At 40.5% G+C, this 143,262-nt stretch overlaps 7 protein-coding genes and 1 non-coding gene across 19 annotated transcripts; 4 read left to right on the top strand and 4 right to left on the bottom strand.

The window, feature by feature from the left end:
• Nucleotides 1-22,689: 22,689 nt before the first annotated feature.
• On the top strand, nt 22,690-31,383 carry LOC120790734 (elongation factor 2-like). Its single transcript, XM_040128555.1, has 13 exons — nt 22,690-22,817; nt 24,130-24,344; nt 25,392-25,573; nt 26,117-26,328; nt 26,532-26,710; nt 26,956-27,061; nt 27,337-27,589; nt 27,718-27,913; nt 28,042-28,408; nt 28,565-28,918; nt 29,088-29,270; nt 29,556-29,688; nt 31,006-31,383. Exons 1-13 carry the CDS (start codon nt 22,815-22,817, stop codon nt 31,197-31,199), a joined length of 2,577 nt encoding a protein of 858 aa, XP_039984489.1. The 5' UTR covers nt 22,690-22,814; the 3' UTR covers nt 31,200-31,383.
• Nucleotides 27,191-27,258, top strand: LOC120791408. Its single transcript, XR_005707638.1, has one exon. It is a non-coding gene; the product is annotated as a small nucleolar RNA SNORD37 (small nucleolar RNA).
• A 2,191-nt stretch (nt 31,384-33,574) lies between the features above and the next one.
• hmg20b (high mobility group 20B) lies at nt 33,575-38,839 on the top strand. 3 transcript variants are annotated; one of them, XM_040129761.1, is made up of 9 exons: nt 33,575-33,665; nt 33,978-34,135; nt 34,792-34,992; nt 35,433-35,553; nt 35,744-35,796; nt 35,893-35,959; nt 36,192-36,407; nt 36,738-36,870; nt 38,320-38,839. In XM_040129761.1, exons 1-9 carry the CDS (start codon nt 33,593-33,595, stop codon nt 38,330-38,332), a joined length of 1,035 nt encoding a protein of 344 aa, XP_039985695.1. In that variant the 5' UTR covers nt 33,575-33,592; the 3' UTR covers nt 38,333-38,839. The 3 variants fall into 3 exon arrangements, with proteins under 3 accessions (XP_039985695.1, XP_039985696.1, XP_039985697.1); XM_040129762.1 differs by having other exon boundaries at nt 33,589-33,665; nt 34,034-34,135; XM_040129763.1 differs by having other exon boundaries at nt 33,590-33,665; nt 34,006-34,135.
• A 1,774-nt stretch (nt 38,840-40,613) lies between these two features.
• On the top strand, nt 40,614-84,664 carry unc13a (unc-13 homolog A (C. elegans)). The gene is made up of 44 exons (XM_040128764.1): nt 40,614-40,635; nt 45,822-45,851; nt 45,967-46,066; nt 47,626-47,743; nt 48,507-48,630; nt 49,318-49,388; nt 49,622-49,676; nt 50,425-50,454; nt 50,981-51,176; nt 52,197-52,316; nt 54,086-54,898; nt 55,614-55,707; nt 56,928-56,974; nt 57,161-57,239; nt 58,828-58,833; nt 59,116-59,190; nt 59,288-59,507; nt 60,569-60,796; nt 61,086-61,227; nt 61,786-61,955; nt 62,128-62,243; nt 63,437-63,600; nt 63,715-63,868; nt 64,105-64,173; nt 64,436-64,525; nt 64,881-65,015; nt 66,865-66,998; nt 67,226-67,311; nt 68,269-68,395; nt 68,540-68,636; nt 69,442-69,585; nt 69,719-69,796; nt 70,017-70,094; nt 70,401-70,489; nt 70,612-70,758; nt 71,340-71,463; nt 72,755-72,760; nt 75,230-75,259; nt 76,756-76,812; nt 76,936-77,016; nt 77,916-78,063; nt 82,684-82,776; nt 84,108-84,267; nt 84,376-84,664. The coding sequence occupies exons 1-44, from the start codon at nt 40,614-40,616 to the stop codon at nt 84,662-84,664; spliced, it is 5,436 nt and encodes a 1,811-aa protein (XP_039984698.1).
• Nucleotides 84,665-88,187: 3,523 nt separating this feature from the next.
• On the bottom strand, nt 88,188-103,203 carry si:dkey-110c1.10 (unconventional myosin-Vb). The gene is made up of 35 exons (XM_040128596.1): nt 103,177-103,203; nt 102,531-102,641; nt 102,202-102,370; nt 101,163-101,307; nt 100,877-101,033; nt 100,611-100,754; nt 100,322-100,403; nt 100,086-100,193; nt 99,826-99,938; nt 99,401-99,669; nt 99,211-99,292; nt 98,545-98,685; nt 98,091-98,222; nt 97,811-97,894; nt 97,593-97,709; nt 97,350-97,447; nt 97,142-97,228; nt 96,337-96,657; nt 95,590-95,746; nt 95,128-95,367; nt 94,805-95,002; nt 94,578-94,671; nt 94,301-94,449; nt 93,982-94,197; nt 93,648-93,748; nt 93,403-93,517; nt 92,994-93,099; nt 92,536-92,652; nt 91,360-91,511; nt 90,964-91,053; nt 90,627-90,759; nt 90,237-90,534; nt 89,052-89,226; nt 88,873-88,953; nt 88,188-88,792 (listed from the first exon to the last, which is right to left on the bottom strand). The coding sequence occupies exons 1-35, from the start codon at nt 103,201-103,203 to the stop codon at nt 88,631-88,633; spliced, it is 4,971 nt and encodes a 1,656-aa protein (XP_039984530.1). The 3' UTR covers nt 88,188-88,630.
• Nucleotides 103,204-104,621: 1,418 nt separating this feature from the next.
• Nucleotides 104,622-111,206, bottom strand: mbd3b (methyl-CpG binding domain protein 3b). Of its 4 annotated transcripts, none has more exons than XM_040129663.1 (7): nt 111,108-111,206; nt 107,519-107,678; nt 106,458-106,595; nt 106,277-106,367; nt 105,894-106,071; nt 105,227-105,379; nt 104,622-104,950 (listed from the first exon to the last, which is right to left on the bottom strand). In XM_040129663.1, the coding sequence occupies exons 1-6, from the start codon at nt 111,119-111,121 to the stop codon at nt 105,232-105,234; spliced, it is 729 nt and encodes a 242-aa protein (XP_039985597.1). In that variant the 5' UTR covers nt 111,122-111,206; the 3' UTR covers nt 104,622-104,950; nt 105,227-105,231. The 4 variants fall into 4 exon arrangements, with proteins under 4 accessions (XP_039985597.1, XP_039985595.1, XP_039985596.1 ...); XM_040129661.1 differs by lacking the exon at nt 111,108-111,206 and adding an exon at nt 108,782-109,183; XM_040129662.1 differs by lacking the exon at nt 111,108-111,206 and adding an exon at nt 108,998-109,183.
• A 445-nt stretch (nt 111,207-111,651) lies between these two features.
• Nucleotides 111,652-114,283, bottom strand: LOC120790401 (cytochrome b-c1 complex subunit 10-like). Its single transcript, XM_040127861.1, has 3 exons — nt 114,141-114,283; nt 112,851-112,992; nt 111,652-111,832 (listed from the first exon to the last, which is right to left on the bottom strand). Exons 1-2 carry the CDS (start codon nt 114,200-114,202, stop codon nt 112,872-112,874), a joined length of 183 nt encoding a protein of 60 aa, XP_039983795.1. The 5' UTR covers nt 114,203-114,283; the 3' UTR covers nt 111,652-111,832; nt 112,851-112,871.
• A 1,374-nt stretch (nt 114,284-115,657) lies between these two features.
• On the bottom strand, nt 115,658-142,526 carry tcf3b (transcription factor 3b). Of its 7 annotated transcripts, XM_040128901.1 has the most exons (22): nt 141,836-141,942; nt 139,677-139,840; nt 138,722-138,818; nt 136,598-136,670; nt 131,097-131,170; nt 130,304-130,376; nt 129,730-129,770; nt 129,359-129,491; nt 128,526-128,572; nt 123,950-124,049; nt 123,727-123,827; nt 123,217-123,340; nt 123,019-123,077; nt 122,261-122,336; nt 121,588-121,649; nt 121,158-121,355; nt 120,362-120,473; nt 119,936-120,080; nt 119,537-119,590; nt 118,651-118,886; nt 118,362-118,513; nt 115,658-118,182 (listed from the first exon to the last, which is right to left on the bottom strand). In XM_040128901.1, the coding sequence occupies exons 3-21, from the start codon at nt 138,794-138,796 to the stop codon at nt 118,368-118,370; spliced, it is 1,929 nt and encodes a 642-aa protein (XP_039984835.1). In that variant the 5' UTR covers nt 138,797-138,818; nt 139,677-139,840; nt 141,836-141,942; the 3' UTR covers nt 115,658-118,182; nt 118,362-118,367. The 7 variants fall into 7 exon arrangements, with proteins under 7 accessions (XP_039984835.1, XP_039984834.1, XP_039984837.1 ...); XM_040128900.1 differs by lacking the exon at nt 139,677-139,840 and having other exon boundaries at nt 141,836-141,941; XM_040128903.1 differs by lacking the exon at nt 139,677-139,840 and having other exon boundaries at nt 120,362-120,470; nt 141,836-141,941.
• Nucleotides 142,527-143,262: the final 736 nt, after the last annotated feature.

The raw sequence follows: 143,262 nt of genomic DNA, 5'->3' as shown, positions 1-143,262 counted from the left end.
TCATCTGTCCGTCCTCCTCCTCAGCTGGGGCCAGGTTCTTCTTCGTAGAGAGGAAGAATCAAACTCTACAATCATGCATCAACTTCTGTGGACTGAACATCACTGTAAAAAACTAATTTCCAAAGCTTTTGAACTGTTTCAAGGGACCATTCTACTCCCTAAACTGGACTTGAGAAATGCACATCACTCCGCATTCGGGAGGGGAACAAACAGGAAACTGCATTTAACACACCCAGTGGTCATTATGAATATTTGGCTCTGCCCTTTTGTCTCACCAATGCCTCTGATGTTTTTCAGGCCCTTGTCAGTGATGTGCTCCGTGATATGCTGAATAAGTTTGTCTTTGTTTATCTATCCTCATCTTCTCCAGGACCAGGCAAGATTGGCCAGATTTTCTGCCTGAGGGTTCTTCGCCCAGTGTGCGTGGCCGTGATCTTGGCTGTGATCTAAGGGAGAAAAGACAATTATACCATTTTCATCGGGCAAATTTTTGTTACTCATTTTGCTGTTGTCAATATAAAGAGCTATAGACTCAAGCTTGTTCTGTGGCTGACTTTAACAAAGAAACGAGTCAAGAAGAAAGGGAAAGAACAAACACATTGTTATATGCATCTTATCAGAGCAGTAAACCAAATTCCAGATATACTGTATTTAATGTAACATTCATTAATCCTGATGATACTTCTCAGTAAAATCTTCTCTCGTCACTTCAGTTGTCGGACTGTTTGCTTGTCTGAGTCCCTCAAGTGTCTTGGCAGCTTTTTGCCCTGCATTATGACCATATACTGCAGGCACCACCGTAAGATAAGATTCAAGAGTCCTGATTTCTTTTTTTGTCCCCAAGGGGAAACAAGTCTGTGTCAAGCAACTCCTATGTGAACCTGAAACCCTGCAGAATATATAGGAAGGTTGCCTTATGGTGTTGTTCAGAGAGCATCCTGAAAATAGATCAGAAAATTCTGGGTAAGTCAGTGGATACATGAGCCAGGAAGTCTTAAGCATCAAAGTCAATGTGTCAGCCAAAAAGATCCAAGATTCACATATTTGCTCAATTATACCTTTTTTAAAATAATTGAATGGCATTATGTGTATTTAGTTTAAAGTTGAAAACAGAGGGGTGGGGTTAGTCTGTGTTTGGCTGAGGCCCCTTGGTGAGCCTTTTGCAATATAAGAAAACAAAGTAAAGTTTATAGTAATGATCTACCTTAAGACAAGAGTAAGAGTCTAGAGCCACACTAGTGGCTCTGTGAGGCTTAACTTAGGCACAGTTGTGCTTTGAGCTAGATGCTAAACTATGCATGTTAACCACATGCATAATGCTAAAATGCTCACTATCACAATACTAACATTCTGAGGCCGATGGGAATGTCTTAGTTTTGCACTCATTTGGATAAATTAAAATTTTGACCTGATGATGGCACTAGATGTAAAGTTGAGGGTTCACCAAAGTTACCACAATTCATCCTTAGCATGAAATTAATGTCTGTACCAAATTTCATTTCAAACCTTCCAACAGTTGTCGAGACATTTCCCTCAAAACCAGAAAATGTCAGGGGAATGCCAGACACATTAGCTTTCATCTTGTGGGGACCGTGAATATCTACTAAATTCCTTGCAAATCCATGTAATAGTTGTTAAGCACTCCGTCTGGACCAAGTGGTGGACTGACCAAACCAACCAACAGATCAATATTGCCATAACTAAAGATAAAATGGGTTGAAGCTTTTTAATTGATGCTGATCTGACCTGTTTATTTGCAAAAAATTCCAGTGACCTATGTTCATTTCACAAAAAGTCTGGTGACTTGCAGCAGCTCCGGGGATTAACTCAGCCTCATTGGCTGCTGCAGTCTCTCTGACCTTTACCTGCTGACGATATCGCCAAGTCTTGAGGAACAATAGATTAGCTAAAATACCAGCCAGTGTTTCAAGCTTTATCTGTCTCTCTTGCCATGCAATAAAGCCCAGGTCAAGACAAAGAAAGCTTTAGATACACCAAGTCAGAATGGGGCAGATCCTGTCATCCATGTCTGGGGCCATTATTATCACACACACCAGGCCAAGCCAGGGAGGCAGGTGGAGTGACCACAGACCCACCTCATATGGCTGAAGGTATGGTTGTCAGGTATGAAACACAAATGTTAATTTTTGACATCTTGTCATTTTGTCATCTTGTTTGTAACAGTGAATAATAATTAACAGATGTTGAATGTGATAATGGTGAAGAAGAAGAATTTGATTAACATATTTTTAGAAATGCTACAGTACGTCCATACAGACCACTCTGGTCCACACTGAAATAACTCAACAGCCATTGGATGGGTTTCCATGAAATTTGCAATGACATTCACGGTCCCCCAGAGGATGATTCCTAATGACTTTGTTGATCTCCTGACTTTTCCCTGGCACAAGGTTAACATCAGGTTGATATTACTGGTTTTGAGTGAAATGTCTCGACAACTGTAAGACTGACATTAAATTTGGTGCTGACATTCATGTCGCCCTTGAGGATGAATTGTAATAACTGTTGCCCCTGACTTTTCCTTCAGCATGTTCGAAAATTTTGAACGTGTTCAGAATTTTAATATGTCCTTTGGTTTATGACCAAATACCTGCAAAATTGATGACATTCCCATCAGCCTTAGTTGTACTTTATGTTAACTAATTAGCATGTTAACAATTCAAACTAAGATGGATAAAAATTATATGTGCTAAACATCAGCATTTTAGTATTATCACTGTGAGCATGTTGGCATCTGATGTTGATATTTTAAAACACTGTCCTGTCTAAGCAAACCCTCAGAGCTTTAAGCATGACTGTAGACTCTTAGTCTCGTTATTTTAAAAAAAAGAGCAGCCTTTTAAGAGTAAAGAATTACTGTTTACACTTAGAGTAAGATGATCATTAAATCATCACATGGTTAAAATATCTTTAAAATGAGGACAAAGGATCACAATTACCAAGGCATTGCTGTGCTGTTGCTGCTGCTGTTCATGATGATGATGACTACCATCATCATCATCATCATCATCATCATCAGGCAAAATCATCATCATCATTATCATGATGCCATGGGTCACTACTACCTCTCAGAGATATAATGATGCAGTGGTGTGGCTGCTTTTTCTACATTTGAAAATGAAAAGCTGGTGTTGATGCTGCATAGCTGCAAAAAAAAAAAAAAAAAAAACTTGAAAGTTTAAAGTACTTTGCCACTGACATATTCCTCAGGGCTCTGATCTATTTTTAAAACCCAAAACCAGAATCAGATAGATTTTAAGCAGTTGGGATTAATCTCAACCAACACAAGCACAAACTTTGTGCAAAGTCCTCTGTGAAACTACCACTAATATAACATAAATATATAATTAGCTGAATCAGACATTAACACTACACAGAACACTTCCAAGAAGGAAGCACTAGTATATCTACCTGCGAAATGTATGATTTTATCAGGTGCAGCTAAAAAATATTAATTAGAAATATAATCAATTTCAAATTATGTCCCTCAAAAACCCCAAATCCAAATAGCATCTATCAAATATAAACTAACTGACTTTGTAACTGTGCTTCTGCAATCAGTAGTAATAATTATGTGATTTACAAAATCTCCTGAATGTAATGTACATTACATTATGAAGATGTCAAGAATCAAGGTCTCAATTTAATACTGGATGAATGCATATACAGACAAACACACACACAAACACATACTGTGTAACCTAGGACTGCAGTCTCCCAGTCGATTGGTTGGTCATTATGCTCTCGTCTGACCAAAATTCTCATTGGTCGGACAACATTGAACATGCCAAACCTAATGGAGACTGCTAGGTCCAACTTATTTAACATTTGCTGACTGTTTGCCGAATGTTTACTGAACATTTACCCGGAGTCAGCTCCAAACTAACTGACACCATGTCAAAGAAGTCGTCGGTGTGGCTGCATTTTGTTTCAACTGACGGACAAAATGTCAAGTGTAAACTTTACAAACAGCAGTTTGCATATCACAGCTCAACCACCAACACATCTTATCATCTAAAAACGGTGGGCTAATTTGTCTGCCTTAGGATGCTCCGTCAACTTTTGTTTTTAACGCTTGAGGCTTTGAGTGTATATTCCTCATTAGTTTCAAAGACTAACTGGCTCAATTGGAGTTCTGTGAATTAAGATTTTCCAGAAATGGAAAATGCTCAGAGAGAGACATTGTCTGACAGATTACAGGTAAACGAATGTACAATGTACAATGTTCTCACCACTCTCAGCCTTACTGTGCATTTACAACATGATGAACTGAGGTGTTGACAGAATATTGAATAATATCACTGCTCCTATCAGCCCTGAGATAGCACAGATGGTGATTATGTTAATGATTTCAGAGAGAATACAGGGTTTTTTACGGTGGAGACTTACATTGTTCAGATATGTCGTTAATCTCCAGATTCATGACAGCCTGTTTTGGTTTTTAAATGATTGTCATAATAACCAAACTACAAATATGCCATGAATATTAATTGCTAACGGAATTAGCACATTTTCCCATTTATTATCCTCCACTTTGCCAGGTGAGACATACTCATGTAGCTCTGATCTTTAAAATTGAAAGACAAGTGGGTTGCTGCAGTTGTTTAATTTATAATAACAAAGGTAATATTGAGCTTCTTAACCTTCACCCTAACACTGTGTTTCAGCCTTTCAAAGAGGACAGACCCCTCTCAAGTGGAACACGATTCACCAGTCAGATTCCTCCAAAGACTGAAATCCCAGCAATGTAGGTCAAGCATTTTCTTGCAGTGAATATAATTTCAACCATATTCATCGCATACAGCGATACAAATCAGTCTGCCTGTTTTACTATCTGTCACTGTGTAAATGATTTGTCTGCAAGAGACAAATCTTTCACGCTAACAGCATGTATAGCTGAATTTTAACTATCATGCTCATACTGCAGCTATGATCCATTGTCATCTTAGGGATTCAAGCGTATGTGTCACTCATGCCAATACTAGTAAGCAGGTAAATGGCAGAAGTGAGTGTGAAAAAGAAAAAAATCCTTATTGTTCCTTTCCGTGAAATAAAATATAAAGCATATCTGCAGACAACACCGTTCGGTGCTGGAGAACAACATGGCCATTAAATGAGAAAAAATAAAGATCAAAAACACATACATACAGGCAGACACACACTCTCCCTGACACATTTCAGGGGGATTATAAATGCAGCTTAGCGGTTTTCAGTGGGCACAACTGAGTCAACACAGTTTGCCTTTGTTGTGGGTGTGTTTGTTTTCTCTTAAGAGAGACTTCACAGAATGCTGAGATGGCCCCTGGAGAGCGCGATGTTTTATCTTCAGTCACTGGGAGAAACCAGATCAAGTAACTATGCTGTGCAATACACTGTGCCATGTTAACTGGAGAGACCCCAAGCTGACTTGCTAGAGAGATGAAACAAGGTCACCTCGAAAGGGAAAATGATTTTGATGTGGACTGAGATTAAGACGGGAGTGACGTTCTTTTACTGAAATGCTGTCTTAATGATGTTCATATTCATTTCTTTAACCAGTGCTGATTGTGTTTGAGGTGTTTCACTGAGCACTCTGCTTTCCACAAGACCGTAACTACATATCAGCATCCACGTATATGCAAGAGCTACAGCTAACAGTTTTTTTATGGTATAGATGAGTCTGTTGATTATTCTCTCAGTTAATCATTTGGTCCATAAAATGTCAGAAAAAAGTTTCAAAAAAGACACAAATTAAACACTTTTCAAATTTGTTACTTTGTCCAAACTAGACCAAAACCCAAAGATATTTATCTTAACATCTTTAAAAGACCATGAAAGCTAGCAAATATTCAGCAAATTTCAGAGGCTAGAACCATTTTTGGCATTTTAGCTTAAAAAATTGTTTAACTATTAATTGATTATGAAAATAGTTGCTGATTAATTTTGTGTTGATCGACTAATTGATTAATGGACCAATTGTTTCAGATCTGTCAATCTATGACTATATTTATATCTATATTAGAGCAAGACTGATAAATAAGTCAGGCCAGTGTATAAGCCAGTATTAGCTTATTGCAAATATATCAGTATCAGTATCAATATATACCGTATATATGTCAGCCAACAATTAACAGGAAACTGCAGTAGCCTAAAGAAATGCCAAACTGGGTTTGAGGTAATGTCACCATTACATAGTTTGTCCAGCAGATGGCAGAGCTTTATTCAACTGTAAAATGTCCCACTTAGTATGTATCTTGGTCAAAATCTAAAACAAAACAAAAAAAATAAATAAATAAAATGAAATCAGAGGAATCCATGACAAGACTGCTTGTTTTTGTTATTTGGTTATGTTTTTAAACAATTCTAATGGCTGATGTATTCAAATATCAATATCAGTATTGTCCTCAAAACTACAGTATCGGTCTGGATATAATCTATATCTATATATCTGTTGGGAGAAAGTTGTGTGAGCTGTTTTTGTATGCAGATTAATACAAACAAAAAAGATCTAAGAAAGTTTAATGAGGAACTGTTTTGCATCCTATTACAGCAAGTCAGCTCTAAGAAATCCAGCGGGAGCTCTCATCCTTGTAAAATGTCTCTAGTTGGCAATAAGCTTTGAATTAAATTACCCATTAAATTTATGAACGTAAATATTCAAAATATTAACATGGTCCTTGAGAGGCACAATCTTCTCCCCAAGATAACTGTCAGTGTTTTGTTAAACAAAAAAGAGAACCACATAACCAACCATGACAGACAAAATCCTTCACCTCCTCCTCCCCCGCTTTCTGACCTGGACTCTATGAAAATGTGGGAAATTACTTTTCAATGCAAATCGGATTTCAGCAGCATACAGAATTGTAAGAAAGAAAGGAAAAGGGTGCAGCAGGAGAAAGCAAACAAAGTATTTTTTTTCTGTGTGTGTAAGGTTAGTAATTACAAGATTCAATTATCCTGTCTATTGTGTGGGGCTGTTTTCAATATCTGAAATGTATGGTGCTGGTTGGCAACAGCTGAAGATGAAAGACAAGATATAATACAGAATGGGGAGATCTGAATTTTCCCTTCAGCAAATTGAAAAACTTTACTATTTATGAATTGTTTATATTTACTTCTTTTATTTGTGTTCCTTCTCATTGTATTTTAGTCTGGTAGAATTAGGATTGTTTTTGTGTTTATGTGAAAGCTTGTAGACTCAACATTATTTTGCGGTAATTTGGCACTGTGTGGTACCACTCTAAAAAAAGGCAGCTTTTGTAAAAAGGTTTGTGAGTAATAACCTTTGGCTTCATGAGTAAAAGACAGGTAGAAAATGATGTTGTTGTTTTATCAGTCAGTTCAAATCCTTTAAGAACAAGTTTTCGGATGCCAGGTTGTGAAAAATCCTTTTGACTGATGTTTATTTTTTCCATTTGGTAATAATGCACTTAAAATGCATTAATGCATTTATAAATGCTCATAGATTTCTCACTTTCCCATGAGATATCAATTCTTCAGTTTCATCTGTTAAAACAAAGGTTAACATTTTGTGAAATAAACCTTTTGTGTTTTCTTGCCAAGAGTTAGATGAGAAGATCAGTATCACTCTCAGCTTAGTTTAAAGACTGGAAACAGGGGGAAAAGTTTACTTGGCTCTGGGCAAAGATAACAAAAGCCACCTACAGTGAAACAGTACATTGGAGGGTTCTTCCTGATTTATTAATATGCTAGAACATGATGTAGGATGATAAACACCAATCAAACGGATTTTAACAACCTGGCAACCCAGAGGTTGCTTTAATGAATGACCCATAAGGTATGTACAAAGCATTAGTGTTTTTCTTATTAATAAATCCACTAATTACCTATAACAATCTTGAGACCAATTTATTCTTTGGCCTAGGAAGGACACGGACTGCAGACACGGATAGTCATAATACAATCGGGGTTATGCATAGAGGGACGCATTCTACACATGCAAAATTGAAAACACAATAGCAACTTCCTGACAGCAAAAGGAAGAGCTCCTTTGTTATCTTGACTGAACAACATGAAGATGATAGTGTGTGCAGCCACTTAACAATAATAAGGCCAAGGATGGGAAATAAACAGTACATACAGTATATACGGTGCATGAAATGACTGTCCAGTTTACTTGTCTGGCACATGTGCAGTCGACGTGCCACCAGTGCAGACAGTCTGCACAGGCTCAAATTTTGGGCTGCAAGGGAATGTCTGCACAGGGTCCATGTGGACCCATGTGGACGTGGAAACCATGAAATGGCCTCTACGGTTACTTATTAGAGTCACAGCTTTGAAAGGACTTGTACCTTCCTTCTGCTGATCTTTACGGGGCCAGTATAAACAAATCTGTGAGAGCTAACGTATGTACCGTTGGTCCATTGGCTGTTTAAAGCCAATCAACACGAACTGCACAAACAGTCCAGCAATTAAACTCATGGAAACAACACAAGGCAAACATTTGCTTCCCTTACTGTGGTCTGAATACACCTTTATGGAAAGATTAACAAAACACACAACTGCATCGGGAATGGATAAAAACACAGAAACAGAATCTGTAACTCGCTGACCCTATTTTATATTCCGTTTCATTGTTTGCAGAATTTGTTTGTTTTATCTTGATATCTCTACAAAGTATAAATTGATGTTCCTGTGTACATCAAATATAAATAGATGTGACTAAAAGTTGAAGAACTAATAGTTGGTACCATTCTGGCTGTTGTCACTAATTAACCGACTTTAGGACTCAGGTAGATAAATAAATAAAATAATATGTCATTATAGTAAACAAAAAACCCAGGAACACTCTATGTAGAGCAATTTCTTTACTGCGCTGGAGCCCAAACTCCCCACTGTCACCGCTGTCATGAAAGTCAACTGTGATGGCCAATTTCATAGCCTCCTAACACATCACATCCTGTGCCCCTGAGAAGCAACATTTTAACCTTTTCACATACAAGCTGCCGACTCTGCAGCAAACTCTTGCTGTGGTTCTGAGAGAGGGTGTGAATTAAATCCTGCCCAAACTGACAACATCTAAGTGCTTCAATGTTTGACCAATACCCTTTTAGTAGAGACACTTAATCAACAGCTGTCATTGTGTCCAGGGATCAAAGACATCACCATTTATCAGCAGCAGCACTGTACATTTCCAGTGAGTCGACCTCACGCAGGCTCTTCACATGACTGTATGTCTCACAACCTTTTATTTCCCACACTTTAAGAATGATTAAATGCAAAGGGGTTGTTATGAATAATGGAGTCATTAAAAAATGGAATTAAAGAGATAGAGCCACGATGACCAGCAACAATATCGACTGTAATTTACCCTGGTGGTAACAAGTTCTACTATCTGAACAGAAACACTTGCTATTCATTGAAATTTACAGTCCTTGGTAAGTCTGTTATGAAATGCTATTTAGCCTGTCAAAGATGGGTGCGGGTGTAGATTTCAGCTGCCTGTGGGGCTGGGTGAAAACTGGCTATGACAATGTTTAAAACCTGGTATCCTCTGCACCCATATCCTCTCCATGACAAATACAACAGTGGTGTTCCAGAAAATATGTTGCTCAAGTAGAAGGAGTTTAAACCACAGAGCAGAGACATCAGTGCCAAAATAAAAGGGACAAGGAAAGAAGTGAAAGCACACAAAGTACAAAGCACATGACTGTCATTTGGTTAAATGTATATACACATTGCATTTGACATCACAGTGAACGTTTTCCAAATTAAATAAACCATGATCTTTTCCTAATCTTAATCAATTGCTCCCAGTGCCCAAACATAAACCATAAAAAAGTTTAACTAGAATGGCACTCAGTAGAGAGCATACCTCCGCCAAGGCCAATTTCAAACAACATACACCAGACATCAGAAAAAAAAATTCAAATTCATAGTAAATGATCCGGATTAGCCCCAAAATTTAATGGGTTCCTCCCTGGCCCATACCCCATCCGTCCACCAAGTTCAGTTCAAATCGGATCAGTTCCTTTCACGTAATCCTGCTGACAAATAAACAAACAAACCAACAAACAAACACTTGTGAAAACATAACCGATTGTATAATGAGAGAAGAAATGCACGAATTCTCCTCCTGCTAACAGACACTGTAAGTGAAATATAGATACGAAATGTTCATGAGTATAGAGGTATTTTAACAACTAAAAAAACGCTCAAAGTCAATCCATGTCATGTCCTTAACTGCATTAACTTTGTCTACAGGCAACAGCACAACAAAGTAGGAAGTAACAACAATAAACACAATTAAAACAGACAAAAAAAACCAAACATATAATTATGTAGCCCAATCACCCATGGTAGAAGTACAAAAATCAAGGATAAATGACCAAATCATTAAGTCAACAAAATGCTCCACTTCTGTAAACAGCTGACAACACTGAGACCAAATCTAGGAAAAAAACAAAAAACAAATGTGTCAAAAAAAAAAAAAAAAAAAAACCCAGATCAGGGCAAATGTAGCTTATTATATGTGTGTGTTTTTTTTGTGTGTGCAAAAATGTTAAACTAATTATGTTGTCATTAGAGGAATGGACTTTTTGCTGTACATTTACGATGGCAGTCTAATAATAATCAGTAATTTTATTCCATCCTTGTTTTTCAATATAGTGCCCAAAAAGAAAAGAGAGAAAATACCACAGGGCAGGTTGTCTCACGTTGTTCAGATAGCTGTCTGGCTGCTAAATCAAATTATTCTCAGAACAGCAGAGCAATAAAATTGTTACCAGCTTTGTGATGATTCTATCTGCTTTTTCTCCATATCTTGTGATTAATCAGTGTTTCAAATTATTTTCAATGTTCTCATTAATTAATTTTGTGGTTTCTTTTTTGTCTGTTGTCTGTCTGTTCGTCGCCATATTGATAATTTTATTGCTATTTTTTTTAACTTAATTCTTCACTCCTCTGTTATTATGTAGTGATTGTGATATATTGGGAATGAGAAGGTACATCTCCAGGGGTTAATCCTTATAAATAAATTTGAAACAATTTCCTATCATGCATCATAGACCATAGACCATAGAAAATGAAAGCAATTTCACTTAAACTTGATATTTTAGACATGATAACACCGTTGCACAAAATTCTCTCCAGGAGAAACAAAGATCCTTTCACACACTTAAGTTAAGATGACAAAGTGGATTTTAAGAGCAGATTTTCACCAAATGCAGAGTTAAACAGCTTAAATCATTTTTCAGGTTTGTTCGGACTACTGGGAATGATAGCCAATAAAGCATCGACCCATCCAACAAGTCCTCCAGCCAGAACGACCCTATGGGTTGTTTGTCCCTACGCTCATAGGCAACCCGTAGGAGCATCTCATGAAATAGTGCCCTTACAGTGGCAGGTGTACTGGACCTTCAGTGTCATGGTTACACTCCAGAGCACGTAGGGAAGCTTATGGAATGGTCACGGTTTGGTGAGATTTAGGCACAAAAACAACTTGGTCAGGTTTAAGAAAAGATGGTGGTTTGGGTTAAAATAAGTACTCTGTTAAGGTTAGAGCACCGTCGCTGTCATGGTTAAAGTAATAAACTTGCAGTTAAGGCTGTTGAACGGTCATGGTCAAAAGAAACACTGATGACTGTTGGTTTTCGAATGAGAAACAAAGAGCTGTCTCCCCTGTCAACAGGACAAAGTCCAGTGTTTTGTTGACCCATCCATCCACCCCAACCTCCTCCCTATGTGGACTTTGTCACTCTTTATACGTCACCTGTCTTCTTCCTTTGCTCTCGTCTTAATTGCTACCACCGCGAGAGGTCGCCTAACAATAAAACATAACTATGGGTCATAATAAGCTTGGGAAGAAAGTTTCCACCCATGTGGTAAAGAAAAACTAATAAGTCTGCCATCCATTAATATCAGACATTAATTTCTATTGTCTGGTTCTTACTCTATCTTGGTACCAGCTTTTAAAGACCATCCCTGATAAATGACACTAATTTGTACTAATTCCACCGACAATTCAATTATTAACAAACATTCTTTTGGTCAACCTTATATATTTCTCCGTACCACTGCAATACAGTTTAGGACTTTTTTTTTTTTCATCTTGCTAATAGAGGAAGCTTTGTTGACATAGTGCACTGTCCATGGATAAAGTCCAAGCCCTCAGAGCACAGTCCAAGTAAAATTAGTCTTGGTTGCATTTTAATTTCCAAATGGAAGGTCTCTCAGAAATATTCTTCCAATATCTTTTAATAAATTGACACACAGTAAATCAAAAATACATATGTTTGTGGCAGTTTTGTTTGTGAGAAAAACCTTTAGTGCTGTCTCATATAGCCCTGTCTTCTAAATATTAAGAGGCTGTAGCATGTGTATAAATCAAAAAAGATATCCTTCCATGCAGAATGAAAAAAACATGCCTGTTTCCATTCTTATTTAAATGTATAATTTAGCAAACCAACACAATGGTTTTATTAGTCTATCAGTAAGAGATGTGAGGGAACCTTTTGTAAGATAATGTTTATTCGTGTTTATTCAAGGGCTATTCCAGAGCAGTGTTCCTTGTGAAATCTCCCAGGCAGGAATAACTCATCTCATGGGTTTGACCAGAAACTGCAAACTGTAATGGAAATTCAGTTTTACTTGGCAGTCCAGTTGTACTTTTGGGTATGGTCCCTGCAGAGGTAATTAAGTACAACAGCATGGACTACACACCAATGTGATAAATAACATGTAGGCAGCATTGCAATGAATCCCCAAATAGCAATTAATTTGGAAATTAAAATCCTCCGGAGTATTAGAAAAAGAGTAGAACTGAAATAGGTAAAATATGTGGTTCAACAGAACTAGCAATAGCTCATAAGAGTGTGAAGAGTGAATGCAAGCATGAAAACCTTTAAAAATTCAGGTCATTGAAATGTGATGAGTGTGGCAGGTTTGCTGTCAACTGACACAGCATAGCATGACATCGAAGCCCCTTTCAATGTCAACAAAAGGTGGCTTAAAGTCAGCATGTCAGCAGCTTTCAGTTCTCTCTGAATGACTAACCCTATCACTCCAATAAGCCACCCTCTGGACATGAAGCTGGATTTTGGATTTGAAGCCTTTTTGGCATTGTGTACATTGTGATGACACGCTACAAACACAATAAAACCAACACCCATGACTTATCTTCCTTAATCAAACTTCCCTATGATATAATGTGTCAGTAACCTACCCCATAAAAGTGAACAGGAGTGCCACTGCCATTTAATGCAATGTATTAATCTTTGCTCAAAGAAAAAGATACTGGTAAATTACACAAAACTTTCGCAATAGACAAAACCATCGTTAATGGGTGATTATTGCAAGGATTTGCTTTGGCATCCGAATAGCATTGTTTAGAAACAAAAGATGTAGTTATTTTAGAGTGTAGAGGTATATGATGGCAACATTTGGAGGAGTGAATGTGAGTGTAGCTAACAAAGCTGCCTTTCGATAAACCCATTTTGCTGGTGTCCCTGTAAATAGTTTAAAATGTTTCGCCGGAACTGGGTCATTAGTCAGTTTGAATTTCTGGGCTCATTTTAAAAACGTCAGCTTGTTTGCATTCAATAACTTAATGTCCACACTCTGCGACCGGTAGCACCTGCACAGCATTACAGCTTTGTACTAACTGCTGTTGTATTCCACCTCTCTCCCTTACCTACAGTCCCATCCTTTATCTCTCTTTCTGTTCCTCTCTCTTGTCTCTGATCCTGCCTGTCTCTGACTTCTCCCCGTCTCCTTTCTCTCTCCTAATTTCCCCAACAAGCAAAAAGAAGTCATATTTGATTTCAACAGGCCCAGCTGACAAGCAATGGATTTTCCTCCAACCGCACGACAGGATTTCACCCGATTTGTCATGAAAACATTCGTCAAGATAACCTCTGCATTCTTACAGAGAACACTCATTACATTAGATACCATCTCGCTGTTTGGTTTTTATGCATTACGGAGTCATATGAAAACAACAGCAACATTAGGGAGACAAATAAAAATCGTGTGTGCCCAGTTCTCTAGCCTGCTGTGACTGTGGGACAAATGCACAGCATCCAGAAGAAACCCACATCAAGATAGAAACGACATCTCCACAGGATGGATTTATTTTATTAACCAAAGGTTAAAGGGGTTATATGTAAGTTTTCCTATCGCTACATAGCCAATGTTAGCATTAACAGCTGTTCACTTACCAGTCAAGTGGAAACATTGCAAGTCCTGGGTATAGCAATGGATGGCACTTAAGTTATCAAAGGTAGAATGAAAATTATTGGTGCTGACCTTTTTAGGCAAGATGTAGAAAACACAAGTCTTTACTGTGCAGCTCCGCTGAAATAATGTAGTTCTGGACGTTGGACCCTCTTCATGGAAATAAATACCACCTTGTAGAGCTGCACGGGCTCATTTAAACCTGTCTGGTACAATAGATGCAGCCTAAGTGAGATAAAGTGTAAGGTAATGTATGGACTTTTCACTTGTATGATAACACATTTGGTCAGCATTTCTTTGATTTGTTTGGATGTGTTATTATTGCTCTGTACTGTGTTTACATCCCCAGGTAGTACAGAAGAGATTACCAAGGTTATGGGCATATTTCAGAGATTTTCAAACTGTCCCCCTGGGGAGGATTGTAAGAGTTGAAGGCAGGGCATGGAGAGACAGACTTGAGGCAAAGATACTACGTGTGCGTGTAAGTGTTCTAAAAGCAACAAGAAGTTAATTTTTGTTGTTTGTCCTGACGATTTGCCCAACAGTTTGCATCAAAAATCATACCCCTGTTCTGAGTCATAACTGAGCCACATCTGAGCGCACAGACAGGATACACATGTATTTTTGATTTAGTACATCTTATATATATATATATGTATATATGTATAAAAAGAATAACTTTATTTATACATTTTTGAGGCTTACCTTATCAATGGCTTGCAACTTGCTTACTTACTTGCTACAAGTGTTTGGGTTTTTTTTGTAATTGTATTTTTTCAGTACATAGAACTCTCACCATTGTCTTGACATTCATTCTGATAATTTGATAATTGCCTAAATGCCTTTTTACGTTCATTTGGCTTAAGGCACTCTGCAAAAACACATAGGCGCAGTCCCTAAAGCCTTTCTATGGTAGAGAAAACCCTGACTTATCATTAAGCCATTTAAAAAGCTTTCATGTTGTCATGCCATTCAGCATAGCATGTTTACTTAAGGGTTTTTATAAACTAATGGTGATTCATGTAGTTGACATAACTATTTCACTACATATTCCACTGAGTGGCTCCAGTATTCCACATAATCTTTCTCGGCAGATGGAGCTGCCACTTCTTATCCCTGTTGGCTTAAAAGTTGCAGTTGCAAGTTCACTCTGGACCTTGGAAATTTAATTTATTTTCTTGTTCACACACATATAAACAAATAAATGTAGTAGCAAATCCTATGAGCCGTTCTGATTCAAAAGCTGAGAAAACTCCTCAGCCAAACAAATACACACAGTATGTTAACCTATTCCGCCAAAAATCCAGACGCATGACCATTTAGACACATCAGGCAAAGAGCTGGCAGACAGGGATTCACTAAGTGTGAAAAGAGACTGCAAAAAAATAGAGAGATATAGTCCTTAGCTGCCCTCTCTATTTGAGATTCATGGGCAAAGAATACTGGAGCATGACAGATTATGGCTGTCGGATGAAAGCCACCTATCTCCCAAAGGAAATCTTCTTGGTTTGACTGAAGGCTGGGCAGTGACTAAACAAGTCTTCAAGAAAGCCCCCCCGGGAATTGCACCGAAGAAACAGTCTAACTATTAATGCGTCTGTAAAAGAGGATTCACCGTGGTTCTAAGTTCAAAATTATAAATGCATCCGAATAATCATTAAACACAGATAATGGAAAAGAAAACGTTTATAAAACAGACCAAGCCAGGCTAAAATGAATCAAGATAGGTAGATTAAAATGGAGCAGATAAAAAAGAAGTTATTTTTGATGACATGGGTTGACAAGGGCAACGCTATATAAACATGTGGTAGAAATAAATCACCTTCCATTTCCAATGCTGGTGAAAAGACAGTCATTAAGTGCGAAGGTCCATCATGTGGACATCCTTATCAATGGTTATAACACTCAGTTTAACCGTTACCCAATGCTTTTATGCGTAATTATAAAGTGGTATTGAATGTTCTTTACACATTTCTTAAGTGCTAAATCAAAAGACTGATTAGTATACCTCTTAGTTTTTAGAGAAAATTTCATATCACATACAGGCAGCATTGAGATCTGCATTGCTATATGAGTGCCAGCAATTAAGCAATAACTAACATGCTTCATAAAATATAGCCACAAGCGGCAAATTGCAGCTTCTAACCATTTAGCGCTGAACAAAAGGGAGCAGCTCAATTCCCCAAAATTAAACCCATGAGCAGCAACAAGCTGGTTTTAGGCCTAAAAAAGAGACTTTGGCTAGTTTAACTCTGCTTAAAAAAAGGAGTGAGACCAAGCACATATTAGTTTCATCATTGGAGTGTATGCAGCATTTCAATAATTGCACACCAAAAATTACACCGTTTGTCCCCCCTTCATTGGATGTGAAAGAAAATCAGTATGTATGTTCAGAAGATAGCACAGGATGTCTCCAGTGGGTTTAATCATGATTGCTCAAAGACACCTATGTGCATATGCAAATATGTGACAGGCCACACCAACTTACATCAATCAATGCAGCACTTCAGATTTTGGTCGATACTTGCCCCCAAAGTATGCACACTAATTTTGGTGAAATTCTGTCCACCAGGTTTTCATATACACTTTTGTGGCATTTGTGGTGCCCCCTAAAAGTTTGGCTCAAAATGCTTTGCTAAACCTATTCCCAATCACGGACTGAAGACATACACAAAGATTTATGATAATTGGAGAACTGTTTAATGAGTTATGGCCAATATTCCCTAAACCCCGGGCTGATGGCGGCCATGTTTTTCGACCGGGCTTGCTAATTTATAACAGAAATGTGTTTCCCAGCCCCCCCAGGGCTGTATACCAGATTTGGTGTTGATAAAGTCAAAATCCAAAAAGTTCTATTCATACTACTATTTTTCAATTTATGCAAACTAGCAAAAAATACATCATGGTGGACTTTTATGGTCTAAAAGGCACTTTGAGCTGGACTTACGTGTCATATTACAAGTCAATTGGACAGTATGACGGGCGAGGCATTTCCAAAATGGTATTTTTGGGCCATAATTACGGTGCCACTATCTGGCCAATTGAGCTCATATTTTTTGGTACACATTTGCAGATCATTTCCAGTTATTGGGTCATATTTAATGTTTGAAGCTCCTTCCTCACGGCAATCCAAGCCACGGAAGAAGACAAATTAATAATAATAAAACTGCACAAACACAAAAGGGTTCTACACCTTCAGGGTTAGAATCCAAATTGCTGTAGTCAAAACACACATGGATATATGCATCCAAAGCTGGTAGACCCCAGGAGAGCTGCTGTGCTCTACTGACAGCTGCGGGTGATCATCAATATAATTTCAGTCACTACAGAATGAGTTCGTATCAGAGACAAACAGTTTTATGGAGTAGTCAGGAGACTTCAGAATGACTGAACTGTTTTCCGAAATGTCAGGTATGAGACAACTGCACATACTAACACACAATTATCTTTCCAAAATACCAAAACTATAAAAACAATCAGATAGTCCTTTGCAGAAACAAGGTTGATGTTTAAATTGATTAATACAACCGATGTTTACATCTTCCTGATAAGTATCCTCTTGTGGCTGTGTGAATAATGACTGTCCTCTCCAGACTAAAAGGACAGCATTGGTTTATTATTCAATCATTTTTAGCATCGTAAGGGGGGGGTTGGAGTGGATGAATTCATGTACAAAGAGTCAGGATTCGACACCAGAGACCAGAGTTTGCGCGCCATCTCCATTGTTGAAGTCATTATGGTGGGGACTGAAGTGGTCTTTGCCAGTTTTAGAATTAAGTGCCAAGTAATCTATTTTGTCATTGTATGAGGACTTGTGGATTATTTATGAGCTCAGCTGAACCTGGACCAATCAGCATCCAGTATTGCAGCATAACTTTTTCTGCTTAATCAAGTCACAAGTACATTTTACAAGTTGTATTTCCCTTTAAATTAGATAAGTGGGCTTTTGATCAGAAGTTTGCCTATTTATTCCCTGGATTGGCAAGATAAACCTGGGTGGAAATCGAAAGAACAGCATTTTACCCTTCCTTTTTAACATTGCTGAGGTGCCATTTAACAAGGCCCTCAGCCCCCAAATGCTCCAGTAGAGCTGCTAAGAGGTCAACAGATCAGACTGTGTCTGTACTGGGAAGCTTCCAGATATGAATGTGTATACATGTGTGAGTGTTTCTGGAACAGAGTGCAATGCTCTTGGTGAAATGTCTTTGGATAAATAAAGGTAAAAGAAGTTTTTAAAAATAAGGATAGTGAAGGAATGCTGGGTACAATTACAAGTACATTTACTTCAGTTGTTGCACTCACTAGAACGATACATATACATGGACTTGTTGCAAAAAAAAGGGGAGAAGATGAGCAGCGAGTACTGTCAACGAAGTAGTACATACACCCTATCCATACTGTACATAACCAGGTCAGAGCAATCAATGCAATGAGTGGGATCTTTTATAGCTCACTATTTCACATCAAGATTTGCATCCTGATTGTAAATTCAGGGGATTTACCACAAGGATCAAACCACTGATAACACTAAACAGGCAGGCCAGATTAGACCTTGCCAGAAAACATCTAAAAACGCCTGCCCAGTTCTGGAACAAGATTCTTTAGACAAATGAATCCAAGATTAACTTGTACCAGAATGAATGGGAGAGAAGAGTATAAAGAAGGAAAGGAACAGCTCATCATCCAAAGCATGCCTCACCATCTGTTAAACACGGTGGATGCAGTGTTGGGCATGGGCATGTATGGCTGCCAGTGGGTCATTGGTGTTTATTGATGATGTGACTGCTGATAGAAGAAGCAGGATGAATTCTGAAGTGTACAGGGCTATACTGTCTGCTAAGATTCAGCCGAATGCTGATAGGATAGTGCTTCAAAGCAAGATGGATAATGACCCAAAACATTCTGCAAAAGCAACCCAAGAGCTTCTCAAGGCAAAGAAATTGAATATTTTTCAATGGCCAAATCAGTCACCTGATCTCAACCCAATTGATCATGCTTTTAACATACTAAAGTAAAACTGAGGGCAGAAAGATTCAAAAACAAGCTACAGTAAAGGCCTGGCAACGCATTTCAAGGGAGGAAACTCAGCATTTGCTGAGACCATGAATGTGTTTTGGTCTCTAAAGCACATCATTCCAACAATGTTTTGATGTGACACTGGAATATGACAGTGATTTTGTCTTTTCTGATGTGTTTTATCAAACAATAAGTATTATCACTGGTGAGAAATACGTTTCAGGAGTTAAATTTTTGACTTTGAACAGATTAAATATAAATTAATTTTCTCTTAGCACTTCCTCTCAAAAATAGGCACTTTTAAAAGACCACTGATGCCTATGTGTAATTATTGGGCTCTTATATGAGAAGTAAATGATGGCAAGGACCACAGAAAGAGAGTCAGAGAGACAAGGGGAGACTGTGGATAAATTACAGACATTGAGGACTTTCATGCCTGCATGCATTTTTTTAGGATCAGACTGAAGCAAATATGTTGATATGGTATGTCAGACTTCTGTGGATTTCTGTGACACAACAGTAGAACATAGACTGCTCTTAGAGTAAGCAAAACAACTTTGAATTTTAACAAGACACATTCCCGGCGATTGCCCTTGTGGGAGAAATCATACCCCTCTTAAAGTTGGGTGTCATTTCAATCTATAGTCAATTACTCAGGCTGAGCTGTTTGCCATTTGTCCCTGTCAGTCATTTTGTGTGAGTGTTTTCAAATATGACAGCATGCTGAGAGCTACAGTACATGGTTTGACAAGCAGATCAGGTGCGATGGCGTTAAATGAGAAAGTTTTATGCTTTTTTAATTCCTCTTTCAACAGGTAATTAACAGTCAAATTTGTTCAATGTTTGTGTGTGCCTGTGCATCTGTGTACATGTTAGGCCTAATTGTTTTCTAATTCTGTTCCTTATACCCCCCCCTCAGTTTCCCCCATGAATATAAATCAGGGAATAATTTCATGCTTTTTAAGCATAACAGGCAATTTTGTAAAACTAGCATGCCTATACAATTTGTCACATAACGGTCAATCAGTCAAGTGATTCAGCAACACCATTTCCCCACGTTATCAAACTCGCTAATGCCTTTGCAGAAAGGCAGAGAAAAAAATATTTCAGCTTAGAGTACGGATGGACATGAACGCAATGTATGCCTTTAAATCGCACACAATAAGATTCAGCATTCACCAGTTTACCTTCCATAATATTGAGGATTGAGTCATCTTGTCTACCTTACACATCAATCTATCGATCATTACCATGTGGACAGAGTTGAATTTCAAAATTCAAAAAGAAAACTGCACCCAATATTTAGTGTGGCAAAAGGGGATATGTGCTTTATGTCAATGATGAAATGTGTAGGTAAAGTACAATTTTAAAACCAAAGTGAAAATAAAGTTACCTGCAGCTGGTTTAGTGAAAACCTGCACATCTGACCAAAAAGTCTTGTATCGTGAGAGATTTATAAAAAAAATTCAACAACCTATAAAAAAAAATAGAAAAACACCTTTATATTCTATGTGCAATGACTTTAAAATTATTTGATATATTATTAATGAATCGTAGGCAGCATTTTAGTCAAGGACCTTCCTCATGCATGAATCTCTGTGTATTATGCGAGTAAACAGTATTTTCTATGGAAATGAAAACTCCCCCTGAATGTAACCCTGACTACTGGTGACGATAAGATATCCCTTTGTCAAGGTCTCATACTTTACAACCTCCAATCACTCAGTAAATCACTTACTCAAACACACAGATGAAATGTATAAATTTGTGAAATTCATTTAAAAATGTTTCTACAAAAATGCAATGTAGTTTTAAACTTTTTGGTAATATCCTTAGATGCACCTACAGTATATATTCCTCAGTGTGTTATTGAGGTTATCCTTGGCTATATCGTGTAATGAAGGAAAATTAAACAGTGTATTTTCTTGTACCTAAAAATGCCATAATATGACCTGAAGAATGTGTGAATTATAAAGAAGATTTCTAGGTGATTTTGTACAAAGAACAATATTCTTCATCATTCATCATTCACATTCCTTTTGTTCATTGCCACTGAGTTTAAAACAACCATGTCCCTTGAGGGTAAACAGAAAAGCAGCCGTCAATGATTTCTCTCTCCACCAAAAAGCTTATTTTGTAGTTCCCCCCTCACCCTCTTTGTGTCTCTGCAAATGTGCTTAAAAGCCACAAAAATGAAAAAAAGCCTTCATCATAAAACAAACTTACACAGGATTCACTTAAATCAACAGAGGGAGGAAAAAGTACAAAGCATAACTTTTATTTGGATTTGTTTAACTGGAGACAAGTTGATGCTTTAATTCCAGTGTAATCACAGAAAGACATCAAGCCATATCATTCACATTGTTACAGCACTTAGACATTATTTCATGACAACATTAGCCTTTCCTTATAGCCTGTACAGCACCGCTGTGAATACAATACAGCCACTGCCCCTTTCAGTGTAAGCTGAAAGGATCATCGTGATAACATGTACACAATGGAGAGATACTTGTCCTTTATGGGACTGGTGAAAGTGTCAGGAAGCCAGAGCGCCACCTGCTGGAATAAATAATCAAGCAACATGACATGAGCAATCTGACTAGAGGAATACATATCTATCCCAACAGATCAGGACCAAGACTCCTACAATCTTTTGATAGCTGAATTAGGATGAAATAAGATTCAAAATATACTGTGTTTGTTTGGTTGTTTGTTTAGTTGTTTCAATCACCAGCATTTAGGTTAATGATCTTTTGTTACATTTTAAATAATCAGTATGCGATCACATTTTTGGTTTTTGGTCCACTGTCCATTCCTTAGCAATTGTTTTATGCTGATAACAATGTGAGATTTCACTAATGCTTATCGGTTGTTTTTATGTTATTTTTTTGCCCCTTGGCGAAAAAGTAAAGTCTTAAAATCAGGAGACATTTTCAGGGGTAAATTATTTCTGAAAATGATTAGGCTATGTGACAGGAGGAACATTTGTCCCACATTTTTTATGTCTACCATACAAATTGAATCACCCCAAAAAAGATAAGCTCATGGCTGATGTATTAATATTGACTGTGATGCAAATTAATCAGGCAATGTATTGAATTCTGGTATAACACAATATGGTAGCAGTCTACTAAAACTAGGACTGAACTCAGAAAATACTCATTATGTCCCTGGTGTCTGAAAATAATCAGAAACTACGATATATAAATAAACACATCATGGCCTATTAAAAATCTACTATTAAAGGTACTGCGTGAACAATCAGTACAGAATTCATAAATAGCCAAGTCTTAACAGAATTAATTATTGGCTAAATCTAATTAATGGCTGGCATGATAAAAAAAAAAAAAATCAATGGGTTAAATGAAGCTCCTGTGACTATATGGACAAGCAAACCTTCGTTCCTGGGCAGCAGCAGCAGAAGCGAGTCACACGGTTCTCAACGTAATGTCAGTACGTGACTACGCACATGGCTGACGCCCGCTGTATAAAGCCCTGTTTTCTGACGTCAGCGGCCTCTTCCCTGCCTATGCCCTCGTGAGGTGGGCAGTGTAAAATTCCCTGTCTCTTTTCTCCACCAAGCGAATCCAAAACCATCCGTCAAAATGGTGAGTTCACAATATTTCTTCGAGTATTTAATGAAGTCTCTGGCACACAAGGTGCCCTCAGCGTCAATATTAATCTGTTTTGGAGCGGGCATTTTACGGATGCTATGCTGCTTACATGTCAGTGCTGTGGTTTGGGCTTTCATCAAAATGGAAACCATTTTGTCATCTGTACCGCTAGCACCTAAGGGGCCAGCAGGATTCTAGAAAACCAGTTCTGTTATACAAATTAGCTGTAGTATTTGCCATAGTGAAAACATTTATTACGGATTTGAGTGGTGGTACGTCGAAAAGCGTTCAAATAGCCAATGTTAGGTGACGCGTCATCGTCGCGGTGTTGGCTAACTTTGACAGTGGCTGCTATTGCTCTGACGTTGGCTGTTGTTCTAGTAAAATACTGAAATTCATATAAATGTAGTTGAATTACGAAAAGACTGTAGTTTAACTGTTGTTCATGGTGAGGGGTGCGAGCAAAACCAACATAACATTTAGCTTGTGTTATTAAGTTGTACCGAGTAGGAGGATTAATTTGCCGGCTTTTCGCATTCCTCTACTCGGAAGGCTAGTTTAGCTATCAAGCTAATGTTAGCATTTAGCATAACGTCAAAGCGTGTACACGTGGCCTATTCATGCCGACATATTATGCCGGGTGCCGCTGCGTAGAATACGTTTTTACCAAGAATTAATGGTGTATATTGTCAGTTTGTTTAATAAACATATTTTATTCACCGGATGTGTTGGCAAACGCTGACAAAGGGTTCTTTAAAATCGTCTGTGAAATGTAGAACACAATAACGTCACGGTTGTGGTGATGGCGGAAACCCAACGCCCTGGGTTGAAATTCATGTTGACTCAGCAACAATTCTCGATACGCAGAGGGTAAAGTTGCTGTAAGGTGAAATAACTAAAACAGCTGTTCCTTGTCTGTTCGAAATGTAATCATTTTTTAAAGACACTCGTATACATAAACAGAAGTACACGTGAAACACAAATACCAATGGCTGTAAATTCCCAAAACATGTAGATAAACAGCCAGAGCTCTTTAAGCACTGCTATTTTGCTATTTGCGCACTTAAATAACTTGTGTGCAGATGAGTGCTTCCAGTTGTCTTGTTCCCTTGGGCCAATTCAATGCCTTTTAATGCCTATTCCATTTCAATAGTATAGCATACGATAATGGCAAAGGAAATCAAGCCCATTCACCTGATGACAGCATCAGGTAGTTAAACCTGATGCCAGGTTGCCAAGCAAACACACTAAAAACGCTTTTGTTTACATTTTTTGTGACTGTTTTAATTTGACTTTGTTCTCTCAGGTGAACTTTACCGTAGACCAGATCCGTGCCATCATGGACAAAAAGGCCAACATCCGTAACATGTCTGTGATTGCGCACGTTGACCATGGAAAGTCAACTCTGACGGACTCGCTGGTGTCGAAGGCTGGCATCATTGCCTCAGCTCGTGCTGGAGAGACCCGTTTCACAGACACGCGCAAAGATGAACAGGAACGTTGCATCACCATCAAGTCAACGTAAGTATTTTGTCTTATTTCCCACTGCGCTCTTACACTGTTCCTCATTCCTGCTGTTTTTATATTGAAAGTACGTCTGTATCTCTGACTGATATTTGGTAGCAAGTGGATGTTTTACATTAAGGGGGGTGTGAAACTACATTTTTCCCAAACAGTAAGAATGTTCTACTCAAGGGCATGTCTGTGTTTCACAAGTTACCCACCAGCTGTGTGGCCAACTATGGCGCTCTTTATTTTGATTGTTCTGGCTATTTTTGAGTTATACACAATGATTATGCCGCCAATGCTAACTGTTAGCAGTAATCATTGGCGACCTCGCTCATTTTATTCTTTGAGCCAGTCTAAACACACAATTTGTTCAAAGTTGTGGTGTATGCAGAAAGATGTACTTGCTTTTTCAGTCGTCTAATAGACATTGTTAAAGTGGATTTGCTTTTACACAAATCACATGTAGTACCTTGTGGCTAACCATTTTACAAGCCATGAGGTTTATGTTTTGAAAATCACAATGATTTATTCTTCACTTCTGCAGTTAATGGTCTGCTCAGTAAGGGTTCCAACTAGCAGATTTGTGAAACTTTATTGAGTTGCTGAGTTTATCTAGTAAGCACCCAGTACACGGTACACTTGCAGTAGATTTTGTCAATGCTACATAAATGAGGTAATACATAGCAGACTTCTTTATTATCATGTGCCTAAACTGGGGGGGATCCCTAAGATGGCTGGAAAGTATTTATGGAACAATATTTACAAGGGCATTAAAATGTTGCAGTAATGTCAGCATTCGCAGTCACTGTAACTAATCAAACAGTAAACATTAACTCCTTTACTGACTTTTAGTAGAAAAGCCAACACTAGTTAAGCCACTGGAGTGACGTAATAATATCACTTTGTACAACACATGTTGGACACTAAGGGCTGTATATAGTCAGACATGGTGCTTTTAAAAAAAAAAATCAGCTCGTCTTTAATTGTGATTGTGATGAAAAGCACATATGCAGCGTTTGCATTGTTAAATTTGACATCTGACTTTGTCCTAACTTGCAGTGCCATCTCAATGTTCTACGAGCTGAGTGAAAATGACTTGGCCTTTATTAAGCAGTCCAAGGATGGCTCTGGCTTCTTGATCAACCTGATTGACTCACCAGGACACGTTGACTTCTCCTCTGAAGTGACTGCTGCTCTCCGTGTGACTGATGGTGCCCTGGTTGTAGTGGACTGCGTTTCAGGTAAGGGCAAGCCTGAATTGAACCAGTGGCGGATGTGAGCTCTCCAAATGATTTCTCTTTTTTTCACGTGCAGAATTTTTTTTAAGCTCAGAGGCACAAGACCACAGGCTGACACAGTGCAAATAAAACGGAAAGTGAACATTTACAGTGCTAATCACAACTTTTTATCACATACATACAAATTCAGGAATGTTTAATCAGTTTCGCAATAGTGTACAAGTAGGTCAGTTTGATTTCATGTTCACTTTGTTTCCATCATAAACACACACTAAGACTGCTTCAAAATATGTGCTTATTCTGGCCCACCAATCAGCTTGCTAATAAGATTGTCCTCAAAGTAATTTCAAGTGCACAGATATTTTCTTATTACCAGGAGTTTTTTTTTTTTTGGTCATTAAAATATACATGTACTACAGGGAAATTTGATGTGCCCGTGGTATCCTTGATACTATATATGCCATGTACTACTTGTTTGAAATCAGATCCACAACTTAATCTGCTTTCTCCTGGCTTCAATTGTCTATCTCTGTGTATCCCTACCAGGTGTGTGTGTGCAAACTGAGACAGTGCTCCGTCAGGCCATTTGCGAGCGTATCAAGCCAGTCCTGATGATGAACAAGATGGACCGTGCCTTGTTGGAGTTGCAGCTTGAACCAGAAGACCTTTACCAGACCTTCCAGCGTATTGTTGAGACAGTCAATGTCATCATCTCCACTTACGGAGAAGACGAGCATGGACCTATGGGTAACATCATGGTGAGTGGCTGTCTGAACCTTTTTATCTTACGTGCAACACCCACTGGCCTCATTGTGTTTGCACACCTATAGCACAACATGAGTGTATTTGTATTCTGTCTCCCAAGTAAAGTATCACCTGTCAGCATAACTAAATCACATGATTAATGAAAAGTGTCTTAAAATGCACTTGTGTACTGATATGGTGCTGTCAACTCTCCTAGGTTGATCCAGTCATTGGTACTGTTGGCTTTGGCTCTGGACTACATGGCTGGGCTTTCACCCTGAAGCAGTTTGCTGAGATGTATGCAGCCAAGTTTGCTGCCAAGGGCAACACCCAGATGACACCAGCTGAGCGCTGCAAGAAGGTGGAAGACATGATGAAGAAACTGTGGGGTGACAGGTGAGTCTCTAAAAGGAGGGCTTGACTACCAAGTAAAGAGGATGGGATTGGGGGACATAGCTAACAGTGACACACTCAATAGAGGGATTAGCGCCCCCCCCCCCCTTTTTTTTTTTTAATTTATTTATTTTTTATATAAATCTCACACAGTCTCTAAACCTCAGGATTTAGTTCTGTTTTCAATGAACTGGGAGTCTCTTTGACTATTGTATTGGTAAATCTTTACACTTCTTGTATTACTCTAGGTACTTTGACGTAGAAACTGGAAAGTTCAGCAAGAGTGCTACTGGACCTGATGGCAAAAAGTACTCCCGTACCTTTGTTGCTCTTATCCTGGACCCCATTTTCAAGGTAACAAGACTTAAATTTACAGTGCGTTTAGAAAACACAACAGTGGTTTTCAGAGAAGTATATTTCGTAACGCTGTAATTCAGGGTTGATTTAAAATTTGACAATAACAAACAGTACTTCACTATGCCTGCAAGTGATGACTTGAACATTCTTCACTTTGACCTGACTAAACAGTGATGATAACCTTCAGTCTGAGCAGGGCACAAAAGTTGTATGCGTCAACATCCTTGGCTTGATCATGTTAAATTGTATTCTAATTCAGATCTTCTTTTTAGGTGTTTGATGCCATCATGAACTTCAAGAAGGAGGAAACTGCTAAACTGATCCAGAAGCTAGAAATCAAGTTGGATGCTGAGGACAGGGACAAGGAGGGAAAGCCTCTCCTGAAGGCTGTCATGCGTCGCTGGCTCCCTGCTGGAGAAGCCCTACTGCAAATGATCACCATCCACCTGCCTTCCCCCGTCACTGCCCAGAAGTACCGCTGCGAGCTGCTGTATGAAGGACCTGGAGATGATGAGGCTGCCATGGGTATGAAGCAGATTTTTCAATTTTGCTCATGCACAGGTTTAAAGGTCAAACATCTACAGCATATGATCTGAACAATTGCTTGTTCTTCTTGGACTCGTACTGAACTTAAGACTTAATTGTTTACTCAGGTATCAAGAACTGTGACCCCAAGGCTCCCTTGATGATGTACATCTCAAAGATGGTCCCCACCAGTGACAAGGGTCGCTTCTATGCATTTGGTCGTGTGTTCTCTGGGAGTGTCTCTACTGGCCTGAAAGTACGCATCATGGGACCAAACTTTGTCCCTGGAAAGAAGGATGACCTCTACTTGAAGCCAATTCAGAGGTTGGTTTCACGTCTAGCCTGTTGATTGATTATGTATTGTAGCATCTCTTATGAGCGGTCAGCTTATCAGATATTGGTCACATCTAAACTGTCCTTCTCTACCATTCATGCACATTGTTCTTTTCCAGGACCATTCTGATGATGGGCCGTTACGTTGAGCCCATTGAAGATGTGCCATGTGGCAACATTGTGGGTCTGGTTGGAGTGGACCAGTTCCTTGTCAAGACCGGAACAATCACCACCTTTGAGCAGGCACACAACATGAGAGTGATGAAGTTCAGTGTCAGCCCTGTAGTGAGAGTTGCTGTGGAGGCCAAAAACCCTGCTGACCTGCCCAAGCTGGTAGAGGGTTTGAAGCGTCTGTCCAAGTCCGATCCTATGGTGCAGTGTATCATTGAGGAGTCTGGAGAGCATATCATTGCTGGAGCTGGTGAGCTGCACCTGGAGATCTGTCTGAAGGATTTGGAGGAGGATCATGCTTGCATTCCACTCAAGGTGATTCAATGCAAAATTTGAGTAAACTTGAGTTCTTAAGTAAACCCTGGATGCATTAATAAGCTTAAGAGCCATTAAAATCAACAGTGAATGGTGTCATGTTGTTATCCCTAGAGGTGGAGATCTCTGCATTGATACTTGCTGTTTTCTTTCTAGAAATCTGAACCAGTGGTGTCCTACAGAGAAACTGTCAGTGCAGAATCAAGTGTCGTGTGTCTGTCAAAGTCACCCAACAAGCACAACCGTCTATTCATGAAAGCACGTCCCTTCGAAGATGGCCTGGCAGAGGACATTGAGAAGGGTGACGTTACCGCTCGTCAGGAGCTTAAGGCCCGTGCTCGTTACCTTGCCGACAAGTATGAATGGGATGTCACTGAGGCCAGGAAGATCTGGTGCTTCGGACCTGATGGAAATGGCCCCAACCTGCTGGTGGACGTTACCAAGGGAGTGCAGTACCTTAATGAGATCAAGGATAGCGTTGTGGCTGGCTTCCAGTGGGCAGTAAAGGAGGTAACGAGGCCATCATATGCAATAATTCATTGTTCATTGCAATCTGCTAAAGCGGTCTCAAGTTCACATAGTATCTTGAGTCAAGTTATTAATTAAAAGTATTTATGTGACGTTATCTATACAGAGGTCAGTAGATATACCTTTCATCTACAATTGATGTTGTCTTTAGGGTGTCCTCTGTGAAGAGAACATGCGTGCCATTCGCTTCGACATCCACGATGTGACTCTGCATACAGATGCTATTCACCGTGGCGGTGGGCAGATTATTCCCACAGCCCGCAGAGCTCTGTACGCCTGTGAGCTCACAGCCGAGCCCAGAATGATGGAGCCCGTCTATCTGGTGGAGATCCAGGTCAGTGCCACTAGACATGTAGTCTGCATTTTGTATTTTAGTTACCTTTATATATCTGAGGAGAGTTTAGCCCTATGATTTGTCCTTTCACTTTAAACACCTGGTCATCAAGTTTCACACCTTTTTGGGGGGTTTTTGGCAGGACACAGTGGTTAAGTTACACAGGTTTTTATTTGTCTCATATTAAGTTTTTACCACAATTGTTTAGATTTTATAATTGATTAACTTGGCTTTTCACTGATTTGAGTACTGTGTGTTCAACTTAATCTCTTGTCTACTCTGCAGTGTCCTGAAGTTGCAATGGGTGGAATCTATGGTGTGTTGACCAAGAGGCGTGGTCATGTGTTTGAGGAGTCCAGTGTGATGGGAACACCCATGCGTGTCATCAAGGCCTACCTGCCTGTCATGGAGTCATTTGGTATGTCCTCTTAAAAATGAGCAAAACAGCCAAAATATTTGTTCCGAAACCAGTGTTAATTTTGTCGCCTGATGTGTAATATAAACACACAAACATTTTATTATTCTCTCAGCTTTTTTTTTTTTGCTTCATTTTAGTAACAGTATAGTTAACAATGTGACATTTTTTTGTCTTAAGTTGACATTAAAGTCATTGTCATATTTTAGTCCTAAGGTCACAGGTGTTATCTTAGTGTGCAGTCATCATGGATGTGTGTAGGGGGAAAAAAGCTCAGTTTGCCTGTTCATATCAGACTGCAAATGTTTACACAAGGCACCTATTTCAATGTGTTCTGTTCTGCAGTCAGGTTTACAACACTCTCAGTGAATACAGTTGTAAACAGTCCTGCACTCTTTTCTGCAGAGTACATAATGTAAGCCAGCAAAGTCATTTTTACATGACAGGGCCGGCTTGCCTGTGGTGTTCTTTTGCTGTCATTTTTCAGTTGGATATGTTAGTATGTTTTCTAATCCTTACAAGTAACAATAGCTAACAATACAGACATTGTTACTGAGACCCAAGATTTTTCAGTACAGGCCAAATACCTAACTAAACTTCTTAAAAGGAGATACATTTGTCAGAGGATAATTGTTTTACCATCAGAGGCATACAGTGTATGATTCCGCATATTTAGGTAGTTGGGTATAAAAGTACTTACTAAAAATGTAATGTCATGGGACTGACTGTACATTAGTCTCACATTAATTCTAGGCCTGACATGCGTTTTTTCATACTATGTTTACAAGCACTACTTTATTTCTAGTTTTATTTTAGATTAACAAATATTTGTAGTATACTATAAAATCCAGGCTAACAGAATCTTCCGGCGTGTTGACCCACTGCCAGCTATACAAATTGACAATTGTGTATACGCAAACGTGTACATAAATGCATCAAAGCAAAAATGTATGTGATTTTAAAAGTTCACAGTGCCAGACAGCTACTAGGTGTAATTTTACTTAAACAGTTAACTATTTTTAAAATTAAGAAGTTGCAGTAGAGGAGTATATTGAGTAACAGGCAAATTTTGATTTGGAGGTTTTTTGATCTGTAGGGCCAATAATGCAACTGCTGCACATTTAGGTTAACATCTGCATCTTTTAGTGCTCTACAAACTAAGGTTGGGGTCGAAAGCCCCAAGCTATTGATCAGAGGAGAAAACAAATGTTCACTTCTGCATTTTCTGCTTGCTGCATGACTACTTGCAACCCTCATACCAATAATGTAAGAGGCTTTGCAGGGAGGCATTGAAACATGTTTTGCTCTGTCCATTCCCAGGTTTCACAGCTGACCTTCGTTCCAACACTGGTGGCCAGGCCTTCCCACAGTGTGTGTTTGACCACTGGCAGATCCTTCCTGGAAACCCACTGGATGCCTCAAGCAAGCCTGGTATAGTTGTCATGGAGACACGCAAACGTAAGGGTCTCAAGGAAGGTGTCCCAGCCTTGGACAACTACCTGGACAAATTGTAAAAGCCTGAACCCACCTGGCTAATGCCTCATTCCTCCTTTCCCACCAAATTTAAGTCTACACCGTGGGACCGGACTGTACAGAACACAGCGAGCACTAATGTTTGCCAAAAGGATTGACAATAATGAATAAACAACTACAAAAATTGTAAACGATAAATAAAAGAAAATAAAAACTTATGCTTCAGGCTGTTTTTTTTTATTTTTGTTTTTATTAATGGGATCTGATGTACAGTTGGTTGCAGAAAGTTATATCACATTTCCATGATGCCTTTGTTGTGTTTCACTAAGACAAACAAGTTTGTTTTATACCGTGACCACAAAGAGTGCCTGTCTTCATTTTTCAGAAGATGTGAATCATTTCAGATAAGAGATTGCTAATGGAGCTGCCTCATTTGTAAACACCACTGGAAGTTGGCAGCTGAACTAATTTTTATTACAAGGTTTACAATGTTTACCAAACTGTTTTCCACAATACCTTATTACTATTGCAACACGCAAAATGGCTTATTACCCTAAAATTGGAATTAAAATCATTTTGATTGCTGATTTTGCTTTTACATAAAACTATGTCAAGGATAAAACAAGGTACAAGACCTATTTCCATAGTGGTCCTTGATGTAAAGATGCAGATAAATGTCAAGATGATTGGACAGTCATAACTAGATCTGAAGCAATTTGAATATTCTATTAGAACATAAAAATTAATCTGGATTATTTTAATGAATTGTCATTAAAATGGGGGTTATATCCTAATAAATTGTTTTGTTTTGTTTTTTAATTTTGAGGGTAAACTTTACCATGAACCATAATTTTACCTTTTTGGGATTGTGAAGGTTAATTATTTTAATGTACAAAGTAATTCAAACTGATGGAACCACAGAAGCTGAAAGAACAGATACCCATATTGGTACTAAACATCGGCTATACTGGCTCTAGTCTTATAGGCGCAACTTCCCCGAACTCTACAAAGATGGCTCTTAAGATGTTATGTGCCAATACTTAGTTATAGCTGTAAAACTGTCCTTCAGAGGCAACCAAATAAACTGTTAGATTTGCTGTTTGCCACCGAGCCCTTGGGTTCAAACCCAACTCAACCCAGACTAACTTGTTCTCTGAGAGCTGGAGTTTGTCTTAAAATATTTTTAATTCCCAGACCTTCAAAACCATGATCGGACCAAGCAGTCAAAGCAACTCAGACAAGTGAATTTGGTAACCGTGGGACGGCATGTATCAATTGCTTTTCCAGGGAAGATCCTAGCTCTGTCGTAAACGCATTCCCAAGTCTAACAGTAGGATTTGACAGAAAAAAGTCTGAGCAAGGAGGACAGCACTGGTTGAGTTTATGCTATCTTAAACCGGCCTCAGAGTACAGGGGTTTTTGGGCCGATTTATCCCAGATTCATCCCACCCGACAATCGGAGACGTCTGGGCTGAGACCTTGGTAGGGACCGGTGTTCGTCCCCAGATTATCTGGTAATGTGAGGGGGTTACAGATCAGGTCTTAAACCTCCCTTAGGGGTTTGATCAAAACAAAATAAACTTTGAATTCTGGTTAGGAAAAATAGGGCACAGCAGTGAGCCAATAGTCCCCAACCATATTACTGTGCAACTGCTTCTGAAAGCAGTGACTGTTCATGTAGCTCTCTTGTATCTGTACGCCAAACGTAATATTTCATCATTCTATGAAAATAATGATCAGACGTTCGCTGAGATCAATGAACTTGAAGATTTCATGATATTTTTTTCAGTATTTTGAAAGTACTTACCCGAGATGTTGTATGCCGTCATGCTTTCATTGACGCTGGTTAAATGCATTTAAAGTTTTGTTGCTGTTCCTCACTGTAATCACCGGAGGGTGGTGAACTCTTATGATCCACATCCCTGGGTGGACAACACACTCAAGACAAATACCAACTCCAAACGACTGCTTCCGGCAAAGATTTTCAAAATAAAATTTAGGCAGGGCACGTGAATTTGGCTTCTTGAAGCGACACCTGAAACTTGCCTTTTGATTAAACTTTATTCAAGTTTCATATACAGATAGTTAAAATTACGGTACACTCTCCATATTAGGAAAGCATGAGAACGTAAAAGATTTGCCACCTTATCAACCTTAAATTAGGAACTGCAAAACGGAAAATATAAAAGCAAGGCATAATACAAATGCCTTAATATAGTACATTATAGAAGACTATATAAAATAAAACGGAATTTCCCTTTGATACACTCATCATCACAATAGTAAAAGTACAAAGAGTTTTGGTGCTTTCTAAGTTTTCTGTAGTTCCAGGGATTTCATAAATTGTTTAGCATATTTACTCAGCACTGTACTTAAATACGATTTTGAAGTCTTTATACTTTACTTGAGTATGTGGGTCTCCAGCCAGCCAATCATGAGTCTCCGCACCGACCAATCAGATGACAAGCAGGCTTCTCTTCCTGTTTGGCCGAGGGATTCATTATCGGGTGAGTAATATAACGTTTATCCTAAAAAGTCGAAATAATTGTATCCCACTGTCCTTAGTGAATAAACATGATCGAATGTACGAATACGTATTTCTCTGTATTATGTTTTTTCCTTCGGGAGAGTGAGCAGTTTGGATTACCTTTGTGTCCGTTGCGTGTGTGAGTGTGTGTGAACAGTGCGACCAGTTAGCCTCACGGAATTGCTAGCAGGCAGGTTAGCTTAAGAAGCGGCATCACTGCGGGGACGTTGATGCTAAAATTCACAATTGCTCGCATCTTTCTTTGCAACTTCTCACATGCTGTTATGCATAGACCCCTTCCCACGACATAACCCTGACAGATACGGACCGGTTTTCACACGTACGCAGTCAATTGCACGGAAGGAGAACATGGGAGGGATCAAACAAGAGCAGAGTGATGCATCACAGCAGCCCAGAGCCTCACATTCAGCGGATCAGCCACAAGATGAGGTAAGCCCTGCTACATTTTACCACGATAAACAGGGTTTGTAAATTGCTTTAATTTTGCCTCCTTATTTGGAGGAACAAGGCTGTCAATTTTTGCAACTTATAATGTGATTGAGCAACTTCGATAAGGAGTAAAACTGTTTGCTATAAGCTCAGTTGCCATTTTATTAAGTGCACTAAAAGCAATTCACACTATTACAACAGTCCTGGAATAAATCCTACTTTCAAGGAGTTTATAAATTTATAGAAGGGGGGGATAAATATCCAGAATGTATTTCCCTTTTTGTTAATAGGGGGAGGTTGACTGAACATACATGCTCTGTCTGCATGGCAATTTCCAGAGTCAGTAAATAAAATAGAATACTGAAGGTAAAAAAGAGGATATACCTCTCAGTATAACGCATTATAATTAAACAGCGCTACAAACTATAGCCTACTAAATGACCATAAAGTAGAAATAATGCTGTTTGTACTAGTGAATGTAGTAGAGATGAAGCTATGAGTCAATTATTCGGTTAGTAAATAAACCTGAAATTAAACCATTTCGATAACTGAGTAATTTAACTTGCTTTTCCCTATTGCCTATTTGGTGAGATTTTACTGAACAAACAACTGACAGGTCCCTGCATTCACAAGAGTGCTGTTTCCCCTCTCTGCAGCCCAAGAAGAGAGGTTGGCCGAAGGGAAAGAAGAGAAAGAAGGTGCTACCGAACGGTCCCAAGGCGCCAGTAACAGGATATGTCCGCTTCCTGAATGAACGGCGGGAACATATGCGGGCCCGATACCCAGACTTACCTTTTCCAGAAATCACCAAGAGACTCGGAGCAGAGTGGACACGATTAGCCCCAAATGACAAACAGGTAACTATTCAAGTTATCCAAGTATACACATAGTATATTCAGTGCACTGGGTATTTAATGATGCTTTACTACTGGGCCCATGACACATGGAAATCCATGGAAAGATTGTAATATTAGGTGTTATTGCTGTATTTGAGTTTTGTTAAAATTAGCATAATTATTTTTCTTTTTTACTTCCATAAAAATGTTGCTGATATGAAATCTTGTAGTTTGACTTGATTTTAAAAGAAATTTCTAATCAGTGGTGTTCTTTCCAGTCCACTGGTTGTGAAATCTGTGTGCTGACAAAATAGTTTTATGATAAAATGTACCACATGACCAATTTTCCAAAAAAAAAAAATTTTTTTTCTTTAAAAGTTTCAAATAATGAAGCACCTGTCTTTAAGCGAGACAGATTTTTTTCCCTCAATAAAGTAACAACATTATTTGTGTACGGACAGCGCTATCTGGACGAGGCGGAGCGGGAGAAAATGCAGTATGCTCAGGAACTGAAGGAATATCAGCAGACGGAGGCCTATCAGATCACCAGCGCTAAGATACAAGACAAAAGGATCAAGAAAGGTAACAATTGAATGCTGCTCACCTAATGTTTATCAAGTTGTTCACTGCTCATGCATGTGTGTTTTTATCGGTTACTGCCTCTAAAATAACCACCACATCACCCGGGCAATTTGCAAAATAATGTACATTCGTTATTCCATTACTCTGTTCCATCTGAGCCGTATTATGGACATACGTTTTTCTCTTTCAGAAGATACTCCATCTGTCATCATCAGTAACAGTTCAGGGTCATCTTTACCAAAGGTACACTTCTGTATCTTGTCACTGCATATTCGGCAATGTCATTATCATATAGAATGCACACAGCTAAGTTGTCCATTTTCTGATTTTGTCCTTCAGGCTTCTGACCTCTCAAGCAGATTCGACATCCCTATCTTCACAGAGGAGTTCCTTGATCAGAACAAAGGTAAGCGAGAAACTGAAAATGGAAAATAATCATTCTGACATATCACAAATAAAGCACAAAGCAGTGTGTTCAGCATGGCCCGGTTCTAATGCTAAAACAGAATTGTTTCATTATTTTATTGGCTAATAGGACATTAATTTTCTAATTGACATGTTCCATCTAAGATTAAGCATCTAAGACATAATGTAATACTCTCATCAAATCCTTTTTTAAATCACTCTTTGTTTTTCAGCTCGAGAGGCTGAGTTGCGGCGGCTTCGTAAAGCCAACATCGAGTTTCAGGAGCAAAATGCAGTGTTGCAGCGGCACATTAAGGACATGTACAATGCTAAAGAGCGCCTGGAGGCTGAACTGGGGCAGGACGAGAAGCGCACCCAGGCTCTTCAGCAACACTTGCTGGCCATTAAACACACTCTGGTCAATAGTCTCTCATCAGTCCCCCTGCCAGGTCAGCAACCAGGTGGCTGTATTTAGTCAGACTGAAGAAAAAAACATACTACTACTCCTGCATGACATTAGATACATTTCCTGGCTATTTTCATGCTAGTTTCTTTTAATTTAATCTCTCATTATGAATACACTGATAATGTTAGCCTTTCTGAGTGACTGGTCAACTTGATTTTTAAATACGTGGCTATAATACAAACTCAGTTGTCCTAGGAACTGCTCTAGTAGTGCTTAAATTTCCTGATATTTCCCATGAGAAGATCAAATAAAAATATTAAATGACGTGTGAATTTGATTCTTCTGTGGGGGTTTTTTTTTTTTCCCTGAACAGGTACAGGTGAGACAGCCTCTCTTGGGAACCTGGACTCATACCTGAGTCGTCTCAGTGGAGTGCTGGAGGGAAACCCCCACAAGCACCGTGCTCTGCTCACCCAGCTTTGTGAGGTCCTCTCTCATCTTGACAGGTAACTAAAATCTCTTTAACACACATACCATGGGTGTGCAATGGCCGAATATGCATACATTTAACCTGTGTTTGACCACTGATACCATCTACTGATCACAGGTAGTAGACGACCAGCTACACATCAGGTAGTTCTGTACACATCGTTTTTAAAGCACTGTGTTATCTGGATTAGACCTTCCTATAGGACCAAAGACGACTCAGTAGGAGCGAAATGTTGCCTTTTAGTTAAAGGACCAGTGCGTAGGATTTTGAGAAATCTAATGGTAGAATACACCATAATATTCATAATTATGTTTTCATTAGTATATAATCACCTGAACCTAAGAAATTGTTGCGTTTTCGTTAGCTTAGAATGAGCCCTTCATATCGACATAGAGAGCAAGTCCTCCTCCACGGAGCCTGCCATGTGGCACTGCCATGTCTCTAGAGTAGCCTGGAATGGACAAACCAAACACGGGCTCTAGAGACGGCCTTTCACGTTTTTACGTTACTGGAAGGCCACCATAGCTTCTCCTACATGCGTAGAAACGGACGGGTGTTCAGTTGGTTGCAGTCTGCAACCTCACCGCTAGATGCCACTAAATCGTACACACTGGTCCTTTTTAAAAATGAAAGTTTAGCAGCTATACTCACTATGTGGGCACTCTTCTACTGAATCTGCTGTCCTGATCCTGGCCTAAATATTGGACTGGATGTCCCCACAACTTTCTCTCCTCTTTAAAAATAAAAGGCAATGTAGGCATATAATTCTACAAGCCAAATTGTTCAGAGTAGGGGTCTCAAACTGCCAGCCCCAGAACCAGATCTGGCCTGCAATATCATTTTAAAAGTCATGCATGCTTAGAATATATTTTCACATCCTATTTGTTGTTTCCAAATTTTTTTTTGTTCTAAGTCTGTTTAATTTCAGAGTCGTCATTTAATTTTAGGTTACAAAAATTGGAACGAGCAAATTAGTTTGCTTTGCTTTTTTAATTTTTAGCAACCTGCATCTAATGGCCGACTTTTGAACACTAACACTGTCTCTTTCTAAACTAAAAAGGTTGACTTGCAGCATTTGTGGAGAAGTATTTTTGTTGGGCTTAATCTGACTCATTCCTGTGTCATATGCAAAGAAGAAGCTATTGTGGTTTAGATTCAGTGTAATGGATAGTGCCCGCAAATGGTTTGTTTCTTCGTCGGTCAAATGGTTAAAAGGCTGGGAAGCACTTAGCCTTTACAATCACGTTCAAGTGTGTTTTCAGAATTTATTATCTGCTCCAGTATGTTTTTGTTCTGTAGTAATCATTGCAGTTATAACCTGTCAGCCCAATATTATTGGGCCTTTGTCAGTCAAACATGGTTATCCTTCTTGTAATTCTCAACTCTCAAGTGTTGAAGACCATATCTAAATTGTGTATCTGAATGTCATCTTTTCCTCTGCCTGCATGCTCTAATTCCTTGTTAGTGAGAAGTTATGAGGAGACTCCATCCAGAGACCCTTTCATTCCTGCATCATAGGGACATATGACGGGCTCAGTGGTATTAGGTCAAGTCAGTGCCATTCAACAACGCATGTGGCTATCTCAAGGATAGTTAAGGCAAGGGTACAAACACTTCAAAACACCACACACAGACTGTCTACATGGCTCTTCTTTATGAATATGTGTATTCTGTCGAATATGTGTATTCACGCACATGATATTTTTTGTGAATGTAAATCTGTGTGGCAATGTTGAGGGTTTTTACAGTTCAGGAATATCATTAAATGTAATGTAATTTTACCTTCTCAACTGCCATAAGTACATTTGGATTGACCATAACTCTGTTGTGTAGCTTTGTATCAGCAGTTACCTACAGGCCCATGACCTGTCCAATAAGACAAGCCTAATAATGAGTTTACATTAAATGCCATTTGGCATGTGGTGGGTGGGTAATGTGTACGTAGTGCTACTTAGACTGCATGAAAAAAAAAAAAAAACTGGAAGCAGTGAAAATTAAATGTTAGGGTATATATGTTTGAATTCACATTGATAAAGGCAGGTTGTGGGATGGATAAACAGTTTCACATGTTGTCAGAATATTATATATTTGTGAAGTATATTTGTATTTTTTGAAATGTTCATTAAACCATACTGAAAATGTTTCCAACAAAAGGTGAATGTGTGCAGTTTTATTTATTTATTTTTTTTTAAATTGAAACCAACTTATTAGATTTGCATGTTCAGATACCACTAAAGCTAACTTTTAAATTATGTTTAGGATTTTTGGTGCACTGACCCTAAAGGGGAGACTGTGAAGATGCTGAGATGCAAGGGATGTTGTGTTCCAGCAGGGGGAGCTGTTGGCCCGCACAGTAGAAAGTAATAATGATTTGAATCTTGGACCAGAGTTTAAGGGTATATCAGTCTGGTTGTTTATATTGTGTTTGGTTTGTTTTGTTTTTTTACTGGAATGATGGAAGTGGGATGACCTGTTGTAAATACGCAACACTGTTTAACACTGAGTTTAACGACTGTGGCTGACATAGATTTTAGCAGCAGGACACTCAGTGAGACCAAGGCCCAAAGACTAATGGCTTATGACAAATTGCATATTTTTCTTTTTCTGTATTCTGTGAACTTAGGCACCAACAGTTCATTTGCTTCCTGTCAAGTATCACTTAATTAAATCACCTCACCTTACGGCTGCAACTAACGATTATTTTCATTATCAGTTAATCTACCAAATTTGTTCCTCGATTAATCATTTAGTTCATGTCAGGAAACAGTGAAATATGCCCATCAAAGTTTCCAAGAGCCCCAGGTGACCTAATCAATTGGTTTGTTTGACCATCAGTCTGAAACCCAAAGATATTCCATTTAATGTAAAACAAGGAAAAACGGCAAATCTTCACATTTGAGAGCCTGGAAATATTTGGCGTTTTTGCCTGAGAAATGACTTTGACTATCAAAACACTTGCCGATTTATTTTTCTGCCAATCGACTAATAGTTTCAACTCTATATGTGTGTGTGTGTGTGTGTGTGTGTGTGTGTGTGTGTGTGTGTGTGTGTGTGTGTGTAATATCGCTTACAGTACAGAGATACAAGAGAGAGACAAACTCTTGCTGTCATGAATGTCCTTTAACTGACTCACTGTTAAGTAATTATTACCCAGTCAGTTTTCCTCTGGAGTTCTAGTGTTTCCTTAAAAGTAAGGCTGGGTAATATTGTCAAAGTCACATTATCTCAGTACTTTACACTGAAAACTCTAATGTTGATACTCTGATATTATTTGAGGATACCAGTTTGGGATTTCCTAAGCTATTTTTGAGGAATGGGTTAAAAATGTAGCGGCAGAGGCTGATAATCCGGCGTCTCCGCATCACCCCCGATAAACACCGCCGCCCTGACGTCACTGCCAGGAGCTGTCCACGCAGCGCTGGTGCTGAAGCTGAACAAGATGGCTGAGTGTTGGGGAGCGGAGAGCTGAGGCAGAAGGGGGTGGGGGGAAGAGTCTCAAATTAGACTGACACGCCATAAAAGAAAGGAAAGAAGACGAAGGAGACAGAGAGGTTCGCGACTCTGGCGTTCACCCTGAAATTGTGAGGACTTATCTCTGACCAGCGTGACGAGCCCCGCCAGGCCGCGTCTCTGCCAGCGACGGCAGGCTTCTCCATCTGCAGCCCTACGAGTCTTTCCCAGGCTGAGTATTGCACAGACTGGCTCAATCGAGGAAGCTGGTGAAGAAGCTGGACCCTGTGCTAAAGGCGCGCATAAGAAATGTCATTGCTGTGTGTTGGAGGTAAGAGGAAGAAGAAAAAAAACTAACAACCTACATCTTGGCACGACTCGCTGTCTGTTTCCTCCACCTGCCGGTGTGAGAAGCTTGAATAGCTCCCAAGTCGAATCTTTATGGCTTTCTGGGATTTACCTGTGAGGATAACGATCAATCCGTCTCTCCATTTGGAACAGCCATTATACACAGGAATCATGTTAATTATTTGCTACGCTATTAAATGGCAGTTTAATACACATCCCAATAATAAGGCGAATACTTCCCGTCACCTTCGACGATCCCGCATTGTTCTAACCTATTTTTCGTTTTTAACTGTCACGAACCCTGAAGTATTTCCCTAGTCTTCTATGACAGCCTGGGTTTCATTTCACAAAGCTCTGCGTTGGCGTTGTTACAACAGGACCGATCTATGGAGTAGGTGTATGCTTTCTGGCGGCCGCTGTCAAACATAGTAAAGCAAGATGTAATCCACTCTCTGCTTGTCCCCGTGTAACAGAAGCGTGGGGTGTTTTATGTTTAATGTGAAAAAATCATCTGAAAAGCAGACATTTCGTTTCAGTTCTCGTGCGTTAATGAAACGGAACAAATAAAATAAAATAAAAAAGGCGTGTGCAATAAGTAGCCCGCCGTGTTTCTTTACAGTGGGATCTATCTTTAAACCACGTGACTGAGTGCCAGATTCTTAAATTATCTTTCTCTTCTTGATTGAGCTCTATAACGACAACCACAGTCTGTTCTGCTTTTGAATAATTCACGATTCCTCACTTGGTTTCCTACTGTATTAAAGAGGCCTGACTTATAACATTGTGCTGTATTATCACTGCTTTTCAAATATCTTCATTCAGTCACTGATAGTGTATTTGTAATTTTTTTTTTAGGTGAAGTCTATGACGTGTTCGACAATGTATTATTTTTTCCAGAGAAGCAAATAGAAAAGTGGACCCAAAAGAGAGCTAGTCTTTTTTACATGTAGGGGTTATCACTGAGTCTACGATTAAGCCCTTAAATGCCATTCAGTCACTGTATTGAGTGAAGATTTACAGGCAGACTAGACCTGTGGTCATATAAAAGATGTAGATGAAAGAAGTTATGTTGGTTTTGCTCGGTTAGGATGGGGATTTCATAAGCATTTATGTATCAGGAGCTCCAAATAAGACTGAAGACCTCCATTTATCAAGACTTACTTTCCTTTGATCAGGACTCCTTCGCTGTCACGCATGATTTAAATCGATTTGCATAAATGTCTAGGGGGAAACTGGGTGCGCAGATTGTGCAAATGTCAAAGGAATTAAATACTGTTATCATGGGGATCTCCTGTAACCCCTGGTCATCCCCAGATCCCACTTTCGGAAACAGAGGTTTAAACCATTTGAGACATACTCATAGCCATGAGCAGATTCAAGTATTTATCAAGAATCTCAGCGTAAGTCCATGAAATATTACTTGATGTTTCATTAGGATTGGAAATACTCCCCTTTCAGAGTAGTCATTTAAAGTTTTTTACACCACCTCTTAGCAAGAAGTTCTCCTCGTGTTTTAAAAGATTTAGAGCCTTAAAATGACATCCATGTCGTTAGCATTGATTTAAAACATTCAAAAAATGGACTAAATTTGACTGACATTTACTGAAATCCCAGTTGTCAGACCCTTAAATCACAAGTTTATTTAATCCAATGTCTCTGAAGAAAGATTTACATGATATATGTTAATGCCTGCTGAAATGTGTGCACATCTTTATCCTGTCATTCGTCACTTCCTGGGAACTCTTAAACAAGTTTGAACAGAACTCTTTGCAGTTCTCTAAAATCCTCAACGAATTGGTATGAGTTTCCCATGTTGTGACGCTTAACAATATCTCCTCAACCAGTCCTAAACCTAAAACCAGGAACAAATTTGAACCACGCACTCTGAGAGTTTCGGGCCAGGTTGACACTTGATAAATACGGAGCCTGATTTATCCGGGCGCAGTGACGGACGGAAAAGTTTAAAAAAAAAGATCCCCTCAAGCTTCTTGTTCAGATTGAGGGATAGGTTGGAGCTGGCTTGCAGTGTTTATGAAGAGGCTGCTACTGTATGTTGTTAACACCAGTGCTAGAGCTGATTGCACAGATGTCAGGGTTGAGATTCAGGCTCATTGGTGGCCCCTTTATGTCCTGAATCTATGTTGGCATAGCAACCACAACGGTATTTTAGATCTCTGCTGGCATTTTCTCATTAGTTTCTACACACTCTGTTATAGGCCTGCAGCTAGGTTTATATTGACATTATATTTCTCCACAGTGGCTGTGAGCAAAATGAACTAATAAAGAGGATGATGAATATAGCTGTTCAACTTGGGCTGCATGGTAACGTGAGTTATGGTGATATAAGTGTTGCAGTAGCAGCGATGTGGCATCGCCTGGTCAGAGATGTGTGTATATTCTACTCCCATGTCTCCTGATGTTAGATGTAGTCTTTGAAATGAAAGCCTGTGCCACAGAAGCTGAACAAGCACATTCAGGTCTGACAAGCCTCCTCTCACTGTCACCCCTTGTAGAGAGATGCCATTTCACACATTACAACTTTATACCAGAGCGAGCCAGGAGACACATCCTCATTAGGTTCACCTTTTTTCATTAACATCTATATAAGATTATTTACATATATTCAGATCATTAGGGAAGAATCTCAGCAAAAGTAGTCAGACAGTCCAAAAGTAGATATGAATATAATTTAACACCAAACCCTCCTTGGATAATTGTTCGTCTCATTACCATTTCAAACACACTGCTGCATTACTGTAATAATGACTAGGGTAATTGGGAGTCTGGAAATAGTTAGGAGCAAAGATCAGTTGTGTTTCAATGGAATTATATATAGTAGATACAACATAGCATGTGTATTCTGTGGTTAATGATGCCAAAGCTACATGTACCTTTTATATACTGCTTTTATATTCTCTGAAATGCTTCAAGGTAGATTGCTAAGCATTTGCACTGTCCTTCCATGTTATCGTGGATTTTAATTAGTCTTTATGAGAGGCATTCTCAATCATCAGTGACTAGCTTTAAGTACTGTTATGTCAGTTATACTCGAATCAACATTATTAATATATTCCCCAGGTATACTGCAGGTGTGTGACTAAATATTATCTGGCACAGTAGACAGGGACGGACTGTAATGACCTCTCAGTCTTTATAATTGTTTTTTACTTAATTGTGCATGCACTTGAGTCATTTCTCTGTTTTTGTCATAGCTTTTAGAAATATTTTCCTTGCATATCCTGTCTACAGGTTTATATTGTTGTTCCTGGTGTCAGTGTAATTGCTCTGACGTGTGGGCTCTTTGAATGCTTTTGATTGGAAAACCTCAGGAAATAAAAAGCCCCTTTAGGTTCTCTGCACCAGGGCATGAGTGAATGTGTTTGTCCAATGTTCCCCAGCAAAGAAAGAGAAAATGAGATCCTGTAATTACTGTTGCAGGGACTCAACATTTTCTGTTGAGGGTTTGCAGAAAATATGTAACACCTACTCCCTTTCACTCTTTTCTCTGTGCTGTAACTGCAGCGATGCTGGTTTAGTGTTATGCCTGTGAGCTGAAAGTACCCCACCCCCCTTTCCGGCACCCCCCACCCTTGTCACACTGAAGTGGTTATTTTTAGTGTTGGGGATGCAGCTCGCTCTGCCCGCATTTGGCTGCACAGAGAGATTAATGGAGCACGAGAGAAAGAGATAGAAAGGGAGCACACGTGCATACTTGCCACATGGCAGGGGGAGCTTGTAGGAGCGAGTGATTGAGAGAGTGAGAGAGGACCGATGGCGGTGATGGTGAGGAGAGGACAGTGTTTGAGGGAGAGGGAGAGTGTTGGCGAGGGTGCAGCCAGGGTGCATCTGTCATTTACTGTCTGTTTAAAGCAAAGAAATAATGCATTTGAACACCTCTTTCTCAAATGTGTATTCATTGCTTCCATGGAAATGAACCTTCCCCAACCCTTAGGCGTGACTGCCTTGTCAGCAGCTAAAATATCAGGAAGGGGATTTGACTTTGAAGAGGGCTGAGAATCGCATGCTCCACCGCACCACTTACTCCGCCACCTGCCTCATGAATCAGAGCGATATTTAAGTGATAAGCATTATCCCAAGGGTTTGCTGAGGTTATGCTAATTTTAGAAGAAAATTTGTCCACAATGATTCTCACACCTGCTCTGCTGTCAATGACGATGAGAATGACTCAGAATGTGTTTCTTTGTCAGCATCACTTTTGCAACCAAAATTTTTTCGGCTTTTCTTGACTGAATAACAGGGAGCGTTTGTTTATCTAGCTCCCTCTATTTTAGACAATTGGACTATCGGTCGTACATTATAAAGTCGTTCTTCTTTCAGCCATTCACACATGCTCAGAGGATTTTTTAAGGGTTTGTTGTTAAGGGCCTATTAGATTAATTTGAAATGATGCTTATTCCCCCTATTTCCTCCCTAAAATCAGTGAAAAGAGGCAATCAGCAGGGATTAAAAACCCAGACCTCTGAATATTAATACCTCACTGCTGGACATGGGGATGCTGGGCATCGGCAGGGTGCAGGATTGAATGAATAATGAAAAGGCGTTTGACGTCACTGTGGTTTTAGAAGTCATTCTGGTACCTCCAGAGGTCCCTGTGTGGAGGAGCTGGCATTGGCACCTCAGCAGGGCAGCACTGCTCAGTCTTTTATCCACCACACCCTGTTGACAACTATGCAGGAGTACACACACATCCATTATTCAGGGAGGATGAGGCATGTGGCCACTCTCCTCCCTGGCATCACCTTTTGCTGTCACCTGCACAAACTGTCCTTGTGGCCTCAGAGACCCTGGCATCTCCTGATGAACAGATGCAGTCTTTCATATTGAGATCCTGGCATTCTGCCCATAGAGGATTTTGGAGTCCCAGGTTGAGAAGAGCCCCACCCCCCAAAAAAAAATTAAAATGCCAGGCACCTGTCAATCACCACCCAACCGTACGCTACAGGCCTGCCTGGACTGTAGGGTAAAGTCACATGATACTGTAACCATAGGTACGAGACTAGCCTTCATGGATTCACTGACAGCTGTATTTACAGTATGAACATGTGAAGTCTTTGAAAAATGTCATGCTAGCATGTTTGAAAATATAGGTTCACTCACTTTTTCCGTAGTTAGAATAATGTCTTAATTGTTTTCTCAATTTGTTTACAGTGAAGAAAGCCAAGCTCGATGGACCCCAAGGTGAGTTGTGACCTGTCACCTGTTGAGATCATCCATTTGTTACTAACTTTCATTGAATCTCGTTAAACACATACAGCAGCATAACCACTGCTATTTGCATTTTACTTTTTTACAGAGAAATTTAACACATACGTGACCCTAAAGGTGCAGAATGTTAAGAGCACAACCATCGCTGTGCGTGGCAGTCAGCCGTGCTGGGAGCAGGACTTCATGTTGTGAGTGCTTCTTCTCTCTCCTAGTCTTCTACCCCCCCTATTATCTGAGCACGTCTTTCACCCCTTTAGCGCCTTTCTTCTTCTTTGACTTTCCCCTAAGTTGTTTTCTCTCTTCACATTCCCTTAGACCCACAAAGTTATGATTGGGGTTGTATGGGTAGAGGGCTTTTTCATACAGTTCCCTAGTTGACAGACCATTGCTTACTGTTGCATACGTCTCACTGAAGTTATGCAGGTGGCGGAGAAATCACAGGCAAACAGCTGTGTGCAATTCATTGTGGGCAATGTAGCCGCAAGGTTTTGACAAGGAAAAAGAATGTGTAGAATAAAAAAGACGGTATCTCTGGTTCTACTGCATCGATTTTTATCATTTTTTTAAGCCAATCATTGTGAGCCCAACAGTGTTATAGGAAGGCAGTGCTAAATCAGTGAAGTGCTCTTTTAGATATAAAGCTCTCTGTTTACTTTTCTCCCAGCTTTGGCTTTGCTGGCACAGTAGCTTTTTACTTTACTTGTCCACTCAGGGGCCTAAATTTTCAGCAAACAGATGTTGTGCCACACACATGGCCGCAGGGTCAGCTGTGACATTTCTACTTCCTAAAAGAACTTTTTTTCCCCCTCTACTTTCCCCTTGCTTCCTGTCTTTCTCTCTCCCTTTGAGAGTGAGACGATGACATGTGCCCTTTTGTGGTTTGAGCTTCCCCAGCAGAGTTCACACACCGATAGGGTTTTCCCCCATCCGGGCTTCATAAAACGTCAGAACTTCAGAACATCGACCTGACAGGAAAAACTACTTACTGTAACCACAACTTTAAACAAAAAAAAAAAAAAGCAGCACATTCCCTCTTCCCCTTCTCTTTAGATCCCTCAGTCTCCTCCTCCTTTCCTCTTGTCCTTTTTTCTCCACTTCATAAAGCAGCACCCCATTCAGCCAGTTTCCAGATTACTTCTTCGGCTCCCAGGGACACAGAAAGTTGCATTTTCATATCAAAGCTATTATTGGCTATTGGCTATTATTAGGTTTTGATTCACTTAAGACGGCCAGTGGGCTTGGGAAGAAGCACAGTTCAACAATGACAGATGCTTAGTGAGGTGATAATCTGCCAGTCAGATATGTAGTCCCATTAGAAATGTCAGCTAATCCTGATGAATCTATATGTTGTGTATATTGTATATGACTGTTGGTTGATGGAAAAATGAGGCACAGACTTCACTTTTGTTTGTCGTACAGAGATATAGATAGTATCTGTTGTCCTATCTGCACTCTCTCTTATATATTGCCAGCGGCCTGGTTGACAATCACCTACTCTTTCCATCCTCATGCTGAGTGAGTCATTTCCCTCAGCAGATTGAATCACAGTGCATACCCATCCCCAGCTTTAAGTTCAGCTCCTGATGGCATAGACTGTATTTCTCTGTGCAGTGAAATGTCTGCATACAACCCTGCCTCCACTCAGCTCTTTATAATATTCTATATTGTTTTACTCTCTTGTCTCTTCTTTATCCCCTAACTCATTTCTCTTTTTCTTAACTGGCCTCTTCCTCTTTCTGCTGAGCAGTGAAATAAACCGCCTGGATCTGGGCCTGACAGTGGAAGTGTGGAATAAAGGGCTGATCTGGGACACCATGGTGGGCACCTTATGGATCCCCCTTCGCAGCATACGGCAGTCCAATGAGGTACACTGCCGCCTCCTTTTTCTCCTTGGCTCTTAAATTAGGTTTCACTGGCTACACTCACTGTACACTTACAACTAGGTATGAGCAATGAATGAATGAAAATATTAAATTACCCAAATCAACATATGGGTTATGAAAACATGTAACTCTTGTTGTTATTATAATTAAGGTCATTATATTAGACCCAGAGAGTGCTTTGAGCTTTTTAATTATTAGTATGATATCATTACTATCAGCCATATATTGTATTTTAAATTAGTTGTGTTTTATATTTGTTTGTGTTTACTTCCCTGGTTTTAGCTCATTAAAATATATGGAAAGTTACATGGGTGCTCCCCAAAATACTTGTTAGAGAGTAACTGTACAGCCAAATATCACTCGTAGGTATATTGACCCTATCGGGGCTTTTTTCACAGAATACTCAATTCTATTCTATTCTATTCCTCCATGTTGGAAGTTGACAACAGTTGGTATACATGATCAGTCCTTGCTATGTGTTCATATATGATAAATATATAAACAGCAAATGATAAATTGTTGTCTTAATCATGGAGGTTATAAACAAGTCAAGTTGAAAAGTAATATCTTAATTGATTTACCACTGCATAGCAAGTGTGTATTGTGATTTGTTTTGATGTTGAGAGAAATTCAGAGGTCTAGGACCAGAATAGGAATGACAGCCTTCCAGCGCAGGCTAAAAGGCCTATTTATGTGTACAGTGAGTATTGTTCTTGACATGTTCCTCTTCCCCGTTTCTTTCCAGGAGGGTCCAGGTCAGTGGCTGACCCTGGACTCCAATGTGATCATGGCTGAGAATGAGATCTGTGGAACCAAAGACCCAACCTTTCACAGGCTGCTGCTCGACACCCGCTTTGAACTGCCACTAGGTTTGGCCTTTCATAGTTTTATTTATTCTGCCTTGTGCTTTTATCTGTATAGTTCCTTTTTTTATGTTCAATTTTTTTATAGAGTATTTGAACTGAATATGAATAATAAGGAAGAACAATTACTGCCAATATTAGCCCTACTATTACTACGATAGTACAACTACTATTGTCTCTATCGCTAGTATTGTAATGACCATAACTAGTACCACTATTACTAATACTACTACTTCTACTGCTGCCCCTGTTACCAGTACTTCTACTATTGCAGTACTAACGCTACCATATAATGCTACTACTACTACTACTTACAATTTCTTGCGCTGTAACTACTGCTAGCATGGCTGCTACTAACTTATACTATTGTCATTAAATTTTAAGAATAACTTGACATTACCTGAAAGTCTTGTTTTTGAGTACAAGACTGTGTACTATGGGACCCTATGACATCACTGCGGGGTGTGGTTACAGGTGTGACAAAGCACACTTCCGACTGCAACCCAAGTAAAAAAATCACTGCTTTTCAACCTGGTGTTATGCTACACTTTAAAATGGTCATTATGCTTGCTGTCTGGACCTAATCCAGTGCTTTTAGAGCAATCTATATACGGATAGAGAGATGTACATAATGTCCAATATTTGATTTGCAGAGCAGAGTATTATATGAGGTGTTTTTGTTGTGTGCTGCAGACATTCCAGAAGAAGAGGCCAGATACTGGGCCAAGAAACTTGAACAACTTAATGCCATGAGAGATCAAGATGTAAGGAATTCATTCTTGGCCACATTCCCATCACTCTCTTGGCGCCATCTATTTATTCCTTCCTCCTTAAAATATTTTCTTTCACAACCTTTTTCATTCTCTTCTTTTGTCATTGCCCGTACTCTCTGTAATCAATGACAGCAGAGTTGCCAGAGTCAATATTTTTTACCAGCAATTTACCACAGAGGAAGTGAATTTTCTGAGATGTCTGTCGTTGTTGTTTTTTTCCTCAGTATGCCTATCAAGAGGAACAGGAGCGACCACTACATGCGCCATCCACACAGTGCTGTGAGTGTCACCAGCCTCCTCTGTGTCCACCTCCTCCTGTACTGTCTCCTACGTGTGTCCTTTTTATGCCTCCTGTTTTTCCTCTCCCCACTCCCTCTGCTCCATTGCTCTGACTTATTGAGAACAGGATTAGACAGGAGGTTGAAATGAGGTTGATAGATGAGGCAAAGACGGGGTGGAGGGAGGGAGGAATGCTGATGTGAAGAATCATGCATGCAGGCCTGCCTGAGCACTAGAATATATTGGTGCTAGATGTGTAATGAATGTGAACTGACGTACGCTGGGTCGTCAGACACACACCACCCTCCCTGAGTGCCTGTCTGTCCTTCTGTCTGCCTGCCTGCCTGCCTGCCTGCCTGTCTGTCTGGTGATGATGACACAGGGTGGATAAGTGTGTATAGTATAAATCTGTTGAAAGTAGTGGCACGATGCTTGTGTGTGTGGAGAGGATACAGCATGTGAGTGTTTCCTGTTCTTAGTTACTCAAGGCCAACAGCATTTAAACAAAAGCTGATTTTGATCTAAGCTTCTCTAAAGACCTTGTGCTTTTCTTTACTCACACACATGTACATACACACTGATTTACCTCACTTATGAACTCTCTGTATTCAAATTTACATTCTAAAATAATTACTTCTCGGGGCTTTATATCTCTACATGTCTGTTTACCTGGCTTTGTGGACTGATGATGTGTTTAATTTGTGGCGCAAACCTAATTTGGTTTTTCCAACCCTTTATCTCCTTGCAGGTAATTGGAGTCTGTGGGGAGATCAGCAAAGTAAGTTTCTTTCATGCGCCTCTGCTAATGACTTGGAGTAATTCTGTATTTATTGTCCACGTCTCAGCTAATGTGATGATCTTGTGCAGTTTTCTTCAGAAACCATTAGCTGCCATAACTTTTTTTTTTTTCTCAAGACATCCTGTCTGAACTTCCTTTCTGCATGAATCCATATTCTCCCAGTGGATTTTAACGTGAAGCTGTTAGAGTTGAATTAAATAAAGTCACAATAAAAGAAATAACCATAACAAATTATTTGCATTTGTTTGTTTGGTTTGCCTCATCTTATTTTGCCATGTTCAGTGAAAATCAGAATGTGAGGACACATAAAAAGTAGTTGAAAGTCAGTTTAGCATTTGTTCCACTGATGACACCTTGTCTAATGTTATATAAACTGTCCTGAAAATCCCACTTTTGTAGGTCAAAACTTGAAAAGCAATAAAATAATTTGAAAATACCGTGTAATACAATTTTTACTATCATTGTTTTCTCGCTCCCTCTTTTTGTCCCATCTCCCGCTGAACAGATGAGGACCCAGATAGTGCTGTGGATGACAGGGACAGTGACTACCGCAGCGAGACCAGTAACAGCATCCCGCCTCCCTACTACACCACCTCTCAACCCAATGCTTCCATGCACCAGTATCCCATGAGACACCAGCACTACAGACACTCCTACAACGACGACATCCATGAGCTGGAATATGACCACAGAGCCATGAGGTAACAAGCACACACTACAGCCACTACATAGCCACAACTAAAGCAGAGTAGTTTCTTTTTCTTGAGTCTAATTGCTTATGTGCACCCATGAGATTACTAGGGGGGTTGTCAAAATGCATCAGCAAACCTAAGAGGGAGAAAGGCTTGGTTTTTGGGAGATGGGAAGAAAAAACACCAAAGGAACAAAATCGTTTAATGTTGAGAATGCAATATCACACTCCCCATCTTAAACAAGATATTCCTTTATGAATAAATCCATTTGGAGTCTAGCATATAGCCCTGAGACAGTTGAGCCCCTGCGGCCTCGTTTTGTTTTACTGTGTCGTACATGGTAACATGTTGTCCCACTGTGCTCTCCTCCTCTAGAGAATAACCCTGGCCTCAGTGTATACAAGCATGCTGGGTCACACACTTCTTGTATACAGGTCATGTATGAAGTGGGCCTATGTGGTTATCTATTCTGTGTGAATGCGTGTGTGCGTGCCTGCATCTTTGTGTGCATGTTGAGTGTGTTAGCATCAGAAACCCCATGTGATCTCTTCTGCGCTAACTTGTGCAGACAATAAATGAATTTGTGGATTAACAGTATCTCTGACGATTTTTTTAACATGCTTTTAAAGGCGGCAGATGATCAAACTCATGCATTGCTCAGAAAAGCTGAAACAGAAAGTTTGACTTTTGATGGGTAGAATAAATCTTCAAGTGCTCAACCTCAGTGAGAGAGGTCTTTGTGTAGTAGCCTAAAGGATAGGTTTGCAATTTTTCAAGTCTGTCTCAAAACAATAGTCAGGTGTGCACATGAGGAAGGATTACAGCAAGAAAAACTGTTTCAGTGATCATACAGGCGCCTGACTGTTGTTTTAAGACAGACTCGAAAAATTGTGAACATGGCCTCTATCCAGGCAGTGCAGCGGCCCAGTTTGGTTAGAGCTTTCTTTGAAAGATTTGCACTGAGCTCTACTGATGCTCCTCTCCACCTCTTCCCTCCTCCCTACCTCCCTCCCTTGCTCCTCTTACCAGACGCTATGATAGTTTAGACTCTGCCACCAATGGGCGCAGCGATATCGACTCCGGCTCAGGGTCGAGCCGGCGCACCAGTCGTCAGTATTCTCTAGACAGTAGACATTCACTGTCCGATAGGTGGGTCTCTGTACCTCCTTTCCAAATCCTCCTCCTCCTCTTCTTCCTCTTGCTCCGGCCTGTGACTCCGTCTCGCTGTGACGTCAGTGGTGGACTTGTCCCGTCCTCCTCGCTCGCTGTGCTTGCATGCATGCGCTCTTACCCTATTTCTGTATATGTATATATTCTGTATTTTTTATAGAAAACTACTGGTCCTGCATCTATCTTTACTGTGTTCCTGGTGAAGAATCACAAATCAGTATCACCTATAATGTATCATGCTCATCTTCTCCATTTTTAAACCCTTGTAAGTTCTGTGCAGTTTTCTGTTTATGTGTGTGGGTGAATGATTGAGTGTGTGTTGTTTCATAACAGTCAAAAACAGAGAGGTTTAATTGTTGGTTGGAGTTTGTGGAACTGTCTGCTTGAATCTGTGTGTGTGTGTGTGTGTGTGTGTGTGTGTGTGTGTGTGTGTGTGTGTGTGTGTGTGTGTGTGTGTGTGTGTGTGTGTGTGTGTGTGTGTGTGTGTGTGTGTATGTGTGCTTCTGTTGTGGTGGTAGCCTGTGATTACAGCCTTATTCTTGGTGTCCCATACTTGGTAATTATACACATTTAATTTCCATTTGTGAGACAGCAGAAGGCCATCAACCCAATAATGGGGCCCAAGCAGAGAGGCCAAGACAGAGTTGTTCATTTTCCTTTTCGTTTCATCATGTTTTTTTTTATTTTTATTATTCTTTTCTGAGAAAAAGGACAGACATGTATTTAGACTCAAGCATTATGCAACATTTGTTACTGTCTGTGTCAAGTCTTTGTGTTGGATGAGAGAGAGATTGTGAGATAGGTGATGAATAGCAAAGAAAAGGGGTGTTGTAATTGAGTGTTTGTGTCCATTAATCCATACGTGTGTATTCCCTGTGTTTCACAGCGCAAAGCCATTATACAAAAATCCTCCTTTACTGCTCCTGCACTATGCATTATTGAACCAACATGACTGTAATCAATAGAGACGAAACAATAAAGTGTGTGTGAGTGTGTGTGTGTGTGTGTGTGTGTGTGTGTGTGTGTGTGTGTGTGTGTGTGTGTGTGTGTGTGTGTGTGTGTGTGTGTGTGTGTGTGTGTATGTAGGTCGGTGTGTGTGTGTGTGTGTGTGTGTGTGTGTGTGTGTGTGTGTGTGTGTGTGTGTGTGTGTGCGCGTGTGTGTTTGTGTGTGTGTGTAAGAAATTGTTTTCGTATGTGTCTCAAATCTCTCCACGACTCATGGTCTGTCTCAGTGTCTAATAGCCTCATTCATCATTTGGAATAAATATTATTTACTATTTTATCTACGGAAAGAGACTTTTTTTGGTCTGCCAGGCTAATAAGGCCCTCAGCTTCTCCAGGTTCCTTCTCTTTCATTTGAATAGGCCTATTTATATCTTTATCTATTAAAAATGTGTTCTTAAGCTTTTTCTAATCATGTGATTTTGTATGGTGTGTTTTTCTGTATTAACTTGTGAGTGAACTAGTATCCATAGTATCCTTTCCCGTTACTAAACAGATGATTCCCCTCACAGTTACATAGATGCATCACCAGTCTGATCCCCTGCTCTTAGTTTCCTGATTAGTTGGTTTAAAGTCACTCCTCTTTTCCCTTAGCTGTCTCCCTCCCTGGCCCAAACACGAGTTTCTTAAATGTCACTGTGACAGCCAAACTCCTTATCGTACAACTCTTGGAAGTCCTATAGTTAATTTTAAACCCGTGTGGGTGTGTTTACGTAACAGGTGTCTGCATCTCCCCCTCCCTTTAGTCCCACAGATAGTCGCTACGCCTCATCAGGCGAGTTGAGTCGAGGCAGCTCTCAGCTCAGTGAGGAGTTTGTTCCTGAGGATGGCGAGAGCTTGCGAGGTTCGGAGTTCTATGATGAAAACGACTCCTACCACTCCTGCCACTCCTCGGTCAGCTATGGCAAAGAGGATTCCCCAGGCTGGGATGGTGAAGACCACCAAGGCGTCTACAGCGACGAGGGAGGCTACCTCAAAGACGGAGGGGAGGAGGGGGCGCTGTATGATGAAGACGAGGGAGACATGTATGGGGAGGAAGGAGAGTACAACTATGAAGATGAGGAGGAGATGCCATATGAGGAAGATGAAGATATGTATCCACTTGACGGCACACTCAGTGAAGACCAGGAACCGCCCTACACCCCCACACCCACAAGCACTGCCCCCACCCTGATGCCGCCCTCTGATGGTCTGTCCTCCGCCAGGCCACCACTGGAGAAGCAGGCATCATTGCATCAGCAGCAGGTGGCCCATGATCAGCTCCAGCCCTCAGGCACAGCTCCTGCTCTACCTCCAGTCTCAAAGGACGACACGTTACCCCCTTTCAGTATGGACTCCACCAAACCTCCGTTTGCACTCTCACAGCCAGATATGTCTGCCACCACTACGTCCACCCCTACAACTGCATCACAGGTTCCAGCTCCAGATACCAAGCTCCTTGAGCCTGAGCCCAAATCTGAGGCACTATTGGAGGACTCTCGACCCTCTGAGCAGCCTCCAGCAGCAGAGAGCGTCCCTCCAGCTCCCGAAGAGAAAACAGAGCAGCTTCCTGTTCCAAGGTGAACACTGCTTCATAGAGGACAAAAATAAATTTTCCCACACTATCAACACTAAGTTAGCTAAATTTTGGTACTAAGACATTCACATGGCACCTTATTCAAGTAACAATAAGCACATACAGTATATATACATACTTCAACAGACGACAACCAACAGTTAATTATCTAAAAGAGAAACACAGAAAAATCAGGGAAGGGGTAAAAAAGGAAGGGGAAGGGATAGGAAAACATAACTCAGACTCCTTCAGATAAACCAGTAGCATTTTGATAAAATACCTAATAAAAGCTTAAAAGTTATCTGCATTTTTTTAATCATCATGTTTTCTTCTACACACCCGTCTGCTGCAAATATTACTTTTCCTTGAGACTAGATTCAAAGAGGAAATCATAGCTAATAATCCAGTTAAAGGGCTGCTCTGGCAATTTAATATTGCACCTCCACATAGTTGAGTGACTTGCAAGAGACGCATTAAAGAACGAATGATCAATGTCGAAGCAGCAGAGTCTGAGATATTCTTACTTTTTCCCCCGAGTATGGATGAAGCCCTTAAAAACGCTGGAATGCCTGTGTGCAAACTCATTGGAGTGCCCCTTTAAAGTGTTTACTAATATTAGTCAATGATAGTTATCTCGATAATTACTGTACTTTCAGTACATTAGCTAATAGAGCACATACTAAGACATATCTAAATAACTTTGAAAATCTTTCTTTTAGCTTCCCAAAGAGAGAAATCATGGAACCTGGTCCTGCCAGAGCCAAAGCCAACTGGCTTCGACTTTTCAGTAGAGTGCGACTACAGCTGCAAGAGGTACAGCCTGTCTCTTTGTGTGTGGGTGTGTGTGTGTGTTTGTGTGTGTGTGTGTGTGTGTGTGTGTGTGTGTGTGTGTGTGTGTGTGTGTGTGTGTGTGTGTGTGTGTGTGTGTGTGTGTGTGTGTGTGTGTGTGTGTGTGTGTGTGTGTGTGTGTGTGTGTTTGCATCCATTCATGCCAGATGAATGCCTGTGCTCTTAAAAGTGGGTATTACAGTATGTTTACTCAGTTGTTTTGTTCTGCTTTAATTCATAAAAATACTATTTGAGCTCACTGACTTGTTGCATCAGTCCCTACATGTCCTACTCTTACCGTGTTTTTTTTCCAGCTTTTTGTTGACTGGTCCACCGTTTTTCCCAGCTTTTGGTTATTGTTGTGGATTATACTGTATTGTCTTGTGTTTATTCAATAGTTTCTGTTTACCCCTTGTATTGTTTTGCCGTTTCATTATTTTCTTTTCAGTTGTTTGCCATCCTCATAGCGATTTGCATGTAGTCCATTCTGATTACCCATGGCTGGAGCAGACTCTCAGGTGGGTGTGGGCAATAGTGTGTTAATCAGTCTAACTTATATTGTATGTATCCTGTATAGCTCATAGATATTAATGGAGAGCCAAGCAACACATAGGAAGCTGCTGTGAGCCTGCTTTTCAAAGCCTGACATTAAAACCAATCAGGGTTATTTGTGTGCTTTGGTGTGACGTCTGTATCAGCGTTGTGTGTCATTCTCTGAACAGGCAGGCAGACAAGGAACGTGTCTTTCAATAACAGAGCAGATTGAATTAGAAGAATGATTACACAGATAGCCATCTGGCTGTAATCTACTTTTACTATGACCCTCAAGCACAGACAAGCCACCGCTGATGTCAGTAATCACCACACTCACTAAGAAAGGCACATCTCAGCAAATCAGCTATACCACTTTCGTCATCTCCCCCATTTTCTTTCTATCTCCCACTTGTACCACTGTTGTATTGTTCATTTTCTGAATTCTGGGAACACTTTCAGTTATTGTTGCAACAGCTACTAGTGAACTCACCATGAAATATTGCTTTTTGCTAAGAAACACCATGCAATATCTCTTGATTTTGTTTTTCTCAGTATAAACGACAGTATATGTAAGGTCCTATAAAATGCTATGCTTCCCATTTTTCCAGACCCAGCTCTTATGGCACCCTGCTCGCCTTTCTCTCTCATCTCATCTCTCTCTTACTCCACAGGCCCGAGGAGAAAGTGTTGGGATTGCCTCTCTGCTTTTATCAGCAGGGTAAGTTACCAAGACGCTGTTGCTACCACAGTCATTGAAAATATATTACTTACCAACCAAAAGCCAAGCCCATGGTCTTCATGCTTTTATTGTCTAATTGAATTGTCGTGTCCAAGTTCTAGTTAACAATTGTAGCTACAAAAATAAGGGATGCTGAATCCTGCTATGTGCATGTTATGTCTCCAGGATGGGTGGCGCTCTGTATAGTATTGACAGCATGCCAGACCTCAGGAAAAGGAAAGCTATGCCTCTGGTCAGAGATCTGGTGAGTTTCTGTGATAATCTCTTTATATTCCCCTGACTAAGTGTCTCACATCTCCCCAGTCCCCAGTCCATCTATCACTCAGCTCAACAGTCAGTGTTCTCATGTACTATAGCTACTCCTGTTCTGTTTATCTTCGTATTCTTTGCTTTCTTTTTGCTGTCTTATCTTATTCTCTGTATTGTTCTTTTATTCATTTCTCCTGTGCTTTCCTCCTCTTCCTCTCTGTCTTTTAGCCCACTGCACTACATCTACTGTGCTTACAGACAATACATTTCCCTGCTGTTTCAGCATGACAGGGCAAGCCGCAGGGCTGAGAGGCCACTGGCTGACACTGATGTCTGCCAGATGCTGTTATATAGCAGACCTTATCATAACCCAATCCTGCCATCATCTCCATGCCTCCCTGACACTGCCTCACTAGTGATGTGACTTTGAAAAACCTAAATCCACTGGAGGAACCTGTAACTCACGTGTACAAGTCACTTTCTTTGAGTGTCTTATCATCATTATAAATTTTCTGCCTTTGTTAAAATGACAGGACACTGAAATTCTACTAGCATGTATACGTAGATACACTTTGAGCTCGGGATATGGATAGAAGTACACAGTATCAGTATAATGTGTTTCTATTCAGAAAGACAAATGAAAGAAAACCTTAAAGGAAACCTTTGGCATATTGGGAAATACGTTTGTTTTCTTTCTTTCTGGGAATTTTTTAGAAAAGATGGTCACCATTATCGTATCTGTCCACTCAGTAAATAAAGCTACAGCCAGCAGCTGGTTAGCTGAGCTTAGCATTGAGATTAGCAGCAGGGGAAAACAATTAGCTTGATAACCTTCAGACAGAACCAGGCTAGTTGTTTTACTGCCTGTTTCCAGTCTTTGTGCTAACCTAAGCTAACTGGGTGTAGCCTTTAACAGCTCGGCGAGAAAACAAATAAGCGTTTTTCCCCAAAATGTTAAAACTGCTGTTTTAATACAAAAATACACTTTGCAGTGTAGCCTTGAAAAAGGACAGCACATTGGCTCTTTATATCAACTGCCAGGCAAAGATCACTGTGAAAACACGCCAGACCCAAACATTACCACACACAAGTAACTATCTTGGATGACTGTCCTCATTAATAAGTCTTGCTTTCACACAGTAACAGCCACTACGTAGTGACAGACAGTCACAAGCAGGTGCACCTATGTTTCTCTTCATCTCATTCACATACACACACTCACGACTTGTCAGAGTGTCTCAGGTAATTGGTCAGACAGGGTGGGGTCCTGGTTGTATGAGCAGTGATCACAGGCCATTTTGTTCAGATATCAGATACTCAAGTCTGGTTGCAGCTGTTGCTTCCTCACCCTTCAAGTCTCCACATCTGGCTGTAGATTCACGTAGTTTGATTCTCTCCCACTATGCTTCTATTGTGGATTCATGTTTAATAACAAAGACTACACCGAATGCACAATCAATACATCAGTTTCTCGACATCTCTATTGCTTTTTTAATTCTCTGTGGAAATTCTCTTCTCTTTCTTGCCTTTTTCTAATATTAAATCTCTCCCTTGTTCCTCCCACGTTCACTTCACTGCCACAGGCTATGGTGAGTAACAACAACACCATTTGCTCTAAAAACACTAATATTATGAGGGTATACTAGTTTTCTAGTCTCACCAGCAAGTTGGTCACTCTTAAAAAGGAGGCACTATAAATTCTTCAGCGGTCACCTCTAGTTTGTTGTAACTATTCAAGAAAACATTGCCAGAGAGATTGTAATAATACACATTTTACTCATAGGCTACGCTGAGATTTGTCATGATAAAATAAAATAAGATACTAAAGTGTGAGCTGAGAGAAATGACCCCTTCTCGATCCTGTCACGCAGTCTTTGGTTCAGAACTCCAGGAAAGCCGGCATCACCTCGGCCCTGACGTCCAGCACCCTGCATAATGAGGAACTGGTCAGTACTCACTCACAATATTAAATCAAATTATATCACGTCATGCCAAAAGGCTATCTCTTCTGACCCTGCTCTTCTGTCCTCTATGCCTGTGTAGAAGAGTCATGTCTATAAGAAGACCCTTCAGGCCCTCATTTATCCCATCTCCTGCACCACCCCGCATAATTTTGAGGTGTGGACAGCCACTACCCCTACTTACTGCTACGAGTGTGAGGGACTGCTGTGGGGCATTGCTCGCCAGGGCATGCGCTGCACCGAGTGTGGGGTCAAATGCCATGAAAAGTGCCAAGATCTACTCAATGCTGACTGTCTGCAAAGTAAGAGAAATGTTGGAAAATCCCCATTTTAGATTCATAGCACTCTCCTGTTTGTGTGATAAACATGTAGCTGGAGCCAGCAGGTGGTTAGCTTAGCTTAGCATAATGATAGGAGAGAGTGAATCAGCTAGCATGGTTCTGTCAAAAAGTTATTCATTTTTTTACACTTAGGTTTTTATATGGATTAAACAATTGGGATACAAGGTGATAATCAGTAAACTTAAGAGGTGCTGGATGATGGATTTTGTAACATTTGGACAGATCCAGGCTAGCTTTTTCCAGTCTTTATGCTTAGCTAAACTAACGGGCTGCTAGCTTCATATTTACAGTACAGATTTAAGAGTGGTATCGATCTTCTCATCTAACTCTCGACAAGAAAGGGAATAGGTGTATTTCCCCAAACTATTCCTTTTGAATGTGCAATTATATATTTGCTGCTTGGCCTAAATTGGCTTTAAATAGCCAATAAGATTCTGGGATATATGGCTAAAGCATAAATTGTAATTATGTAGTGTTCAGTGAGAAAGGATTCTAAAAAATAGCGTAAAAATATTTACAGGAGCTGAACAACCATTTATTGACAGTTTTAGACTTCTTTCTGTTATACTGCTGCTTTTTTTTATTAATAAGAGTAAACTATCTGGTCCATCTATTTCCTCTTATCTCTATTTGTCAGCACCAACCTCCTCTTCCTTCTCCCCTCACTCCTACTTTCTTATTTTCCTTGTTTTCTTGAGACGATATTAAAAGCCATTTATCTTTTGTTGGCATCCACCTCTCTTTTTCATCTCTCTTTTACACAGCATTTTATAGCTCTGCAAATGTGTCTGCCTCTCATTCATGAATTATAACCAAGTTTTTCATCACCTCCACAGTCTTCTTCTCTGCTCTGAATTAATTTTCCCATTTTCCAATATTTTTAAAGTTGCAGAATGCAAACGTCTCCGTCAATGTCATAACTTATAACCATATGGGAACTAAAAGCCATAGACCTCTCATGGCAGATAATTTCTTTATGCTTTTACATATCTGATCCTTTTCTTAATTGTCCCACTAACCAGGGGCAGCGGAGAAGAGCTCCAAACATGGTGCAGAGGACCGAACCCAAAACATCATCATGGTTCTTAAGGACCGCATGAAAATCCGTGAGAGGAACAAACCAGAAATATTTGAACTCATTCAGGAAGTGTTCACCGTCCCCAAGTCAAGCCACGTCACCCAGATGAAGCAGATCAAACAGAGCGTTCTCGATGGCACCTCCAAATGGTCGGCCAAGATCAGCATCACAGGTGAGAGGGGAATTACATTCAGTACAGCACAGTAGCTTTCAAGGGAGCTGGCCAACACTGTGAACATCAAAGTCAGAGGTGACAGCACATGTCAGATGTTTGTGTCTATACAAAGAGACAAGCTGCCGTTTGCATGAAGAGAGCACGGGGAGCGTTTGTGGGGCAATAGAGCAGAAGGTCAGATGAGTTAAGAGGCATCTGTTTGCATCCAGACACACACAAACACACACAAACACACACACACACACACAGAGTGGCTGACCAGCTTGGCCTTTTTCCCTCCTCCTAGTGTTGTGTGCCCAGGGTCTACAAGCCAAGGATAAAACCGGTTCCAGTGATCCTTATGTCACTGTCCAGGTGGGAAAAACCAAAAAGAGGACCAAGACCATCTACGGCAACCTCAACCCTGTCTGGGAGGAGACATTTAATTTGTGAGTTGAGGCCTCTTGAAAAAAACGTGAGATTTGTCGTACTTAAGTTTTCAATTAATGATTATTTTCATTACCAGGTAATATTTTGGTTATTTTTTCCACCTAATTGATTTATCGTTCAGCCAATACATGTCGGATATTATTTGAAAATGTTAATCACAATTTCTAAGAGCCCAAGGTGACATCTCCAAATTGGTTCTTTTTGCCAAAAAAACAGTTAAAATTGTATTACATTTACAATTATATAAACAGAAAGGCTGAAAACAGCAAATGTTTGTCATTTTTTCTTGATGAATGACTTAAATTTTTAATCAGTTATCAGGTGTGTTGGTTATTTTTTTGTCGATCCAGTAAACCTTGGAGGTCTAGTTGTTGCAGTGTTGGAGTTAAAAGTTTTTATCTGCTTTCTGTTGATAAAGTAAAATTGATTTTAATTTGTTTAACATTAAGTTTTATGTTTCCAATTTCATATTTAAAGACTCAAATAGTAATGCATCTGGTCTTCTTGGCCAACCGTCAATGTGAACTGTGGCTCATTCTCTGTTTATGTCTCTGTAGTGAGTGTCACAACTCCTCAGATCGCATCAAGGTGCGAGTGTGGGATGAGGATGATGACATTAAGTCTCGTGTGAAGCAGAAGTTCAAGCGGGAGTCAGATGACTTCCTGGGTCAAACCATCATCGAGGTTCGCACTCTGAGTGGAGAGATGGACGTGTGGTACAATCTCGGTCCGTTGAATTTATACTGCATGTCACTTATACTGCACTAATCCTACAGCTCCTCACTACCTTAATTAGTTCCCCCGACCTTGCGGTTGAGTGACTTTTAACTTCTCTGATTGAGATTTTTTCAGCAGTGAATTTGGTAACTGTATTGCTGTGTTTCTTGTGCTCTTCACAGACAAGCGTACGGACAAATCAGCAGTGTCTGGGGCTATCCGCATGCACATTAATGTAGAGATCAAAGGAGAGGAGACGGTCGCCCCATATCACGTTCAGTACACCTGTTTGCACGAAGTAAGCTATTATGTGTGCATTTGTATGTTTGAACAGGCAGAAAGTAATAAAATACATCTATTCAAGAGTTGTACTTCAATATTGTTTTTAGGCTATGACGTGCATTTTGTGAGACTTTATACCTTTATCTCACTACTACGTCTTTGGGAACATTGTAATTTTTCCTCTGCTACGTTTATATACATTTAATATAAAGAAAAAACCCATATAACATATAATTGTATAACTTTAAACTACCATACAAAGAAGTATAACTCCAGGCCACCCAAGACATTAGAACATTAAAATAGTTTGCTGTATTAATAACTTTTCCCTCTGAAAGTGGCTGTTCTTTTACTTTTGATATTTCTTTCTTGGCTTTTACTTAAAGGCCCAATCTGCAGTCAGTGTGTAGCAGTCAGTTCATTTTTGGCGTAACAATATTCACAACATTATGCAGACCTTGTCTTTGAGTCTCTACAGTCTGTATTATATGTGAACCTGTACAATGCACACTAAGCAGATTGGGCATTTAAATAAAACATATGAATACAGGATTCTGTTTTGATCAGTGTCTGTGCATATATCTCTGTGCCAAGTCATGCTAATGAACCATGCCAAACAGGTTAAATTACTTGACTGATGTTCACTTCCATAATGGATCCATTCCAAATTAAACTTTAGTTAATACTCCGTGACGTTTGCTTTGCTCTAGTACGGTAAAGACCTCTTCACGCAGTAAAGGCAACAGACGCATTTTTAGTCTGCATCACTCTGTGCGGAGAACTTTGCTGACTGATTGTAGACCAAACACAGCCTTGTATGGAATCATTACTCGGCCCATTACTCAACAGAGCACTTTAGCTGAACCTCAACAGACAAATGACCACTGTTATTGCTGCACATAAGTGGCCATAAACCGTCAAGCCACCTCAGAATGTTTTAAAGCAGCATAACGCTTAATGTCCGAGTAACCAAGACAGCACCTTGTGCTGGCCTCATAATGTAGTTAAATGCTATTCATCTAGCACAGCCATTTAAAGATAAACCGATTGAGAGGTTGAAATCTGCTTTATTTTTGTACAATGATTTGCATGTAAGCTTTAAATACGACTGAGAGACATGTGAGATGTTCAACCCAGCTCCTCTCCCTCTTATCTTTCATACATCTCTTTCGTTTCTTTGCCTAAATCTTTCATATTTCCTCTCTGTAGAACCTCTTCCACTATGTGACAGACATCCAGAACAACGGTGTGGTAAAGATCCCTGATGCTAAAGGGGATGATGCATGGAAGGTTTACTTTGAGGAAACTCCCCAGGAGATTGTAGATGAGTTTGCCATGCGTTATGGAGTGGAGTCCATCTACCAGGCAATGACGTATGTTACTGTCTGAAATTATTATTTCAAAAAAATACCTGGTTTTCATGCATCAAGCTCTCTGTAAGCTGTTATTATCCAGTGTTTGCTTACATGTCTGTCCCTCATTTGCAGCCACTTTGCTTGCCTGTCATCTAAGTACATGTGCCCAGGTGTGCCCGCTGTGATGAGTACCCTGCTGGCTAACATCAATGCCTACTACGCCCACACCACCCAAGCAACCAACAATGTCTCTGCCTCTGACCGCTTTGCTGCTTCTAACTTTGGGGTGAGGTACTCCAGAAACATTTAGCAGAAGCAATAAATTCACCAGGTGTCACACTTTTGTTTAAAAAATAGTTTCTGTTTCCCAAAGTTATCCAAAAACTACAATACCGTAAATACTAAACACTTGTTTGTCATGGTGCTGAATGGCGGTGCCTTTATAGATCAAGTCGTGTAGTGTGTCTGCAATATGTTTAATTATGTTAAAATCTGTTATCATATATGTTATAATACCCACAGAAAGAGCGATTTGTCAAACTTCTAGATCAGCTGCACAACTCTCTGAGGATCGACCTGTCCATGTACCGAGTAAGATTTCTTTCCATCTCACCGTTTACACTCGTGTATTTTCTTCTATAATATCTGCAAATCTTTCTCCTTATATTTCTGAGAAACAGTAAAACAAAGGATGTGTTAATTGGAGTGACGGCCGCTGAAACACTGCACACCCACCCACACAGTAATAAGGGTTTGGTAGCAGTGGAGATGGTGTGGCTGTGCTGGATCTTGCACATGGACACAAAAGACACGCTTTTTTTTTTTTTTTTTTTTTTTTTGTGTCTGACTGCAGAATAACTTCCCAGCCAGCAGTCCTGAGAGGCTACAGGACCTAAAGTCCACAGTGGACCTCCTCACCAGTATCACTTTCTTCAGAATGAAGGTACAGTCCCTTTTTCCACCTGCCTTCAGAGACTTTTTGGTTGTCTACTGTATTTCATGCACTCAGCCTACCAATTAGCCATTTTGCTCAATACGATCCACATATAGGATGTAATGAACTCCGAAATTTCTTCGGGAGTTTTAACTCATATAAAAAGCATAATTCTATTTATTTGGTGTTCAGAGTATTTAGTCTTAAAATTAACCTGAATTTCAAGAAAGAATCATATTTTCTTTGCCTTTTTTCACCAAGATGACCATGAAAACAACTCTGAAGTGCCATAGTCTGGTGAATTAATGAGCCAGTCACTTGTCCCATTTTAACTGTCTCCCTCTCTCTTTATGTGTGTGTTCAGGTCCAGGAACTTCAGTCTCCACCCAGAGCCAGTCAGGTAGTGAAGGATTGTGTCAAAGCCTGTCTCAACTCCACTTACGAGTACATCTTTAATAACTGTCATGAGCTCTACAGCCGCGAGTATCAGACAGACCCGGTAAGAAGCAGCAATAAATTGACTGTCTGTGTAGGTGTGAGTGAAAGTCTCTCTCTCTCTCGCTCTCTCTCTCTCTGCCTCAAAATTTTCAAATTCAGATTTGTTTATTAGCATGACCATAATTAAGTGCAGCATTGCCAAAGGTCATGTAAGTATAATAGTTCATAGTGTAAGAAAATAAGAGACACACAAATTTCTTGCACAAAGCTACATTCTCTACAATTGAATAAAATTTTTAAAAAATTGTTGCAGACAAACAATTTAAGAAAAAAAAAAATTAAATATGTGATCAAAAAGACAGGGAAGATTTTTAGGGAGCTCAGAATATTTTTGTGTGTTGTTTTATTGGTTTTACCTCAGACTGAGATGACTGTTATTTTTTTCCCCCAAGTAAATATTGAATTTTATTTTGGTCTGAGAGCATGTCAAATGCTCTATATTTGAGTTATAATTCGCTAAATAAAACGTGGCTCTTATCTCTTTATACAGTAAAGACTACACTATAGCAAGTAGTGTTGCTCTGTCTCTACCTCTGGTTGTTGGCAGAACTGACCCAGTCTGTTTTCTCTGGGTTGCCAGGTTTGTCTATCAACCAGTCTCAATGACCACGTTGTGGACACTCTGTCTACATTTAGTTAATTACTCTGTCAGTTTCTGGTAGCTCTCGGTGCCAAGATAATCTGCCAGCCTGTATTGTCTGTTCAGTGCTAGACATCATTGGAATTAACTGTTTTTTGTTGCAAATGTCCAATGACTGATTTACTTTTCTTTTTCTTTGGCTATAATTTGGTCTCTCTCTCAGAAGAAACAAGCAGGATAAATCACTGTCTAACTCCGAATTCACTGAAAGAGTTTAAACTTAGCAATCATTTCAAACTTGGCCAGGAGTTTTCTCCATGAATCTTATAAATTGAGATATCTTTGAATGATCCTTAAATAATCAAATTGCCTGGCTAAAAATATTGCTTGTACAAAAGAATTTTTGAATGTTGTAAGTCCACCCTCTCTGCTTGATTTCTGCATTGTCCTCAGTGATATGTAAAATGCGTTGTGGCTCTGGTGTGTGTGCATGCATGTACTTTGTGTCTGTGTGTGGAGAGTCCCCATCATCCTCTCACTCTGAGTAGGCCAGGCTATTCCATCCATCACTCCTGCACAAGTTCAAGAAACAGGATTTCTAGAACTTGCTTTGAGTCCTCATTAAAGCAACATCCCCTTTCAGACTCCCTCGTGAATTTCAAATAAGCATTTTTCCCTCTGAATAAAACATTTCATCCTGAGGGACGTTGCTACATTTTGTTTTAAATCTCTGCAATATCATTCTTCACTCTTCAACCCCTGCAGTGCTCGGCTTAGTTTTTTGTTTTTTTTTCTTCCTGCACATCTTCAATTACTTCAAAGAAGTCATCCAGACAGTTGACTTTCTGAGTCTGTTTAAAGCTGTTTGAGCAGCAATGTTGAATATGTATGAGTTGTTGAATTAACAACATAGTGAAGGTTTCCCTCTAAGTTTCTCACAGAAGAATACTAAATGGTCACTTAATTACACAATTACATTACTACGTAACTTTTTAGAAGATTGGTCCCTTGATTATCTTATCCACTATATGACTCGAGGTTTGACGTGTGCAGCGTGGACTAAAATTTCTGTCATGATGTTGAGAAAATTGTTCAAACAACAGAAATGGTTTGGACATGTGGACACAGTTAGGCTTTAAAAACTAAATTTTTGAAGAGTATGCAAGTTGATAGAAAAATTTGCTTTCTTTTTGTCATATTTTAAGTAAAGTGAACAGCAGGGAAATGTCCTATAAAAAAGTCTGAGTTAATTTTTTTGTTGTGATTCCAGGCCAAGCAGGGCACCGTGCCTCCAGAGGAGCAGGGACCAAGCATCAAGAATCTTGACTTCTGGTCCAAACTTATCACACTTATTGTTTCCATTATCGAGGAAGACAAGAACTCCTACACTCCCTGCCTTAACCAGTATGTTTCTTTATTTTCTGTATGCCTCTTACATCTGTATGGCCTTTCTTTTTCAAATTTGATCACGTCTTTTTTAATGGCGTTTTAGTTTTAAACTGTTTACCCTGTCTCTTCTCTTAATACCTCTGCAACCACTCTTTCAGGCTCTTATCTGTTTGCTGAGTGTATATACCTTCTCTGTCAAAGTGCTAATATATTAAGCCTTTTTCCTTTTCTCTTCCTTCAAGATTTCCCCAAGAGCTCAATGTGGGTAAAATCAGTGCTGAAGTGATGTGGAACCTGTTTGCTCAGGATATGAAATATGCAATGGAGGGTGAGTACATATCATTGATATTCTGAGCCTCTCAAATGACAGAGCCTTGTCAAACCACTGACAACTTGTTAGATAAATGTAACCACTAACAGGGATTTTTGCGGTTCAAGCACTATTTGCACTGATGACCAAACACACAGAGACACAGAAGACAATATAGTGCAGTTGATCTGCAATGCATAATGATATTTAGAGGGTTGATTGGATACGATTACTGTACTATTTCCAATGGAGTAGATCATTTGAGTACTTTCATCATTTTGAATGACATTTTTTAGGCCTGTTCAAAGTCAGTCCAGAAGATTTCGTAGTATTTAACCATTAACAAATAGTTATATGCTAATATGTGATAAGCTTCACCCCCTGCAGGTAGTCTTGACCAAATACAGATTTCCTCTCATCCCATAAAGGTATTCACCAAATTTCATGACAGTTGGTCAAATGTTTCCCGGGAATGTTTCACAGTTTATTGGCCTCAATGCAGCTCCCTATTAGATAAACATATAGATTTACTTGTCCCCAAATGGGAAATTAAAATCCAGCTAAATCACTAAATATATACCGTGTGAGCAGTCAAAAAGATGAATACATAGTTCTTATGATTATCAGGCCACGGAAGTCAGAATCTCTCTGGCAGAGGGAACAAATTTTGGTTAATCTGCATAAAAGTGGATGTTGAAAAGATCATTATCATCTGTTTAAGAAATACTCGAAGTATCGTTCTGCTTATACACATATTATTTGATTTATGGTTGGTTTTGTGTTCAGTAAAATTGGTGTGATTGGCCCTCTTCTTTATAATGGTGTTGAGCCGTGCTATCACAGCGATACAAAACAAGTTCAACAAGTCCATGAGGATGTGTGTTTGACTCTGGGCTGATGCCTCTGTATACACAATGCATCTGGGCATAGTTTAAACACTCAGCAAGGATTTATCTGCTTTATTTTTTCTCTCAGAGCATGAAAAAAATCGTTTGTGCAAGAGTGCAGATTACATGAACCTGCACTTCAAGGTCAAGTGGCTGTACAACGAGTACTGCAAAGACCTGCCCTTCTTTAAGAGCAGGGTGCCTGAATATCCTGCGTGAGTAGCAGCTCGACCATCACTGTTTGCAGCCTCAGACATACACATCTCGACACGTACTGAAAACAGATATGAGAATAAAGAATTGATTGTGTTTTTCCTTCTGTAATTTTGGTTTCCTGGGTTGTTTTCTGCTCTCCATAGGTGGTTTGAGCCATTTGTAATCCAGTGGCTGGACGAAAATGAGGAAGTGTCTCGGGACTTTCTGCACGGTGCTTTGGAAAGAGACAAAAAAGACGGGGTATAAGTTTGCAGCTCTTCTTCTCCTTATCTCCCCTTCACTCCTCTGGAAACGCTGAGTCGCTGTTGTTGCTCAGGCAGAATTACTGTAATCCATCCTTTGTACTTCCTCTGTCACACTGAAAGTTATCAGCCAAAGTTTCCCCCTCCCTCCTGCTCTTACTCCCACACTTCCCCCTGCCTCTCTGGCATTCTTCAAAGGCAGCAACAGAGGCATTGACACAGGAACGGACGCGTTTTTGGGCTGAGAGGGTGTTTCAGTAGAAATGCTTCGTCATGTAAAGAGATTCTTTGGAAGTTTAAATAAGTGTTGTTGAGATGTGCATGTGCTTGAGGAGGGAGATAACTCTATTGTGAATTAATGGCCTTATTCCACAGTTTTGACTGCAGGAAAGCTGCCGTCACCTCATTATCCAGACTCCCTGGAGGAACACCTACACACTCACCTCTAGCCAATTAGGAACCAGGCACAAACCAGCAGCCAGTTACAAGGAGACAGACAGGAGCTCCCATCTGTCAGGGGATGGATGTCTAACTGGCAGTATGGCTTGCTGGCTCTAGGGAGGTCTGAGGCTCTGTACTTGCAGTGAAAGATATCAAAGGTCCAGTTTAATATAGCATCAAATGGTCCGTCTATATGGTCGTAGGTGCCCATGGGTCACATCTTGCTAGCCTCCCTTGAACCCCAGCTTCTCACCTGCTACCCCTACTCATCCCTTTCCCTTAGGCTTTTTGCATAAACGCCTTCTTCCCTTTATTTCATTCCCTAGTTTTTAATCTTCTTGCACATCTTTTCTGCCCCACAGTTCCAGGTCACATCAGAACATGCTCTGTTCTCCTGTTCGGTGGTGGATGTGTTTTCCCAGCTCAACCAGAGCTTTGAGATCATCAGGAAGCTTGAGTGTCCAGATCCACAGATTGTAGGACACTACATGAAGCGTTTCGCTAAGGTAGATTCAGAAAAACTGCAGTTAAATCATACCTTACAAAATCAATATACGACAACAACATCACTCAGAAACTGAACTACAACTGTCCTGCAATGACTAATGACATGTTGCTCTTTCTTGTTTCCATCTCCAGACCATCAGCAATGTACTTCTGTCCTATGCTGATATCATCTCCAAGTTATTTGCCAACTATGTCACCATGGAAAAAGTGGTGAGTCCCCAAAGACTTGATGACCGCATTTGGATTTCTGCAGAGAGGCTCAGCTTTTTTACCTGCTTGAAAATAGGTTGATTACGTGTACATAAACAGTTAAGTTCAGTATACTTTGTTTTTCTGTAAGCATTGTTTCTTTGAATCCTGTACCAAAAGAAGGCTGATGCAATTTGAATTTGGAAGTGTTTCAGAAAGACATGTGCCATCTTATCCTCAGCCCTGCATCCTGATCAACAACATCCAACAGCTGAGAGTTCAGCTGGAGAAGATGTTCGAAGCGATGGGTGGAAAAGATGTGAGTGATTCCCCTTTTTTGTCCAACCCCCAGCTGGTATTATTCACGAGCCAAACCTCTTTGTAAATGCGCGCGCGTATGTGTGTGTGTGTGTGTGTGTGCGTGTGTGTGTGTGTGTGTGCGTGAGCGCATGCTTGTGCTTGTGCACCTGCGTGTGTGTGTGGATGCATGTGTATTTGGTCACATTTGCTTAGTCCAGACACCTTAATACGAATACAGTATGTCCTTTAGTGACATTATTACTTCCCAGTTGCTCCAACCAGCTCTTTGTGTGTGTGTGTGTGTGTGTCCATGCACGTGTTAAAGCTCTGTGTGGAAGCCAGCGATATCCTGAAAGACCTGCAGGTTAAACTCAACAATGTCATGGATGATCTTAGCAGGGTCTTTGCTGTCAGGTAGAAACTCACTCACACAATGGCATCCACACTCACATCTATGGAGAAATGCACACTGCAAACTCCTCATGGGTTTTTTTATACAGACTTCATTAAAATGTTCTTTTACTTTTCCTCTGCAGTTTCCAGCCTCATATTGAGGAGAATGTGAAGCAGATGGGAGACATCTTGGCTCAGGTGAAGGGAACTTCAAATGTAGGAAATGCCAGCAGTGTGGCCCAGGATGCTGACAACGTCCTGCAGCCCATCATGGAGTTCCTGGACAGCAAGTGAGGCAATCTGCCATTTTTGTGGTAGTCTAAAAGGATTGGTCAGTTTTGAAGGCATTTTATTATTTAACCTATTTATCCAAGGTCAGACAGATAACTCATGGATGCCTTGTTTTTGTCTCAGCAGTGGTCAAGTTAGTGTAGTTTAAATCAGTGTGTAAATGTCTGAGGGTAAGTTGCAGCTCAGGAGAAGTTAGACCAGCAGTCCACACAGAGGATTTGTATGTTATTTTCCCAGGTTTGAGAGGAATTTCTACTTAATTCCATAGTCGTCTATGGATCGTGTCAAGTTAATATAATTACTAAACATTAAAACTGTTCATAGATGCTTAAGTAAGGGTTACAAAATCTATGAGTTTATTTGACTCTGAATGAGAAGGGAAAGTAGTGAAAATCCCGTCTCAGCTTTTGTGCTTTTCTGACACGTCTTTTTAGTCATGAGGGGATTTCTAGCAACGCCCCTTTTTTGTTCTATCTTCAGTTGTCTTTCTTATTATTTTTTTCGTCACCAGAACAGTGTTTGCCTCCTTCTGCTGCTTATAATTCATCTGTCCTTCCTTTCTTCTGCCCCCCCCCGTCAGTCTGACTTTGTTTGCTAAGATCTGTGAGAAGACTGTGCTGAAACGTGTGTTGAAGGAGTTGTGGAAGCTGGTGATGAACACCATGGAGAAGACCATAGTCCTGCCGCCACTCACAGACCAAACGGTGAGAGCACACAGACCTACAAATGCACATACAAATACACACAATATAAATGCCAAGCTACATATACTATATGGGCACTTATACCTGACGGTGCCCGCACATGCTTCCTTGACACTTTTAGAGTGAATGAATGTACACATGCAAACAAATAGTGAGTGTGCATTTTCCTGTGGAAAAACTACATGGAATAGAAATATTTGAGTTGAATATTTGATGTTCTAATGATGATCACAGCATAAGGTAGGCAGCAGAAGACTGATTTTCAAAACATGTAACACACATGCACCTACACATTCACAAACACACTTCTATATGCCAAGGCAGCATCAAAAGAAAAAGGAGGAGGAGGTGGAGAATGAGGAAAGGGAATAATACAGAGGCAGACATTTTGTGTGTGTTGCAATTCAAGATGGCCCTCCTATAAAGCAAGTGCTAGAGGAAGATCAAACTGTTTTTGCATCACATCTACATGGCATCCTATCCACTCCTCAACCCCTACACATATTATATTCAGCATCGCCCCAGGTACCTTCATTCATCCAAGCAATCGAGATGAAACCCTTTAAAAAAAAATGAAGAAAAAAGAAAAAAAGGAGTGCACCATATCATTCTAACACCAGCTCATGGCTGCTCTCCAGTATGTCAGCCGATAATTATTTGGAGAGTTTTCCTGATTTATGAGAAACTCACAACAGAGTGGCAGAAAATGTTTGCCCAAAGGATCTGGCCCACTTCCAAAAAGAGTCATACATTTTGGAAAGCAGCCACTTCTTTTCTTTTGTTTTGGATATATGTGTTCTTATTTGTGTTTGGTTATTAACAAAAGAGCCTCATATCACTGTTAATAGGGGAGTATTAATCTCTGATTATCATGTGCATAGCCTGTTTAATAGTCGTACTAGTACTGTAATATCATTACTGGCTCAGCCTCCGTAGCCCTAGGTCTGCAGTTAGCCCCTGTCCAATTGAGTAGAGACAGGAACTAAAATAGGTAAAGAAAGTGAGCTCTGATTGTGTGTAAAAGTCACATTATCATCTCTAGAATAGCTATTTCTTGATTTGAAGTTGCTGAAACACTTATTTACTATAGTCTCAGAAATTTCATAGTAGTGAAGTAGTAGTCCTTAGTCCAGGCTTTAGACAGGTGTCAATTGGTTCCTGTCACTCCAGCCCTGAGGCCCCAACTTGTGTTTTTGATTGATGTGGGGCTCTTTGCAGCTTGACTGACCCTTCTCTCTGGTTGTTGTTGTGATTACTATTACATCCTGCTCCTACCGCTCTCCCTCCACAGATGATTGTAAGTACAGCACTCCTGCGTGTGTGTCTGTCTGTCTCTGCTATATGTGGCTGCAATTTTCCCCTGTTTTTTGCCCCACATCACACCCTCTCCCTTTTCACCGCCTCACCTCTCTAATCTGTCCCATCTCTCTTTCTTCTCTTCTCTTCTCTTCTCTTCTCTTCTCTTCTCTTCTCTTCTCTTCTCTCTTTTGAGAAGACAGAAGCATGGTGCATTCCTGACTGGTTCTGATAGGTCCCACCCCCTCAACAATCTCTACCAAACAATGCCCCCCCTCTTCTGCTGTCTCTTCTTCCCAAACACTCTCCTCAAACAGGAAGTGGTACTCCTCTCTTGCGCCTGGTGTTGCCTTGTTTCTTCTCATGCATTGTGTCCTTTTACCGGGACTCTGGTGGGGTGACTCTGATCTCTCGGTGCCTTGGTATCTGGTGTCCTGCCCCCCCCCCCCCTTCTCAACCTGTCCCCTCTCCCACTGTCCCCACCGTTCCCTCCTGTTTGAACTTTGTCCTGACCACCCCACCCCCTAATGTGGGTTTGTTGCTTGCATCTGATCTATTTCAACATTGCAGTCTTCTCTCAGTATACTGTACAACACTGTACTGTACTGTACTGTATGTCTCTGCAGACCTGTCATGTTGGTCTGTCCTAGTTTGGTTTCATGTTCTGTTTTTACTATGATCATTGTAATCCTGGTATTATGTCGGCCTGATGCGCAGACTGCTGTTTCTTACAGGAGGTTTTTGGTTTGAGTTGATGTTTGTACAAAATACACCATGGATTCAATGGAGTTTGCAAAAATGCTCTTAATTATTTAAAGCTCTAGGTGATCGCTTTTTCATTGTGAACTACTAACCATTCATTTTTATTTTTATTTTTGATTTGTAGTTGACTCCTCAGTATGTAGCAAAGCATTTAGCTTAATTAAGACCCTTCAGAGTTGGCTAATTTGATCTGTGGTGTACACTGGCAAAATTGTAGTGCTGCACAGGAGGAAATGAGTTGTTTTTAAAAAAATATATATTTAATGAACAGAAAAGCTGTGTGTTCCTTGGTCCGTAGGTGCGAATTCTGACCTTATGTCCAAGGTGCCACGTCATCACATAGAGCTTTAATGTAATGAATTCTTAGAGATATTGATTTTTTTGTTTCTGAGTTTTACCTTCTCTTTTTTTAGCAGAATAGTTTTCAATAGACGTTTTGGGAAATATTCTTTTTCGATTTCTTGCCAAGTTAGATGAGAAGATTGATACCACTCTCATGTCTGTGTATTACATTGGGTATAATCAGTATTTTTGTATCAACAATGGATCACATGACTGTGTATATGAAAGGGGTTGCTTTTAGTAACAGACCCACTGAGAAGTATCACCTGACTCTTCTGTTCCCCTAACTTCTACAGAGATTTAACTCTCTGGGGCTGCCCACTATCTGCCCAGCACCAAACAGCAGACAGGCAAGCCTGTGAACATAGAGGACTTGTCAACTTACAAGGTGTCAGTGTTGTGTTCACAGCTTGTTTCTGCTGTCCCAAAGTGCCCTAAAAATAGGCTATTGCAGGTTCAAGTATGGAGGTAGAGGCTAGCTTAGTATAAAGACAGATAGAGGAGATATGTGCTGTAATTATTTCTTAGCGATTAGTGAACAAGCACAGCTTTGACACAGGTCCAGCACATGACTCTCCGTAAAATCAAAACGTGTTGTTTTTACTTTCTGTTAGTGTACGGATTAAACAAACGAGATATGATGTGTTTATAAGGGAGCCTTAGCGGTGCTGGTAAGCAGATTTATTTACCTTTTGAGGGAGCAAGTCTAACTGTTTCACCCTGTCTCCAGCCTTTATTCTAAGCTGAGCTAACACCTACAGACATGAGAATGTTATCAATCTTCTCATCTAAGACTTTGCAAGAAAGTGATTACATTTATCTCCACAATGTCAAACTATTTCCTTAACATTTCTCTCATTTCACTGACAGAAAAGTGTTTTCATAATAACATTTGATGTCAGCATATGTTTCAAATTTGGATTTTTACTTTGCAATACTCCCTTTGCTTCCTAGTACTGTGGTTTTTCTGCTGTGAATAGCATGTAAACGAGTTACAACTTAGCTGGATCCAGTATCAGACCACATAGTGTGGTACCATTGTTGTAACCTCCCATAAAATAGCTCAGCAATGATAATCAAAATGGATTTGACCACAAGGCAGTTTGTTTTTTTTGTTTTTTTGTTTTTTTATCACTTTTCTGTTGCTTTTTAAGGCACAAAACATGTTCTTGTTGCTATGGAGAGCAAAACAATTAGCTAACTGAATGAAGGTGAGATCTCTGGCAGTGATGAGTGCCCTCAATTTCTTTTTTACGTTTTGCAAAGCAACATGTGCACTTTTGATTTCGTACTAGTCAATGAGAGTGAAGTCAGATTGCAGGGACTGGCCACTGCTTGAAGTATTAACCACATGCTCTCTTTCCAGGGGAGGCTGAAGAGTGCTTCTCACAGTGATGTAAGGATTAAACCACTTCAGATCAATGTGTCTTGTCTCTCTCCTTTATGTCTTCTCTCCGTGTCTCCGTCTCTCTCCCTCAGCTCCCCAGTCAAACAAAGCGGTGGAAATATTCATTTTTCACGTGTTTTTACACATCATTCCTCTATAGTGTTGTTTATATGCCGTGTGTGCTGATGCTGTAGCTTGTAGCTGCCTGCACTCCAGGCCACAGGTCATAAATTTTAAAAACTCTACATGTAGACGTGTGGGCTCAGATGCACCACAAACCCCAGGTCAAGGAGTTCACTTCATTTGATTTGGATTTCAAAAACAACATCATCATTTTGTATCATGATTGGCTATCTACATCACTGCAACACAACACAGAAGAAAAAAAATAGGGCATGGCACGACTACAAGCAGAAACAGAAGTCAGAGCGGACAAGCTTTGCGAGGCAAAGCAAGCCAGTGATGGTGGGCCCTTTGACTTGCGGTTTATGGTGCATTTGAATTGGCTTGTAGGGTAAGAAATTTTTTGCGGTACATTGTTATTTGCATCACTGCAGCTCCTGCAACAAAATGCACAACTATCTACCTTATATTCGGATAGTTTAACATGGTGTAGCACCAGAGGGAGTCTGGATTACTCCCACATGATCTTGCCAGGCTTTGCTTTCCTGACTGAATCTTAAGTATCTGAAATACAGCTTAAATGACTAGACACAACTCAGTTTCAAAGGTGCATGCTTATTTTTCTCTTTAGTTTTATTATATAATTAAATTCCTATGCACGGATTTTGATTCATTTTCCTGCATTAGTGTGATATTGTGTGCAAGATTATTAAAACTTCAATAGGCTGTAGCCACATACAGTATATTTAAAAACTATATATCATAGCTAGAGCTGTAACCGAAGATAGGATTTGAAGGAGCAGTCAGTAGCACTTAGAGATATATTCTCTTACCAGAATATTGCATTAGGCTGGTATCCCAGTAAATTCCTGCGTACACCACAGTGCAACTGCAGAGCAGCTGCGTGTGTGTGTGTGTCTGTGTGTGCATGTGTGTGTTCATGAGTGCATGAGTATGTCTACTTTCTTGCCCTGGCCACGGGCTGAACCACTTTTCCTTCTCTTCTTACTGAAATGTGTGTGCGTGTGTGTGTGTGTGTGTGTGTGTGTGTGTGTGTGTGTGTGTGTGTGTGTGTGTGTGTGTGTGTGTGTGTGTGTGTGTGTGTGTGTGTGTGTGTGTGTGTGTACAGCGGAGTGTACTGTTTTGGAATGAATAAAACACAGATAAGTATGATAACAGCACTCGAAGGAAAAAGTACCTTGACGTTGTGTAAAGCGGCTTAGAGTGACTGTTTATGAATGTGTGTGTCAGAAACGTTGCTGTCCTCTGTGTGACACTAAGCCGTTTACTGCTGCCCCGTTTTGTCATGACAATAACAACACTCCTCTCTCTCTGCCTGTCTTCCTTTCTTCCATCTGTCTTTCTCTCTCTGTCTCTTCCAGGGCACTCAGCTCATCTTTAATGCTGCCAAGGAGCTGGGACAGCTGTCCAAGCTGAAGGTACAGCATGTTTTTACACCACTGGGCTCCGGGCTCAGGACTCTAATCACTTAGAAAATACGAAGCAGGGAAAAAGAAATGACGAATCATTTTGGCCTGTGCTTTTCTCGTCGTTGTCTTCAGGAGCACATGGTTCGTGAGGAGGCCAAAGCGCTCACACCTAAGCAGTGTGCTGTGATAGAGCTGGCTCTCGACACCATCAAGGTAGAAACTTGCCGTTACATGTGCACAGACTTTCATGGTTAGGTGCCAGCTTAATTGTTTGTCGGTGAACAGGTTTGACAAGTGGAATACAGTAAATCACAGTAAATGCTCTGGTTTTAGAAGTCAAATTTGCTCTGTAGTGGGGTCTACAAGGATGTAGTGTTAAATAGCCTTTGTTGGGTCCAACCTTTCAGACTCTGAGCTTTCTTTTTGTTGCTGTACAGCTCTGTTATTTATTTGTCTAACTTATCTATATGTAGGAACGCGTGTGATGTTCTGGGAAAAGCATATTAAGTTACAGAAAACAGCAAAAATGAGTAAAAATCACTGTATTAAGGGTATTGGAGTTTCAATTACATACAAATAAAATCAGCAAACTCTTACATGCCAGAGATAATATACATATTTAATTAATACGTCAAGGCCTTTATTGAGCTGTTGCAACAGAGACAGAAACTATGATCACTTGTAGTATAGTGATTTGGCAAGCTGGATCAATGTACGACTGCAATTAACAAATTTCCATTATTGAATCATTTTCCAATTTTTTTTGGATTAATTTATTAATCATTTGGTCTATAAAACACCAGAAAACAGTAAAAAAAAATAGCAACCTCATTTCCTAGAGCCCAAGAGGAAGTCATTAAAAAGCTCTCAGCAGTCCGAACCCCAAAATGTTTGGCATTTAGGCTTGAAAAATAAGGATAAATCAATAATCAGTTTCTGATTGATTTTCTGTAGATCGACTAATCAATTAACCCACTAATAATCAGCTCTAGATTAACGTGTGAATGAATGGAAGCTAACAGTGAACATCACGGTAGTTCACTGTGTCAGATATCGGTCTGTTTACTTCAATAATCTTTTCTATTTTGTGTGCCTGTCTTTCTGTACGTTAGCAATACTTTCATGCTGGTGGTGTGGGTCTGAAGAAGACTTTCCTGGAGAAGAGTCCTGACCTCCAGTCTCTCCACTACGCCCTGTCCCTCTACACGCAGGCCACAGACAAACTCATTAAGACCTTTGTCCAGTCACAGAACGCACAAGGTAACCTGATGGCCTTTACTCTAAGTGGTATTATTCCCTTTCTCTTTCTTTGGAAGACTTTTGATTCTTTTTGCTCTCCAGTTTCTTCATTCCCTAGATATGAACTTAGTTTCCAATGTCATGTAATTCTCTAATTCAGATCATCATTATATCCCGCTTTTTTGCTATGCTCTCTCAGAGGAGCCACTTTACTCAGTGTCTCCTACTCCTTTCTTGACGTTAGGGTGTCCCACATTCCGAGTTTTATATCCGGAAAATGTCTCACATGCTTTATAGAGCGTAAAGTCGAGGCTGTAGCAGCACAATATTTTCTCCCTGCTTTGAATTGCTGAGTCTCCTGGTAGCCAGCCTCCAGAAAAACAGAGACTATTCTTTACATGATCTGACAGCTGCAAATGAAAAAAAATAAATACCCACCCCCTCTTTTCTCTCATTCTTTGATTCCGTTGCTCAGCCTCCACCATCAGATGGCTACATAACAGCCATCATCTTTGTGAAAGCGCTGATGCTGACACACTGTCCTTGAGCACGGCTGGTAGAAATGCCATTTGAGCTGGTGATTGTTTAAACTTTAATTAGGCAAAATGCCATGCGGTTTTTGGAGCATACCTAAAGTACATTTTACTGCAGTAGATCTGTGTGAGCTTTGCATGTCGCAGGACGATCTTCACACTGCAAATCAGAAAAATAGAGGAAAAAAGAGCTGGTTCAGCGGAAATAACACATGAGACAAAAGACTTATACATGTTGGTCTGTTTTTCTACTCTGTAAACTCTGCAAACCTCATCTTTCTACGTGTCTCTCCTTTCTCTGTCCACTCCCCTCTTCTGCCCCGTCTGTGGGCCAGTGTTCGGCGGGAAGGGGGTGAGGTTCACCACTAGTGAGGATGTTTACCCAGACAAGGGTATGTGGCACTCAGGCTCAGGGCCTGAGACATCCAGGACTACCAGAAAGTCTCCAGACCAAAGCCCAACTCTCTCCACCCTCCACCTCCCTCCCCATGTGCATCCTGAAACTCCCCTGCCTGCTCAAACTCATTCTAGCAGACAAATCCAATGCACAGACTGAATATACTTCCTCTCTTTTTCTCTCTGTCTCTGCCTTTTTGCACACACATACATGCCCACCACGACAATAAGAACACAGACTTTATGCATTCATGCATGTAATGTACACACTGATGTCTGTATGTACGGAACTGCACTGAATACATACACCATGGACTGTATGTATGAGCAGACACTCAAGCATGATGTGTGGACATCAGATGAAAAGAACAGAAATGCATTAAGGTGTGGAGGAATCCTGATCCAGCATGATGTCAGTCAGAGAGGCCTGAGGGGCGAGCGAGCGTGCGTGCGAGCGTGCGTGCGAGCGTGCGTGTGAGCGTGCGTGCGTGCGTGTGTGCGTGTGTGTGTGTGTGTACATGTGGGTTAGAGGGAGAGCGAGTGACTAAGCAGAGCAATGTGACTGAGTGAGACTGTCCTAAAGGTTGCTGAAGCAGGAGCGCAGTGTATTGTCTGTCTCCAGTGAGGAAATCCCCCCCACACACACACACAACCCGTTACAGCCCCTCCCCCCAAGTCGGAAGTGAAAGACACTGATGAAGAGGAGTAGATTATGAAGACGATGATGGCTGTAGGCTCAGTTTGTTAGTTTGTCTGGGAGGGCTCCCTGTCCCCGCCTGCTCTATCATCACACACAAACACAGAGACAGACACATACAAACACACACACAGAGCTCCCACGTGCGGCGTGGCCCTCCCTGCAGCAGTGATGAGAAAAGGGTGCTCAACTCATCTCCCCCTCCACAGACTGAGCCAATCCGAAGCAGTCCCTCGGGTCATGTGGTCTGATTTCTGTCACTTTAGATTCGCATCAAAACATTTGACTTTTTCTCACAATAACACACGCAGGATGATGCAGGAGCTATATGCATTCAGTTAATCCAGTGTCTGTGTGTTGAGTTCATTTGCTGATGCACGAGCTTCTGCACACTGACAGTCCCAGTCAGTAGCTAAGTTTTGCAAATTCAGAAACTTGATTTTACTTATTTATATATTGTTTTGGGTTCACATTCAGAGAGAAAATTCAACTGTCCAGGATTTTCAGTCGCTTATCCGAGCTTCTCTTTATCGGCACATGTGACCGATCAGCAATTTAAAAGGAGCAGGTTGATGTTTTGACTTGACTTTAATTTCTATATCCAGAAATGATTGAATGAATTTAAGCAATTTGAATATAGTTTTTTTTTTTTAAATACTGGATATATATCTGAATTTGTGAACTCTTGTGAAATTTGTGAAAAATTCTTAAATTCAAGTTTTCGAAATTCCAAAACTTAATCTTCTGAGAATTTCACAGAGGGGAAATCAGAAAGAGGATTTTCAAAGTAAACTATCCATTCAGTGGTATTTAAATTTCAACATGAAGTTTTCAGTAGTGGTTAAAATCCATGGTTAGGTATTTTTGTTGCTTATAATATTATTATGGCCTTACTTTGCTTCCATAGTGGAGGTATATTGTATATAGAAAACAAATGAGTGTGTCTTTACCTTCCTGTCAGCTGCTGGACGTCCTTGACTGTAGAAAGGGATGTAAATTATCTTCCTGCCAAGCTGGATAGTTTTTCCCAACCAAATTAGAGTAGATGATTAGAGAAGGATGAATGAACGAAACTCAGTGGAATTTATGCTTATGAGCTTGACTGCTGCTGAAAGACAACTTTGATCTATGGTCACTGTCATTCTTACTGACTGCAGGCTGTGAGCTGCATCATTTGTAATTGAAATAATCAAGGGCCATTTCTGAATATGCAGTGAACTCGGCCGATGCTTTGGTGCGATCACAGCACAAGTTTGAGATTTAATGTTTTTTCTGGTGAAGATTTCCAATATGGTACGAAATATGCACCTCTAATTGCTGTGTTTGTTTAAGAAGAAAAGCCTGCGCTCCCCTGGCAACATCTTCCTGCCTACCCAGCCAGCAAAGTTTCTTTCTCATCTTTTATGGACGTCCTCCACAGTGCAGACAAGGCCAGATGGATGACTGCTGCTCTCTTTGGTCCTATTGGCAGCGAGACCAACAATCCCTTAATGCTCCCCAGAGAGATGCAGAGAGCTGCATGCCAGGAACACTCTGCCGTCTAACTCCTACAGACCCCTTGTTCAGTAGGCGGCTGTTCGAAAAAACACACACACATACACACACACACACACACAGGCTGATGGTCGTTGCCACAAAGATGCCATTGACAGAGTGAAGACACTAATTAAAACGTTGAAAATTAATGTCCATCTGTCACCGTATCCTTCTGGAGTTGTATGTGGAATTAAACCACTTGTTCACAGCAGCACTACAAAACCACACCGAGACACTGAAGAAAGAATTTTCCACCATCTCCCTCCCAGACAAAAGATTTGGAGCCTGAGTGGAGCCAGTTAGAGAGGCCGTGGTCCTCTTCTCCCTAAAACAGTCCTGCAGTTAAAAGTAAAGAACCAAGGACCTCAAGACCTGAACTTGGGTGCAAGTCCAGCGTTAAGCTATTTTGGGTGGAGGGTGCATGCGACTGGACTAACTGGAGTATATACATATATTTGCTATTTGGGTTTAAAATTCAAAAATGAACCTTAGACTAGACCACTCTGCATTCATAGCTATATTGTCTAGAATATTATGAATAAAATTTGAGTCGTCCAGATGTGTTCCTGTACACACAGTACAGCTTTATTTTGAGGGCTGGGTATCAACAGTACCATCCATCACCGGCAGACCTGAGAGGCTGAACTACTTCTCCCTGTTGTAAGCTCCTTCCCCTTTCCTGTACCTCCTCTTACCATGCTTGGGTAAAAGTCTTTACCAAGGAATGGGTATGTCCACCTGTCTAGATCCATCTGAGCATGTCCTGACCTGATCTATGTCGGGGGAACCACACTGTCAGTTTCTCAGCTTCTTTCCTGTCTTCTTCTCTGCCTCCTACTAACCACCCTGCATCCAAACAGACACCACGCATCTATGAGTGGGCTCAAATTACCGTCCTTGCGGGATCCAAATTGTTACCTCTCAATTGCTGAATCTGTACAAAAGCTACTCAGTCAGTGTATAATCACAATGCAGAATGCCTAACTGAAGGAAATAATAAGGGTATTTCAGGTCAGTAGAGAACTATTCACTTGAATGTAGTTGTTTAGAGATGTTTTGCCACTCCAAGAGGACTAAATGTAATATACTTACAGTATATTGCATATTACAGTACTACCTATATTAAAACAATTACGCCCACTCATAGCAGCTTTGTCTGATTGTCTACCTTCAGACTACAACATATGCGCAAACAGATCACTGTGCCCTTTTTTAAATCCTCCTGTTACACCTTTATTATTTTAGTATAAAGAAATGTTTGCCTAATATCCAAATATTGTGTAATTTCCAAAAGGTTACAGCCAAATCCATTTCAATGTTCAGTTTGAAGGATTGAAATGGAATCGGCCTGTAGCCTTGTTTTTATATCAGGGTACAGTGGCTTGTGTTGGTGTTTGGTCTGTGATAGGAGAACAAAGAGTTGACGTTTGCAAATTCAAGGGTGTTAATGAACCCGTCACTGTGTGTCTGCCCTGTCAGGCTCTGGGGTGGACGATGCCGTGGGAGAGGTGTCCATCCATGTGGAGATTTTCACTCACCCCAACACTGGAGAGCACAAGGTCACAGTGAAAGGTAAAGAAAATTTGAACAGTGGGTCATTAAGCGTGAAAGTTCATTCTTGACACTGGAAATAATATTTTGACAAAACAATCCCAAATCAAGGTCCACTAGCTTTTTCCAGAGCTTTCGAACAAGTCATACGGTCGACATCAGTGGACAGTGTTTCCTCAGTTGGAGAATCCATGGAGTAAATCATAACAACTACTGAGTTTGCATCTCAGATCCATCATCACAGATCCATCACCATGACAACTGAGCAAACTCTATCCACTTTTGTAACCGTGTGTTACAGTTGAAAGCTCCGGAAAAAGCTAGTAAGTGGACCTTGAGTTGGGATAGTTCTGTCAAACATTCAGTATGTTTAAAATGCAACAAACTGGAACGTTTTTTGTTTACACTCATTTGACATACGTAAACAGGTTATACCATCAAGATGTAATATTTTAAATACATCCTTGGCCATAACGGTAGAACTAAGACAAACGAAAAAGTTCTTCAACACCGTGCAAAAACATAATCAGAATCAAAGACAGGAATTTTTTTCAGTAGTATTCCACCATCAAACCAGCCTGCCAGTTTAAACCTCAAAGACAATATTGTAATATCCAAGAGCCTTCAGTAACAGCTAATAGTCACCAATAGCCCAACTTTAATTTTAAAAACAGTTCAATGAAGAGAGAGCAGATTACATGAGTGCACATATTGTTTTCCCACCTTTAAGGACAGTTAAAAATAAAAAATCCTGCGACTTTAACCAGTAATTTCCACCTACTTTGCCAGTCAGAAGTTCTCACATTTTATTGTTGAACAACACTGAATCAAAGTAGGTTTAATGTAGCTCTTTTTACACTGATCAATGAGAAAAGCCACTTCAGTGTCAAAGTGAAAACTGATTTCTACAAAGTGATCTAAAGTATAAGTTAAATATTCACCCCCTTTAATAGGTCACACCTAAGTCATCATTGGAACAGCCAATCAATTTTAGTAGTTACATACTTAGTTAAGTGAAGATCACTTGTGTTCAGTCAAGAGGTTTCAGATGGAAGTAGTACAGTTTAATATTGCCATGATAGGGCACAGGCATAAAAGCCAGTGCCCGACTGCTTTTCAGCTGCCAAAGAAAGACTTTGTAATGTCGTATCAAATTCCAATTCTACTTTCACTATCTTGACGGGAAACTGAAAGCGAGGCCTGAGGGAGAGCCAGAATTTTTTTCTTGCTCTGAGTTTTCCCGTTCACTCGCTCTCTCTCACCACATTTTCTCACACATTTTCTCCACATGAATCTCTCACTCTCTCACCCACACCTTCCCACTCTCTCTCCCTCCACTTCCTCTGTCTCAGTGGTGGCTGCCAATGACCTGAGGTGGCAGACGCAGGGAATATTCCGGCCATTTGTGGAGGTCTATATCATCGGTCCTCACCTCAGCGACAAAAAGAGGAAGTACGCCACCAAATCGAAGAACAACAGCTGGGCTCCCAAATACAATGAAACCTTCACTTTGTAAGTAGTTGATGACAATAAATACTTTGTGTTTTATTTTGAAGGTGTAGAACAACAGTGTGAAGATGCTTGGATAACACTTGCCTTCATCTGTCTTCTGTGCCACAGCACCCTGAGCAACGAGGTGGGTCCCGAGTGCTACGAGCTGCAGGTGTGTGTGAAAGACTACTGCTTCGCCCGAGAGGACCGCACTGTGGGCATGGCCGTCTTGCAGCTGAAAGACCTGGCGTCCAAAGGCAGCGTCGCCTGCTGGCTGCCGTTGGGCAAACGCATCCACATGGACGAGACGGGCCTCACCGTCCTGCGCATCCTCTCCCAGCGCAACAACGACGACGTGGCCAAGGAGTTCGTCAAGCTCAAGTCTGACCAACGCTCTGCTGAGGAGGGCCGCAGCTAAGAGGCGAAACAGAATTTAAAACAGCCCATCTGAAGCTCGATCAGATGTCACCACCTACTGCCCTGGAGCTCTCCTTAGCCACTGCTAGCCACTGCCCTGATGATCCAGTGTTGTAAAAGCACAGATAAGACAACAATTACCACACATCTAATGCTGTAAATACATTCATTTCAGTGGAAAAGACACAGCGCTAAGCAAAGCATCGCTTTCATTTTCTTCCAAAAAGCACCAGTGTCTTTATTGTTACAGATATCAGTCATCCTTTTGATGAACAGCACATAGAGTTTAATCATAGAGCAAATATCTACTTCCTTCTATCTGTAGACGGGAGTTATGCCATTCCATAACCGCATATACACATATATACAGACACACCTCGTTTGACTGGTCAAGGTGAGAAATATCTTGTAGCCTTTAATATTTTGGCTTTTCTTTCTCACTTTTCTCTGCCTTTTTACTTAGCCCCCCCCCCCCAATTTCCACTTCCTCCCGTCCCTTCCCTAGCCTGTACCCGCTCAGAGAAGGGACCAACAGATAATCGCTGAGATATGCTGAGACCAGCCCTAAGCACAACAGGACCAACTGTCCAACTGACCCATTAACAACAATGGCTGCATGGCCTCAAACATTCCAGATATCAGGGTGGGGAGCACGTATTGGAAACAGAGCACTATTTAGTTATGATACTTTTAATATTTATTTACTGCTTTCCTCCAAATTATATTTATATTTGAATAGTTCTATCATTATAAATATAGTATAATATATGAAGGACATATGTAAAGTTATACAGGATTATTCAATGGACGTGTGGTACTTCAAAGATTGTCCTTGTCTGTCTTTATGTCTGTCTACCCTGTAACAGAGCACACTGCCTGACACCCTAAATGCCTTCTGTCTTCTTGACCCTCGTACAGTATGTCTGTCTCCTATATAGCAACTGTATAGAGAGATGAATCTGATGGAAGCACACCTTCAAGCACTGTGATTCATCAGAGTATGTGTGTGTGTGTGTGTGTGTGTGTGTGTGTGATTGAGCGTGTCTGCGTGCGAATGTATAATCTGCGTTTGTGGAGTTCGTAATGTGCGAGTGTGTTTGTAATATGTTCTAATGTTGACCTCATGTAGCCACCCGTGTTGCCTGTTACCTGCAAATGTAATCACAGAAAGCCATCACAAACAAAGAACAGCGAGATTTTGGAGAGTTTTCCAGGTGTTTTTGACTTTGGGGAGGATAAAACTTATATCTTCAGATGGTTATTCCATCGTCTTTGTGTTACTGTAAGCATTCCACGACTAGACAGCCTTAAACTGGGTGTGTGAGTGGTACAGGATAGAGGAAGAAAAACTCACCTCCCTTTCTTAAAAAAAAACAAAAAAAAAAACTTGCCAAATCAAAATCTGCATTTAAGGAAATGGTAAAAACAAGTCCCTGAGACACTATTTTGCAAAAGCAACATCCCACTGGTTACAAAACCACACACCCTGCATCCCCAGGGAGAGTACAAATCGCTAATGATCTACTACCCGTGATCCCCAGTGATCCAGCTGCAGGTGCTGTATCCATGATCCATGATCCAGAGAAGTCAGACCTCTGCTAAAGGGCTGCAGAGCCAGACCGCACCAGGTCTGGCACTGACACATAAAAGAGGGCCTACAGTTTAGTCTGTTATTCTAATTGGTGTAGAGAACGGAGATGTGGTATGAAGATCTAGAAACAGTTTCTTTACTGCACACATAATAATACATTTATACTCTGATCGATCGATCGATTGTTTTCTTTGTGCTTCATTAACTGTTTATGAAATTACAGGAATTACTCATCGTTTTGAAACCATCCTGCAGTGAAATTAAATCTAGAGTCAATTTCATGTGGAACTAAATGTTTTGAATTGGCCATTGATTGTCCAGCACGTCTCTTAATGTCACTTATATTTTCACTGAATGCCCTTTTAAAAAAAAAAAAAAAAAAGAAAAGAAAAAAAAAGATCGATTGTGTCATTAATTTGAGGTTTGTATGCTTGTTGTTAACGAAAAAGCATCCAAGCAAGGAAATGATGATGATGATCAGGTTCTTCAAGACAAAAGAGACCAAATTTAATAGTGACAGGATGTTTTGTTTGTTTTTTTTCTATTTCTGTCTCTTTGTTAAGTTGCCCCTGATGAGGGCCTCTCCCTGCCAAAGCACTTGATCCTAACTGAATAAGTTAAATGGCCCCCTCTTTTGAACAAGGTGTAAGAACTGAACTCTATGCATCGAATCTATAAAAATCTATGGAGATGAGTCATTTTTGAGGCAGTCTTCTAATGTTTACATTGTGGATTATTATTCTAATTATATCAGCACAAGCGTTTGTCTGATATGTTGTAAATGCTGTCTCTATTGTAATGGGCCAAATATCACAGCTGTAGTAGAGCGGATTAGAGACTGAAATTTGTTTGTACAGCTTTTCAGCAGGAAAAGGGAAAATTGTCCGGAACAGAGAGATCGGTTGGCGTTGGCGTTGGGCATTGTAAATAGTTTGGATGTAACTAACACATCAGACTATGTGAAGTGAAGTTTGCTGCTCTTTTTGTAGACTTGAATTTTGCTCTGGGTGACTGCGCAGTTGGGAATTGTGTGCGTGCGCGCGTGTGTGTTTGAGTGTCAGTGTGCAAGTGTGTGTGTGTGGGTGGGTGGGTGCCCATTCTGGAAATGTAGCTATTGAAAGATATAGGAAGACTGTGCACACACTGGAGATGAACAACAAACAAATTGTACAAATCTTAGAGTTTAATGGGCTTGATTACCAGCTAAAAAAATTAAAATGCCAGTTTCTGACTTTTACACTGGCATTATACAGTATACCACTATGCTGCAAAAGGAAACAAGTTACAAACTAAAACTAAACTGGATCTAAGCATGTTGTGTGGCTCTTTGGTCTGTACAAGGTCTTTCATTCAAAGGGGATATCTGTACACTCTTTTAATAACTTTAGAAAACAGGTAAACAACTGTCACATAGCTGGAAATGCCACGAAAAAATCTTTATTTATTGCTGTTGACAATGATACATTAGTCGAGGAAATACCTCCTCTTGTAGAGGCTCAGTTTGCGTGTTGGGGTATCGGGCTGGCATGTGAAACAGGAATGCACACAGAAGTTAAGGACAAAGGATAAATGTACAAGCACAACAAAAAGCACAGAGACACAAATTGGACAGACATGCATGCTCTGTCCTGTTCTGTCCAGCTGACCAGGCCACACAGACAGACACCCGCACAGTGACGCCAGTCCTGTACTTCCAGAAATGGTGCATGATAGGAACAATAAAACAAAAAGAAAAAAATGTATTGTGCCAGCACGCATAATTATTTGATGTTAATTGCCAATTGTCGTCTCTTTTATTTTGATATTTCATTATTGTTTTCTATTTTTCAAATGGTTGTGAATATATAAATATGTATTACTGATGATGTGTAGTGGTACAAAGTACTCGCATGAGAATTTTTTTATACAGGAGATGTTTCTAATTTTATGTTGGTTTTTTTTTTTTTTTTAGTTTTTTTTTTTTTTTTTATTCTGGCTGTTCTTATTGGGGGTTGAGGTTACCAGGACTGCAGTCTCATTGTGTTTCTGCTTCCAATAAAATATGAAAAAAGCTTCATTTCATTCCTTGTTTGTCAAACTGTGCAAAGATATAGCTGCACTTTTGCTATTTCTGATCACATCATTGCCTAATTTAAAGTCCATCTATTTAAAAAATACTTTATATCCAAGCAGTCATGCTATTTTAACCAAGCTGAGATGCAAAATTTTGACCACTGACCTTCTATAGTATACAGACTAATCCACTGATAATTAACGGGTTAATTAAACGTGAGGAATTAAATTCACAACACATCCTGGAAGTTATTTAAATTTCAAATGACTAAATGCAATATGTTGGGAGTTGCATTGAACTGAAGAAGCTAGACACTCTGTTTTCTAGGCTCTGCGTAGAAAGGAGATCTTGAGGGAGTCTGGGATGACAAACTGGTCGGCATGGAGGACAGCGGGAGGCAAGTAGGGGAATGTGACAGGAAAGACTCGCCTCACATCCATTAGGAGCTGTGGAGGCTGACCGTCAGAACGGCCTTTGAGAAGCCCCTAGGACACATCATTTAAAGTTAATAAACAAAGTTAATAAACACAACACATCTTGCAGCTTTAGACATGGACTGTGGTACCTGGACAGTGCGGATGAAATTCAGCGTGACTCTTTCATCAAGGTCACTGTTGGGTGTGTAGAGGGTCAGAATCTTCACAATCTGTTGAACACAAACAAGAGACCAGCAGCCAGTTATATACACTTCAAATGGACAAGGTTTTTTTTTCCCTCTTGACATCAGATGTCAGAAGGACCCACCTGCTGGCTGGACAGTGCAGTGCAGGTCTGAACGAGGGCCTGTGCATCCGCCTCAGTTTTTTTCCCCGCCTGCAGAAGCTGAACTGCCTGGATGAGGGGCTCCAGTGTGGCCACGGCGCCCCCTGCCTGCAGACCTCGGCTACGCAGCCACTCCTCCAACAGACTCACATTGTAGCTACATGATGGGAGAAAGACAGGCTGATTAGTAATCTAACCGGTTTGTACATGCAACAACACCTAAAGGAAGAGGATGCAACAATATTAACACAAGTATACTATACACTGCATTAAAATATCACTTTTTTATTACAATTAATCAACTAAATAATTCATTAGCAACTACTTTGATAGTTGAAAAATTAATCGTTCCAGCCATTTTTTTGATCAAACATGTCAAAACATTCACTGCCAGCTTCTCACGTCTGAGGATTTACTACTTTACTTTGCTATTTCACAGTAAAGTGAATATCTGTGTGTTTTGACTGAACTATGTGCTAAACAAAACAAGCAATTTAAAAAGGTGTCACCTTCGGCTCTAAGAAACTGCAATGGATATTTTTCGCTAGTTGTGTCCGTAATCTGGAGCCCGGCACTGAGATGAATGTATTCACTTACTGTACCCTTAAAGAAACTGAGTAAAAATCCAAGCTCAGGACAACCTCAAGGCAGCCAGATTTTTTCTGGGTTATCACACTGCAAGGAAGCTGACAGCAGTCTGCTTCACAGTAAAATAACACTGTCAAAAAGCAATAATGTATTGAGTTCTAGGTCGTTAATGGACATACAAATTAGATTCAAAATCCATCTACATGGGAGAATGTTGTCAACTAGGAGTGAGTTTTTAGTACAATATGACATAATTGAAATTGTTTTTGTGCAGTGAAAGAAAGACAGTTTGGCACAAATTAAAGGAAGTATGGATGAATCACTTCTTCACTCACTGTTTATATGGAAATTCAATTGAAAAACTATTTACGGTTTGTAAATTGGCTGTTTCTGGCTAATTCAGTGAATTAAATACCTGACAAATCAAGGTACTTCAATCAGAGATATTAAGGAGAGAGCTACCTCAGGATAAACTAGCAAAAGTAATTTAAATTTGTCTTTATCAGTGCAAATAAAGCTGCAGTAGACATATGGGAAAATGTTGCATACGTATGTATGTACATCTGTGTGTACTAATACCGTATCTGCATGCCACGACTCCAGCAGCACACGTCTTTCCGCAGCAGCAGGCTGTTCAGAGCGGAGGCAGAGATGAGGTAGGTGAGCTGGTGGAAGGCCTGTTCCATCAGCGTCGGGGGCAGAGCCTGATGGGACAGGGCAGTGTGAAGGGTTCCCAGCTCCCTCAGCACCGACGCCATCGAGGGAGCGTCACCTGCTGCAGTCCTGGGGTCTGAGCCTGCTCGCTTCTTGGACGTCCCCAACTTCGCTGCTGAGCCAGACAGACCGGGGATGGTCTCGGACTCCAACAGGGCGGGGACTGAGGGAGAAGGGGTAGTAGCACGTGAGAAAACAGGAGCGGCTGAGGGGAGAGCAGCAATGGCATCAGTATTATCTTCAGTGCAGTGGTACCTATGATGTTTTGCAGGCGTGTCTCAGTGATGGAGAGGAGCTGCTGATAGGCCTGGATACAGAGGTCACTCAGGGCGCGAATCAGGTCGTTCAGGTCTGTCGTCAGTGGAACGAGTTCATGTGAATCAAGGGTCTGAAAAGTAATCAACCCAATCATACTTTCATGTAGTAAAATATATTGAGAATATCTCTGTGAAAGTGATTAATGAATTTCTGATCCGATCAGGAAAAATTCATCAGAGTTAGCGCTATGATCTTTTTTTCACTGCTTATTTTAGGAAATAAGATGTTCTCAGCCAGTAAGATGTAAATGATAATGAATGAATGTTCATCCTACCTGTTTTGGGGAGTGCCGGGTCAACAGGTCATGCAACACACAAGCGTTTTTCAGCCACAGAGCTGTCATATCTACATCGTTGCTACGTTTCTGCAGGGACAGGGAAGAGGAGAAAAGTTTCTATTGTCATGTAGACATCAACACTGTTATGTGTGTGTGTTGTACATGTGTGTCAGAGAGAGGTATATGGGGCTTTGTTGTGGTTTACTCTCTACTTAGGGGCCAGGCTGTTGAGGTTGGACACACACATAGGTCAAAACAATCAGTGGCAATCACGCGAAAGGGTTTCAAAGTTAGTGTCCCGTAAGTGACAATCTACCTGACATGGTGTGAACTTTCCTTACGCATGAATCCTCAACCATATGGTACACAGAGCAAGTTCAGATCTCGGGTTACCTTCAGAGCGGCCTTCATAGCAGTGACGGCAGCGCTACAGAGCGAGCGAGCACGAGTTTGGTCCCCGCTGCAGTCGGCCTGGCGGACACACAGGAAAAGCACGCTGGCAGGTAGACCAGGGGGCAGAGACAAGGCACTGTCAACACGGATGTCTGCACCACAGACAGAGAGAGCGGCGACAGCAGAGTGAACATGGTCAGGTCATAACTGTCAGCTAGAGAGGAGTTAGGTACAGTACAGGTTTATTCATGCGAGTCACGCAACACTCAAGGGCAATGCTACAAATTTGTTGTCTCTCGATTAAGGTCCGACCATCACATACAGAGCTATAATGCAGTTGGAATCCAACATACAATGTCCACACAAGCTCTCATGTTCATGTTCTGAATCACAGGTGTGCACAAAAAAGCATGGATGCTTTGTTGGGTACAAATCAAGTCGCTCGGGTCAGTGGAACTAGTTCATCTGAATCAATGGCCTGAAAATCAGTCACGTCAAACATTCATTGAGCAAAATGTACTGAGAATTTAAATCTACAGTTTATATATACAGTACAGATTAGTCAAATGCCAAATGTAAGGTTTGTTTTCAAGCTTCGTGCACACAAGAAGGGCTCTGCTAAGGTTTAGAAGAGAAAATATCTGAAGGATTGCTTGCATACATAAGCATACATTTCTAAACTTTAATCTGAACCTGCTAATGGTAGCTACTCTAGATCTAAAATAACTACTCTCTACTGACTGAGTCAACATCTTCTTGTGTTCACACAGGTTCATCAATGGGCCTCTAAAATGCTGCTATAATGTATGTCCCACTGACACTATTGCCATTTTTCCTACAATAATGGTACATCTGGCTAAAATATACCAGTACAAAGTAAAATCAAATGTGCATGTTTTTACCATGGCCCTGATGCAAATTATTTCTGTGTAATTTTCTGCCTAAAGTTGGAATTTTTCTATGAAGTAAAACTTCTGAAAACTATATATACGATACAATACAATGAACATGCTAAGACGTACTTTCTGGTATACGCTGCAAGATAATCTTATAAAATCCTTTGATTATTCCCATGCTTCCGATTCCCAAAAAATGTGTCAAACTCTTTGACTTTCCTTGTGTGGAGTGTGCTTCTCAAAACTCAACAAGAGGAAGGCAGGCAGGGGTCAGTCTCACCTGTGACGAGGTTCTTGATGAGCTTAGTTTCGTCTCTCTTCCTGCATTCCAACAAACCAGCGCATGCTGCTGCAGGCTTTGGTCGGGACGGTGAGGACAAGGTCTCTGGGGTCAAAGCTGATGGGAGAAGTGAAAATGGAAACACAAACCACTGAAAAAGTAGCACAAGAAAAACATTACAGAGATGTAAGAGAAGATATAATAAGTTAATGATCCAAATATCGCTACATACTGTAATGTCAAGTGACGACTTCATATTTCATAACTGTTTTTTTTTTCCAGTGATGAAGATAAGGAGCAAGAACACCAAACTTTTTATTCTGAAAGTTATTCTGGAGATTTAAAATAAAAATGACCCAAAAAAAAAATTACGAGTTAGACGACTTTCACATTGACAACACCAAGGGAGCGGGGTTCTGCACTTTGCCTTTACGGGCAATGAGAAAATGAAATCCTACCTTGAGTGAGGAGTCGTCTGAGTGACACTGTGTTTCTAAGCTCCTTCAGCTCTCTCCTCAGTTTGACACACTCTTGCTCTCTGGCCTCCAGTAGTTCCTGCAGTTCCTTTACACACAAACACGCTTACATTCTGGATTCTGGCTCTTGTCCAGTGCTCTCAACCAAAGAAGAAAGTCTCTTAAGTTAACAACACTACAAGCAGCCTTTGTAGTCTGTGTCGGTTATGCAAGAAAGAAAAGAGTAGGAAGCAAAGATGGGAGCATGATAGGGACACGAGAAGAAAAAGATGTAATTTCAGTACACTCTGCGAGAGAATGTTGAAACGAAGACAATTAGGACTCCGTTTACACATAGTCTTTCAACAGTATCCTTCATGCAACACAGACGACTGCCTTAATAAGTCCATACCTGTCGCTGTGCAGCAGAGGAACAACCAGAGACTGCCTGACTGAGCTGGCACCGCAGAGCTTCCAGCTCCTCCTCCCACTGATCCCGCTGGTTTCGCAGCTGACTCTCCAGAAGCCTGACACAAACAGAGGGAGAGATAAAACAAGGTGACAGACTTAACCCACCAAATATAAATCCCAACATAACATTGACGGGGGAAACAAGTCAATGCACTGAAAGGAGCGAGTGAGCAGTGACCGACTGACTTGTTGGCCAATCGTACAGCATCGTAGGCGTGTGCCAGGTCCTCTCCTCTCATCTTCACTGCTGGATCTTTGGCCACATCCATCTTCTCCATCAGCTGGTCCTGCCAGAGCAAACATGAACACAGTGTGACACTGTGTTGCCTGAACTAATGAGATTACATTACCAGTTGGGAAAAGTATTGTGTGCAGGCATTAACACTCACAGGATTCACGTGAATATTAGATATAAGACAACGTAACTATACATAAAAATGTTTTTCAAACAAACTTGAGGAACATTTTGGGACATTCCCCTTTGAGTTTTATTGTTTTTTCAACTCCTACATTCTCTCACCATTGGTGTGTCTGAGCTCCGCACTGAGACTCTCCTCTCCAGGCAAGGAGACGTCACGCTGACCCTGCGGAGCTCCTCCGGGGAAGGGAAGGCAGATGGGAAGGGTGACAGGGAGAGTGGGGTGAGAGACTGGGGTGACAGTGGGGTGGCTGAGGGAGAGAGGGGCTCCAAGCTCAGACTCTGGGTGGAGTCGGTCCTTCTGTGGCCCGGTGTGCGCTGTCAGGAGGAGAAAAAAAAAAAAGAATACTCTCAGCAACCAAGATGGGGTTGAAAACCAAAACGGTGTTTCTGGGTGAATTATTTAAGTGTCCTTATGAACCTCGGTGAGCAGACTCATCTCTCTGAGGTTGTCGTATCGCTGCTCCAGTCTGGTGAACTCTCTGAGGAGACCCTGGTACTTTCTCCTCTCTTCATCCAGCTCCAGCCTCAGAGCCGCACTCGCCTGAGACACAGCCTGATGCACGCGCTCTGCACACACGCACAGAGGAGGAAGAAAGAAGGTGCATGAGATACAAGTGTGAGGAAAAAGGCGAGAAAAAAAAGATGGAGAGAATAATGCAGACTGTACTCTATGATGCTGCAAAGGAAGAACTCACCTTCCTCTGCTTTTTCCTGTTCGAGGAAGCGAGTAGAGAGATCCGCTCTCTCTTTGCATAAACTGTTCTTTTCTGTCTGCAGGGCTTGCAACTCCTTAAAAAACAAGAGAGAATGAGAATCAACAGTTAAAACCCCTGGAAATCTTAACTATTAAATAGAAGATAAGGGAAGGAATGTGTTCCTTGTCAGACAACTGACAACAGTTTGAAATGTGATCTAAGCCTACTTGTGTGAGTTGAAGGATCTCCTGGGCAGCTTTGTCCTCAGCTCTCCTCCTTTTCTCCACCTCCTTCTCACTGACGGCTGGACAGAGCTGAGGTTTCTCATGTTTCTGGCTCTCCAGTCTCTGTACCGTCACCCTCAGAGCCCCCAGCTCAGCACTGGCGGCATGCAGAGTCTCCCTCAAAGCAGCGCTCTCTCGGGCCTGGACACACAAAAACACGACTTCATCATGTGGATATGAAATGAAATGACCTCTCGACACAGATATTTTAGAGCTTACAAGGATCCCATCCCAGGCCACCAACCCCTCTGAAACCCTTCACCCACCTCCTGGTCAGCTCTTAACTGCAGCTGCATCAGTTTGACTTCCATGCCCTTGTTGAGCTCTCTGTACCTCTCCACTGAGCGGGCCTCGGTCTTTAGTTTCAGCAGCTCTCTCCTGGCAGCCCTGCGGCGGACGCAGCACTGCATGAACACCACCGCCGCGCGTACTCTCCTGTACGCCTGCCTCGCCAACCACCCACGCACTCCCGCCTGGAGCAACACAGCAGCACGCTCTGCTACCAACTGAGGAAAGAGAATAGAGTTTCCATTTTTCATCAGTGCAGGTTATGTCTATATAACTTATAAACCGAGTATTCACAATGAACCGCTCCTATTAACAGATCAGAATAAGTGACCAAAAAACACACTCCAAATGTGCAGGAGGAGGTTGTTTTTTAAGATCTGCGTACATTTAAGATCTAATCAAAGTTAATAGGGTGGTTGAGCTTGTTACTAAGTGCTGACCAGTCTGTATCTGCGGCGTGCCAGTGTGCCCCTGGTGAAGGCCTGGATGGTGACGGTGGCCTGGCGGATCACGAGGAACAACCGTCTGACCACCACCATACGGCAGGTCTTCTGGATCACTAAGGCAGCCTTGGTGTAGCGCAGGGTCAGGGCCAGTCTGCAGCCAAAACCACAAAGAGGCAGTAAAAATTTAATGGAGTTGTGTCACAAAGTTTTTAGAAATCTTGTAAAAGACCATTGCAATGTCTGGAAATTGCATGTGAGGTGAGTTTATACAAAAGGTGGCACTATTTTTCTAGATTCCACAGAGAGTAAAATCGGAAGGCAATAGTAATGATTGTGCAGATATGTGCTGATATAAACCTTTCTTCATTAGCTGTACTAAATAAATCAATATTGACCTTCTAAAACACACACACACACACACACACACACACACACACACACACACACACACACACACACACACACACACACATATATATACATCGAAATTCAATTCAATTTTCTATCACTAAAAAGTCAATGGTTATCTACTATGACCAAACGTTGGCAAGAGGACACATCACCAACATGTTATCCTATCTAAAAATCTGGCACTTTCCTTTAAAGAGAATAAATAGCATGGTGAGGTTATACTGTAATACAGAGGAAATACATAAATAATGTTTAATGAATTGGATACTGGATAAAATATATTCATATCTCTGTCTCACAAACAGACAAACATGTTGTTTATCTCCTCACCGTCTGGCCAGAGATCCTCTGGAGTATCTTTGTATGGTGACTGTTGCCCAGAGGATCCTGGTGTATCTGATCCGTGACAGCCATCCTCTGACCCGGCTCTGGATGATCACAGCAGCCCCACGCAGCCTCTCTGCTCTCAGCCTCTCCAGAAGAGCCACCTGCCCGGCCCGGAAAAATATTTTGGTCTTTCCAAAGCAGTACTGGTCCGGGTCTGAGATGAGCTGAGGCAGACTCCGTCTGCACGAGGCCTGGGCCTGCTCCTGAATCTGAGGCCCTTGAAGAAGAAGACGGTACCTGCTGAAGAACTCCTCATACGTCCATCTGGAAACACAAAGTGAGTATGGAAATCTGAACGGATTTTCCACTGCAGTGAAAGCTGAGAAATTACAAACCATTAATAAAGAGACAAATGTTCCAACTCCGTGAACATTTATACCACTTTATTCTCTCACCATTTGGTAACGCTATAGCGTTTCCCATGAGGGACTGTTTTGATTTAACGTGGGAGCATTTGATGAGATTTGACTCGGACATCTGAGACTTGAGACTTACTCCTTCCACAACACCCATTTGCTCGTTGTTTATCCTATAGGCTCAGCAGCCCACTCTCAAATGCTGGAGACTGAAAACTTTGACCAAAAGCGAACTAAATTGTCATGTCTGTCATCCATAGCAGGAATAACACTAAATGCAACTCCTGATATCCTCCTTTATATGACTGTCTACATGACTTTAAAGACTCAGCTCTCATACTGTATCAGATCCTTGTATGGAGTAAGATGAATGTCGATGAAGTGCTCATTACCTGGATGGATAACCTGCAGCACTGATACGAATAGTCTCCAGCACCCCACAGGCTCTCAGCTGTTGGACTGTCCTCTTGGGGTCAAACCTAACATGGAGAAGATGTTATGGGTCGCTTGGTGCAGAAACCAGTATCCAGTAAAGCACATCTTTAATGCAGAATAATGCATACAGACTTCACTGTGAAGTCAAGCCAAGTCAGGACTTACATAAAAGGCTCTTTGAGGTCGTTGGGTTTAATGCAGCGGACGTAGTGAGGAGTGGTGCTGTTGAGGGTGTCCATTAGCATCTGTAGGGACTGACGGAACTGACAGGCACAAATACAGCCCACCAAAGAAAAGCGTAATCAGTACAAAAGCGTATCGTTAATGACCTGCTCAATCAAGACACGAGGATGCAGTAAAGAAGAAGTGGACCATCAGTGAATAAAAATGAAGGCAGTGACAGCTCACCTGGAAGCCCACGGTCAGTTTGTGTTCTCTGGTGGCTCTTTTCCCTGAGCGAACACTTCCATTGGCCACAGTGGACGGATTCTCCTGCTGCTGGAACAACTCAGCCACCAGCTCAGACTGACACACACATGAACACACACACAGACACAAGTTATTGATTCCCTCGTCTCAGAGAAATTAAATGAACTTATGAAATTTGCTACACAGCACATTTGTACCTGACTTGCTTTCAGAATGTTAACAAGCTCCTCAAAGACTGTATCTCGATTCTTGTCCAAAAAGCCATCACATTCATATTGCACCTGGAAAAAAAAACCCCCAATACTGTTAACACAAATACAGCAGAGAATCACAGGTCGCTTTTTAGACAGCAGTTGTGAACTTGAAAAACAACTTCCGGGCATCTTCAATAAGGGACTGTGATGAATGGTGGGAAGCCCAGACAGAGATTCGCTACGGAATCGAGTTGAATGAAATGTGTCGACCTTCATCGCTTACCATGTCGGCAAAGTGCAGAACGATGAAGGCGCTGTTGGACAAGCGAGGTTTCTGGAAGTGAGGGTGGGGCTTGCTGGCCAGGTGTTGGTTGTACAGCTTCCGCACCCAGCTCTCATCTGAGCCTTTAGGCATCTAAGTATCACAGAGACTACAGCTTGATAGATTATCACTAAAGCCAACCAAATTTCAAATGGATCTCACACTTCTGTGCTACGCTTTCAAATTTAATATGTGGTATTAAATGTAATTAGACTTTAAAGGGAACATTTACAATACGCAGTAGCTTTTCTGTGAAATTTCAGGCAGCCACTCTGGACAACATGGAGGCAAATACATTGTGTGGGAGAGAGCGATGGTGAAAAAGAGGTATAAGAAGAAGACGACACAGGATAAAATAAGAAAGAAAGATAGAGAAAAAACAGAAAGAGGCGAGAGAGAGAGAGAGATGACTGACCCTGCACTCCTCATCTAACAGATCAAACAGGCCTAGTTGCCCCTCTATGAGATTGATGCACTGCTGATTGTCACTGAACTCAATCCTGCTCCAGGCCAGCTCCTCCCGGACATACTCCTCCTGCTCCAAGTGGAACACATGCTGCAAAAAAACGCATCATAATTTAGAAAAAAAAGAAAAATATGAAACATTAAAATTGATAGAAACAGACCAAAAAAATTTGCAATGACTCTAAACCATCCAGATGATAAAACTTATAGCGGTTTGAGAAGATCGACGGCTTGGCTTTGACAACGGATGGTCAGACAGGGAGGACAATAGGAAGGCCAAGACGGAGAATTGTTTCCTCCTGCATTTTGTGTGTCATTTGGAAAAATGTTCACTCAAAATTTGGAAATAGTGAATGCTACACATGAACAAATTGCGCATTAACCTGTAGAGCTGAAGACAGGATTTACAGTAACGCTGAAACTAAATTATGCATGCTCCCTCAATGTTGGTATTAGTATTAGTGAATGAAACAGTATAGGAGTTAGTGAAGACGGTGACAGACACTGAAAATTATTTTGCCACTGGCATGTGCAAGTGCAGTGCCTCCGGTTGTAAATTAAAACACACAAAAACACAGAGGGACAGAGGGACACCGCTGCCTGTGTCATGACTCACCCTGTTAAACTGCTGCTGGAGTTTTTCATTTGCATAATTTATACAGAACTGCTCAAAACTGTTCCGATCAAAGGTCTCAAACCTGCTCCAAGAGAAAGACTTGTCGGTTCAGCTTGAAGACACACTGAAAACTTCAACTATGCAGTGCAGACAATTTTTTTATCCAGTACCACCAAGCCATATCACTCACCCATAGATATCTAGCACCCCTATGAAGGATCTGGCCTGTCCCCTCTGGGTGCGCAGGGCAGAGTTGAGCCTGTGGACAGTCCATGTAAACAGCTGGCCGTAGATGTGTTTAGCCAGCGCATCTCTGGCTTCTACAGCCTGCTGACCAGACATGGGTTTGACCAGCATCTCCCCCCCGACAGCCAGCCTGCGATGACACAGCCAGTGGGCCATCTGAGGCCCTTCAACTCCGAGTAGCTTGGAGAAGACAGCCAGAGAGCGGTCGTCTACCTGAGAAGAGACCAGGAGTCAGGTAGAGTTGCCCCAGTATGATGCATTACTAGAGGAACTAGGATGACAGTTATGAGACAAAAAATGCATTTATAGAATAACTAAAGCACTCCAGGTGAGAGGCGACATAGAGTACTTTAGAAATAAATTTCTTACATCAATATAACTCCTATCCGAACTTCTTCCACTGGCTTGGATGTTGACATTTCCCAGGTGTAGAACAGCTGAAAGAATCCTGAAGAGCTCCATCTGTTGGTCAGGCTGCACACCTGCAATTTTGACAAATACACCAACGGTTCTGTTTTATCTTCATAACCAAGGCCAAGATTCAGTAAAAATCTTACCTGAGACTGAACAATTACATCCCCAAACATCCAAAAATGTACATTGCATATGTGTGAACTCAAATACTCTACCCAGAATGGTAAAAGCATTGCGAGTGCGCTCCAGGTCTGACAAATCATCAGTACCAGGTATCTGCGTCTCTCCTCCCCGGTTGGTGTAGCGGAAATGCTCAGGTGCATCTGGACAAGAAAGGTAAATCACACCGAGACTGCATGCAACAACATGATAGCAACAGTGACTGGATGCAGTGTGGACGTGGTTATCTACTGAGAACAAGCTGAGGGGGTCGCCTGTTATTAAGTCTCACCCAGTTTGAGGGATCTCATTTCAGGCAGCTCTCTGGAGGCACACAGCTGGTAGAAGATATGGTAGTTCCTCTCTGCTGATGCCTTACACACCCGCAAATATAGCATGAACACTTGCATAATAAATACTTGACATTTGTGGCAGTAAAATTTCAGCCTTCGACAATGAGAGTTTTCTTATGTGCAAAATTTTAAAAAAAGGAAAAAAAAAAAGAAACGAAAACATTAAATGTGTTTTTGGTGTGTGTGTCCCGGGTGAATTGTTGAACTGAACAGTGAGTGAGAGTTTACCTGGAAGACGACCCGTGACTTCTCCAACAGATAAGTCCTCATGTTTGCCCCAATGATGTCCCCCTTTCTACCAAAGCCAATCGCGATGTATTTCCCAAAACGACTGCTGTTGTCATTTCGAGTGGTTTTAGCATTCCCAATAGACTGTAAAAAAAAGGTTTAAAACTATTTGCTTTTTATACTGTACCTGATTTATTTTGTTTTTTATTATTTCATGTTTATATCATTACAAAAAAACACAACTGAGAGTAAATAACAGAAATCACCTCCATGATAGGGTTAGAAGCCAGGACTCTCTCCTCCACGCTGGTCTGCTGTGCTGCTCCTCCAACCACAGCAAAGTATCGCATGCAGAATTTGGCTGAGACAGTTTTCCCCGAGCCAGACTCCCCACTGATGATGATAGACTGGTTTTTCTCCTCCCTGTCAACACAGTGAACAGTGGCTATCAAATTCCATCTAGTGAAGTTATGCTTATCGCTGTTGTTGCAGCTTTCAAGTACCCAGTTAGTATAAGGAAGATAACATGGCCTCTACTCTTTAAGCTCTGACCTGGTCATAGTGCGGTAGGCTTCCTCTGCCACTGAAAAGATGTGAGGTTCCATGTCGGCCATGTCCTGACCACTGTACGCATCTATCACCTCCTCTCCATATATGGGGAGCTGGTCGTAGGGATTGATGGCCACCAAAACAATACCTGGAGGGACAGGGGGGAAAACAATAGCATCAGCATGAGTGTGTTAATATTGAGAGGACTTAAACATATCACACAGAATTTCAGCAAATCATTTTTGTAAAAACACTGGACTAACACAAGTAGTAACTTTAGCATTCCCGGTGCATATTAAACCCATCTAAAAATCTAAACCCGCTCTGTTCAGTTTTGCCAAAATCAAACCAAGCACAGTGCGCTCAGAATTATTATGAATATAAGCACACAACCTATCCCTTATTTAGCAAGTAAAGAGTTAAAATGTAACTTAACACCAGAGCTGAAAAGCAGTGTTTAACTGCTTTTTCTTTCAAGGCTGCCTCACCTCTGACCGCACCCAGCATGCTATGTGGCACCTGTAACCACACCCAACAGTGATTACATGGTGAACCGACCACAACCTGGAGTACACCTGTACATCACTACAGCAATGTGTTAAAGCACAGAAGGTCAGCCAAAAAAAAAAAAAAAATTTTCAAGGGGAAGTTAATTTGCTGTTAAAAATAAACTAGTAAACTGAAAAACATATATCGTCAAAATGGACACTGTGAGTTTTAGAAAACCCTTCTTAAATAAAATTTGCATCATCTACTTAGCAGAAAATGTGTACGATCTTCAACCAGTGGCAGTGAGGCAGTTGCCTCCCTGTCTCAACCTTTGACCTTGTGTATTTAGTTGACATTATGGGCTATAATCATGCAGACAGAAGCACATAGGAGCTGCCTGTGTCTGGCAGCTTGCCAGTGTACCTCTCAAGGACCTCTGTCACTTACATGTACTGTGCATTGTCCCTGTTTTTGGTGTGACGATCATCCCTGTGTCAGAAAGATTCCCCTATATCTCCCACTGTCTCCTTTTTTTCACCCATTAAGTGCTCACCACAGTAAGTGTAGATGCTGCTGTAGTCCAGGAACCGGACCCGGAGGTTGTGCAGGACAGCAGGCTCATGGAGGAAGCTGAGAGCTGTTAGATCGTTTTCCCCCTCCAGGATGTCAGGGTTCCCCAGCGGTGGGAGATCAGAAGGAGAGCCCACTGGGTAATGAACCTCCTATCAATGGGAAAGGAAGTCTTTTTTTTTTTATGCCAAGTTAGGGTTTTGTAAAAGTATTGGGAGGAAGACGGAGCTTTTCAAGTAGGCATCTTTTGAAGACTATGAAACATGAACATTCAGTGATTTCTGGACAATATAAAGGTACTGCGTGTCTCACCTTTCCATTAGAGAGCTCTAGCAGTAGATGTTTCTCTCCAGGACTGTAGTCCTGGAGGAGTTGGGCTGAAACCCAGACTGCATTTGGGTCAGAAATCCACACACTTGCTCCCTGGCAAAGGAACAGAGCATTTTTATTAAAAAAGGGAAATACTATAGATAAAGACTGCAGGATGAACACACTTGGCATATGCTGGACCAACACTTGTCAGGTACGTGTCACTCTGCCTGGCCCTACCCAGACAAAAGATTTGTCACCCATCAGCATAAAATGCTCCTAAACAGTGTTAAAAATTAACACTGGTCATCCTTCTCTAAATTGCTCGCACAGATTATCCATTATCTAATTCACTTACTAATGGGTCAGTTTTAGAAGTAAGTTTCCATCCACACTTTGATCATTGCAATTTTATACATTATTGACCAACAAGTTTACAGAAATAAGGATAAAAGATGCCAGTTTTTGCAGATTTTATCACAGAAAATCCATTAACTGTGACCTATTGGCTCAAGAACACACAAAAAAATCAGGAAAGGTAATGATTTGGACGCCAAAACAGATTTTAGGAAAATTTACATAACTGGGAAAGGCTGACAAACACAAAAACACTCAAAAACCATTATTAAAAAAATCAGTTTAGTCTTACCTTGCTGTAAAGCTCCAGTGTTGCCATTTCAACGACTTTAAAGTATGTGGTGAGACATTATTTAGAACATCAGAAAGGGTCACGTGTAGACATCCCCCTGAAGGAACCACCAGTATCCACTGCTCATCCGCAGAGCTGCTGTCTGTGCAGGTGACAGTAGTTTGCACTTTGTCCATGCTCAAATAAAGGCATAACAACTGTCAAGTTAACTGTTAATCTGTAGGAGGATGCTGTGATTGGATGGAGGGGTTTGACCCTTTGAATGTGCAGTCTGAATTATTAATGCCAGGCAGGGGAGCTCTTAGGCAGCCTACGTCTGGGATGTCAGATACAGCTAAATACAGGTTCAAACACACTTAAAAATGTGAGTATACAAAGCTTTTTTAGTGCTTTTAAGAGAAAAAAAACAAAACACTAGCAGCAGAGTTAGTGAAATATTGACTCATTTTAATAAGTAATACAATCAAATTTATTTCAGCAATCAGCCTGCTGATATTGAGAAGGGAATTTAATGATGTGAATGCCATTATTCACGATCAAATTTTGACAGGGATACAAAATTTTAAAAAAAAAGAATCATTATTCCTCAGATAATAAATGAAAAGACTTAAAAACTAAATCTTAACTGTAATTTGCTATGTCACCAATTTTGTGCGTGGGTTTACGAGGAGGCAGCATGTGTGTGGTAACGTCGACACATTTAAAAAACAAACGAAAAAAAAAAAAAACGAGGACTGAAGCTGTGACAGAAACAAAGCCTTGGCACTAAACAGCAATGTTTCACAACATCAGTAAGCACCTATATAATGATGATAAGAGTTAAAAACAGTAATAGTTGTACAATAGAAAGAGGTTTCAAGTCATTTCTTTTCCATTGTGCACAGCCCCATCATTTATACTTTTATAGTTTTCAAATACAGACAAAAGTCAACAACCTTAACGCCTTTCAAAATGACATGTCCCCTCTTTGGTCAATACTGAACATGAGTCACAGGATTTACACAGCTGACATGAAAGATAATATTTCCTTGAAGTTACAACAATAAAAACTTGACTCTGTCCCCTCCAATGGGTGTACATTAAGCTTCAAACTACACCATCTGCATTAGCAACATCAGCAGCCTGCGGGTTGGCCCTGAAGCTGATTCAAATGAGCTCGACTCGGTGTAGTAAAACCTCACCTGGTTCCACTGGAACAGTGGGGTCTGTGTGTTTTGCTGAACTACTCATGGAGTGCATCATAAAAATCAAGAAAGAGGCATGCCAAAAATACAAAACATTCATTTCCAATCTGCCCAAAACAACAAAAGAAGCACCCAAATCAACTTTTTGCTTTGACATAAAATGTTTGGATTTGACATGATTGTCACAAAAAATACAAACCCATTCAAAGCCTTTTAGTAAAAAATTTGCTCATTATCGAACACTGAATTTGACACACTGTAGACAAGTTATTTTTTATATTTGCAAGTTCATTTCATGTCATTTCTCGTTAAGGGAATTTTAAAAAATGTCCTAGTCATAAATCAACGTTGAGTCATTTCATGGGCATTGAAGTCAACGAGTCCCATCCAGTGGAGTTAATGACGAATGGACGCATTAGAGATCATCAGTTCTTTAGGTTGTAAGTCAGGTTTAGGTTTAAAGTGGACGCAGATACTTGGGGGGGGGGGGGGCTGTTCTTCAGGGCCGGACTGGTGTAGGGCTCCTACTGTTCTTGGTTGTTGTGTGTGTGCGCAGACGTTGGACAAAAATATCCAGACTTTACAAAACCCTACAGGAGAAGATATCAACAATTAGTTCTTTAGGTTGCATTTCAAACCACATCACTTGATTTACTCATGCAAAACTTGGCAAATAGCTTGAAACTGTTTCAAACTGGAGAGAGCAAGAGCCTTTATTTACCTAAATTAACAGCTAAACTGGAGTTCTTTAGTCTTCTCTGTGAGCAACAGGTGGAATAGAGTCACAAGCTCATACATTTTCTACACACTGCCTAAGTCATTTTAATCTTAATTTTGTTGATTTTCCAAACCGTCCCCTAACCAACCTGTGCTATACACTCTCCATGTCTTCACTGCCGTTGCCCTCCTCCTTCAGAGCCTCGCCTTCACTGGCAGCCTCTTCCACATGGGCCAACATATCAGCCATCAGTGCCTCCTCCAGCCTTTTCCTCACACTGTACACCAGCTCCTCCTGTTTCCTACGCATAAACACAACAGGAAGCTGTTACAGTTGGCAGTTACAGCTGCCTATAACAGCCACTGAATCAGCACAGAACAGATGGTGGAATTTTTTTTTTTTTTTTTTTTTTAACAAAGAGCATGGTCACTTGTTATGGTCTGTGGAAATTTGCAACTGACTGACAAAGTGGCAAATTAATTTCAAAGTATCTTTGCCCTCTGCCTTTTTATAGTTGTTACTGTGCTTTGGAATAATCAAATAGAACTGGTTAAACAAATAACAGATTATTTCTTGCCTGTTTTTAAACAGCAAGGGAGATCTGAGCAAAATTTGTGACAACCGTTTCACACACAGGTACACGTTCCAATGAATGTTCTGACAAGTTAAGAAAACTGGTTTCAGAATTTTGGATCTGACTTGTTCGGATATTGGCTCAAGCAATGAAAAATCAAGACCAAACACTGTTTAAAAAAAAAAAAAAAAAAAAAAAAAAAGTGATGATGCATGTGTGCAAGTGTTCAGTGATTGCCCACCTGATGTCCTCATCAGTGACTATAAAAGCCTTGCACAGTGGCTGCGCTGTGTTGAGCCACACACCCGGGTTCTTCTCCACAGCTGCAGACAGCTGGCCAGTTATAGGAGCGGCGCTGGTGTGGAGAGCGCTTGCAATAGCCGACAAGAGAGTCTTGTCTGTGCAGCCTGGACCAACGCCTGAGGGACCAACGTGGCGGTTATCAGACATTTTTAAGTGGGATCAAATTTGAAACTGCACATAAGTTTAGTTATATCTTATAAACTAACTTAAGAAATGCCGCTGGGTAATACTGACATGATAAAAAAAAAAATAAGAAAATGTCACTGAAAGAAAATAAACTTTTTTTTTGTCTGAAGAAACATTGTTAAACTGGTGTATTACCTTGCAGGCCTTTAGGCAGTTCCATTGTTTTCACCAGCTCCTCTGCAATGTCATAAGCATTAAGACCACTGAGTTTCTTCTCCCAAAAAAGCTGTGGGGGGGGGAAAGTTACAGTATCAGATAACACCTGCTTCAGGTTTGTGTGGGACGATATTAAGGGTAATAGGCAGAGGCTGTTTACCTGTCTGGGCTGGTCAACGGCTTTCTGAGGATCCGTCTTCACTTTGTTGTTGGGATGGTTGGTAACCTTGGTAACGGGCTGCTTAAAGATTGAGGCCGTTTGCCTGACTGGGAGTGATGTGTTCAAGTCGGGTTTGCCCTTAAAAAACGAGAGACACAGAGGGAGGATGAGGCCAGGATGGACGGGAGAGAAAAGAAGAGAATAGTGCATGAGTTTATTCTAAGAAGCTGTTGATTAGGATCACACAAGAGGATGTTCAGTATCTCTAAAGGATTATATGGCTTTTACAGGCCTGCTGTGCATCAGTGCTCAAGAGTTTACTGAACTGATCCAGTGTACAAAATCAAGTGATAGAAAGTAGAAAAGAAAGAAATAACTTTATTGTTGCTCTCTTTTATCAACACACAGCGACCTGGTGTGCTAGGGAAATATAAATCAAAACAAAAATAATCACCTGTTATATACAGTTATTCATTTAATTTTTTTATAAACAGCCTCATCTGAGACTATAGGTCCCTATGTGTTAGAAAACCTTGCAAAAAAGACTTTAAATTTCAGTTTTATCAGGCTCTAAGTACTAACTATTTTCATAACAGATAAACCTACAGTTTCTCCAGTTCTTATGTGTAGCAAACTTTTTTGTGTAGCAAACTTTTGGCGGTTTAATTACGGCGTCAACTGAGGAGAAGTTCTCTGCCTTATCTAATTTACATGGACATTTATATAGATTTGATACCCACTGACTGCTTGAAAAGGTTACAGGATACATTTACATTAAAAGCATGATAAAATCTTGGCACAAGCTTAACACTTTGGTTGAACAGATGTTTTAGGGTGGACCTGTCGGTACTTTTTTTGTTCCATTGGGTCGAGTTTTGAAAGCACTATATAGTACAAAACTTTCACACTCAAAATTCTGATGCTCAAATAAAATGTCACACTGCAAATATAATGTACTAAATGGTAAAGAGAGTCATTTGGACACAGCTATAGTTTCCAGGCTACCATCGCTTGTGTTTGACAGTCAGTGGGCTGGCAATCGTGAGTCTGTGTCACCTCACCTTGTTCTGGTTGTTGTTATCGTATCGCAGTCTCTGACGGTTCTTGTTCAGCTTGCTCATCAGCATCTTCCCCGTGCGGAAGTCAAAGGAGCTGAGGTCCATCTGGTTACCAAGGTAACGGGCCAGCTGAGGCTTGCTCCGAAACTTCTTCCCAGACGGACTGGCGGGAAGGGGAGGCAGTGACAGGACATGAGAAATTACTATCCTACTATCATCTCTTTCGAAAACAAACAGAACATCAGAACAGAAAAGAAATCGACACCGAAAACTGGACGGTGACGGAGGCAGAGAAACCAAGCTGACAGGTCACAGTTCAAACACATACACAGCAGACAGATAAGTACCAACAAGGACCACAACATGCAACAAGTCAAATGCAAACAGAAGCAGAGCATATTCAAATGAGCAATGACACCTAAATCACATTACTTTGTGAAATGGATGCAATCTCTGAATTCTCGACTTAAACCCTGTTATCTATTAAAAGCTGAACACGTCTTTAGTAGAATGATGAGAAGTTATGAATATATATATATTAAACATATTCAACAACACTGTATATGCAGCTCTAAAAACAAACCTCTCAGAATCAGTGGACACAATGTGGACATGGCAATACTGACACTTGATCAAATGTTTCAGAATGGAAACATTGTAGCTCCACTCGTGGGAGCAACAATATCTTTAGCCTGAGCAATGACCAACAAAGGCACAACTGTGGGTGGATACGTGCTAGCAACGCATGCAAATGTATCTTACATCAAACAAACACAGTTAACACCAGTATGATTGTACTGTTCGCCTACCACAAACTATACAACCGACCCGCCTCCCCCCTCTCTTGCCTCTGTTCCTCATCTTGCTCTTCTCCTCTGCTAAATGAAAACAAATCTGGCGTTGTTGATTCACTTCAGTGGCAGATAGAGAGTATAAACTGAGATGACACTGTGTTTTATTCATCAAAGGCCTCGCCAGGCGCGAGCTTCTGCTACTACTAGCCTGCACGGTTGGACACACTCCTTCTTATCCCGACAACTGTGAGAGGAGCTGGCCTGGCTGCCTGGCTGCCTGGCTGGCTGGCTGGCTGGCTGGCCGGCCTTCGTACGCCTCCCCCCCCTCCCACTTCCCATCCCAAACTTTATACCGACCACTGCCCCCCCCCCCCTCTTCCACCCCCCACTTATCATACCCCTGTCTGTTTCCGTCCGCAAACTCGGCGTCTTATGCACCTATAAGTTTTGCAAGCACTCGTTCGTTTAGTACCTAAAATAATAGACATCGCTTTTTCCAGCGGACAAACCCGACTTTCTGGTCACTTCTTCCATTTTCCAGCCCTTGGGGAGAGCAGTGCAATCCCACCTTTTCTTCTCCATTTCCCACGCGAGTAGCCTATGTATCCGCTAAAAGTTACTGCGAATAACCAGACTGGATTTTAGGAAATGTGTCGATTTTTTGGACGGCAGGCCTATCGCTTCTTACGCTTTTGTTTCGACCATATTACAACATGCGTCCTCTGTAATGGGATCTCCCTGCTGCTAACAACATCTCATCTCTTTGTCGTCGCGCAGATCGCTCCGCCGCGGACCTCGGCCGCATCACTAACTGCCTCTCTCGCCGGGGCACGAGGGCTACATCCGCAAGGAAAACCTAGGACGGCGCGGCTGCGTCAAGACACGGCGAGGCAGCAGGGACACGGCAGGATGTGAGAGGGTTGTGACTTCAGAATAAAAGCACAAGTTAGTCATGGCGCTATCCATACAATCTGCGGAGTAAAAGGAAGTTCAATTTGGTCTCAAGTCAAGACAAAATGAAGACTCCAGTCAAGTCCCAAGACCAAATTTTCAGATTTGAATATAGAAAAGCAAGTCATGAATTGATTGTTTCATTATTCTACTTTATGATCTCCTATTTGTTAAGATAAGATAAGGTAATCCTCAGATCAGAAAACAGATAAAAAAATACCTATTTTGAATATACCATGGGAAGTTATGAAAAGACATTCAAAAGCTATATACATCATTTACGTATGGTGCAGATATTGCCGTGAAGTAATGAGTCATTCAGGTAGAACTGTGGCTCATTTGGAGTCATACTGAAGTTAGAAAATAGAGATTTGTTTTACTATATTCTAACGTATATTTTTGATTTTCAGTGTCCTGTAATTTTTTTCTTATGTACTCAGATATACCTTCAAATTGAGATCCTAATCCAAAAGATATTGACTTACCTTATTAAATAAAAGTTTTATAACAATGATTTTCAATGATACATATTTGTTTTTAAGAGGAAAAAAAAACAGAATTCCAGCTCCAATAAATCAACTTCATACAATTTTAATTAAATTAGGTTTGTAAGATGATTTTATTAAGTCGTCAATTGAACATGTTTCTGAATGATAAAGGATTAAGGTAATTAGATAAGACTATTTACATAATTTAATATTTACATTTGAACTTAACCAACTCTAGTTAAAGGGATTCAGAATAGCTGAAAATGAAATTTCACATTATGTTCTACGAAATCTCTCTGAATATATTTGAGCGTGACAGTTCGTTCTTCACTTGGGAAAATCTTAATTCAAATTCCCATTACAAGCTTCAGCTGTTAACTCCCTGTCACAGTCCTCACGCTGAATTTGAAATATTTTAACAGAACTTTGAAGTTTTTCTTTTTTTTTTTCTACTTAAGCTCTTTGGCTATCTCAAAACTTTGGGTTATTCAATTTAATCTTCTTGAACAGAGTGAGGTCACGCTTAAGTGACTCTCACAGCGAAACACCAACAATTCCGACCCTCGAGAGTGCGTTTTTGGTGCTCAGTCTTTTGTTTTGAAGCGTTTTACCGGCAGTGTTGTTTTTGTATTCTGACCGTCTTGACGCTGAGTGCTCGTTCCTCAGCAATGTTAACCTATGGGAAACATAAATTAGGCTGCTGCCACAAATAGACCGTAAATAGTCACCACGCAGATGCAGTGACAACGCTCGTAGACGCCGCTTATTCACTTTACCTGCTAGATGTGGTGAAATAAAGCCCTTCACTTGTAGCATGCTCCGCACAGTAAAAAATGCGAAAGTTTCATGTAAGCTACGTGAGACTGAGCCGTTTCACCACCAACAATGCATACCGTTGTCATTCAGCACACTTGAAGCCGGCTTTTATGAATGAACAAAGTAGACCTCATCGATTAGAACGCAGACACCATTTTAAAAAGCATGTCATGCATTTGTAGAGACTCTGTGCATGTAACAACGATGCAGACAGAATATGATACTGCTTTTTAAGGTGAAAATCTGCGTCGAAGCGGCACACTGTCGACGCAGTGTGCCGAATCCACGCTTAATTCAACACTAGCTGTACAATATCAGGGAAATTAAACGATGATACAGTTACGCATAAGAAAAGACCGACATCCTGGCTGAAGACCACAGCGTTGCTATTTGCAAATGCGAGACCACCGAGTGTATTTGCCTAATCGATGATAAACATACTTTCCGGATATATGATAAAAACGACATACCGCTTATCAAACGCTACAATTATAATTAACACCTCTGTTGGTGGTTTTATTACCCCTCAGATGTAATACTTACTCGTTTTTATCCATCTTGAAGACACTATCTCGGTTTCTCCCTCTCGCTATGTTAAATCCCTTCTCCCCTCTCCTCTTTCAGTCCCCTCCCCCTTCGATGGGAGAAATGAAAGACATTATCCACGCAAATTTCGCAGTCTTGCTGATAAAATGAGTCTAATGTCTGGCCGAAACTGGCGTATTCTCCGTGTGCAGTTAGGCCTATTATACTTTTGTGAATATTTGTAATCCATCAGTCATTATGAATTACATTCTCTTCAATAAACATTTTATTTCACACTATTTTTTACAGCAGAAATAGTCATGGCCAGTTGGCAAAGATAAGATCTACAAAGCCACGCTTTTACAACTGCCTCATGCAAAAGATTTCGGTAAATCCAGTTTTTAAAAGAATTAAAAAAATATTACATACATACTGACCATGCACGTGTCATTAAACACAAAATACATTAAAACAAACAAACAAACAAAAAACTGTCACCAAGCAGTTTAAACACAACATTATAATAGCCGGAAATTTGGAGGAAAAAAAATTGACACAATGGTGTAAATGAAGGATTTATTCACATTAAATAATACTGGATCAAAAACAGCATCTGTACAGAGTGCATCCTGAAGTCCAAACTCCTAACAAGCCCTCAGTGACTGATTGTTGAGCCAGGGCATCCCACTTAAGTTTGCGTTGTGTAAGCAATCCACCCATGTGCCCATCCCCAAGCTCTTGTCCTGCGGGCAGACACACAGCCCATTCATTAGCAAAAAATGTACATAAACACATCTGTTTGAATGTGTGAAAAGCACATCCTTCCTGTCTCTGAGACTGGAAACCTGTTTCCTTCTTTCAAAACTCCCTGTCTGACACAAGTGAATAAGTTCTGACATAACTACATTCAAATAGGGATTCCAGGGTGGTGATGACGGGAGTGGCAGAGTGTGGAGGGCTCCAAGCCCGTTAACACACTGTGTGGAGGGCCTCCGACCCCTGTTAACTATTAACAGGGCTCGGAAAAATCAGTATATTATTATTAGTGTGAATTCAGAATGGATATTGTGGATACTGGCAGGGATTTAGGTTGCAATAGTAGAATTACAATACTTATATTACACTGGATCAGTGTAGGAAAGCTCAAATGGCGAAACACAAAATAGTCACATTATTGATAATGATGTACAGCGTCAAACATATCTGTATTAATCATTTCATAATCTAAGGTCTCATTGCTACACCACAAAAATACATTACTCTTGAATTCCAATGGTGCAGTCCTGCTAAATACATATTTTTTCTAAAACTTTATTTTTGTCAATTACTGGCTCAGTTTTCATTTCAAAACTAGTCTGACCCCTTTTTAAAAGCATTAGAATAGACAGACTCATAAAGTCTTTCAGCCTGCAGAGTTGTCACCTTATAAGCTCACAAGAGCAACCTACGGTAAGCTTCGGTTAGTGAGCACTGCAGATGTTTAGAGTCCTTTCTGACCTTACTGAGGGGTTGCCTGTGCAGATGCGTGAGAGGACTTTCCAACAAACCGCCACGAGTAAGCAAGATAATGGCAATAATTTAACCGTGACTCAGTGTTTATTTGAATGTTCCGGACAAGCACCTGACACGGCCTACACCTGTTTTCTTCTTATCAGGACTGCATGGGTGTGGCCAAAGACAATGAGCAATCCAACTGAACATTACAAAGTGTGTGGGAGATAGCTCAGTTACACACGCTGGTTACAGTGACAATTCACTCACATTTTAGAGTTGTGTGTGACTTTACTCATCATTGCTGAACTTCCCTTTAATGTATGGCACATAGTCAAGAACTAATCGCCAGTCTGTGAAGTGAACGAGCGCCACTCCGCCCACTGTTCCCCAGGCGACCATATTTGGTACCCTAGATGGAAGAAAACAATGCGATTCATAAATGAGACAGAATTTTAACAATCAGCAAGTCAATCAACTGCAATACACATACATCAACAGCACTTAGATAATTATACTCCTTAATTCAGGTGGCATGATGATTTTACATTGAGATACTTTTGTCAGGAGGACATTTTCAAGTTTCAGCATCTTCCCTAAGTCTAAGCATAAACCTGACACAGTAACTGTGGTTGTGACTCACTTGTCTTTGTTTTACAAAATAAACAATCAAAAACTGCCAAATCCATCTTCTGAAGATCTGTGTACTGCAGCAGTTTGAACTTAGACAACAGATTTAAAAAAAAAAAAAAAAAACGTACTCAATGGTTCAAGTGTCCATAAGTTACTTTTGCTTGTGACCACAATCAAAGGAATTAGCTTAAACACTTGTTCAAGTGAAACTTTTATCCGTGCGCCAAATTGTTTCAAGAAAAACATGATGAATAACTTTGAATAAATTACTGCTTTTAAAAATGGATTAGTTAGTTCTCATTTTAGTTCAATAGCTAATCAACAGATTTCTTAATTACAAATAATCTTTATAAATTTCTGGTCAGCATTGGTTCCCTGCATTTTGCAAGGTCAATGATATTGCTCTGCACTCAGTATGTTTCTACAAGAATTGAACTCTAATAATACTATGTAACTAAACCATCCTATTATTTGATATGTATCGTGATTGTCCATAATTATGATGTTTTTCAGACTCAACTGGGCAAATAATCCATGAGTAAACTGTGAGACAGGCTCCACTACATGTTAGCAAAGGAATATATTAATATTTAAAGCACTGAAGTCTCGAAATTTTAAAATAATTTCGATATGGTTAATTAGCACTAAAGTGTTCGACAGGGATGAGATAGTTGCGAGTAACACAGTCCTGTAAAGTGTAAATGTAATCGCTGTCACTCGTCTTCTTCACCGGCTGTTGTAGGGTCATGCTAACTAGCCCGGCTAGTTTGAGCCAAAGGGAAAGGTAGGCTAAGCTAAAGGTGGCTAGTAAACCGCACGGGTCACACGGAAGGACACGGAGGCGTTGACTGACTCGTTTAGAACACAACAAAAGCGTTCAAAAAATGCTTCCAGTACTGAACTCCATCCGTTATATACTTTACTTACCAAGTCCTCAGAATAGTAATATACTTGGCACCGACGAATTTATTCAGTATTTTCTGGACCATCCTGACCTTCTCTCAGTTGTAGTTTTTTACTCCATGTAATGTTGTCTCGCTGATGGCGGTTAAGGACCCTGGGCTGCCTCTTCTTACGCCTGCTAGAAATAAACAACGGCTGCGTGCAACAGCTCAGGGTCGTTTCAGGCCACCATCTCAAAAGGTCTCTGTTTACAACAGAGATGTTCTAAAGAATCTGTGTTCTGTCTTTAGCAACAATTCATACTCGAGTCCTGTTGACTTTATGAAATTAACAGTATTAGCTGGTATCTTGCCTTGGATTTAATGTGGAGCCTTGGTTCCAGACTCAAAGTTGTCAAAGATGCATTTGTTCCCTAATCGGCTATCGACAAAGGAAAATATGAACAAATTCATTTTCCGAACTACAATAAACCCTTTATTACAATGTTTTCCTTTATTTTCCTTTTTATGTATACAATATTCAAAAGCCAGACATTGGAAAAGGTATAATCTGTTATTAAAAATGGCACATTTATTGCTACATTACTGTTATATACAGGACAGTTCTCAACTATATATATTTATATATATAAAAAAGAGAGAGAGAGAGAGAGAGATTGAGTGAGGCACTCTGAGGACCATGCAGGAATCAAGTGTCCTCACTCCAAGATGTCAGGCTCTGTACCTGTGAATGTATTTAACACTCAATAGTCTCCCCCCCTTTTAGTTCAACAAAGATCTGACAAAATCGTTGAAAGCAAGTGTTTTATTACTGCTTTCTTATACCAAAACAAGTCCAAGCCCATCAACTGAACACTTTCCATCATAATATTGTAATTTTCTGTCAACATTATGTGCTCCTGCAGTGGAGGGGGTTCGATTCTGCAAACTATGTCTGTCAAGACTTGTGTCAAGAAATAATGCTCCCCAAACAAAATTTTGAGTATATAGCTTGCGGGCTAATGGGATGTTCACAGAATACTAAATGACATCAAGTCAGATTTTCCCTTGGAACAAATCGACAATATTCAGTACACTTATTGATCTTGTAGTAATAATAATAATAATAATAGTAAAAAAAAAAAAAAAAAAAAAAAAAAAAAAAACCCAAAACTTCAAATACAACTTTTTGAAAGAAGTGATCAGAACTTCTCACAAAAAGTCACTGTCAACGTCTCCAAAGAGCTGGAAGAGTAAAAGGTCAGGGATGAAAATTGTCACTGAAGATGAAATATTGTGAAAGCCACAGCAGTAAAGGGCTTGCACTCTGATATACAGAAATTAAAAATGCTCCAAATCATAACAGACTCCAGCTACTACTGAAAATAAAACTCACTCCCTGCATTGAAAGTGAAGCAACACATACACTGAAACATGTTAATGTGCATCAAAAGCAGACAATCAGAGCCAAAAGCAGCACCTCTTGAACCCTGATATGTCAAGTGATTTAGAAATATAGGGCAGATTTAAAAAAAAAAAAAAAAAAAAAACACAACTCATGACCTGGACCCATGACCTCAACTAAAACAGCAGTTTGGACAATATAATCCAGTTGAATAATTAGAAAAAAAGGAATAAAACTAAACAAGATCTATGTAACATTTATTTATTTAACTAGATACACTGAAAGAAAATCTCTTTATACCATTTAAACTTCTTCCTGAAAATTGAAAAAAGCATTAGGAGAAGGGAGGGTTGGGGAATGAACAAGTACCTCTTTAATCTCCATGATAAATGAAATGATATGGTTCACAAAATAAAACTGTCTTAAATGAAAATACAAGTTCAGGCACTGATAAGGTATCACTCTCCCATCATGACATCTTAAGTCTTGAGAATGAAAAGGCCACACTATTGACTTGTATAGGTCTTTTTCTTCATCTCTTTTTGTAGAAATTAAACACACAAAATGCTCTACCTCCCATTTGTGATTACATGTTGGTAAAAACCAGTCACAACATGACATGACATGGGATTAACATCACAATAACACTGTTTTGTTCTCCATATTATCCATTACCTTGCACCCAAATACCGACGTCTGCCTCCAAAATAAATGTGCAGGATACTAAAAAGTGAGCTGCACACAGAGCCACTTGGTTGAGGGCAGACATTAGAAAAAGGTGAAATGAAAACTATTATACTGTACTGACAAAACCCAGGAACACAACGTTGAAAATGAAGGCGATCCACATTTGTATGGTAGCTACATTCAAAAACCAGTTGCATAATTACTGTTAGACAAAAATTCCTTCCCACATTTTACCTCGGCACCTCACTGCTAAAGTCATTACACTTTAACAAGATTGCAGCACAAACTGTGTCCACATACCCCCAAATGGAAAGAAAGAATTCATCTGGGTAGCTGATGATATGCCTTACAACTAAAACTGGAATAAAGGATACACCAAACGCTCTCAACATTTGTCTTTTATCATCTGTTGACCCCTTTCCTCTGCCATCCTGGTTCAATTTTGAATTAATTTTTGAACAAATTCATTTAAATGTCAAATATCCCCTTATTCAGCTCATCTACAATACACTCTAAACTTCAAACTAATATTGCCATTTATGTAAAAAATCTACAATGTATAGACTAACAAAAAATATATATATTTTTATATATATTTAATTTTGAAAAATGAAACATATCAGAGTAATGTATGAAGTGAATTTACACATCACACTTCTCTCAGTAAGAAACGTGAGAACAAACTTACTCAGGAGGAAGGTGAAGGGCTGTAATTCAGTGGGAATGCTCGTTTAGGAAAAGAAAGCCTTCGTTACACAAAGACTTGTCTGCTTCAACAACTGCGCACTGATGAGATCCCTCCGTCAAAGGAACCCAGATTTGTTTGTCTTTTACAGAAGATCAATTAAGGGGGACAAAAACTTGGAACTGTTAAGTCTGCTGGCATTGTCAGTAAACCATTTCAAGAAAGTAACAGCACTGAGTGGTGCTTATCACTTAGCAAGAGTCTCAAATGGCTTTTATACAAGACTTTCAGGGACTGAAATGCACTACAGGTTGACACTTAACTTCCAGTCTAAACCTATACAACTGTGCTTTGTCTCGTCTATGAATGCTTTAGTACATAAAGCAGTACAAAACCTGAACCTATGACAAGGAACTACTGGAGTAATACTAGAATTCATGGTCAACACAGAGGAAGAACAGTTTTGTAGTTGACAGATTCTACCACTTGGATAATTCATAACCTTCAAGGAAGGAGTCTTCGATTCCAAGTCCCCAGATGCCTCGTAGGATGAGACCGGGCTCCAGTCAGAGACTGCCTCTACGTCAGAGTTCCCGTCTTTCATGAAAGTTGTGTTTGAACTGTAAAAATTTTGACCTTTCCTTGTGACCTTTTCACCACCCTCCCCAAACATTTGCTGATAAGATCAAGGAAAAGTCAATGAATTCAGACAATTCAACTTCAACTATAGGTTTGGTTACATAACATATGTAAGACTGTACCATCACGCTGGGAATGACATACATTAAAAATAATTGCTCATACACATAAGCAATCCCTTACAATAAATGTTCCTCACATGTAAAGCAATTTGCTTAAATGTCAAATAGAAAACATGTAACAATTAGGCACAAATCCTTGATTCAATTTGTGTTTGTTTAGGTCTCCTTTCTTTCACCAGAGCACCTCTCGGCAGTGTGTGAAGTCCCAATTTGTGGCAGGACATAAAGTACTCCGGCGTTCCATCATCATGTGGAAACCAAAAAATGAAAAGAAAAAAAAAAAAAAAAAAAAAACATCTTAAATGTATAAAACAAAGCAAAACTAAAAAAAGTTCTTCACATTTGAGCTTGTAGTCATGGTTGGGAGTGCGACAAACAGGCTGTGTCAGTTTTGGCAGTATGCATGTGTGTACGAGTGTGTGAATGTGCATCTTGAAACTTGAACGGACAATACACAGACATGTCCACATATACACACACACTGAGAATAATGGGTGGAAGAAATTTGTTAAGGCCACATCCTCTGACAGCCAAGGAAACATCACCAGATCTGCAAAAAGAAAGGATCACAAAAATTATGCAGTAGCATAGCTATTAAATACAAACTTTGGCAAAAAGGAGTGAGGATAATACTAACTGATAAAAATTTAGTAATGTGTAACAAATACCTAAAAATCTTCTGAGTTACATCCTAAACAATCACTTCATTAGCAAATCCTCAAGACCTACCTGGTGTTACATGTGGCCAACTGGATTGTGGCCATCTCCTCCCATACTAGGATGGCCTCCTGAGAGCTGCATGGGTGCTTCACCCACCACCCCAGACACTTTCTCCTCCTCACGGCGTTTTAAACATGCTGCCTTGGGGTTAAGGTTACGCTCTGACAGAGAAAGGGAAAAAGAGATACAGGTCTTATAAGTATGAAGAAATGACAAACTGTGTATTTAACAGAGCTAAAAAAAAACAAAAACAAAAAAACAGTGCTTCCCATCCAGGGTCTGCTGCTTGCAGACTGACCTCTGACTTGTTGTTCTAAATTGAGGATGACATTGACGGCTTGGTGCAGGATGAGAAGTTTGGTCTGAGGTTTGTCATGGCTGAGGTGCAGCTGGCACATCCTCCCAAGCTCCTTAAAAGCCTCGTTGATGTCCCGTACTCTGAGACGCTCGCGGGCATTGTTAGCCACTCGCCGTTCCCTCTCACGCTCCATCTTCACCTCAGGGGGAACGTCCTCGTCATCTTCATTGTCCTGACTGGTTAAAAATAGAGATGAAGTGATCAAGCCATGGGCAGGAGGACATTTTTAAACAAACCATCAAACACTGAAGTGTTCATGCTACCCATGACTACCAGCTTTAACAGCAGCAGCAGGACTGGCCCTTTGTACTGAATGGATGTGCTAAAAAATGAGATGTGTGAGCATCTCATTTTGATCAGTTTGATCAAAATGTTTACCCCACAAAAGATGGGTATGTTCCCTTTTAATAGAATACTACGCTGCATGCGCATTGTTTGCCGCTGGACCCAAAAGTTCGAAGAAGGGAAGGGAAGGCATGATAAGCTGTAGCTTGGACCTGCAACATTTTGGTCATCAAAGTATCTTTGTGATTTGGTGTGTTGTATTGTTTCCTACTGTACGGTTTGGTTTGGAGTAGAAGTGTTTCTATTGTTTTGACTACAACATTTCCATATCAAATCTTAAAACTCTTTTGCCGTATATGTACAGAAATACTGAAAGTCAGTTATGGGTAGTGAAGTTCAGAATGTTATAATACTTTACTACAATGATTCTGCCTATTAAAATTCACATTTTTGGCACCAGTGCCATGAACATGTGCTTTGAGTGATGTCTGGCGAGAGCCCACAAAGCACAAGACATTGATTCTCTATTGGAGAAACTTACTCATCTTTCTGGTCTGAAAGGCCAGAGAGCATCTGGAGGGTCAACGCCTCCTTTCTGAAAACGTGACATGAAGGGAGGGGGATTTTGACATTGTTAAACACCTAACAGACTGGGTTATCAGTGGGACACACAGGAAAGAGTAGACGCCTAAGATTAATTATATTATCTTTAAAAGTGATTAACAGCTGACATTTGGAGTTTTGCAGCTGAAATTTCCAATATCAAACGGATTACTTTATATTCTCATACTCGGTAAGTGTGACAAGAAAATCTCCACCTTTGTGTCATAAATTTATTTGCATTTGAATTGAACAGCAGGATTAAACGGTTTTATAAAATTTCTGGTTAAAACACAAATCCAGAGTAAAAATACCACGAATCAAGTAAGGACAACTTTACCTTGTTCGACTACGTGCTACCTTGGAGTCCTTCTTTTCCTCCTCAGACTTGTCTGCAAGAGAGTTTTCATCATCTTCCTTGTCTTCTCTCTTGATGTCTGAGCTGCTGGAGGAGTGTGTGGAGCGAGCCATGCCACCAGGGAGACCTTACGACAAACACAGAAACACGGGATTCAATTCAAGGCACTAAAGCCCTTCAATTTCAGGAGATGGGCTTAATTAAAACTGCCCTTTTCTGGGGAGGGGATGTAATGCGAGTCTTAAGGTGGAATGCACATCAGTGTAAATGTACACTAGCACTGCTACAAAATCAATCTTTCATTTCAGTACCATTATGCCACAAAACTATAATGGATTACTATAATGTAATGTCACTGAACAAAAACAGACATGTTCTGCTAAGTAACAAGATATTAGTCAAACTTACTGGTAAAGCCTTCCGGTTGGCCAGCTGACGGTGTGGGTCCAGACGCGTGGTGACCGTGCAGAAGAGTGCTGCTGGGAGGAAGGCCTGTGGGCTCCTCATGTTTCCCTCCCTGCTGATGAAGGTGGAGAACGATGATGTGAATACACATAGAACCACAACAAAACAGACTGCAAATGTTCCCACAACAGACTGAGTTGGTTTAACTTGCAGCGAAAGTAGACGGCGTGGCTATGAAGAAAAACTGAAGAGCTACATGTCTGCAACTGAAAGGAAAAAATTATATACTTTGTGATGTAGATAATTAACCATGCAATTCATGTCGTTTTCTGATATTCTTGTGGGACCAATACTACTTACTTCGGTGAAAATGATGTATGAAAATACTCTTCACTCCTAATTGCTTGAAATTTTATTTTTGGCCAGCAGATGGCACAAATGAAACTGCATTTGACAGGTTTTTTTTTTTTTTTCCCTTAATTTTTTTTTCTTGTAAGCCATGTTACAAACAACACATAGTATCTTCTTTCTTAACCTTAATACTGACAAAGTTTATTCAGCAAAGGCTGAAGGAATGTGTATGCAGAGTACTTCCTCTGACAAATCTGAATCTCCACTCTAACAGTTTAACTGCAAACTCCCTGCAGAGAAGTTTCAGAAGTTTCGATGCATATTATTTACGTGATCAAGTTACCAAACACACAATAGAACACTTGTTTGCCTCATGTTGTTGTCAAACACCATCCAAAGTCATTTTCAAATACAAATGAAACAATTTTGAGCAGAGGGGGTGACTCACCATAGCAGGGTGTCTGTTGCTGAGGGCAAGGCTAGCATTGGGAAAAGCTGGAGAGAGACCTCCAAGGCCCCCGTTGTGTACTGAAGACAGCAGGCTGTGCATGTCAGAGTGGGTGCCCTCTAACCCAGGGCCTTGGCCCACAGCATGGCTACGCAGTACATGGATGGCCTCCTCCAAACGATCCTCAATTTTATTCTGCTGCATAAATACAAGAAACACTCACTTAGATATCAACATGACAAACAACATACAAATCCAAGAAATGGCTAATAAATATACACAGTACAGTTTTGATTTAATGATTCTAACAGTGCATTTGTACTTTACTGTGCACTAAACTAGTAAAATAAGCATACGAAGCCTAGAATGTATTACAGCAACTTCAAAATTTCAATAAATTTTGTTGTAGATGGAAAAGGTTTTAACATACCAGTGCATGTGGTTGCCCTTCATAGTTGGGTGTGGTTGGCCTTTGCCACTGAGACTGAGCTCCTGCAGGGAGAAATATTGGGATAGTGTTTAGTGTTAATTCTTAACTTTACACCAGATGGAGCTGCACACACATTTTGGAGCTAAAAAAAACATTTATCATGCAGAGGATAATTTGTGCTCCACCAAGTTTGACTGATTCATTTTCTAATGTGGCAAGAAAAAGGTTGCAATCAAACTTAACAAGTTAAATGAATTGGTCTGATGTAGGTATTCTGTGGCTGAAACTGAAATATTACCCAGAATTCATGGTTGCATGGCAGAGATAAAGGCAGGAATAAAAGAGGGTAAAACTCAGTTTACCAACCTTTTGATTAGCAAAATTTCCACAGCTTTCACGTTGACGTGAATCTTACAACAAAGCAAGGTAGTACGCGATTGATGTGAGTTAAATAAAGTCAAGCTCTTTAAAAGAATAAATCAGTATTGAGGTATTTATGAAAATACAATTGTTTTTAACTTATTGTTAAAGATGACACTTTTCGGGGTGACTTGAGCTTAATCCATTACACTGCCTCCATAATACCGATGAAAACCATACAATTTTTGACTTTTCATATTTTGAAGAAGAATAATTTGACCCTCATTATCTGCATGTGAGAACTGAACAGTACCTGCAATAGCCTGAGGAGATCCGGGAGTAGACGGAGCTGAGGAGAAGTTATTACTGTTGTGGTCCGATGGGTAAATCTGAAAGAAATAATAAAAACACCTTAACATTATGTACGTGCCTTTAGAAACACAGCAACACTTTTCAATGCAATTAAGTCACAATAGTACGAATTGTGACTTAATTGCATTGAAAAGCAATGTGGCAGAAAAATGTCACCACAATCATAGTTTCTTCTTCATACAATATTACTTCACTAATCAGTCATATATCATATCATATCATGACACTTTAACTAGTAGAAGGAAGAAATTCAGAAAACTAAATGAGTCATAAAAAAAGCATGCAACAATGAATCAATTATTTAAAAACAGACCAAATAAATCTTGCTGGCCAAATGTAAAGTTTGAGATATCTAAAATACAATGCATATGATATGATATTTAAGTACACATCTATTATTAGGTCTTTAATTTTAACTGTTTTGTTCTAGTTGGGATGTGTCTTCAATGTTTTACAATAGACTTTCATCTGTTTTGAATCAAGCCACAAAAAAACAAAATAATAAACCACTGATGGAACATTTTAGTCAGCATCATCACGATCCTTAGTTGAATTTGCACTTATGTGTTCTTTCTTCACACAAATCGCCCGACATCACCACATTGTCACTTTGTCAGAGAAAATAAAATCCTTGTCAAAACCGTCATAATTGCCCAGTACTAATTTAAAAAAAAAAAAACAACAAACAAGAGAACTCACTGAGGCAAGAGCCTTCCCAATTTCATCTCCTGAACTGCCAGCTGTGGTGCCTCGGTTGGCTGCAGAGACAAAATAAATGTGAGCCAGATGACCCGTTATTTGTATTTGGGAGAAAATAAATAAATAAAATTACCATCGGAGTTGAAATGCTACCAGATACATGAGTGATAAGTTCACTTTTAAAAAAAAGGTCCTCACCCATGATGCCTTCTCCGTTGATGGTGGGTGTGTGGTTGTAAGTGGTGGGGGCTGAGTGGAATCCGTTGACTTCGTTTCCGTGCAGAGGATAGTTCTGTGGGGACAGAGGCAGGGGGTGACGCTTCTGGAGAAGGGATACAAGCAGCTTCATAAGGCACACACACCACTCACCAAAGCAAAACAAAAAAACAAAAAACAAAAAAAAAAACAAACAAGATGGAAAAAATTGAGGTTTAATTAATCATTATGTTTTAAGTTAACACATGAATAAATTCATACATCTCAGATGATATGTGGATTTGTTAAAGAAAAGGAACTGACACTTTTGAAGAGCAGATGCTAAAATCCTTGCTCTCAATGTTAACTTATGCCTTCAAGTTCAACATTTAATTTCCTTACGAGCAACATGAGAAGATATTAGCCATTATAAAGAAAGCAAAAACTGAAGGTGAAATAGAATGAAAAGATGACCAGAAAGACTAGAATGGGACTGCAGCTGTTTCTACCCACCATCCTGTCCTGCGGGTTAATTGCGGAGAAGGAGCCTGGCTGTCCAATGTGAGGAGAGTTGCCCAGCATGGCAGAGTAACCAGAAGATGACCAGGGGTCTTCTAAGAAAAGTGGAGCAACATTTGCAAATATTAAAAAACAAAAAAAACGAAAAAAAACAAACAGCTTCACAAAAAGGATTACAGAATCAAAATCATTCCAGTAAAATTCTGTGAAAGGTTACCTTGCATGTAGAAAGAGCCAGGGTAGACAGCTCCAGGCTTAGCACCAGGATATCCTCCATTGTCTCTGGCGTACTCATCACCAGATGTGGAGGCATACACCTAAAACATGCAGACAGTGTTCAGTTGGTCCACGATTTCTACAATAGCTAATATATACTTGAAAATAGATATTTCATCATTCTGGATGAAAACAGCTTTCCTATGTAACCCCAAGCATCATGAGAGACGAAATAGTAACGTATCGATCCACCCTTTCCTTGCTATGGAAAAACACTAACTTCAAGTGGCCACAAGATGGCAAGAGGGAGTCTGCCGGCAGTGTAGGCAGGCCGGCTCCTTGCCTGTGGAGGAGAACACAGCAGCCATGGCATGCTGGGCACAGCGACGGCTTGAATCCCAGTGCACAGTGAGCACTTCCTCTAGCTCCCAGGACCCCAGTGACATCGCACTGCCTGGCCTGCAGCCCCTCCCTATAACACACTTGGTATCAGCTCGCTCACATACCATGCATTCAGTGAGTCAACACACACACACACACACACACACACACACACGCAAGCACGCACACACGCACACTCCGCTAGCAAAACCCTCAAACTCGCACTATCACCATTCTATATGGCATCAACAAAGGATTGAAAACATGGAAAAGATCAGCTCTGATGAAACCAGACATTTTATATCAGCACCTTAAAGAGTCTAATCACACATCCATTCTACATATTGTTAACAAAAATGGATGCAGTGCCTCCAAAGCCACAGATTGAAGAAGAACATGAGAAGCCCTCAGTTTCTCGAAACCATCAGCCACCACTCAGTCTGTCTTTTTCTCTCTTCCTCTGTAGTACATGGCAGATAGAGGAAGAGGAAAAGAGAATTGAGGCTATGCTGCAAAGAATGCTAATCCAGAGAAGGGATTTTTTCTGTAATTTGATTTAACAGGGAGAAGTGGAAAGGGAATGGAGAGATGCACTTCTAATTACAGAGCCATCTGCCTGTTCCTGGACCACATCCAACTCCACAGGCAGCTGGGCTGAGGAGAGGGAGCGAAGAGAGGGATAGAGATGGGGGCTGGGATCCAGTCAGCGAGAGAAGGAGAGAGAGAGAGAGAGAGAGAGAGAGCAGTGAGTAGGGGGTGGTAAAGGGGCAAGGGGGAGGATTGAGGGGAAAAAAATGAAGGCCCTGATGATTTATGAAATGGGTAGAGAGATAAGGGGTGTTGACGGGGGACAGGAGAAGGTAATCTAAATGACTTAAACAAAGCTTGATATGGCCAGGGGAGTGTAAAGGAAACAAGGGATTTAAAATGATCATGGTTAATTCAGGGGAAAACATGACGGAGATGGCTTCATTTAACAATAGGCTTTGAGTTGTTCTTTCACGGGGAACAATGTCGAGTGAATCCTGCCGCTCTAGATTGGAACAGAACTACACAATGACTGGTGCTGCTGGATAATTGTATTCTCAGGAAGAAAGGGGATTTCTAGGGTAAAATCCTTAACTAATAGGGGTTTAATGTAATTCAGGTTATGACCATGTAAAGGTCTCTACACTAGAAAAACACGGGTTGTGGCATGGGGCGGGGAGTAGATGAAGATTAACATCAAACTAACCTCAAAGTGCTTTATTCAAACACGAGGGTTTTGCGGTTAGTCTACTGGACAACTAGGGGGCAGAAGAGAAGTTCCTCCATGTGTTTGATTGTTGCAGATGAGAGGGGGTGAAGGTTCAAAGGGTTAGGGCAAGGATCTTGTGTACAAGAATTGTGGGTTACAGAAGTCAGGCAGCTCGAGGGGAAACAGGAAAACAGCCTTTGCAGTGCTGCTGTTATTTGTCCAATTTCCCGATTTACAGCAAAATGATTTAAGTGACAAAAGTAGAAAAAGAAGAGTATGTAGAAGGGGTGGTGAAGAGGAGCAGGAAGAGAGGTAGTGTGGCAGGGTGGACAGACCGCAGGATCATCATTGCCAGTCATTAATCTGGGCTCAGACACGGGGCTAAGAGGCCTCGCAAGCACCGCGCCTCACAACAACTGGGTCACTCACGGGGGGAGGCCCACCCAGGCCATCATGTGGTGAAGCGTAGGCGAAGGGCTGGGTGAAATGGGGGAGGGGGGTTCACACACAGACATCTCATCATTCGCACTAAAACCATGCGGCCATCGTTCACACTGCAGGGAAAGACCGAGGTTCAGACAGTGAAAAAGAGAGGGCCTCGAGCAACCGAAGTATTCATACTCAATCTCTGTGATGTAGTCACCATGGCAAAGTGTGTTTAAACACAGAAGTTTCAGCAGCCACTTCAACACGACAACACCCAAAGGTAGAGGACAGCACCGATGTCTCACACACACACAAAAAAACAAAAACAAAAACAAAAATGCAGTTTTCTTCATTTCATTAATATAAAAGAAATCAAGAAATGGATTAAGCAGATAGTTCACCAGGTCCAAATGTGATCTGTCTCTGACTATTAGTCAATCTGATATAAACCCACCTAATCAATGCAGCTGTCTACAGTAGTTGCATCTGTTGCAACTTTATTTCGAACTAAAGATAAGAGTCAGAAAGCAGCACTACTTATGCTCTACTTCATTTCCTACTGGATACCGCATCCACGTCTCTGTGATTTGTAAGCCATATATATCCTTTGAATTTACTTCATCCATTTGTTGGAAAAAACAACAACAACAAAAAAAACAAAAACAAAAAAAAATAAAACAAAAACATCAACGTAGGCATGAGTCAATTTTCATTTAACTCCTTCTCAAAATTGGTACAACATCTGCTAAGAAAATGAAATCATGGGGCAAAGAAGGGACTAATGTGCAGGCATCTGACCCAGGAAACCTTACAATTCTTTAAATTTTACAACATGACCTCCACAAGCACATCAAATATTTATAACAACTGGTAAATAACCTGTCTTAATCTTGTTTTCCTCCACTTTTGTTGCTGGTGTACTGCTTCAAGGGCAGCATACTGAAACACATATGCCACAAGTGCAGAGATGCAAAGGTTCCATACCCAGTTTATTTTATGGGTCACTCTTGTCATCTGAGAACTACAGTATCGTTAGGACTGGGTTACAGAAAATGTTTGTGCAATGGCAGTATTTCATATTGATGATCCAGTGGCAGCTCAAGCAGCAAGACTGTGCTCTAATAGCAACAGTAAAACAGGCAACTACCCGTTAGGGTCCTTTTGGCATGAAATATCGTGTTTGCTATCTTACAAAGCAATGCAACAGTTGGTTCAGGACCAGGAAGGAACCTGAGTGGATATGAAGAGCAAAATATTAAGAGGAGTTACTGTTACTGTGTTGAAAATGCTATGTGCAAAACACCTCTGAATCATCTATGATCTACAGGTGCTGAAACTCTACGGGAAGACTAGCTGGTAATCAACACAAAACACTCAAATTTAGCCAATGAAAATAATGTATTAATGGGTATGATGTGGGCAACTGCAGCCTAAATCAATTTTTTGTCAAGTCACTTTAAACCAACAGTGAGAATCATTTAGTATATACTCAAACATGTAACAGTGACTAGTGTTTCCAGCTATGTGTGGTTGCCATCAACAACACACAAGCTGCATCAGCTGCTGGGAATTCTGGGACCACTGACAAAATGTGACACTTGGTACAGTAAATCAAAGGACTATATGATACTTCAAACTACTTGGATTTAGGATATGGGTTCAACAGCACTTTACTGAATCCAGACTCAAATCTTTTTAAATGTAAATCCAACTTAAACTATTTAGGTTTAGCTTTTAACAATTTTAAGGAGCAAACAATACAAATAAGCTAATATTTAGGAACTAAAACTACAAGATTGATACTCAAAAAAATGAAAATTTTGCCAGACAGATTACATATTTGCTATTTAGGCAGACAACTTCTTGAATGGTTTCTATGTTGTCCTGTGCTAATGAAAAAAACAGAGGGGATAAGATATTCAGTAAGAGATTTGTAAAACTCTGGGCTTAACAAATCCAGGTATCTTTTTCATCAACCTTGAACTAGATCCAAAATTGAACCAGCTATTAGAACCAAACCTACTTGGACCTCTCATGCATTAGGCTGCCTGAAACATCTGTACTTTTATTCCACAAAACTATTACCTCTGTGTTTCCCAAAACTTATAATTCAGAAGGCAAGTTGCCAGTCGACAAAGTACCTCAAAATCCTATAAAATTGTCCGTCTACATGACAACCAGACCCTGAACACCACTTGAAACCACTTGAGTGTAGAGACAACCACTGTGATGATGTTTATTGGGGGCTGAGTTGGCCAACTGTCAGCTCACAGAGTTTGACTGGGCAGAGGGTCTTTACCCCTGTCTGTCACAGAACTGCTCAAGCAGAGTGGGGCAAGCAGTGTGCATGTGTCAGTTTGCAGCAAGTATGTGTGTAGAGAGAGAGAGAGAGAGAGAGAGAGCGAGAGAGAGAGACAGAGAGAGAGACCGAGAGAGAGACAGAGAGAGAGACAGAGAGAGAGACAGAGAGAGAGAGAGAGAGAGAGGGAGGACTGGCTGTGAGCTGTGAAGGCGAGCAGAAATAAGCTCTCACCGAGGATGGCAGGCCAGGGGGTTTCCGAATCTTCTTTGGCTGGGTGTCTACATACCGGCAGGCGGAGACACAGAAAAGGTGAAAGAGAGAGAGAGAAAAAAACACAGATAAGGGCTTCGCAAAGACACCTTTGCCAGTGTTATGTCAGTTCAGATGCAGTTTCATCATGTGCTTGCTCTAATTTCAACTGCAGAACAAAAACCAAAAAACTCGCTGCAGCAAGTGTGTGACAGTCTGTACGTGCATGTCAATGTGAATGAAATGATGCTGTGCAGTCATCTGTGCACTGCTTTGTTTTGAAAAGATTTGTCAAATGTAGACAAGAATTACTACAAAAAAAAAAAAGACATAACAATCATACACAATTGTACAAAATGTTTACACAAAAATAAGAAAAAGCACTTTTGGTCAGTACTATTGAAACAATTAGTAAATTATTATTATTATTGTTAGTTGATCTTTAAAGAAAATGGCAACTATATGTTGTCACTAACTAAGTGAAAACTATTTTGATAATCAGTTAATTGTTTAAGGCCATTCCTCAGCAAAAATGCCAACGATTTGCTCCTTCCAACCCCTCAAATGTCTATATTTGCTGGTATGCTTAGCCATCAAAACTAACATCTTTGGATTATGGACCACTGCCAAGACAAAACAATCAATTTGAAAAATTTTAAGAGATCACCTTGGGCTCTGGGAAATAATCAATTGATCAATCAATCAAGAAAATAATCATCAGATAATCGAGGAGGAGGAGGAAATGGCAGAAAAATAAAAAAAACATAGGAACAAAGAAATTACTTGCGCCATAATACGTCCCATGTCTATCTTACCTATGCCTCCCTCAGGCGGCCTTCTCCTGGGGTTGTTGGGGTATGATGGGTAAAACTGGGAGCCAGACTTCAGACCAGAGGGGGACATGGCATCTGGGCTGGGCATCGCTATTTCGCTGGGAAGAAAACCAGGCTAAGACGAGACAGAAAGACGTGGTTTTATTATTAAAACATACAGAGGTGAGGGAGAACACAGCACAAACAAACAGCTTTTGTTCTAGGAAATGAAGACGGTTCATTCAAAGTGTTTAACATGAAAAGAGAAGTGAGAAAACAGGGTTTCCTTTACACTGACACATTACATGAAATTAACTTTCACATAGGAATAGCTGTGTGGTGAAATGCAAAGAATTAGATAAATGGTAACATACCTGGCTTCCAAAGGGAGGGTACGGTGGTCTCTCATTTTTACCTGTCACATGAAAGAACATTTATGCAAGTGAAAACCTGAGCTGTATACACACACATTAAGAGGCAATGATGTGTGTTAAAACAAATGAAAAGTAGGTTTTCTAAAGTACAAAAAGTCCAGAGATGCTCTCCCCTTTTTTCAGTACGCTCAGCTGCATAAAGCCGCCTGCCAGACAAAACCCTAGGGAAGGTTTCTGCTTCAGTGCCCCAACATCCCCAACACTCAACGAATGAACACAGGCACACACACATGCACATACATGGCATGTAGACACACATACATACATTTTGCCACACTGAAAACAATTCTGTGGTCATAACAAAATACGCACAACAGCCGAATTGGCCATTATCAACATGTTTATTTTAAAACTGGAGTGCGACAAAGAGAACATCTCCTCTGGCAACGAGAAGTAAATTTACCCCATTTATATACTAATTTTGCTCAAGTGCCAAAAAACTTCATCAAGGCATTTTTACCATGAAAGAGGCACTTCTGAGAAATTACTTAGAGAAAGCCAAAAAGGAGAATACCTGCAATCCCTGAACTGATGAATGGAGAAGACAAGCCTTCATGCTCACTATAGTGGGATCCTTCTCCATAGCCCTGTAGGAACAATGACACACAAGACAACATGAGTATCCCTAAAAAGGCTAAGAAACACGGAAATAAAGTATATGCAGGCATTAATATTAGGCAAATACATTTAACTAACACACACAAACCAAATGATTACCACTCTTTAAGGCTTGTCCCATCTTTTTACCACACCTATATGGCTTAGCAGTTACCTTCCTTCTGCTTTTTTTGTCTAACTAACAGGATCCAAAGGATCCATGCCAAACAAATCTGCATCAGCTCAGGGGATTCAAACCGACTTTCTTAATTATCAACTTGTGGTAATCAAAGCCTGCTGCATTTATTTCACCCCCTGTTCCTTGTATTTACACAAGAGTTGTGCCAAGATAGTTAAGGCGGATGTGAAGCTGCAATTACTGGTGGGCTTCCACAGAGGTTCTGGGCTACCAGAGAGCTTGCCAATGCAGGATCCTGAGCCAAGGTTATTAAGTAGAAAGTAAAACTACCACTTCAAATCAAACATGGCACACGGCAGGAAAACAGCACAAAGCTGTTGTGGTATTTGGGGGAAGAGGGTGTTTGAGTATGTGGGTGTGAGTGTTTGTGTGTGTCTTCTATGGTAGCGTTATTAACTGAATATGTGTGAGTGTTTGACAATATCATGGCATCTGGTGTTAATGTTTAGACCTCCAAACTTAAAATCGTGTGCAACTTAAAAGTGCGATTGTGTGTGTATTTAGATCTTACCCGTCCTTGGCTGAAAGAGGGACTGTTCTGTTCTGCCGATCCCCAAGAACCAGAGCCGCTTCGCTCATCTAGTGCTGAAAAAGACACAGTGTTAAGATTGACTGGTAGGGACACCAGGAAGTTAGTCTGAATTACTGTAGATATGATAGAATCGAGGTAGAAGGATAACCAAATGAGAACATATAATTATTATCCCATGTGTCACTACAGATATAGAAACGCCCTGATGTTGGAGTCATATCAAGGGAACCTGTCACCACCTCCTACTCTCAACATTCAATGTCCTAAAGTGGCCACAATTGGCCTGCACAAGCCAGGAGAGAGCATCACTATTGATCAAAGACACTGCTGTCGCATTCAAGATAAAATGCAATGTTAAACCATTTCTTGGTAAAACCACGTAGGAAATGCTGCTCGGCGTACCCATTAGTGTTCATTACAGTCACTGAAGAGCAGAATTTTAACCATTCACATCCCTAATCTAATCCAAGAGTATAAAATGTAATCTAAACCACGTTTAAATTCCACTCAGTCAATTTGACACATGTAAAACAACAAAACAAAATGTGTAAAGCCAAAACATGAACCACTATGTTTTAGGTAAAGAAAGAACCGATGTCTGGCACAAAGGAAAAACACAGCCAAAAGACTGGTGGAGCAGAAAACTCCAAAATACCCCCATCATCCCTTTCTCCCTGTCTTATGCACTAATGCTATCCAGGCTCTCTGGAGACACAAGGCTTAATTGCATGCTGATTTGCATAATTGTGCATATTAATGTGGTTTTCTTATGAATATTCATATTTTGTCTTTGATTTTTGCCTAATTAAAAAAATGTGTGTGAGAAAGCAAAGGAGAGAGTGAGCGGGTGGAAGGAGAAAGCAAGGGGATGAGTTGGGGGGGGGGGACAAGAGTGAGAGGGGTCTGGGCGAGATCAGCAGCCTGGCTGACGAGTGAGAATGAATGATGAGACTAACAGAGCGGTGCAAGCACCTACACACGCTGCGACAGCCGTGATCTATGGAGCTGATGCCAGTGGCATGGAGAATCAGGCAGGGAGAAGAGGGGACCTCAAAAAGATCAGCCTCGCTCACTGTCAGAGCGGCCCTGCTGAAAGGCCACAGCACTAATAAAGCCCTGCACCACCGTCAACCATGTCCAATGGCATGGGACAGCGGTGACGGACTCTCTGCTAAATAAAGATGACAGACTTTGTATGAAGACACTTTAGCCAAAGCTTGGTGTCAGCAGAAGTAATACCAAATTAGCGAGATTAAAATCCACTTCAGAGAAGAGACATCAACAATGAGGTATCATGATTCTAGCCTAGCTATGAATGATATATTTTAACTAAAACGCCCTCATTTTTCCACTTGAAGATACTCTAGCTTCATCCAAAACTGCTGGTAAACCACAAGTATTGTCACATGTACTAAACACATACAAATGTAGTAGGTAACCCATCAAATCATATTATCACCCTCAACAAAAACCTACCAAGCCAACAAGCAGAGTTAGGAGAGTAAGTTCATAGTCTTTACAGCTATTTTCAAAACACACCCCATCCACCTATGCAGCCTCCATTTGGCCAGTGGGGGTGCAGAGGAAAGAGTGAAAGCACGGCTGTGCAGAAGAAGTCTGACAACATTGTTTCACACTTACTGGAGTAATTAACTCGGAGGCAATTAAAACAAGGTGGAGAGCTGCTGAGGTGACACTGACGCTCAGCCAGCGAAGAAGAGCCCCACTATGCCAGAAGTGAGATCTTTCTATTGTTGTTCTTGTCATGTGCAATACCAAACAAAAATTGACAGTCACCACCGACACATGGCCCACCAAGTTTCACATGCGCTTAAAAAAAAAAAAAAAAAGTGTTAGGGTCAAGTTTTTAATTAAAAAAAACAATATATGTACTATTTAAAGCGGGTCAGTAATGTACTCTTACACCAATTATTCTGGCCAGTAAAAATATTTTTAGCGCTTTGTTTTAAACCAACCCTTTGACCGTGACCTAAAAAGTCTGAACATTTAAAGAGTCTTCTCAATGAACTTTAGAGGACAAACTCAGACCTTTATTTCATCCTTATTTCATTACTTACTTCACTCTTAAGCTTTTTAAGAAAACAAATGAAAAGCAGGTTAAAAAAAAGAAAAAAAAAACTGAAATAGAATCTATCACACCTCAATTTTCAGCTACTGTAGATTCCTTTTAAATACCTGCGGTTAATCATCTTGACATACAATAGTAAGATATTTGCGTGGCAGTGGTAACACGCCGCCTTGGGTTAATGGACAGCCTCCAGTTTTTTGCTGTTTGTATCATATTAGTAGAAGCAGAAAAATAGCTTTCAATGGTTCAAAAATCGTTCTTTAATCATGAAAAAAAAAATATGATTTCAATTATGAACATTCAGTATCACACAAGTAACATAATACACTGAAACCTATCATTCCAGTACCTTGGATTACAAATATTGGTAAATGCGTTAAAATGTTTACTGTCAGGACTGGCCCCATTCCACATTTTGATGCCAGTTTTGAGAAAGAAAAAAAAAAAAAAAAAAAAAGGGATGCTGTACAAAACGTAAATAGCATTTACCACTAAATGGTTCATGTCAATGTGCCGTCTCAGAATGCAATTCATACAGTATGCATTCAAAATTACATTAATACAGCATCAGAGTGCTTGAGCACTGTAGTTCATGCTAACTAACAAATCTAACATCAAAATTCACATCATTTTCAAAAAATGGACAATTACAAGTATGGGTGAAAACAAGAGCTTTACTACACTGAAAAGATAAACTGAATTAATTTGCGGCTAAACTGTTGAAACTTGCTGTGCCCCTCAAGTCCGTGATAGAGAGGAATCCTTCTGGCAAATTGGAGCTACTTCAAGCTTAAAAGTGAAGTAAGAAATGAACTTCTGAACAGTCAATTGACATAATGGCAAAACTGACCAGCACATCTGAAATGTATAAGACATGGTGCTAGCATGGAAAAAACAGGTTCTCCGGACCTATAGTTCATCCCTCCAGGTTTTGAGATGGCTAGTGTGTATGTACTTCCACTGACAGTCAAAGCAAGACAAATACTGGCTCACAACCAGAGCGCAGAAAAATATTTATTTTTTGAGCCACAAAGCCTTCTCACGGCTGCAGGCTCTGAAAACATCTAATTTGAAGTTGAAGAAGGAAGCCACTCTCCTTTGAGATGTCCTCTTTCTGACTGCTTAGATTTTCCAACTACAAGCCACTAACACACAGAGAAATATACGACACAATACTGCAGCCGAGTGCAGGTATACAACTGAGAGTGCAAAAGTCAAACACATAGCTAGTCAGCTAGCAACCGGGAGGGAGCACATGTGCAAATTCACAGTGTTGTTTGTTGTGATCTCAGGGAAGCAAGCATGTCGCGTCCCGTGTATTTGTATGTGTGTGAAGGGGGTTGGAGACGTTGCCAGCAGCTGCAAAGGTGACAGAGGGGACGCCTGCCTGAAGGCTTGTGGGCTTGGCCAGCTCCCACCACACACCATCACACTCTGCCTCCCCTACTTTTCAAACATCCCACACTTCTTGCCAATCCTCTCCTCTTTCCTCTCCCCTCCACTCTACCCGACACACCCTTCCCCCCACATACACACACGCACACTCTGGCCACTGAGGAAGGGAGAAGGACGCCTAATGCAATTAGCACCCCTCTGAGCACTTTTGTGTTGATGAATAGAGGTGGTCTGGTGGGCCACTAGGCTGCCTACTGCCGTTCCCGCGCTGCTGGGTCCCTGAATATACAAGCAGCCTAAGTGACGTCATAATGGATATTGTTCTTTAATGGTGATAATTTCTATAATACACAGGTTTCGTGGAATCTAGTTATACAGTGTTTTTGATTGAGCGTCCTGTATTCTTCGTCTTACGTACAGTCTGTCTATCTGAGTTTTCTTCCTCATATAAACAGACTGTATACTATGTGTAATATGTGTTATAACATGACACAGAAAATCCTACGAGAAAGTCCTTGGCTGGAATTTGCAGATGTTAGCATTTTGACTACCAAATGCTATTAGGGGTTACCTGCAGATCTCCCAAAGTTACATGTGACAGTTTGAAGTATCGCATTAAAATGGGTGTCAGTGACCAAGGGCCACACTTTAGGACATGAGGAGGGGGGAAGGAATTAACTCCTCACTGCTTAGTAATTGCCTGCTGTAATAGAAACAAACAGAATCCTGCCTTCCACAGGCTGATCCCTATTCAACAAGCTCTCTCTTCCACTCTGGCCACTCACTGCATGCTGGGCCAGTTTAAGAGGCTGCGAGCTGGGGGTGAGGGACATTGTCTCTGACTCAAGCCATTTCCTGCAGATCAGTGGGGGTAAGAGCCCTGTGCCGTGTTGGGGGAGGAGTGTTTTACACTTCAGGGTGGGGGGTGGGGGGGTCGTTTCAAGTCCATAAGCCCCCTTTTTTGTCTTTGTTCCTCAGTGGCCAAGTTCTCACTCTGGGGAACACTGGGGAGTGTGACTCGATTTCACACGCCAGGTTGGCAGGGTGACAGAGGAAAGAACCTAACACAACTTACTAATAACATTCAGGAAGAGAGAAAAGCTCACTCAAAAGCCTCAGGTTCTTTAGGGGGTTAAATGGCAGCTAGTTTGCACTTTAAAAAAAAAGTGAAATAAAGACTATCTAGAGAAACAGGAAAGAAAAAAAAACAAACAGACCAATTTTAAAATAAAATATAACTCATGTAGTCATATTAATAAATCTGCTCACAGTTTCAATTCTTCATACAATGAATATTCTGGGTCTGGAAAGATTTAAAGCCACAGTCTATTTTTTTTTCTATAAGACTTGCCCATGCTACATTCAGGACAGTTAAAAGGGCCAAGAGCAGTAGTCTAAAAGAATAATTCTATATAAATAACAATCAAGGAATAACCACATAAATAGGCAAAGAGGAAGCTGAAGCACATTACTAAATGGTAATTTTTTCAAAAATTACTTACACTACTAAATCTATTGCAATCAGCGTAGGACAAACAAATACAAGCACAACCAATTCCTCAATTTTGTAAAACTTTGAGCACCACAAATAAAATTAACCTCTATTACTAGGCAGTGGCAGAGACCTCAAAGCCTGAGAAAAATAAAACAGAAACTGTCTGCATGCTAGATGCCACAAGGGTTACGTAGGAAAATATTTTTTTGTGATTTGGGTCAGCTGACCCTTGAAGTCTTTGCTCCTCCCTATCAGTTGTAAACTGTGAAAAAATGTTGATTTGTACTCCATTTTTGCACTGCTAAAGATCACAGTTTTTTTTAACATTAAATTATCATATTTTTGATCTGCCAACTTACATGCAGCCACGCCAATGTGAGTTGAAATCATCTCAGCTAAAAACATGAAAACCATACACTTCCCAAAACATACAGTGCATACAAAGCAGGAAGTCTACCTTTAAATTTAGTGTAGATTTGTACATTGAGCTGAAAAACCTACCTGATCCACCAAACTGACTGCTGGCAAGTGTCATTGTCCTGTTCTTCCCATTGGCTACTGGAGGCGCGAACATCTACAAGACAAAAGAGGAAGGATATTGTAACTAACAAAGCAAAGGATGGCACACTTCACACATCCTATTTCCACTTATAAATGACATCACATACACTTTTCTTTCAGTTGTTGTTTTTTTTTTTTTTTCTCCTCATAGGCTCTTCATTTTTGGATTAATCTAAAGTGAGATATAAACTATTTGGAAAAATGTTGATTTAACCATTGATAAGACAACTTCCAGCATAACAGTAAAACATGCTAGTAAAAACTATCAAGCTATAAACATTCTTGTGGTCCTTATTCACGAAATGCCACTTTCAAAAACATGCAATCTCTTTATTTTATATGAAACAATACAGATGCAAATTTTTTCGAAAACAAATATACAGCACTTTGAAATTCACCCTTTCTGACAAATCTGATACATATGAAACCAGAATTATATTGTACTTTAACTTCTGAACCACTCTGATGAGGCCATGGACTTTGTCAGCAAGCCACTGTGGGCTTTACCATGAGGCTATGGTGTGGTTTAAATATCTGTTGTGCGGTATCTTTTAGTGACATGCTCTATTTTACAAAGCAAACCTTTTTGTAGCTAGGACACCATGACAGAGTCTGCCACTACCACATATGATCTGTAAAACAAACAGGATAGGTCTAAAGCAGTCCAACAACCAATTTGGGAACCATCTTTGTTTCCATTACATTTCGTCGCAGATATCTCAAACATGTTTGGCTTTATTCCGCTTCCAATTTAGCATGCATTTTCGTGATTAGCCAGCAGATAAACGAAGAGGATGAAATTTGTTTGTATAATGTTTGACAGTTCCTCACCCACATTACAAATTTCATATTTAGACGTAACATCTGCCGATACCAACTGGCAGCTGATCAATCTGAGTCTTTGTAACACAAACCCGACTGTCTAATGTGAACCTCACACAAACCCCCTTCACAACAAGGACCGTTTTTCTTTCACGGGGTAACATTTCCTTTAAATACCAATGGTGTGGCAGAGAATGTGACTACATTTACGAAGCAGCTGACTGAATCGTGCAAGTCATTATAATGGAGCTCTACCAACAAATGCACATCAATGCATTTCCAAACATCACTAATATTAAAGCGAGTCCTGTTGTTTAATTCTGCTGACAAATATTTAATAGGAGTCACAGTTTGGAATTACCTATTGTGCTCCATATACAATCATTATCCAGAGCTGGCAATTTAGCCTCACCAGCTCTTCACTTTATTTAGGAGAAAAAACTAACACAGCTCCATTGGGTCTAAGAGATGTTTATGTCAGCGTAAAGCTCAACAAAAGGCTTCACAACAAAATGAAACACAGGTAAATAAAAGCTGAACAGAACACCTCTATCCACTTTGTAGATAATGTCTGGAGGATAGCCCTGAAATCATCTCTGAGAGAATATCTTCCTAAAGACTAAAAATATGACAAAAAGAAATGGAGAAGCTGTCTGCTCATCCCAATTATTACATCACAAAATTTCCCCTCTCAGATTCTGTTAACAAAACCAACTGGGTTGAAATCATTTCCACCATCTCCTGCAGTCATTCCTAATTCACTATTTACATTTTACAGTGGATACCAGTTCATTCCAGTAAGGATCCACTTCCTTGTTGCTGTATCTCTGCATCACCTACATAATTGAGTAACCTATATTTAAAACCTAAATTCGTTTTCACCAGTCACCCTAAGGTATAACAATATTTTACTTGCCATGCTATGATGTAATCAGCACTACCTCTGCTTTCCACGAATGAGGGATGGAAATATCTTGAACTGACAACGTATTGTATAAAAAAAAATATATATATATATAAATTTTAAAAAAAGTTTCAAATTTTCTGTTGCAGATTTTGTGAAATGATGCTCCCCACTGAGTTTCTTTCCACGCCCCTTTTCCCCACTTCTCTCATTCAGACCTCCAGCTCTCCTCTGCCCCTATCCAGACCTGTATCGCACTCTCTTTAGCACTTTCTCCCAGTGCCACCCACCTACTGCTGCCACCCAGAACCACCCAGACTGCTCTCCCACTCTCTTACCGCACTGAAATCCAGGAGGTCGCTGAGTTCCTTGTCAGTTCCCACTGCAGCCATTCTTTGCTGCTGTTCGTTCATACCCTTCAGTCTCTAATAATCCCTATGAGAGAAATTTGCAGATACAGGATTTTAATGGCACTAGCAAGCACAAAGAGAAGTTACATTTAGTTCTTAAAAAAACAGGGAGGATGATGGTAATGAATGATTCAAACTACTCTAGCTTTGCTATATCACAACCCTTATCTTTACCCGTGAGATGATTCATATTGGCAAATTGTTAGTCTCCCATAAGATACCAGCACGGGGCTGCAGCATGTCAGCATTTTTCTTAAAAACAAAAGCAACTCTCTCACTGCCAATGCATCAAATTTATTCTTATAATTCAAAAATTATATTAAATATAAAAAATATATCCTAGTCATCGGCAAATCTTGGGTATTTGGGAAGTTAAAACATGAGAATCAGTGATCGTCCATTGAGTCTCAGCTGGCCGAAACATATAGCTCAAATTACTATCACACTGAAATACGGACCGATGAGGGAAAACAGACAACATGAGGCTACTTAACACATAACTTTAGGCTGGTCTACTTAAAAATGCTAATTCCTCAGAAACACTGCCTTCCCATCCAAGCAGTACAAGAGACATTGCCATGAAATGATGAATACTCTGCCTTTAGTCAAATCACTACCGAGTAATGACTTAAAAAAAAAAAAAAAAAAGTCTCATTTTACACAACCCTGGCAATAACACAACCATATGTCGATCATTGCTACATAAAAGAGAATGTAATACATTTACAATTACAGACATAATTGGGACTATTGTTAGCCCAAGGAAATAGGGGTGAAAGGCAGAGCTAATGACTATATGCAAACACGTCATTACCAAATTACCATATGTCAACTCAGAAAGAACCTTGTCAAATGACACAGTGAGCATGAATACTGGATTTACCCTGTGTTTTGCATTCCAACGCAAGCCCGAGGCCGCTCTCTGATGCTGAGCTGTGGTTCTGCAAGCTTCACAGGGAACTAGTGGTAAGGGGAGCGAGTGGAGGAATAGAGGCACTTGGACACCAACAGGTGGTGTGCTTTTACAGCCTCTTTTGTAACACAGCACTAGCATAAATTGATGTAATCAAAAAACAAACAAAAAAAACACAAAAAAAGAAAAGAAAAAGATGATGTCTTAGAAGAAATTCAAGTTGTAAACTGTAAACAGAGAGAACTCAGAAGATTTGAATTTATGCCAAGAAAAATGAATATCAATTTACAACAACTTCAAAGCAAAACAAACAAACATTAAATTCAACAGATCTTTTTCTACATGTATGAAAACACCAAAAGTCACTTATTGTGTGACAAACAGACAAATAGTGCAGTGCAACTCCAGTGAACTCAGGCGAGCAGAACTAATTTAACCTTGAGACAAGGAAGGGAAGTAAACACACACACAACACGTCGTGTAAATAGGCTAGGAACATGGCTGTCATTGCTTTTCCAAACTTCTGGATAGGGTTGCCACTGAGGGGCTAAATACGTCATACACATCACTAAAATAAACTTAACATTCCCAAATATTATTTAACCACTGAGTTAAATGGAGTAGAGCACATGGAGGGGCTTAATGTAACAAAATGGCATCTTCAGCTACTGCTGGATCAATATTTGAAGCAAGCAGATTAGGGGTCTTTGTCACCCCACACAAGGCGGAGAAGGCAGGTCATTCTCCACAAAAGAGCCCGCACTTCCAGTGAGAAACACCACTCAGCTAAACAAATGCCTTACATCTAAAACTCAGCATTTATTGTACATTTATGAGGGCAAACACGACTCGAATTTTGGAGCCTGTGTTAGTTTTTGGCCACGACTTTCAAAACATAATACTGGGCCAAATTAAGCCCCTTTTACCTGCCTAGAAAACATGTAATTACTTGAGGCGACTTGTTTTTGACATTAAAAAAAAAAAAAAAATCTGTTTTAAAAAGCACAATTCCGTGCGCTAAGGCTTTGCAGATTCTTTTTCTGCTGTTATTCGCCATGTCAAATGTTAACATAAAAGCAAAGTAAGTAACTATAACGTGTTAACGTCAGTGCCATTACTACTGGAACAAAAAGGGCTGCCGTACTGAACAGAAAAGGCATATTCAACTGTTGATTCAAACACTGCCCGAAAGAAACGGATGTTAACGTCTTGTGCCAGAAACATTACTATAAATAATAACCACTTTGGGCCGAACAGTTTATAACATTGACAGTAAACATCTAGGGCACCACAGGATGTAGGCTGTACATTATTTGATCATCTCCGCTAGGCCACATCCAGGGCCAAGCTACCGCTGACAACTAACCCATTCACCATTTATTTTGAACTATGTTGACATCATCCTCAAAACTAACAAAACCACAATCTCCAGTTGCGTCTTCCCAGAGAAAACAAATTGTGCGAGAAACAAGTGCAACTGTCCTGACCCTGGAGAATAAAGAGCAATACCCCAAACTTCACGCAACAAATACTGAGCTTTCTTCCACATTATTAGGGTTCAAGTCGTGCATTATGAGGGAGTTCAGTGGTGGAGACGGTGGGGGTGGGAGCATGAGGAATTTCCTGCCAAATGTGTAATAAAATAAAGTCTAGCTGGTGGCCAGACACATCCATAAAGGAATGTTTAAAGGGCTACCAAATGGGTTTTATGGAAAGTTTGTTTCGGGCTTGCATGGAAAATACGCGTAGGCCCACAACACAAAGTTTAGCTAAAATGCTCGCCAACATTACACAATGTAAAGAATTCATATTTCCACATACTGGCTAGAGCTAGTGGCCGAGACACACGGTGAAAAACAAAATGAGGCTTGTTGGGCAGGACTAACATTTAACGTTAGTGGAGTCTTTTTGCAGAACAAAGGAGTAATTTCCTCCTCTCCGTGGTCGATGCGGAGACCATCACACACTTAGCTCGCCACCTCAAACCAGACAAAAACTTACATCCCCCGCTTTAACCACACATTCCCGAAAACTTTTCGAAAATTGCAGGCGTCGAAATAGGTGTCAATGAAACCCATCGAATTCATGCAACTTCCCCCGAAACATGAAGTGAAAGAATGTGTTTTTACCTCTCCTCTCCAAGTGCCTGATATCCAACAGTAAAAAGAAAAGAGACTCGCAAGGGGAAAAACATAAAACTTCAAGAGAATTTCGACCTCAGTGCATGAAACGCATTGGAGCACAGTAGATGTCTTCCTTTTGTCCCGGTAAGCCTGCTTTTCACACAGCGCCCACGTGTTTGCTTCAATGTAACAAGTCTGTGTGCAAACAAATCTATTATAGTAACTAATGTCGCGTCTTCCTTTTTTGTTGTTACAACTGAGATGATTTCATTCTTCTCGTAGACATCTTCACCACCTCCGTCCACATTGTCAGACGCAACAACGTATCCCTCCGCACAAATGTGAGGGCCTCAACGCCAGCGGTGTCCGATTTCAAACGCCTATGAGAGAAGGGGTATTTTACAGAGAAAAAAAATACGGCCTTAACGACTCCCGATGGCCAAAACGACGGAAACGTCTAAATCCGAGGCGCTGTTTTGTGTACAGTATCGGCAGTCCTCAAATTGCGAGAGCGCTGCGAGGACTAGGTCGTCCAGCGGAAGACTATCGTAAGAAAGTTACCTGCGATTACACAGCAGCAGCTTGACGAGATGGCACGATAAATGCGAAGGACCTCAGCCAATGGGAAAGCGTACTCGGTTGACTGACAGCAACACCAGCCAGCGAACGGCTCGAAATACGATTTGTACCCGCCTTCTTCTTGACGCTCACTTTCCCTGTGTGCTCAGGGAGGCTGGCTGAAGGGGGGCTCCAACATGCCCGCTGACATCATTTTATTACTGTGGTTGCTGTGTCCTCTTTTCTTTTTCTCCAAAAAAAACAAAACAAACAAAAAAACCTCAAAAAACAATATGTTCAACCTACACGGCTTGAAATAATTTTGTTTTCATTACAATAACAACAGCAACCGTAAACTAAAGTATCATTTAAATGTTACCGTAAAATTTTGGCTAGACATTTAAACGACGCTACATGTAAAACTAGCTTCATTACTAGCTATCTTTTCTGTTCCAATACAAGTGTGTGGTGCAAGTTGAATGCTTTTTTTAATATATATATAATATTGAAGGAGAGCTGTTTAGACTAAGTTGATTGTTTATTGTTAATTGTTTTGTTTTTTTTGTTTTTTTTTATGTTGTTCGTATTTTATGTTGTTGTTTTAACCTACCATTTACATGCACAGAACATTGCCTGGTTCCAAATTAATATTTTGTCCAGCTAACTACACTTAAAAATGATCAACCGCTGTAATCATGACACATCATTTCCACTATAGGGTTTCAACTAACAATTGATTTTTATTATTGATTAATTTGCTGCTTATTTTCTCAATTAAACGATTGTTTTGTCTTCAAAGAGTTAGAAAATAGTAGAAAAAGTTGCCATTATAATTTACCAAAGACTTATTGAAATTGCGTTTTTTTTTATCCCAC

This window comes from Xiphias gladius, chromosome 6 (genome assembly GCF_016859285.1).
Source record: "Xiphias gladius isolate SHS-SW01 ecotype Sanya breed wild chromosome 6, ASM1685928v1, whole genome shotgun sequence".
Lineage (NCBI taxonomy): Eukaryota > Metazoa > Chordata > Actinopteri > Istiophoriformes > Xiphiidae > Xiphias > Xiphias gladius.
This window is presented reverse-complemented; position numbering and strand designations above follow the sequence as displayed.

Coding starts and splice junctions, on each gene's coding strand:
- tcf3b (XM_040128901.1), bottom strand. CDS start 138,796: ATGAACGAACAGCAGCAAAGAATGGCTGCAGTGGGAACTGACAAGGAA. Junction 123,341..123,726: donor TTAACCCGCAGGACAGGATG/GTGGGTAGAAAC, acceptor TCCCTTCTCCAG/AAGCGTCACCCCCTGCCTCT. Junction 120,081..120,361: donor CCAACCGGAAGGCTTTACCA/GTAAGTTTGACT, acceptor GTTTGTCGTAAG/GTCTCCCTGGTGGCATGGCT.
- mbd3b (XM_040129661.1), bottom strand. CDS start 108,891: ATGGAGAAGAAAAGGTGGGATTGCACTGCTCTCCCCAAGGGCTGGAAA. Junction 106,596..107,518: donor ATAACAACAACCAGAACAAG/GTGAGGTGACAC, acceptor TCGTTTTTTAAG/GGCAAACCCGACTTGAACAC. Junction 105,380..105,893: donor GTCACTGATGAGGACATCAG/GTGGGCAATCAC, acceptor GTTTATGCGTAG/GAAACAGGAGGAGCTGGTGT.
- LOC120790401 (XM_040127861.1), bottom strand. CDS start 114,202: ATGGTCCAGAAAATACTGAATAAATTCGTCGGTGCCAAGTATATTACT. Junction 112,993..114,140: donor ATTACTATTCTGAGGACTTG/GTAAGTAAAGTA, acceptor TCTTCCATCTAG/GGTACCAAATATGGTCGCCT.
- unc13a (XM_040128764.1), top strand. CDS start 40,614: ATGTCATTGCTGTGTGTTGGAG. Junction 55,708..56,927: donor TGCGACTACAGCTGCAAGAG/GTACAGCCTGTC, acceptor CTTACTCCACAG/GCCCGAGGAGAAAGTGTTGG. Junction 63,869..64,104: donor TTGCTGCTTCTAACTTTGGG/GTGAGGTACTCC, acceptor TAATACCCACAG/AAAGAGCGATTTGTCAAACT.
- LOC120790734 (XM_040128555.1), top strand. Junction 26,329..26,531: donor GACCTATGGGTAACATCATG/GTGAGTGGCTGT, acceptor CAACTCTCCTAG/GTTGATCCAGTCATTGGTAC. Junction 27,062..27,336: donor TCCTGGACCCCATTTTCAAG/GTAACAAGACTT, acceptor TCTTCTTTTTAG/GTGTTTGATGCCATCATGAA.
- hmg20b (XM_040129761.1), top strand. CDS start 33,593: ATGAGTCTCCGCACCGACCAATCAGATGACAAGCAGGCTTCTCTTCCT. Junction 34,136..34,791: donor CGGATCAGCCACAAGATGAG/GTAAGCCCTGCT, acceptor CCCTCTCTGCAG/CCCAAGAAGAGAGGTTGGCC. Junction 35,554..35,743: donor AGACAAAAGGATCAAGAAAG/GTAACAATTGAA, acceptor TTTCTCTTTCAG/AAGATACTCCATCTGTCATC.
- si:dkey-110c1.10 (XM_040128596.1), bottom strand. CDS start 103,203: ATGGCAACACTGGAGCTTTACAGCAAG. Junction 96,658..97,141: donor GCTGCAGGTTATCCATCCAG/GTAATGAGCACT, acceptor TTGTGTTTCCAG/ATGGACGTATGAGGAGTTCT. Junction 94,672..94,804: donor AGATCCTTCAACTCACACAA/GTAGGCTTAGAT, acceptor TTGTTTTTTAAG/GAGTTGCAAGCCCTGCAGAC.